The sequence below is a fragment of the Candoia aspera genome, chromosome 1 (assembly GCF_035149785.1).
Source record: "Candoia aspera isolate rCanAsp1 chromosome 1, rCanAsp1.hap2, whole genome shotgun sequence".
Taxonomy (NCBI): Eukaryota; Metazoa; Chordata; class Lepidosauria; order Squamata; family Boidae; genus Candoia; species Candoia aspera.
Genome location: NC_086153.1, coordinates 62,148,746 through 62,277,787, shown reverse-complemented (window position 1 = coordinate 62,277,787; position 129,042 = coordinate 62,148,746). Strand labels below are relative to the sequence as shown.

At 39.7% G+C, this 129,042-nt stretch overlaps 3 protein-coding genes and 1 long non-coding RNA gene across 7 annotated transcripts; 2 read left to right on the top strand and 2 right to left on the bottom strand.

The window, feature by feature from the left end:
• The first annotated feature begins 10,398 nt into the window (after positions 1 to 10,398).
• On the top strand, positions 10,399 to 28,367 carry RNF8 (ring finger protein 8). Of its 2 annotated transcripts, none has more exons than XM_063304886.1 (8): positions 10,399 to 10,530; positions 15,869 to 15,997; positions 18,606 to 19,340; positions 20,610 to 20,672; positions 22,746 to 22,835; positions 23,448 to 23,555; positions 26,170 to 26,374; positions 28,031 to 28,367. In XM_063304886.1, the coding sequence occupies exons 1-8, from the start codon at positions 10,408 to 10,410 to the stop codon at positions 28,237 to 28,239; spliced, it is 1,662 nt and encodes a 553-aa protein (XP_063160956.1). In that variant the 5' UTR covers positions 10,399 to 10,407; the 3' UTR covers positions 28,240 to 28,367. The 2 variants fall into 2 exon arrangements, with proteins under 2 accessions (XP_063160956.1, XP_063160965.1); XM_063304895.1 differs by having other exon boundaries at positions 26,170 to 26,381; positions 28,031 to 28,201.
• A 9,321-nt stretch (positions 28,368 to 37,688) lies between these two features.
• Positions 37,689 to 85,297, top strand: CMTR1 (cap methyltransferase 1). Of its 2 annotated transcripts, XM_063304943.1 has the most exons (24): positions 37,689 to 37,861; positions 40,454 to 40,591; positions 43,275 to 43,429; positions 48,778 to 48,936; positions 49,279 to 49,371; positions 52,285 to 52,356; positions 60,444 to 60,538; positions 60,620 to 60,692; positions 60,891 to 61,089; positions 61,365 to 61,483; positions 62,764 to 62,860; positions 63,675 to 63,807; positions 64,898 to 65,077; positions 66,406 to 66,462; positions 67,034 to 67,091; positions 68,597 to 68,665; positions 69,226 to 69,357; positions 69,893 to 70,015; positions 71,153 to 71,244; positions 71,611 to 71,679; positions 72,751 to 72,798; positions 73,848 to 73,960; positions 76,221 to 76,329; positions 82,605 to 85,297. In XM_063304943.1, the coding sequence occupies exons 2-24, from the start codon at positions 40,459 to 40,461 to the stop codon at positions 82,738 to 82,740; spliced, it is 2,514 nt and encodes an 837-aa protein (XP_063161013.1). In that variant the 5' UTR covers positions 37,689 to 37,861; positions 40,454 to 40,458; the 3' UTR covers positions 82,741 to 85,297. The 2 variants fall into 2 exon arrangements, with proteins under 2 accessions (XP_063161013.1, XP_063161020.1); XM_063304950.1 differs by lacking the exon at positions 69,893 to 70,015.
• Positions 51,924 to 55,017, bottom strand: LOC134498738 (uncharacterized). Its single transcript, XR_010068056.1, has 2 exons — positions 54,919 to 55,017; positions 51,924 to 52,113 (listed from the first exon to the last, which is right to left on the bottom strand). It is a non-coding gene; the product is annotated as an uncharacterized LOC134498738 (long non-coding RNA).
• A 1,336-nt stretch (positions 85,298 to 86,633) lies between the features above and the next one.
• Positions 86,634 to 115,134, bottom strand: CCDC167 (coiled-coil domain containing 167). 2 transcript variants are annotated; one of them, XM_063304963.1, is made up of 4 exons: positions 114,856 to 115,134; positions 101,091 to 101,185; positions 94,328 to 94,380; positions 86,634 to 87,815 (listed from the first exon to the last, which is right to left on the bottom strand). In XM_063304963.1, the coding sequence occupies exons 1-4, from the start codon at positions 115,114 to 115,116 to the stop codon at positions 87,712 to 87,714; spliced, it is 513 nt and encodes a 170-aa protein (XP_063161033.1). In that variant the 5' UTR covers positions 115,117 to 115,134; the 3' UTR covers positions 86,634 to 87,711. The 2 variants fall into 2 exon arrangements, with proteins under 2 accessions (XP_063161033.1, XP_063161042.1); XM_063304972.1 differs by lacking the exon at positions 114,856 to 115,134 and adding an exon at positions 101,822 to 101,983.
• Positions 115,135 to 129,042: the final 13,908 nt, after the last annotated feature.

The following is a 129,042-nucleotide window of genomic DNA, read 5'->3' as shown; positions in this document are numbered from 1 at the left end:
TGTACAGGCAATAGGCTAAAGATTCATGAACAACGTAAAAGCTGGACTGGAAATGTTATTTTTAGAGAGTGTGTTTCAGCCCTTTGCAATTCTGATTTTTATTCTCTCTCTGGTTTTAGGAGGTATTTTCAAAAATGTGTTGTACAGTAATCAAAAAGCCAGACAGCGCCCACGGGACTCGAATTACTAGTAGCTAGTAACTGAAGAACAATCACCTAGTTTGCGAAGGAACCGCTAGGCTAAGCTGGCTCGAGGGATGACGGCCGTTCAAAAGATACAAGAGATGGCTGAACAAGGATTGTACAGGCAATAGGCTAAAGATTCATGAACAACGTAAAAGCTGGACTGGAAATGTTATTTTTAGAGAGTGTGTTTCAGCCCTTTGCAATTCTGATTTTTATTCTCTCTCTGGTTTTAGGAGGTATTTTCAAAAATGTGTTGTACAGTAATCAAAAAGCCAGACAGCGCCCACGGGACTCGAATTACTAGTAGCTAGTAACTGAAGAACAATCACCTAGTTTGCGAAGGAACCGCTAGGCTAAGCTGGCTCGAGGGATGACGGCCATTCAAAAGATACAAGAGATGGCTGAACAAGGATTGTACAGGCAATAGGCTAAAGATTCATGAACAACGTAAAAGCTGGACTGGAAATGTTATTTTTAGAGAGTGTGTTTCAGCCCTTTGCAATTCTGATTTTTATTCTCTTTCTGGTTTTAGGAGGTATTTTCAAAAATGTGTTGTACAGTAATCAAAAAGCCAGACAGTGCCCACGGGACTCGAATTACTAGTAGCTAGTAACTGAAGAACAATCACCTAGTTTGAGAAGGAACTGCTAGGCTAAGCTGGCTCTGAAAATACTTTCTGTTCAAAAGATACAAGAGACAACAAGGATTGTAGAAACAATGGGGTAAAGATTCTTGGATGATGTAAGAGCTGGACTGGAAATTTTATTTTTAGAATGTGTGTTACACCCCTTTTCCATTCTGTTTTTTTTTCTCTGTCTCGGATTTCAGGAATATATTTTAACCAAATTCAGAAGATCAAAAAGCCAGATAGCACCCACAGGACTCAAAATGCCAGTAACTAGCAATTGAAGCTTCAGCAAAGGATTGTTACCTTGTTGTGGTGCTGGAGCTTGAGCACCTCAATGATGCCATGAGCTAAACCGTGAAGGGCCACCCAAGACGGGAAGGTCATGACAGAGAGGTCAGACTAAATGCGATCCCTGGGGAAGGTAATGGCAACCCACCCCAGTATTCTTGCCGTGAAAACTAAATGGATCAGTACAACCAGAGATATGTCAGTATACCATCGGAAGATGAGACCCCCGGGTCGGAAGATGGTCAAAATGCTACTGGGGAGAAACAGAGGATGAGTTCAACTAGCCCCAGACGTGATGACGCAGCTAGCTCAAAGCCGAAAGGACGGCTAGCGGCCAATGGTGCTGGTGGTGAACGGCGAATCCGATGTTCTAAGGATCAACACACCATTGGAACCTGGAATGTAAGATCTATGTAAAGGTAAAGGTTTCCCTTGACGTAAAGTCCAGTCGAATCCGACTCTAGGGGGCGGTGCTCATCTCCGTTTCTAAGCCTTGGAGCCGGCGTTGTCATAGACACTTCCGGGTCATGTGGCCAGCATGACGACTCGGAACGCCGTTACCTTCCCGCCGAAGCGGTACCTATTGATCTACTCACATTTGCATGTTTTCGAACTGCTAGGTGAGCAGGAGCTGGGATTAACAACGGGAGCTCACCCCGCCGCGCGGTTTCGAACCGCCGACCTTCCGATCGACAGCTCAGCGGTTTAACCCGCAGCGCCACCGCGTCCCTAAGATCTATGAGCCAGGGCAAATTGGATGTGGTTATTGGTGAGATGTCAAGATTAAAGATAGACATTTTGGGCGTCAGTGAATGGAAATGGACTGGAATGGGCCACTTCACATCAAATGACCACCAGATCTACTACTGTGGACAAGAGGACCACAGAAGAAATGGAGTAGCCTTCATAATTAATAGTAAAGTGGCTAAAGCAGTGCTTGGATACAATCCAAAAAATGAAAGAATGATCTCAATTCGAATTCAGGGCAACCCATCTAACATCACAGTGATCCAAATATACGCCCCAACCACAGATGCTGAAGTAGAGCAGTTCTATGAGGATCTGCAGCACCTACTGGACAACACGCTAAAAGAGATGTTATTTTCATCACGGGAGACTGGAATGCTAAGGTGGGCAGTCAAATGACACCTGGAATTACAGGTAAGTATGGCCTGGGAGAACAAAATGAAGCAGGACATAGGCTGATAGAATTCTGCCAAGACAACTCACTCTGCATCACAAACACTCTCTTCCAACAACCTAAGAGAAGGCTTTATACATGGACTTCACCAGATGGACAACACCGAAATCAGATTGACTATATCCTTTGCAGCCAAAGGTGGTGGACATCTATACAGTCAGTAAAAACAAGACCTGGAGCTGACTGTAGTTCAGATCACGAACTTCTTATTGCACAATTTAGGATCAAACTAAAGAGATTAGGGAAGACCCACAGATCAGCTAGATATGAGCTCACTAATATTTCTAAGGAAGATGCAGTGGAGGTGAAGAATCGATTTAAGGGACCAGGCTTAGTAGATAGGGTCCCAGAAGAACTCTGGACAGAAGTTTGCAACATTGTTCAGGAGGCGGCAACAAAATACATCCCAAAGAAAGAGAAAACCAAGAAGGCAAAATGGCTGTCTGCTGAGACACTAGAAGTAGCCCAAGAAAGAAGGAAAGCAAAAGGCAACAGTGATAGGGGGAGATATGCCCAATTAAATGCAAAATTCCAGGGGTTAGCCAGAAGAGATAAGGAATTATTTTTAAACAAGCAATGCGCGGAAGTGGAAGAAGACAATAGAATAGGAAGGACAAGAGACCTCTTCCAGAAAATTAGAAACATCAGAGGTAAATTCCAGGCCAAAATGGGTATGATCAAAAACAAAGATGGCAAGGACCTAACAGAAGAAGAAGAGATCAAGAAAAGGTGGCAAGAATATACAGAAGACCTGTATAGGAAGGATAACAATATCGGGGATAGCTTTGACGGTGTGGTCAGGGAGCTAGAGCCAGACATCCTGAAGAGTGAGGTTGAATGAGCCTTAAGAAGCATTGCTAATAACAAGGCAGCAGGAGACGACGGCATCCCAGCTGAACTGTTCAAAACCTTGCAAGATGATGCTGTCAAGGTAATGCATGCTATATGCCAGCAAATTTGGAAAACACAAGAATGGCCATCAGACTGCAAAAAATCAACTTATATCCCCATACCAAAAAAGGGAAACACTAAAGAATGTTCTAACTATCGAACAGTGGCGCTCATTTCACATGCCAGTAAGGCAATGCTCAAGATCCTGCAAGGTAGACTTCAGCAATTCATGGAGCGAGAATTGCCAGATGTACAAGCTGGGTTTAGAAAAGGCAGAGGAACTCGGGACCAAATTGCCAATATCCACTGGGTAATGGAAAAAGCTAGGGAGTTTCAGAAAAACATTTATTTCTGTTTTATTGACTATTCTAAAGCCTTTGACTGTGTGGACCATAACAAATTGTGGCAAGTTCTTAGCGGTATGGGGATACCAAGTCATCTTGTCTGCCTCCTGAAGAATCTGTATAACGACCAAGTAGCAATAGTAAGAACAGACCATGGAACAACGGACTGGTTTAAGATTGGGAAAGGAGTACGGCAGGGCTGTATACTCTCACCCTACCTAGTCAACTTGTACGCAGAACACATCATGTGACGTGCTGGGCTTGAGGAATCCAAGGCTGGAGTTAAAATCACTGGAAGAAACATTAACAATCTCGGATATGCAGATGATACCACTTTGATGGCTGAAAGCGAAGAGGAACTGAGGAGCCTTATGATGAAGGTGAAAGAAGAAAGTGCAAAAGGTGGCTTGCAGCTAAACCTCAAAAAAACCAAGATTATGGCAACCAGCTTGATTGATAACTGGCAAATAGAGGGAGAAAATGTAGAAGCAGTGAAAGACTTTGTCTTTCTAGGTGCAAAGATTACTGCAGGTGCTGACTGCAGTCAGGAAATCAGAAGATGCTTAATCCTTGGGAGAAGAGCAATGACAAATCTCAATAAAATAGTTAAGAGCAGAGACATGACACTGACAACAAAGGTCCGCATAGTTAAAGCAATGGTGTTCCCTGTAGTAACATATGGCTGCGAGAGCTGGACCATAAGGAAGGCTGAGAGAAGGAAGATCGATGCTTTTGAACTGTGGTGTTGGAGGAAAATTCTGAGAGTGCCTTGGACTGCAAGAAGATCAAACCAGTCCATCCTCCAGGAAATAAAGCCAGACTGCTCACTTGAGGGAATGATATTCAAGGCAAAACTGAAATACTTTGCCCACATAATGAGAAGACAGGACACCCTGGAGAAGATGCTGATGCTAGGGAGAGTGGAGGGCAAAAAGGAAGAGGGGCCGACCAAGGGCAAGATGGATGGATGATATTCTAGAGGTGACAGACTCATCCCTGGGGGAGCTGGGGGTGTTGACGACCGACAGGAAGCTCTGGCGTGGGCTGGTCCATGAAGTCACGAAGAGTCGGAAGTGACTAAACGAATAAACAACAAAAGCAATTGAAGAAGACAGGGATGTCAGTCTGAAGGAACCATTGGGCTAAGGTGGCTTGAAAGTAGATCCTCTTCAAAAGATACAAGAGATCACTAAACAGAGACTACAGAAACAGTGAGGTAAACATTCTGGGATGGTGTAAAAGCTGGACTGGAATAACATGGGGCAGAAAATGTGTGATTGGTAGGAATAATAGCTAAACATTCCTCCACTAAATCTCTCACCAAAGTTTTGTTTGTAAGATTACGTATATTTTGTACAAGCAAATTCACTGCAACTGTGAACCTACCACTGACGGAAAGTTACATCACTCCAGAAGTTCAATCTATATTTTGATTTTTTTTTTTAAAAATGGTTTTGGGGGAAAGGTCTATAAGCCAGTAATTGCAGGTGCAGCTGGGAAAAAATGACCATCCCTTGCCCTCCTGTTTCTTAAGGGACAGTCAAAATCTCTCCCATTGCTTTCTCATAACTGGGACAAAAAGAGCAGTAGTACCCTCGCCTTCCAATAGAGGAGGTGGGTACTCTGTCAGTACCTGTAACTCTCAAAACTATATCTCCCAGAATAACAGTGGTAAACTCCAAAAATAAATTACATGTAATTTTTTTTTAATTTTTTAAAATTTATTTATCAAATTTTATCACCGCCCATCTCCCGCCAAAAGGAGGAACTCTGGGCGATTTACAATAAATGTAACTCCAATTGCAATACAATGCAACCTTAAAAATAAGACTCTTCTTTTTTTTTCTTCCTATTCCTCCTCCTCCAGTATATTCAGAGATAGCCAAGAACAATACATAGAGAAATCAGGAGACAAAATATGACATGGAAAGAAACAATATGGCTACCCAATGCAATTTTCAATCTGTTAAGCAGCAAAAGGTAGGTGTTTTGAACAAGTGTGGCTTCTGCTTACCAGTCCATCTGATGGGAAAGGGAATCTAGTACAGTCTAGTGGTCTTGGAAAGAGAAAGTACAGCCGGTATCACTTTTACATTACCTTCTGAAGGCCACTTTCTGTTGTGCTAAAGAGCACCAGAGGGGGCTGAAAAGAAGATGTAGTCAGTTATCTCAAGAGGGTGACTTTTCACACAACATCTTTACCCTGGGTAATTGAACTGTGTTTATCAAATTAACATAATTTTCTTAGTTCACACAACACTAGCTATGTGGACTTGGTTTGCAAAACACTTGTTAGACTAAAATTTGTGGAGGTTAAGTTTGTAGTGCAAACACAATGCTGTAACTGAGTCCGCTGTGAGAACTCAAATGATATGGGTTCCAAGCTATGGTTCGTGGCTTAGCATTATGCATGACCCAGCTATTTGAACTTGGTTAAGACCAGGATTTTGCACAATCCAGCCAATATACTAGGGTCAGTTCTGGAAAATAAGAGTAAACATTTCCCTTTTCTCCCTGCTGAAATAATGTCTTCTTCTCCAGTCCCTCCCCTTCCCCAAAATATCTGAAAACTCATTAAGAGTAATAGATTTCCTTTTAATGCACAACCATAGATTTGTGTATATGTTAGGAAGTCCTCTTTCTTCTGTATGTAGAGACCTCTACCTTAGTTTTGAGCCCTATTTTCCTTCCCAAGTCTATTATCTACCTTCAGTAATTGAGGGATGATGGGGAAAGTATTTATGGTAAACTGAGGATATGTTGTATTTAAATTAAGAGTCATAATGTAGATTTGTGGGGAAGGACCAGTAGATGAAAATCTCAAGGTTTCTTGTTGAAACCTTGGTTTATACTTGGTAGGCAGGCAGGCATGGAAGTTTCAAAGATAAAACATGCCTGAGATTCTGCTGAATCTTCATTTAATACTTAGTGCAATGTCACTGCAATGTATAGGAAGATCCATTCCCTCTTGTGTTTAACTAGAAGGAGATCCATACTATACAGTTCAATAAGACTATTACTGGGTGGTTCAGTAAGGCTGAACACACATGTATGGAACTAAGCCCTATGGAGTTTATCATGTTTAACTTCTGAATAAATATGCTTAGCGTAGTAATACTGTTATGTTGCCTTGGGCCAGTCACTCTCTCTCAGCCCAACTCACCTCACAGGGTTGTTGTTGTGGGGAAAATAGGAGGAGGAAGGAGTATTAGGTATGTTCACAGCCTTGAGTCATTTATAAAAACAATAAAGGCGGGATAGAAAACAAACAAACAAATAAATAATAAATATAAAGGACCGAACTCTAAAGAATACAAGCTAGAGCCACTATTAAGGCCTACCTTGTGGCAGCATGAGCAGCAAAACCTCAATATTTCTCTGCTCTTATTGCATCTGCAAAATGCTGCCCAGTGGCCCTGTTTAAGGCCACTCAGTCCCTTTTGGAAAAGGTGGGCCCAGTGACCGACCTTCAGGGCCGCTCAGAGGTGTTTTCTGGGCACCTGCAGGATAAAATTGCTCGGATCCATTCCAAGTTGGATGCCAAGTGTGAGGTCTGTGGAGATGCCTGGGGAACATACTTACATGGTTATCTGGGAATGGATTGATCCTGTTGGGACTGAGGAAGTGGACAGGGTCCTCCAGATTGTAAATGCCACCACTTGTCAATTAGATCCATGCACCTCCTGGCTGGTGAAGGCAGCTTGGGAGGTGACGTGTGGGTGGGTCCAGGCGATGGTGAATTCATCCTTGAGAGAGGAGGTGTTTCCAGCAGCCTTTAAGGAGGCGCTGGTGTACCCTCTCCTCAAGAAACCATTGCTGGACTCTACCGTGCTGGACAATTTTCGTCCGGTCTCCCACCTCCCCTTTCTAGGATATGTGGTTGAGAAAGTGGTGGCATCCAGAGGATTCTTGATGAAACGGATTCTCTAGACCCCTTTCAGTCAGGTTTCAGGCCTGGATACAGGACAGAAACAGCATTGGTCGCACTTATGATCTCTGGCGGGAGCAGGATGGGGGCAGTGCATCCATCCTTGCTCTTCTTGACCTCTCAGCAGCTTTCGATACTATCAACCATGGTATCCTTTTGGGTCTGCTTGGGGAGTTGGGGGTGGGTGGTGCGGTTTTGCGCTGGTTGACCTCCTTCCTCCGGGGCTGGTCCCAATCGGTGTTGATAGGGAGTGATCCAACCCTTGGCCGCCCCTGTGTAGGGTGCTGCAGGGCTCAGTACTCTCCCCGTTCCTTTTTAACATCTACATGTTAACATCTACATGAAACCACTGAGTGAGATCATCCATCACCACAGGATGAGGTACAATCAATATGCTGATACTCAATTATACATCTCTGTCCTGGGTGATGTAAGCGATGTTGTGACTGCTTTCTCTCAGTGCCTGGAGGCTGTAGGGGTCTGGATGGGGAACAACAGGCTCCAGCTGAACCCTGGTAAGACAGAGTGGCTGTGGGTTGGGGGCTCCTCTGTATCTGGGAACTTACCATCTTTGGTTCTGGATTGGGTGGCACTGCCCCAGACAGACCCGATGCGGAATCTGGGGGTCCTCCTGGACTCACAACTTGTGCTCTAAGAGCAGGTGGCAGTTGTAGCCAGGAGGGCCTTTGCTCAACTCTGTGTTGTGCGCCAGTTATACCCTTTCCTGGATTGAGAGGCCCTCCAGTCAGTCACTCATGCCCTAGTCATCTCCTGTATAGACTACTGCAATGCGCTCTACATGGGGCTACCCTTGAAGAGTATCTGGAAGCTACAGCTGGTTCAGAATGCGGCCATGCAGGCAGCCTTGGGCACCCCAAGGACAGTGCATGAAACACCTTTGCTGTGAGAGCTGCATTGGGTGCCAGTTTGCTTCCAGGTCCAATTCAAGGTGTTGGTTATCACCTTTAAAGCCCTACATGGCATGGGTCCAGGTTACCTGAGGGACCGTCTCATCCCCGTTACATCGACCCATCCCACCTGGTCATGCAGAGAGGGCATGTTACGGACCCCATCTGTAAGAGAACTTTGTTTGGTGGGGTCCAGGAAGTGGGCCTTCTCTGCCCTGGAGTTGAGGCAAGCCCCCTCTCTCCTGGCCTTCCAGAAGAAGTTAAAGACCTGGCTCTGCCATCTCACTTGGGGCAGGAAGGGGGGTAGTCAATCGGGGGGGTGGCTAGCGCCTTAAAGTGGTTCCCATGTATTTATGTATCCATGCATCTGAATCAGAACTTTAACTACCATCCTGGATGTTATTTTATATTTTATATTTATCTATTACGTAAGACCTCTTGTTTTTATTGTATTTTAATCTTTTTAACTTTATTGTAAACCGCCCAGAGTCCCTCTTTTGGGGGAGATGCGCAGTAATGAAATTTGATAGATAAATAAATAAGTAAATAATCTTAGCCTCACTCCCTACTTTTGGAAGGGAGTCCCACTGAACTAGAACTGTGTTCTTTAATCAGTTAAAATGGTAACAGAAAGCACAAATAATTCAGATATTTTGTATATTTTTGTCAATTCTATATTAAAAATGCTGAATCAAATAATGTCCTAATGAAAACTATAACTACTATGCCAAAATGTGGTTTGTTTGGCTGTGGCTTAACACACTATACAAACCCAGCCAATGTATTTTTAAATGTAGTTTATGGCATAGTTTATTTTTTGAAACCCAGCCAGTAGTATTTTATTCAGTAAAGATGAGACAAACCAGGATTTAGAGAACAGCATGAACACACCCATTGTCTTTTGCACAAATAAGTGCTTCTTCTAAAATTACCAGTCTTCCTTACCCTGTACTTTTTATTCTTTTTATTCCTTCTATTCACTGACTATCAATCATTTTCAAATGATTGATGTGCTCCTCTGAGCACTCTGACATCAGACCTTTCTGCCTTAGCTTATGAATGCTTTGTCCGATACGCTTCCAGCATTTTCTTTGCTGGACTTACTACGAGCCATTTTGTTGGATTTTGTGTATGAAATGGAGGGTTTGAGGATGGCAGATTTTAGAACCTTGAAGATTCCTGTATTTCTCAAAAGGCACATTTTTGTAGTTTACAAATAGCCAAAAGTTCGGTATAGTATGCACAGTATTTCAAAATGAAGATGATTTCAAAAATATTGCTTTTATGCAAACACAGGTTTAACTGATGTCAAACAATCAAGTGTGTGACTTTGCTACCCTAAAATAAACAAACCCCCAAACAGAAAAAAGAATCTAATTTGTTCAGTGCTTTTGAATTTAATGAACACAGGTGCTTAATCAGTTAAAATTAATTTAAACTATTAAGTGGGCTTCAGCCTACAATGAAACAGTAAAATTTGCTACTGAAGGAATTTGGGAATCCTTGGAAAGGGGTGGTCAGGACTAAATAAACCTCTTCTGATACCCCTGAATTTCTCCGAGTCCGTCTTCATACGGTACCTGAAAATCAAAGAGATTCTTGCGGACATTGCCTTATTTCTATCTGCTAACTTCCGCACAAAGTAAATGAAAAAGGAATAATTCTTAAATCCACCCGAAAGGATAAAAGTAAAAGAGTTTGCGATAGTTTGCGAAGCGTTATTGTGCCAAAACTCCGGCAGTTGTGGCACAAGATGCTCCCTTCCTCATCAAACGCAGCGCCCAACCAGCCCTGAAGAGGGCAACTGGGTTTGTGATACAACTTACAAATCAGCTAACGCAACAACAGCATCCGCGATTGTCTCCGGTATCGATTAGTCTGGCCTGCTACTCTTGCCGCTTTAGGTGCCATCTTTAGGAGGGGCGGCTGAAGGCGGCGAGACGTTTATCTCTTTGCCCGACGTTAGGAGGAGCAGGTCCGTTCAGCTCAAATCGAGCGATTGCTTCTGCCTGTAGCTACCGTGGGTCATGAAAGATGGCGGAGTGTTTTGGCGGCTACGACCGGATTTCTTGTCCCTCAGGATGGCTGGGGCAAACTTGGTGCCTCAGGCGAGTGGGCATGAACGAACAGTGGCTGCTGCTGGAGGATGGGAGCGAGGTGAGAGGGCCAAGGGCTTTTTCTCCCAACGAGGGCGTGAGGGACGAGGGAGGGACGGCGAAAGAGTGAGGGGGAGAAAGAGCCCCCTGCGCCCCCTGGTGGCTGTTTTAGGAAATACACTCGTGAGGTGCTCTGTGCTCGCAGGAACCTGCCAGCTTTTTTTAATTGAGCGGTCCGTGTTGAGGATCGCTGTATGAAAACCCCCCTTGCTGCCTTAAACGAATCCAGTTTTTGGGGCCAGATGAATTACATTCTAGAACTCCCGGCGATAATTTTGAAAAACTCTTGTGACAGACTAATCTCTTTTTGTGACAGTGACTAGTTTGGTACAGTGTACTGAGGGTAAATCAGTGTTTTCAAACTTGGCAACTTCAAGATGTGTGCACTTCAATTCTCAGAATTCTTGAGCCGGCATGTTCCTGAGGAATTCTGGGATTTGAAGTCCACACATCTTGGCCAAGTTTGAAAAACACTGCTGTAGATGTAGTGTCCTTGACCTTAGCAAAACATTTGATAAGGTCTCTCATAATTACAGTGACCACATGCCCTTTATTATAAAGGACATTCTTTTATTTCAGAAAGCTGTCTTTTAGATTTATTTAATTAGCTATTTTCTTGGTTTTGCTCTTGAATTTTCCTTTGTAAAGCAAAGTTATAAACGTAAACAATAACATTTTCTTATCCTTATGAACCTCTTTCAGATTTGCCCCCTTTTTAGGTTTGTCCTTTATTTTTTGCAAGAAAATACAGTCACTGTACTCATAATATCCTTGTGGGCAGGATGGAAAAATGTGGGCTGGATGGTACTGCTGTCCAATGGATTTGCAGATGATGGGAAGCTGCATCCAAAGGGTGTTCACAAATGGTTCTGCCTCATCCTGAAGGGAAATATGAAGTGGGGTTTCCCAGACTAGTGCTGCCCCGTATCTTTATAAATGACCTAGAGGGTGGAATGGTAGGGTGTTTACTGCATGCACATTACACTAAGATAGGAGGATTTGCTAATATCTTACAGGACAAAATCACAATTCGAAATGATCTTGACAGGTTTCATATTCAGCATGACAACAGTAAGGTTCTGCATATTGAAAGACAAATGCATAAGTATAGGAATGGGGGAACCTGGCTTAGTGGTGGTGTGTGAGAAGGATCTAGAAGTCATAGAGGACCATTGGCTGATCATGAGCAGATAGTGAGAGGCAGCAGCTAAAAGGTCCAATGAAATTTTGGACTGTTTTGACAAACATTGTATCCAGATCACAGGAGGTAATACTGTAGTTGTACTCTTCCCTATTTAAACTGCATTTGGGATTTTGACTTCAGTTTTAGGCATCACACTTTGAAAGGGGCATGGGCAAGCTTGGACAGATTCAGAGGAGAGCTATCAGGAAGGTAAACATGCTTTATAATGGAGCTGAGCATGTTTAGCTTGCAGAAGAGAGAAGACTGAGTGGAGATACTGTAGCACTCTGCAAATATATAAAGGATGTCACAGATTGATCTATTTTCTGTTGAAACAAAGAACAGGATAAACTGATTGAAATTAAAAGAAAGAAGATTGAGACTGAATAGCAGGAGAAATTTCTATTAAACAATGAAACTATTTAAAACAGTGATGGACTCCCGTTGCTGGAGATTTTCAAGTAAGTGTTGCATGGCCACTTGCTGGGGATGTTTCACTGGATTCTTACACTGATTAGAGGATTGGACTAAATGGCACATGTGGACCCTTCCAACTCTTAGAGTGTACCAATCTGTGAAGGTATAAAAAAGGAGGAGGGAGAGATTGGAGCGTTATCATCTTGTAGTGAATAGCAATATTTCTGTATTCTTCCATGGTCAATAAAACACATTGTTCGCTGTTCTTTTGAAGCTTTCCTGAGCAAGGGAAGAAGCCAGAACCTTCTTCAATAGGCAAAACATAAAACTGTACAATGATGGCATATTTAACAGGAATTATTTAGGAATTATTTTGTGTTCCTCTTCAGTTAAAACTATTAAGACAGACTACAACAAAAAAAGCATGTTTGTTGTTTATTCGTTCAGTTGCTTCTGACTCTTCGTGACTTCATGGATCAACCCACGCCAGAGCTTCCTGTCAGTTGTCGCCACCCCCAGCTCCCCCAGGGATGAGTCTGTCACCTCTAGAATATCATCCATCCATCTTGCCCTTGGTTGGCCCCTCTTCCTTTTCCCTTTCACTTTCCCTAGCATCAGCATCTTCTCCAGGGTGTCCTGTCTTCTCATTATGTGGCCAATGTACTTCAGTTTTGCCTTTAATATCATTCCCTCAAATGAGCAGTCTGGCTTTATTTCCTGGAGTACGGACTGGTTTGATCTTCTTGCAGTCCAAGGCACTCTCAGAATTTTCCTCCAACACCACAGTTCAAAAGCATCTATCTTCCTTCTCTCAGCCTTCCTTATGATCCAGCTCTCGCAGCCATATGTCACTATGGGGAATACTGTTAATATGTTTTCTACTACAGATTAAGGTTACTATGGTAACTAAGAGTGAAGAGGTTGAATTTAATTGTCCCCTTTTCACGTGTTAATGGTTGCATTGCCTAAGGGAAGAACTTGTCTGGACTTGTTTTAGTTTCAGTTTCCCTTCTGTGTAGGCTTGCAGAGAATATGCAGCTGAGAGAAATCTCTCCTCTCAGCAAACAGGCTTTAAATATGTTTTGCTTTCTGTAAATAAAATTATTTTTATAGAAATGCCTGGTGTGTGACTTTTCTGATCTCTCCTGGGCCAAAGGCTTTCTAGCACTCTGCCAACAAATACCTTTGCTTTAACTATGTGGACCTTTGTTGTCAGTGTGATGTCTCTGCTCTTAACTATTTTATCGAGATTTGTCATTGCTCTCCTCCCAAGAATTAAACGTCTCCTGATTTCCTGACTGCAGTCAGCATCTGCAGTAATCTTCGCACCTAGAAATACAAAGTCTCTCACTGCCTCTACATTTTCTCCCTCTATTTGCCAGTTATCAATCAAGCTGGTTGCCATAATCTTGGTTTTTCTGAAGTTTAACTGCAAGCCAGTTTTTGCACTTTCTTCTTTCACCTTCTTCATGAAGCTCCTCAGTTCCTCCTCGCTTTCAGCCATCAGAGTGGTATCATCTGCATATCTGAGATTGTTAACGTTTCTTCCAGTGATCTTAAAAAGCATAAAGTGCAATAAAAATGGTTTTTTGTTTTTGGTAAACTACAAAAAAAATAAACTGGTGGTAATAGCAAATGAAGCAGAAGCCCAAAGGTTAGGATTGATAGAATGTACTGTAAACTATGATTCTGTAAGTAGTTGTGGCTTTGAAGTATTATTAAACATGAGTAGTTCATGCTCATTATCTTCCTCTATTATATGCGGGTGTTTGAAGAACTGAACTGGTCAAATTACAACAGATTGCAGCTGGGCTGATCTAACTCTGTTGGTAAATAGTATATAGTTCCTTGGGAAAGATATTTTGGGCAATGTTTCTTTGCAGAAGGTGGAAGCTGCTTTGGTTGCACAATGTCACTGTGTGCCGTACACTTGATAGAAATGTAACATTCTGCTGTATAGTACTTCTTCAGTATATTCTTTATATAAGTAAAGAACATTTGTGGAACACTATGAAATCTGGTCTGTGTAGCTACTGAATAAATCAAATATAGTCCTCTGGTGACTCACAACAATACACCGTTTAGGAAGATTCTGCCTTCTTTCCCACCTCAGGAAAGCCTCAAGGGAACAGCAAACAAAGTGTTTCCTTGGTCATGGAAGAATAACTGATTGAGAATGCAAAGGAAGGCTGGATTTCATTTGCCATAATTTGTCTGAATTAAAGTTGGGTCATACTTCATAGAAGAATGCAAAAAGGTGGAGGTAAAAATTCCCTCAAGTCAAGTTTTACTCCTGGTGATTCCATGGACAAGTCCATTTAGTTTCCTTAGTAGCAGTAAGGACATGGTTGGTGTTGCTGCCTTCTGAACTTTTTGGGACTTCCAGAGTTAGTCAGCAGCCTTGGGATTTCTTGGTGGTTTCCCCTTCAAGTACTAATCAAGTAAAGCCTGAGTTCTCTGGAACCCTAGGGTTCTGCAAGAACTTGATGGGGTTCCATGGAAGATTGATTGATTACGTGCCATCAAGTCAGGGTTGATTCTTAGCAATCACATAGGTAGATTTTCTCCATGACATTCTGTCCCTAAACTGGTCCTTCAAGTCTTCCAGTGGTGTACCCATCACCACTGTAACTGAGTCCATCCACCTTACTGCTGATCATCTTTTCTTTCTTTCTTTCTACCTTTCCCAGCATTAGAAGTCTTCTTCAGAGAGCTAGGCCTTCACATCCATGAGAGACTAAGTGCAAAAAAATAAATAAAAAATCACTTGAGTACAGCCAGCTTTTTATCTCTGAACTTTATTTCTTGATCAGAGATTCATGGAATTTTTTTTTTTTGACTAACAGGATCCATGACTTGAAAAAAAATGGAAAACCTTGCTTAATTTGTATCTGTATATGAGGCTAACTTTAATTGCTTATTATAAAATAGCTCTCTTTTTAACAGATTTATTTTCATGTAGGGACAGCCAGTGTTACTTTTGGAGTTATATTGATTATTAAATAATACAGTACTTTTTTGCTGCTTCAGATGAAATATTGGAAATTTGTATGATAGCTTAAGTTGGGTGAGCAACACGTAGACCACTTGGGATACCTCAGCCCCTTTTTTCATGATCCTCAAAGCATCCCCATATTGCTAAAATTCTGATTTTCTATAAAAAGAAGCATTTAGGTTCCACATAGCTCCCCATACCTAGGCAGAACTGAGTATGACTCCTCAACCTCCTGCTAGCCACTCAGCAGGTGGAAATCTCCACATTGTCAGATTTTGCATACTGGCTATGAAGGAACGCAAATTACTGCTTCTTGTGAGATGAACCTGCTTATCTTATTTTACTCAAAATAATTTTATGTGTGTTTTGGTATTCAATTTAGCTAAATCATGTGTTGTTTCTGATGTATCTATGTAATTATCTTACTTTTTAAGTTCTTCTGGTCTATGACTATAATAAATTAAACTAAAAAGATCTGATTTGTAACTGTGTGATTTAATTGGTTTTGTTTTCAGTAAAATATAAATTTTACACGTAACCAATATCTCCGAGCAAAAAGACTGAAAATCTGCTCAGTTTGGTGATATAATTGCATTACTAGCCATGTCCCCTGTGACCTTGGAGGATATATTTTTTAAATTAAATGAAAAAGTCCCATATGCTGCAAAAAGGTTGTCCACTTCTGGTTTAAAGTAATGCATTAGATTACAGTTTAAAACACAAGTTGTCTGTTTGTTTGTTTAGGTAACTATAGGTCGAGGAGCTGGTGTCACTTACCAGCTGATATCAAGATCCTGTCCACTGATGATCTCTCGGAACCATTGTGTTTTCAAGCAAAATGCCGATGGTCAGTGGACCGTGATGGATAACAAGGTAAACTAATAAGGCAAATTGAAAGATGTTGAATGTGGAAACCAGTTTGGAAATATGACCTGGAAAGCCATAAGGTTTAATGATAGAAATATATATTTATTTTGTAGACAGTTTTTGGAAACGAAGCAATTTTTGGAAGCTAGCCTGCTATAATAGAAAAACCAGTCTCATCCAGAATGCAGGATTATTTTGTTTTATAGTATACTTTAAATTTATCATCTGGAGCAGTGGTGGGCACAATGATAATGGGCATTTCAAGTTTCATCAGCCTTAGCTAGTATGGCCAGTGGTAAGAGATTCTGGCAACTGAAGTCTGTTAACCCCTGGAGGGCCATCCATTGCTCACTTCTTAGCTGAAGAATTGATGAGGATATTTAATGGTCAATAGCTAAAGGTTGATGTGAATGGAAGGCCTTCCTTCACTTCATTTCTCTGGTTAGTTGGGTAATGTCCCCCAGCCTGACACATGATTCATTTAATGTTGTTCAGGAAATCCCTGTTGTCTTTAAGGCTTTGGGGAGCAATGCAAGGTGCTGCAGGAGGGAAATGGAAAGGTCCAATGCACAAGAGATAATACCTACCATATATCATGTATTATCTAGCATAATCCTTTAAACTAACCTGAATAAGTCAGCAGTTTTTCCCACCTCAGGGTCTGGGCATTCTGATATGGATACCTTCACACTCGCTCCAGAGGCAGGGATAGAAAGACCAGATGTTGGTTCCTGTGGAAGGAGATAGCTCTCTTCAGGCCATGTTCAGGCCCTGTGTTGCCTCAGAGATCACATTTGGCTGAGGGCTCTGCTAACCATTTGCATGTCCAGGACCATCTCAATAACAGATCTGCTGTTTACTTTTCCTTTCTTTTATTTTGCTTGGCTTTCACCTAGCTTTTGGGGAACCCCTAAGCACCAGTCAAATGACAAGGAAAGGATGGACAGGAGTCTGATGATGGGGGTGAACAAGGAGTTTGGTCTCTAACCATGAAGCATTGTACACCCTCAGTACGCTGTTCATTCCCTTTGATAGGGGACAGCTAATGCAGCGGTTCCTGCACTGCCAGCTAGGAACCTTAGACCTCTTATAGCTGCTGGAGGTCTCATCACTGCTCCTTTGGGAAGCCTGATGGTGTAGGCATTGTAGGAAACAGAAGCCAGTGGCACTAGGCACCCAATTCCCCACTGCCCTTCAACAAATTGGTAATATTCCAGCTTTTCCTTGCATATCCAGGTGGTATCTCCTGAAGGCCAGTTATTTTCATTTCCCCAGAGTCCCAAGGGAAAGGAAGTGGGGCTTCTAATTGGGCTGTGGTTCTAATGGAGTAGACTTACCCATTATAGGTACTCCTCACTTATCAACAGTAATTGGGACTGGAAACTCGGTCGCTAAGTAATGTCGTAAGGCACGATGTCACATGACCGCACCGACTTACAATGTGAGTTCTGGCAGTCCTAGTTGCTATTGTTAGGCAAATCCTGCACGGCTGCAGCATCCCACAGTCATGTGATCGCTATTTGCGACCTCCTGCTGGCTTCCCCATTGACTGCATGTCGGAAGTTGGCAGTGAAGGTCGCAAATAGTGATCATGTGACTGCAACGTCATAATTGTGAGCCAGTTGCCCAGTGCCCAAATTGCAATCACGTGACCTCAGGGATGCTGCAATGGCTGCAATTATGAGGACCCATCATAAGTACCCCTTGTTCAGCACCATCATAACTTTGAATGGTTGCTGAATGAGTGGACATTAAATGAGGACTACCTGTACAGGAGGAACAGGAAAGGCATAAAGTCAGACCCAATCAGAAAGAAAGGAAGATGAGTTGTTCAGGAGAGGACCAGCAGCCAATCCCTGAATCCACCATTCTATTCCTATGATGTGGAGTTTTCCTGTATACCATTAATTGTATTATAGGTTGCCTGGGCACTTTGACATCTAGAATAAGTATTCTATAATCTTTTTTAAGATTTATAAAATACAGAATGAAATTTTTAAGAGATTGTTTTGCTAGCCATTTCAAAGCAGTCTCTGTAACTGTGGTGTAATACTAGACAGAAGTCACTTCTACATGGCCAAAGCACCACATGTATAGAATCAAATTTGTAAACGAACTATTTTGTCTTGCAGTGGAGATGCACTGCATTCCTCTTGACGCCACAGTCATTTGAGTGAGAGTGTTCCAATATGATTTGCTTGACCAAGTAGCGAAGATTCCCAAGAAGTCTAAAGCATTACCTGTTAGAAACTCTCACATTATGTTGTTTGAACTGGATGCTAGAAGTTTTTGTGATTTTAATCATGGTAGCAGATTTCTGTTTGGCCACTTTCGCATCTAGCAGGGGTGTGCAGGAGATTGGTAAAGAGTATTGTAAAGGACTTGCATCTGGTTCTTAATTAGCTAATTAGAGGCCAGGCTAAATAAATAAATTATTTACATTCATGTCTTAACAGCCATATTAAATCTGCTTATCCACTGGATCACTTTTAGTTTGGATCATTATTTAAAAAATGCCAGTTCTTTTTTCTTCAGCTTTTTGTCTGTATTTTTTTCCCATAAACTTTGCATAGCTCTCCTTTTTAAAAAATATTTTTTTAAAAAATTTCTACAGAGTCTAAATGGTGTCTGGCTGAACTGTGAACGCATTGACCCTTCAAGGGCCTATATTTTACACGAGGGGGACTTTATCCAGTTAGGAGTGCCTTTAAGACACAGAGAAACTGCTGAGTATGAGTATACACTAATAAAGGAAGAATGGAAGATAATTAGTCCATTTTTAGCACTGAAAAATGACCAGCTGACAGAGAAAATAAAGGACCTCAGGGCTAAACGTAAAATTAACTTGGAGGAATCAGAGACATCTGGAGCAGAAGGGCCTTCCCATTCTAGATCCAAGAGAGATCGAGTATCTCCTGATAATGACTCTCTGGGGAAATCTCAGGAAGGCAGTACAGAACTGTCTAAACAATCAACAGAAAACTTGGATATAGTGCTACTTCCATCAAAACCAAGCAAGAAAGAGAAGAAGAAAAACCACTGTAACTCTGTTCAGCCTGATCAAGTATTTCTCATCTCTAAGGAACAAAAACCCCCAAGTCTGGCACAGTCTTGGAACGGTTTGGAACGAATAAGGAAAACTCTGGAAGGCATGACAAAGCTCAAAGCCAAGATGCTGGAGAAGCAGACAGCAGTCTTGACTGTAAGACAAAAACCCAAATGTGCTCCAAAAGAGATCCAAGTGTTGGAGCAGGAGTTACAAGAACTGCAGGAACAGATATGTACTGAGGAGCAGCAGCAGCAGCAGCAAGTAGAACAATTAGAGAAAACTTTCTCAGAGAAACCAGAGGTAGGTATAATCGAGATAAAACAACTTTCATTTGTCTTTTAAAATAGCCAAGCTTTCTAGATGAACCTAAACTAAAGGTGGCCACTGCAATGTCCTTGCACAGCTTGGAAAATACCAACATTTGGGGGTAAAGTGTTATTTAAATAATGGTAACATTTGTGGGCTTTTGGAGAAAGGTAATTTTTTGGAGGCTTAGTTACATTTTATTTAATTTTAACTTTTTTTAAGCCTTGTTTATTTTTATGCCTAACCTGCTGTCTTTTGTAGTGCAGTCCAGCACTTCATTCAAAGAAACAGTACATCCTTTGGCCTCCTAAAAGATGACCATCCCTAACCTGAATGACCAGATGAGGGAAAGGTCAGCCTTTTTACTATTGACAAAGCTTCTCAGAGCACCTTATCTTTAGCTGTAGGCACCATCACACAATTTCAGCGGTCCCTCCTCTCTTCACAGAACCTGAAAATATGAAAGGTTTCCTTTCTGTATAGGTTTTGAAAATCTCAGTCTTTGGTGATATGGTGATCCTCGGAAATTCAAGTATTCTGATTTTTTAAAAATGGAATTTGAGGGACTAATTGTACCATTGGGAAATGATGTTGTAGTTTGTTGAGTTTTTTTTCCAGGAATCAGACAGCATAATAAGTGTTTATAATATATTTTTAATTACAAAAAACCCTTTTAAGCTAAAAGAGTAATCTCATTTGATGAAAAATACCTCAATATTCATGGAATAGATATTCTGACTACTGGCTCTAGTTCTCCAGAGTAGTTGTAACTGTTATTCTTTGGGGACGATATTTTGTAACATATTTTAACTTTCATGTTTTCAATAAACAACAACACTTTTTAAAAACACTTTTGGAAAAATTAACACATATTAATATAGAAAAACTCAATATATTTTTTTTTCTTCCAGCATGATAAAAACTTGCTGCTTCACTGCACTGTCTGTTTCTTTAAATTTGTTCTTTGGTGGATGGAAGACAGAGATAGCCCTAGAAGAGAAAAAAAGAGCATTCATCATAGATGCATTCATGTTAAAAGTATAATGTTTAGCAGGATGTACCTTTGATTGGCAAAAATGAAGATAATTTTTTTCAGGATTTTTTTTTATTTTAAAGTTTCCATTTTTACAACCAGCAGTTGTCCTCTGTTGTATTTTCTAAGTGTGTGAAGGAAAATCTTCTTAGCACATGATATCCAGCATACTGACATTCTTGACTTTTTATTTCCTTTCTGGTCATAATTCATATCCTGTTATTATATAGGGACCAAATGAAGAACATGGAGAAGAAAGACTGAAGGACCAACTAACTCAGGTCCTAGTACAGGTAACTTAAGATAGTTTTATGTTTTTATCACTTAAAAGAGAGAGCTTAGTTGTTAGTTTCATAGAAGTGTCTTTATTTCCCCCTAGAATTGGTTTTGTTCTGCTCTATTTTATGTTGTTTTTCCCCTCTAATTTCATTCAGGATTTTACTTTCTTTGTGGCCAGTTCCATCTTTTTCCTGAGCCAATCTAGCTGGCTTTGGCATTTCTGTGCTATTTGTATTCTTTTTATATGAATACTTTTATATAAATAAGGCAAAAAAAATGTTTTATCTCCATCTCATTGTTATAGGCCTTACCTTGTTAAAAAGCCCAGTTAAAAACCTTTGTTTTGCCACAGATTCAGTTGTTAAGTTATGGTCACTTGTAGTTTCTCTAGGCAAGGACTGCAGCTTATTTAGCTGCTCTGTAGTTACAGCTGGAGCTGCTTCATCCTCCTGATGTCCAGGCAAATTTTCTTGCTAGTTCCTGATATCTATTATTCTCTGTCAACAGTTTTAAAGGATTCTATGTACTTAGCAGGCCTGACTGTCAACAAATTGTCAGTTTTCAATTGTTTTGACAGTCTGTCTGATGCTTGTCCAGAATTCATCCTGTCTTATTTTCTATATTCGTGTTTATTTACCATCTCTGTGTTGCCTCCAGTTGGTTTCTTATCAAGTCTGTTTTTCCTGAAGTTTTATAATTCAGAGATACTGAGATGTGACCACTGACAAATTACTAGGATATTAGTTCTGTATCTTGATATTTATTTATTTATTTATCAAATTTCATCACTGCCCATTTCCCTCAAAAGAGGGACTCTGGGTAGTTTACAGTGAAGCTAAAAAGAGATTAAAATACAATAAAAACAAGATATCTTAAATATAAATATAAAATAGCATCCAGGATGGCAATATTAAAAGTTCTGATTTAAATTCATAAAAACACAGGACCTACTTTAAGGCCCTAGCCACCCCCAGAATTGACTACCCCCCTTCCCACCCCAAGCGAGATGGCAGAGCCAGGTCTTTAACCCTTTCTAGAAGTCCAGGAGAGAGGGGGCCTGCCTCACCTCTGGGGGAAGAGTGTTCCACAGGGTGGGGGCCACAGCAGAGAAGCTATTACAGCATTGGCTTCTGCTATGAGATAAATAGCCATTATCTCATATTCTTTATATTGTGGGAAATAATTGCCAAACATTATTGCAATGACATAGCTAAATACATTATCTAAGTGTACATCATATGGCCACTTTGAATATTCAGTACTTGTTTTCAGGGAATTGTTCTGGCTGACAATATCGATTTTATTTATTAATCTTTTAACATCATTTTACACTACCCTTCAGCCACCAAGAGTCCCAGAAATTTAATGCCAGAACAATAACAACTCATTAATTTTTTTAAAAAAAATCAGAGTTCTTAAATAAAGAAGAACTTTATTTAAATAAGTTCTTTAAAAAGAAGTGGTGCTAATGATGGTTATTTGCCTTGCTTGCTGCTGCTTCCTTTTCTCCTTTAGGGTGATTGGTTTCAGTGGGGTTTTATGAGGGTGGGAGGGGCTTAGTCCAAGCTGATGAAGCAGCAGCAGGAGGAGATAGCAATGAAGACAATTTGGTTAAGTACTGAATGTATGTATTCTCTTAATATATAGGTGTGTATCTGTGTTATAGATAACTCATACAGCAGCATCTGCAGGGGTGGGGGCAAGGAGGGCAGAATGATGAAAGCAATGTTGTGATGTAGGACCTAGCCCTTTTGTGTGTGTCTTGTGATGTTGCATGCATATAGAAAAGGGGTGGAGTTTGGAGCACAACACCGTAATGCTGTTTTCATCGTTTTGTCTGTGAGTGTATTTTTACCGTTAATAGCTCTTTGTTATTATAAGCTTCTACTTTTAGTGTTCATTTTAACATGATTAGTGGAAGCTGAACAGTTTGATAATCATCCATACATGAATATTTGTACATTTTATGGAACACAGCAATTCAGAAGAATTGCATTTTTGTGCTAACCAGCTTCAGAGATGTTAATCTGAATGCAGCATATGAAATTATTTTGCTGATATTGTTTTTGTTTGCTTCTAATTTTTAGCATCAAGCTCTGATGGAAGAACTGAAGCGTAGTAAGAAAGATTTTGAAGAAATAATTAAAGCCAAGGATAGGGAATTGAAAGAAACCAAGGTATGAATAGACTCTAGACAAACTGGGAAAAAAGGATAGTGCAGACATTCTACAAATCCTCTCTTTTAAGTGGCTATATAGTTTCTTAAGGAAGCCCCTGTCTTCCTTTCCACAGATACAGCACAAACTGCCTTCATTTTTCCTTTTTTACTTTTAATATATAGTTAAGTGGATGAAAAAGCAATATTCCCTGGCCTGTGGAACATCTTGCCCCCTGAGGTGTGGCTGGCCCCAACTCTTCTGGCCTTCAGGAAGAGTGTCAAGACCTGGCTCTGCCAACTAGCTTGGGAATCCAAGAGCAATGGATTGGTGGCTTAAAGATGCTCTCTCCGCCTTTTCGTTTCCTTCTTCTATCTTCTATTTTTTGTACTTTTTCTATTTTTATAATGGTTTTATAACTTTTATTTGTAAGCTGCCCAGAGTTACTTTTATAGTGAGATGGGCAGTGTATAAATTTAATAATAAATAAAATTACCTAATTAACCATATAGGCAAAATCTGTATTTCTGAGTACAGGGTAAAGTGTCAATTTTCACTTTATGAAGTATGTTTTCCGTTTCCTAGCTTCGACAATTTCCTACCTAGTGTTTTTCTGTTCTGTCTTGGCTGTAGGAGGAGAAGGAGAAAGCAAGAGCACAAAAAGAGGAGGCACTGAGTCAGATGAACGATGTATTAGAGAACGAGCTGCAGTGTACAATTTGCTCTGAACACTTTATTGAGGTAAAATAAATACTGTGGTTTTGTTTAATGGAGAAAAATTCAGAGTAAAGTATAGGTCTGTTCTGTGTACCTTCTTGAAAAGTGTGGGGAAGACAGTAAAGCTTAAAAAAATTAAGATGCAAGAGAGAAATAAAAGATTTAAAAAAGAATATAGAATAGAATTGCAGGAGCATATCGAATCAACTTATTTAGCAACAGTCAATGAAGAAGTCAATTTAGGCAAAGATTAGAGTATTAGATAGAAGTAGATAACATTTGCATGAGAAGCCACCCTTTGCCTTCCCCCATTTTTCTAGGTTGGACAGATGGATACTTGTGAAACTGTGTTTTCAGGGGATGGCATACAAATTATTGAATCTCCATGTCCCACCTGCTTCCCCCTCTGGTAATCTTACTTACCTGTATAACCCTTCTAGGTGCTGTTCTTTTGGGCTTTTAATGACTTGCCTGAGATACCTGTTTTTCCCTCATTATTAACTATTTTGTTTTTTTTTTCAAGTTGAGAGAGGAATGTGTGGGACATAATAGCTGTCATGTAAAAGACAAGGTAGAATTGTTTAGAGTTGTTCCAGAAAACAGGACAAGAAATAGTGGGTTTAAATTTTAAAAAGGGTAAATTTTGGTTGAACATCAAAAATAATTTCTTAATGGTAAGAACCATTAGGGTCAGACTACCTTGGGAAGTGGTGGACTCTACTGGAAGTGTTGGGACAGAGGCTGGATGTTATCTGTCAGAGATGCTGTAGTAGTTCTTGTACTGGGCAAGGGATTAGACTAAATGATTTCCAAGGTTCTTTCCAACCTTCACATTTTATGATTTAGAACTCAATATATTAATATCTAATCTTTGGGCCTGATTGATAAGAGAGCAGCAGCAGTTCAAACCTGACCTGTGTGAGGTGCAACACACAAATAGCATCTCAGTCAGGAGCCTGTCCACTGACTTCTGCCACAGGACTGGTCTCAAGGGCAGGCCCACCTTGAGTGTCATCCAATGCAAGGAAGTAAGTTCAAGTTAGACATCAGGAGGTACTTCCTGATGGTATAAAGTGTAAGCCACTGGAAGTGGCTCCAAACAGTGTACTGAGTTCTGCTTTACTGGAGGTTTTCAGACAGAGGCTGTTGCCCTTTTGGAAAGCCCTTGAGATCTGTCTGTTTTCCCAGGCATGGAGACCAGGAGGTTAGCCAAGCCCAGGTGGGTTGGTGGTTGGTCTTCTCGGATGCCATATTATGTTTCTTTTATTTTTGATTATTGTTTTTATCTTGTTGATTATATATTGTTTTAATTTGTTAGCCACCTGGAGTTATATTTGTCAGAGGGGTGGCCATTTATTTATTCCATCTATATAGCTGCCCATCTAATTTTTATGTGACTCTAGGTGGCTTACAATAAAACAAATAAAAGACATAAAATATACAGTATAAAAACAAAAATAAAAACACATAGCAGCCAGGCATAATCTAATCTATCATAGACACAACCCAGAGACGGGCTCTAACCCATGCCCAGGGCCCCAGGCTTGGGCACAAAGCCAAGTTTCCAAGGCCTTACGAAAGGCCAACAGGGACAGGGCTAATCTAATGTCAGGGGGGATGATGTTCCAAAGGGCGGGTGCTACAGCAGAAAAGGCTGTCCTTGTGGGCCCCTCCAGCTAAAACTCCCTAGCTGACAGTGCCCGGAGCATGCCCTTCCTGCCAGATTGGGTAGGATGTGTAGAAACAATTGGGGAGTGATGATTTCATAGGTAACCCAGTCCTAAGCCATGAAGGGATTTAAAGGTGACAACCAGCACCTTGAATTGCACCTAGAAACACACCAAAAGCCAATGTAGCTTGCAGAGCAGTGGTGTCACATATGCCAAGTAACTGGCACCAGTAACAGCCCACACTGCCGCATTTTGCACCAGTTGAAGCTTCTGAATACTCTTCAAGGGCAGCCCCATGTAAAGCACATTGCAGTCGTCTAATCTGGAGGTCACAAGGGCATGAATGACCGTGAGCAGGGCCCCCCAGTCCAAGAATGGGTGCAACTGACATACAGCCCTAAGCTATGCAAAGGCTCTCCTGGCCATGGCTGCCACCTGCTTTTTGATCAGGAGCTGCGAGTCCAGGAGGACCCCCAGATTGCGCACCGGTTCTGCCTGGGCAGTACTATCCCATCCAAAGCCAAAGATGGAAGATCCCTGCAACCAGGAGGTCCAAAAACTCAGAGCCACTAGGTCTTGCTTGGGTTGAGGTGAAGCCTGTGGCACCTTATCCAGGCCCCCACTGCCTCCAGAACCTCTCAGGATACAGATTAACTAAAACAAAATTGTTTTAACGCTATCTGATACTGTTTTTAATTTTTTTATTTTTATTTGAAGTTTTGTTTTTTCTTCCTTGAAATTTCTGTGAACAATGCAAAATATAAATCCTATTATAGACAGTGTAAGAAATTTAGCAAAATCTGTTATACTGCACAGTGGACAGATATGCACAGAATAGCATTGGAGAGTGCTGGGTTTATATTTAACTATTCTCTTTTATAAGATTAATTCTTCCTCCAAATAAACTTTATGATGAGCAAGAGAGGACCTTCTGTAAAGTGGCCCTTGACTTGCCTTTTGTTTTATAGGCTGTCACTCTAAATTGTGCACATAGCTTCTGCTCATATTGCATTGATGAATGGATGAAGCGTAAGCTGGAGTGTCCAATATGTAGAGGGACAATATTATCCAAGACACGGTCACTAGTTCTGGACAACTGCATTGACAGGATGGTAGAAAACGTGGATGCTGAGACAAAGCACCGTCGTCTGTCCCTCATCCAAGAGCGAAAAGGTGAGAGGTGGGTCCTCCATTCCTAGGACTCTGAGCATTTTTGTCAGCTGCTTATTTTGGGAAGTAATGTAGAAATGTATCAATAGCAAGGTTAATGCACTTCTATAACTTGATTATTTCTGTTCATGATGAAATCTCTATTTACATTTCTACTATATTTTCAGGATTGAATTGTGCTTTGAAATTTGAAAAGAGAACCACACAACAAGTTTGCCAGATATTTTACAACTTGTACAGTTGCATAACTTCCTAGAAATCTTAAGAAAAGTATGAGATAGGTTAGCGCCTGTTTAATCTATATCATTTAATACCAGCATGTATTTATTTGCTTATTTGCTTATTTATTTATTTATTTATTTATGTGTTATATATGTATTATATTTGTATCAGAGAGAACCATGGTCTTCCATTACAAGCACTGACCAGATACAGGCCTGCTTTGCTTCAGTAAAGTTTCTGCTTGGGCTTCAAAGTAAACCAGGTCCTCAGGATCAGCTGATTTAAGTATAATGTTGCAAGTAAAGAAAGGATGTCTATTGAGGAATCTAGATTCCAGCTAAGATTTACTGGTCTCTCTATATTGCTCCACTTTTCTTTTGATATACAGTGATAAGGGGGAAGCACCTTTTTGTAATAATTGATCTCTCCCCTTTCTTAATATTGTCCTTGGAACAGTTGTGCCATTAAGTAGGATACATATATAAAGGAGGCTCTTTCTTACATTTGTGGAAATTCATTCCAAAATGTCCTAAGAAGTGAGCAACAATAATTACTCTTGAAAGACTATGAACCGCTTCTTTAGGTAGCACAGTAGTTTGCAGATTCTGTGTTCAGAAGAAATTAAACAGATCAGTATAGGGCAGTGAAGCCCAACCTAATGTCTGAGGACCATTCACTGTTTGTGAGATTACTGGATATGGTCCCTGATGTAGGTGCTAGAATAAATAGTACATTGCCTGAAATGTTTAAAATCTTAGGGAATTCCCAAATCTGACAAGACTTAACATAACTTTTATGAAACAAAGATGGTTCTCATAATTTTCTTGTCTTGGGTTACAGCAGAGTTTTTGAACTGTGTTCTGGTTGTCCTTGTGCATTAAAAAAAACCAAAACCTCTCCCTCTTCCAAAAATTCTTGATCAGACATTACCAGTTTAGCCCAGTGCAGCAAAACCAGCAAAAATGTTGTGGAACCTTAAATACTGATACATTTATTTTGATATGAACTTTTATCAGCTATAGGTAATAAAATATTAAAATTAGACTAAACCTACATGTATCTGCATAGAAACATGATACCTGTATATATCTAAATAAGTTTATTCATGAGATTTATGGATTTCTACTCTGTTATGTCTGTATCTGGCTTGAAATCATGGTAGGGGTAGGGCCCATCTCATCCTCCACATCTATCTGCCCGTGACTAAAGCTATCTGTGAAAGTTCCCGGTATTTCTACCACATTGATTTAAGACAGCTGATGGTGAAATGGCCTTGTGCAAGTCATTTTTGTACTGTAATCTTGTGATTGAGATTTATTTGAAATAAATGTATTTACATTATAGATAACCTTTGTATGTGAAGGTGTCTGTGGACCAGCCTAAATCATACAAACACTGTATAAACTAATCACTGTATTTTTGTGTGTTTAATTGCAGGAAAGCAGGTTGTTCCGCCAGGCCCAGCATCAGACAGTGAGAGCAGTAGTCTTACCTCTTCTTCAGACAGTGAGAGCAGTAGTCTTACCTCAACGTTAGATAGTGAGAGCAGCAGCCTTCCATCTATGCATTCCCTTAGTAGCACTTTCACAAGCAGCTCTGAAAGTGATGATTATGAGGGTGACTCTGATAGCCCCCATATCATATGAAGCATCTGCTCTGAACTTGTGCAGCCTTTTGGAGTCCCCTCAGGGGTGGTTTCTATGGGGGGAAAAGGGGTATTTGGAACAATGAAGATGTAGAACTTTAAATTGTGGATTAAAGGGGCTTTGCAGAATCCTGTTCTTCTCTTTGTTGCATATATGGTATCTTTATCTCCAAAACTCCAAATTTTCAATTATATGACTCATTTATCACACTGGACTCATGGTGATTAAGCCTTGTCTGTTCTAGCTATGAAAACTAGGGCTATGCAAGCCTATTTGAAAGAGATGCTTCACAACGTAAGGGAATGTGTATGAAGCACTTTGGTTCGAATCAATTACGCTGCTACATACTTTTTCCAAATTCATGCAGCTGTTTCATCTGCTTGGTCTGTTTACACATGTTTCTTTTCTCCACTCAAGTGAAAATAGCAGGAGCAGCTTCCAGAGCAGAAGCGTGAACTTGGAAAAACACAGCCGTTTATTGATTAGAAGAGAAGTGCTTCATACATGCTTCTGTATGTTATGAAGCAGGCTTTCCAAGGGCAAACAAAAAGTGTGGGTGAGAGTGCACAAGCTTAAATATCATAATCTTGAATTTTCTCTCAGTAACTTTAACAATGATAGTTGATCAACTGAAATGTATACTATGATATGTTATTTGTGACAGCAGTTTATACATATCTGATGAGTTCATAAGGAGAATAAGAATGGTAGCCTCAGTTACAACTTTAAAATATGGTGAAGTTAATTGTTAAAGTCAACAGGATCTGTACTATGTTTCTCATAAAAAGATCAAAAACAGTTTCCTCCATTTCTGTTGCCAGAATAGAACAATATTAATCAAAACCAAAGCAGGTCATTGTGGGAGGGGGAGATAACTACTCTAGCTGCTGAACAGACTAAAGTGAAGAAAACCAACTGGAAAAGCAGAGTAAAGAAGGTGCATCTCTGAACAAATGGAAGATGACACACACGTACCAGTATTCCAGACTTTTACTGGCATAAGTGTACAACATCCAAGTTCCAGTTTATGAGGCTTTGCATTCAAACTGTCAAGCAACTGACTAGGCCTTCTTTTGTTTTTCTTGGTATTACTTGAAGAGGTTGGTTTATTTATTTATTGACAAGGTGCAAGATATAAAAAGAAATAATATTTTATTTCTCTGTGCATTTTTGGACAGTCAATTCAGTATATTTTGGCTTTTACAAGAATGATTAATTTCACACTCTAATAACTGGACTTTGCAAAAGTACTATAAATGTTAAGTATCATTACAAGTAATTGTAAGCAGCCGTATTAGTTGTTATCAATACATTACTGCAGCAGGAGTCATATATTGCAGACTACTCAGCCCAGAAGTTACTGGTGGTATAGGTACAGCCATGTGAAAAAGAAAATACAACCCACTGGAATTTTTGACTTTTTCAACATACAGATATGTGATGTTCATTTTAACAATATTGATAGATAAAGTAAGTATACCCCTACATTTATCACTACCGCAAATACCTAAAATTAGAATCAGATGCAAATGATTGGAACATCATTAGAGAAGATCTGGGAGGAACCTGGCTTATTTAAACCTCAGATATTTAGTTTCATTTGTTCTATCTCACTGATAGCATAAGGTGAGATGATAGTGTTCTGAAGGGAGCCATGTGGAAGAGATGCTGGGTCCAAAAGGACCCAGCCAAGGCAGCCAGGTGTTGAAAAAGGCAAAGGTAGGTGTGGGGGAACACTGGGAGAGGAGGCAGCTGGGTGAAGGAATGCAGGCTGGGGAGGGTGGAGCTTGCTATTGGCCTCGCGCCCATGCAGGTGGGACAGGATGGGATGCCTCGCACTGCATAGGTGGGCTTCCTGCCCCCAAGGCAGGTTGCAGGGCTTCCAAAAGGGCAGAGATGGGGGAGAGATAAGTGGGGGGAGATGGGGGAGTTGAAGGCAGTGTTTGGGGCTGGGAGGAACCAAGCCTGGAATGGCTTGGATTGGAGTGGGTGCTCAGGCTAATGGTAAAATTCACTTAACAATGGCAAGAGGAATTGCTAGGATTGCCATTGCGAAGCGATGTCATCTTGCTTTACAATCACATGGCTTAGTGATGGAAATTCCAGGCTTAATTACCGTTGTTAAGTGAAGACTACCTGTATGTCAAAATACAGTAATGCTTAAAAGTTTGTGAACCCTATTGAAAATTTTCAATATTCCTGCATAAATATGACCTAAAACATGATCTGTTCTCCACATAAGTCCTCAAACTAGATAAAGAGAACCCAATGAAACAAATGAGTAAAAACATTATACTTGTTCATTTATTTATTGAGAAAAATGATCTAAAGCTACGTATTTGTGTGTGGCTACAGTCCTTACAGGAGTCAGGAATTATCTACAACTGGAGCCATGTACAACATGCAGTGTAAGGACTGTAACAACCACTATGTAGGTCAGACAAGCAGAAGACTAGCAGAACGCATCCATGAACACCAACGATCAGAAGACAAGATGAAAACTCAATCTCACAACATATTGGCATTGGTCGCTCTTACGGATGATCTCTGGCAGGAGCAGGATGGAGGCAGTGCATCCATCCTTGCTCTTCTTGACCTCTCAGTGGCTTTTGATACCATCGACCATGGTATCCTTTCGGGTCAGCTCAGGGAGTTGGTGGGTGGTGTAGTTCTATGCTGGTTCACCTCCTTCCTCCAGGGCCAGTCCCAATCAGTGGTGATAGGGAACTAGAGATCTAGCCTGCGCCCCCTCCTTTGTCGGGTGCCATGGGGCTCGGTACTCTCTCCGCTCCTTTTCAACATCTACATGAAACCGCTGGGCGAGATTATCCATCATCACAGGATGAGGTATCATCAATATGCTGATGATACTCAATTATACATCTCCGTCCCAGGTGAAGTAAGTGATGCTGTGACCGTCCCATCCTGGTGCTTGGGGGCTGTAGGAGTCTGGATGGGGAACAACAGGCTTCAGCGGAACCCTGGTAGGACAGAGTGGCTGTGGGGCTCTCAGTATCCAGGAATTTAACACCTTTGGTTCTGGATGGTGTGGCACTGCCCCAGACAGACCCAGTGCGTAATCTGGGGGTTCTCCTGGACTCGACTCCTGCTTGAAGAGCAGGTGGCAGTTGTGGCCAAGAGGGCCTTTGCACAGCTTCGTGTTGTGTGCCAGTTACACCCTTTCCTGGACAGGGAGGCCCTTCGCACAGTCACTCATGCCCTGGTCATCTCCCACATAGACTGCTGCAATGTGCTTTACATGGGGCTACCCTTGAAGAGTATCCGGAAGCTACAGCTGGTCCAAAATACAGCTGCACGGGCAATTCTTGGTACCCCTAGATAGGCACGTGTTACACTGCTGCTTTGCGAGCTGCATTGGGTACCAGTCTGCTTCCGGGTGCAATTCAAGGTGTTGGTTGTCACCTTTGAAGCCCTTCATGGCATGGGTCCAGGGTACCTGAGGTACCATCTCATCTCCATTGCATCACCCCGTCCCACGTTCATGCAGAGAGGGCATGTTACGGACCCTGTCTAAAAGAATTCCATCTGGCGGAAGCAGGCCTTCTCTGCAGTGGTGCCCGCCCTCTGGAACACTCTTCCTCCAGAGATAAGACAGATTCCATCTCTTACAGCCTTCTGGAAACAATTGAAGACTTGGTTCTGCCACCTCGCTTGGGGCAGGAAGGGAAGTGATAACACCTGGAAATGGTTAGCGCCTTAAATGGCCCCTTTAGATACACTTGAGTGATATTTCAACTACTACCATCATCTGGATTTTATATTGTATTTATGTTTATGTCTTATTTGTATTTATATTTATTAGAGTATTTTAATGTTTTTACCTTCGTTGTAAACTGCCCAGAGTCCCCCAAAGGGCGGTGGCTAAATTTAATAAATAAATAAATATGGACAAACTCGACCATAGTTTCAACTGGGAAACAGCATCCTAGACCAAGCCAAATCCAAAAATGCTACAGAATTCCTGGAAGCTTGGCACTCAGACAAGTCAACCATTAACAGGCGCATAGAGATAAACAACATTTACACACCATTCAGATGAGACAATAAAAAAAGCTAAAAAGGAAACAAAAAGACCAGAACACCTCTTTGCCAGCAATCAACACCCAGGTAAGCAGGGATTAACACCAGGATTATCATCCAACAAACAAGCAGTAAACAACAGCCTAATCAAGGAACTACCAAGGAGAGAACCACATCCCCAACCAACACTGGAAAGGCAAGCTACTGTATGTAAACAGGGAACAAACCCCACTCCCTTCTAGCACTGAAGATGTTACATAGTTGTGTAACAAAACGCCTGCAGGAAAACAAGCTCAGAGACCAAGGACTCTTTGGAAATAGTTTTGTAGCCCTTTCCAGCCTGATAAGCATCAACTATTGCTTTTTCGGAGGTCCTCAGAAATCTTTGTTCAAGCCATGACACACTTTCACGTACCTGTGTTGTGAGGATCAGACACTGATAGTGAATATGTAGCTTTGGATAATTTTCCTCAATAAATAAATGAACAAGTATAATTTTTTCATTCATTTGTTTAATTGGGTTCTCTTTATCTAGGTTTAGGATGTGGAAAACAGATCATGTTTTAGGTCATATTTATGCAGAAATATTGAATATTCAAAAGGATTCACAAACTTTTAAGTACCACTGTATGTTAAAAAAAGAAAAAAGTTTACATGGTCTATTTACTTTTTCACATGACTGTACTTGCAACATAAATAAGATCCAAGAGCACAAAACACATTTAATCTTGAACTATAGTATTATGTCCGGTGTTAAACTTTGGCATAAATGATACAATGAAACAATTTTTTAACCTTAAAAATTTTCGAAGTGTTTGCATATCAACAAATAATAATAAAAGGTGGGTTCTTGAATAGGAAGTATTTCTCCAATTGATTCTAATAATGAAATGTCTTTGGAATCAGCTGGAATACTGATATCAAAAGATGTTAAATGAGACAATGTTCACTGTTACATTCACTGTGTTTATAAAGGCAATTTGATTTTAAGGTGATTTGAAACTTATTTTTGCAGGCAACAAGATTTGATTTAAACTGATTCAGCATTCAGTGAAATATTTGACCATGGACTGTATTGGGGAAGCTTCAAATCTGTGCAGTTGCTTCACTTTTTGTCAGAATAGGATGAAAGAGAAGGGATGATAGTCCCCCTAGAGGGTATCCCTGCAAAGTTTTAGCCAAATACTTTCAGTGATATCAACAAAAATTTGAAATATTCCCTTTTTGCCTCTTTTAAGGCAGAAATAGCATTAATGGACAGCATAGCATCTTACAAATTGTTCAGCAAAGAGCCTATAAAGGTTATGTTGGAACCAATGCAGAAAATTTACTCCACCTTAAAAATACATTTTATATTTATTTAAAAAGTAAGCTCTTAGGAAAGATTGAAGAGTCAACTACTCTCTAATCATTTGCTGTTCTGGGCAAACTTAATTGCTTCGAAGAATTACATTTTATTTGCTGAGGTGTGTATATTATTACTATTGTGTATATAGTACACTGATAGAGTACTATACTAAAGAATCATAAATGTGAAAGCATGTTGTCTCAGACCCACTCATGCAATAAAGAAGTCTCACGCAATCTTCATGACAGAGACAGTTAAGTAACAGAAAATTGAATTATTGTGTTTTCTAAAAACTTCGGGAGAAAAGAATAAAAAATGGGATTGAAAGCTGAAGAATTTCAGATGAATGCAGAGACTAGACTTCTAAGGGAAAGAAAAGGATAAAAGGATGTGGACTGAGGAAAAAGAAAGAGCAAACAAAATTTAAAAAGGACAGAATTATCTTGGTCTTCCTCTCTTTCCCTTCCACAATAAACTTGCATAAAAAATTCTGCCAAAAGGATGAGGCGCAAAGAGCAGAGTGGAGTTGAAATGCAGAGTTTGTTAATGTTCATCTTAACCCTGAAGAGCCCACCATACCACATCTCTTAGTCTTTTCTGTTTATGATGCATGCTGCAAAGTCAGGAAATCTTAAAACATCTTTTAATCATCCTAAAGCACTTTACATGCACCTGATTCAATTTAATCCCATTATTCTTTTTGGAGAGTCCACTTGAAAGAATGATTTGATTGAATCTCCTTTGACTTGAGTCATTCCTTTGATGTTTGACAAGCCTGCTTCACATATACTGAAAGTGCTAATTCTACTTTTTTCAGCTACTACACAACTGTAATTGTGATCATTTTTCTATGCTTTGTTACTGTTCCTTATATAGATACAATTTATGCATAGGAAAAAAAAATACACAGTTAAGTGCCAAATGAAGATGTCCCCTTCACAGTTTGAACTGTAGAAAATAGGGATGCCTGTCATGAGTACTGTGTGTTTTGGCTCAGAGTACAGAATTGATATTTTTGATAAAAAATGGTGGTGGTTGAAGCCATCCTATGAGCCAAAATAGGGGGCAAACATCTATTTGGGGAAGTATCTTATATGCTGTTGAGTGATCTCACATTAGAAGATGGTCATTTTATTACACTATTTCATGGGAGCAGAGTTACTTAAAATTACAGGAAAAGAAATGGAAGACTGAGTTTCTCATGCTTAAGTGGGTTGTTTCTAGTGTATAGATTTCATACAGTACTTGCAGCTGTTAGTCATTTAGATGTCAAATTTGTTTTTTCCATAGAAAAAATGAGCATACCTCTTCATATACACATTAGAGGCACTGCCTATTAAAAATTCATTCATGATTTATGTTTCTAATTTTTATCTGTTCTGTTTTGTCAAACATACTGATTTTTTTCTAATTTACTATGTGGTTTTGGGTGTTAGTTTTTGGTCAGCTATTAGAAGAGTGATCTACAAACAATTTTTTTAAAAGAAGGTAGGTCTATCAAATTTGAGATCCCTTCTGAGAAGGATGTTAGTTATTTCTACTATCATACTTGATCCAAGAGTGGGGTCTGTGCTGTTCCTGGACAACTTTGCCAGTAAAGTCAATATTCTGTACTTTGTCTCTGAGTTTTTCTCTCTGACCATTATGTCCCAAAGCAGGAAGGGTAAGAATTCCTTTCTTAATGCAAATCCTGAAGATGGGAAAAAAACTGTGCCGTACAAAGGCCTTTCCAATTTAGAATATCCCATACCTCTTAAGGGTCAACCAGATATATTTGTTACTGATGCTGCATTCCACAATTCCATTCAGCCCCAGAAAGGATGGGGTATGGTTGCATTCACATTTAATGCAAAATAAGGTACAATGCAAATACAGTAATAAATAATAAGTCAATGAAATCAGGAAATACCACAGGAAACAGATGAAAACCCATATGACAACTTTAATGGTATTTTGAACCCTTTGCCTGTAGAAGATGTATGTGAATGTTCTCCCAAATGTTCACATTTTAAAATGACAAATCACAAATGAAGTAGCTTTAAACGCTAGGAAAACAATATGACTCAAGAGAATGGGCTGAAGCTATGATGTTACGCTGAAAGACGGATGTAGTTAAATTTTGGGTCTACCCGGCAAGTTATGAATAAATGTGGTTACCATCCAGAAGAAAAAAATTACTTAATTCAGCCACTCTTCCTAAAGGTTTTTAGTAAGTTCTTTGAGCTGTTTACTTGGCAACAATGCAGAAATAGTTTGAACTGCCTTCCACGAAATTTTTCTGACTTTTTAGGCTAGCCTACAGTCCTATTTCCTAGTGGTTCCCCATTCAATTACTAACCAGGATAAATCCAGCTTAGCTTTTTGAAGTCCTCCAGGTAATTTAACTTCCAGGTAATTTAAATTAACTAGGTGCAGTAATCCAGCTTTTTTAGAATGCACCCAACGTTACAGGAATGTTATTTTTTTTCTTATTTTTTCTTCTTTTCTCCCTGACCCCTATCCCAATTTAATATACTTCGTATTTCTGATTGGAGTTACCTTAATAATTTTGCTTATATGAACTATGTTCTACTCTGCAAACTTCAATTGCCTTATAAATCATTTTAGTTATACAATTTAAAAATAGAAGAAATAGCTTACAGCCACAAAAAAGTACACTGTTCAAAATCAATAAAATAGGAAAGCAACAAAGGAAAAATTAAAAACAACTGTTTAAAATGTCCAGATACTTGAAGGAATAAAATGTTTTCAAAGTAGGGTAAGAACTATTTTCAAGGCTGAGGGGCTACACTTAGTGTTTGTGGTGGGCCAAGGACTGCAGGATGAGGATGATCATGGATACCAGGTAGGGCTATATTACAGGGATTCTCCTTTAAAATGAAAACAAAATGGGGTTATATAGTGAGTGTAATATTCGTATATAGCTTTGTTACTGTTCTGAGTGCACTGTATGATTTTCATATGCTTTTCTAAATGACAGGAAACCATTTCACTGATTTTTGGCAACTAAAATGGTTGACAAATTCTGGCAATATAGATAAAACGGGTTCCCTGGTGGCCTCGGTGCTGACCTAAAGGATAGTAAAGTGAACAACTGTAAATGTTTTGAGCAAGGCAGTTCCCTATCAGAAGACCACTGATGGGGAAAAAAAATCTCTTCTCCTTTGCCGCTATGTGTCTCAACTTTAGTAGTGGGAGTAGTTTTAAGAAGGGTTTTTAGTGAAAGCTTTTTAGATGCAGCCAACTTGATAGAAGAGCAAGGGGTCCTCAAGAGATAAGCCCTAAAGGGCTTTAAAGGGCAAAAACAGCACCTGGAATTGGATTTGGGAGCAGACCAAGAACCAATGAAGACCTCAAATTGTTAAGGTATGTTTCTAGTGAACTATCCCATCAGCATCCTCCTGGCTTTCACTTTGAATCAGCTGTAGCTTTCAAACTGTCGTCAGGAATAGCCCCACATACACCACACTAAGGTAATCTAATTCAGATGCTATCAGAACAGATCACCGTTATTACAGTATCTCTTATGATGGGTACCCACAATTTCAGTTGGACTGAAGACCACCCTAGCCTGTGAATGTTATGGGAGTGGGCACAACATTTTTTTTTCAAGGTGAAGGATGATTTATTTTTTAAAAATCCCAATGTTAATAATTAAAAATACTTGAATTATTTATCTGTTGCAATGAAACACAGTGATTCCCATCCCTATAGTTACATCTAAATTCTCAAGTTTAATACCCCATACAGTTTCATAAAGCGGGGAGCGGATTAGTAGCTGTTGGAAAACTGATGAGAAAGACGCCCCTGATTTGCGTCATCCGTAGGCTACAGAAATGACTGTGCATCTATATCTTAAGAAATAAAGCGACTAGCCCCGCTAGCACCCCTGCACTTCGACTGCCTTCAGAAACTGGACAAAAGCTGGGGCTGTTCGTTGCTCAGCCTCTAGCCGCCCGCCACTAGGGGCGCCACTCCCCGCGGCACCGGCGCCGCCCTGGCTTTTCTCTCGTCCTTTCTTCGCGTCATGAGTTCGCGCCTGGCCAGAGGAGGAGCCCCCCCGCCCCCAGAGAGGAGCTGCCGGGAAACGAAAGTGAATTGTGGCGGAGCGGAGTTGGAGGGGGTAGGGCTGCCGTTCCTCCTGTCAAGCCCAGGCGTGCCCGTGGACGGCTCCGAGTCCTGCTTTTCCCTTCTCCTCTTTGTTCCGGCCCGAGGCAGAGCCCCTTCCCCCTTGTGAGTGTAGCCGGCAAGGGCCCCGGGAGGGAAAGCGAGCGAGCCAAGGAAGCGCTGGGGGCTCGCGGTGCACGGCCACCTCCTCCTGTCGCGCTTCTTGTTCTCCCAGGGCGCTTGTCGGTTCGCTCTTGTTGCTCGCGCCGCACAAGAGGATCCCACGCTGCTCGCTCGCTCTTTCCTGCGTGCTTCCATGCCCGTTATATCTCCAAGCATGGCGATGGCCTTTTCCCATCGCAGTCACCCGCATGCCGTTAGCCATCGGCCCCTCCTCGTCTCTCTTACTCCTCCTTAGTTTGCCTTCACTGCCTCTCCTTTCTCCTCACCTCGGCTTTTACGACTTCTCTGTTAACTTAGCCTGGGATCTAAACGTACTTCCAAGAAAATAGGTTATTTCGGACTCAGCGGCGTTTATTTTGGGGGCACGCCTGCTTTCACGATTGCCCATTTTGCGTTTGCCTGAGTGACTTACACTTTTTCAACCACCTTTTGCTCCAGTAGTTTCCGAAAGGGCTTCCCTACTCCCTAATTTCTCTATAGCCCTTATACGGCTGTGTGTTCTGTAAAGGTATTCTTTCCCTCTCTTACGCAAATTCTGTTGAGTGTTTCCATCCCTCAGAAACTGATACCTGAATTAAAATTCTGTCTTTATAATTCTGAGTACCTTATCCTTTAAAAAGTGGCTGTTGTTTAGAATTGGGAAGAAACCAGATCACACTTTTTTTCCAGTTTCTGTTGGGAGATTAGGCATGGTATTGAGGTCAGTCAACATCAGAATAAAGTTTTGAGATTGTGTGCCATTATTTTGGAAAATCTAGCAATTTATTATAGCAAATTTTTAAATGTTTCAAAGTTAATAAAATTCAGTGCTCTGTTGCGCATTTCTTTCCATTGCATTGTACTGGAATAAGGCCTTTTGAAATGCGACTTAAGTTTGTTATATAAAACTGGACCACAGAGGAGCCAAACCTTGAGCCATTCTCAGAGGTGACCAGATTATATTCTGTAATTGGCAGCTGCTCATCTGATTCTCACAGTAATGGGAAGTGATCTTTGATAGAGAACATTGATTTCCCTATTTTTTTCTTTTAAGACTATCTACTTGTATTTCTGTGTGGATGAATATGATGGAGTTCTTATTTTGTTAATAAGAAAATACAGTGCAATTTGTTTCACCTCACTTTCATAATGTAGTAGATACTGTACTTTCCTAGATGTCATCGTTCTTTACTTAACCATAAGTATTCACCTGCAATAGTCATCTGTATGTCTCATGCCAAAAATGATTTTGTATAACTATTGGCATTAATGAGATGTCTGCATATTTATAGAATCAGCATTTTTAATACTTGCAGGGTTTTTTTTAATGCTTCAACTTCCTTTTTAGAAACTGGTTCTTTCTGTACAGGTTTTTACTACATAAATACCAGCTAAACTAGTCGTGTGTTTATTATCCCTCTTATTTTTCTGGTTTAAAATATATAGCCCATTCCTATTCTTGTATATTCATATGTTCAGTTGTACAAATCTTGATTCAGCAGTAAATTCCATTGTATTAATGGGGCTCACATAAAAAAGTATGATTCGTCTCAAATATTATACTATTTTTATTTTTAATTAAATATATAAACATGATCAGAGAAAGAAACAAGAAAAATAGAAAAAATGACATTGATATTAAAGTATCAGTTTGAAAGTTGGAATTAATGTTAAAATAAATCAGTATTAGATTATTGTACAGTAACTGACAGCTATAATCAGTATGATTCAGTTTATAAATCATAAAAAAGGAAAAAATTACAATAAGTTCTATTTGGTTTGAAAATTTAACAAATTTAGCAAATCAGAAAGAAAAAATGGAAAAAGAAATCCTAAATCTTATGTTATGAGAAATTTACCAAACTTTGGGTGTGATATGAATCCACTTGTTAGATTATAATCCAAAAATGGTTTCCAAACCTGCCTGAATTTTATATCAGATTTAGATTTTAATATGAAGTTAGTTTTGACATCGATGCATGCTCCCATAACTTAATTTGTCATTTTTCTAGGGAAGGAAGTATTTGTGCTTTCCAATAAAAAGCATAATATATTCTAGAGGCTGTTAGCATGTACAAATTGGATTCAGTATATTTTGTAGGAATGTAAATTTTAGTAATATGTATTTTAAAAAATGAAAATAATAAAGATTATTTAGAAATAAGCTTTACTGAATGTGGTGGTATGATTAATATTAATATTTTAATGTTATTAATATACCTAGCAGAAATAGCATTTTACTGAAATAAGTGAAATGTTTTTCAAAAAAATCACTAATGTGTTAAAATGAAACATATTATGAAAAATGCTTTGGAATGTGACATCTGAATTGTGGTGCCTATTCAGACATGTTTTCTTTAAAAACAGTGCGTAGAACTTTATTTTTCCTTTCCTATTTTTTTCCTATTTTAAATGAATAGCATTGAAAATGTACAGAAGAACCCAAATTCTCTATGCAAAATATTTACAGAAAGGTTGGAACTGGGATATTCTATTGCCTTAGAATTATGTGATGTATATGAATTTGTTTGAAAAATATATTCTATTTTCTTACAGTAAAAATGAAGAGAAGAGCAGAACCTGAATATAGCAGTCCACAGAAAAGGCAGAAAAAACGGGTAGAAGAGTTGGGTCTGACTCTCAGTTCCACATCAGATGATGAAACTCAACTTAGTAGTAACCATGCAGCTCAAGGTACTTAGAAGCAATCATTACATAAATTCTTGCAGCCTTCTTATTCGACCTGGTGTAGGATTGTTGCTGTTTAGGGTTGCAGTTCTTACAGAGTTGATGTTATATTAAGGCTATATGATTTTAGCCACCTGAATTTGCTTAGTCCAGATAACGTTTTTGTTTCACTGAGAGCAAGGTGTTTCATAAGGATGCCATGGTATAAAAACCACACAAATCTAATGGTGGTTCCTTCCCCATCTAGTTCCTTGTTTAGACCATATGCTACAGAATTCAGTGTCTATCTTTTGTCTTGTAACTGGACTGAAAACTGAATTTATATAAATACACATAATCTGTATCAACCAGATAATTTTGAAGTTTTATCGCTATCTTGTTGGAGAATCTTGCCCAGGAATTATTTTGTTATTTTATTATGTTACATTTATGTTATTATAATTTTGTTTTAATATCAGTACTGTTTGGGGAGGTCAGTGTGCTGCTCAGTCAATGGTATATAAGCCAATGAATGACTGAATGAGTGAGTGAGTGAATGAATAAATGAATGAATGCTAAAAAATTGCCTTGACGTTATCCAATATAGAAGGATTAAGAAAGACTTGAGGTCTTGAACTTGGTGTACTTGGTGTGAGCAGTCAAAGAAAGTTCAACATCCAGTTGTAGTTAGCTGCCCAAGTGAGAGAGGGAGGGCTAGATTTCAAACTAGAATAGTGTGAGATAGTATGTTTTTAGTTTGTGCAGCCTGATGATGTTGACAGATAGGTGGAAAGATGAGGCCAGCTACATGCTCTTTGAATCTTTGCGCAGTCTGAATTTAGCAAACAGGGCCCTCTGTATAGATCATAATAATCATAAATATCTAAGTGACGGGTAGTGTTATCCTAATGGCTTTGAAGGAGTTGGTGACAGATCCTGTGGCTTTGAAAAACCATAGTCTGATGTCTGATTTGCAATTTTTAAGCCAGGCTCCAGAATGAATAGTGGCTTGTAAATGTCAAGCTCTCTGGAAGGCATAGATTATTTAGCTTCATTCCAATTTGCCTTTCAAGATGGATTTGGGAATGGAAGCTATTTTGGTGGATGATATTGCTGTTGTTGTTGTTGTTGTTATTATATCACAAAAAAGCCCAGTGCTATGCACAAGAGAACAATAAAAACAATAATAAAATAACTAAGCCCCAAATACATTAAAAGTACAGACATTTAAAGCAAAGTCCTTTTTAAAATGGTCAGTCAAAATAGTAGTCTTTTACCCTACATGTGTCTTGTTTTTATTTGTTGCTGAAAACAGCCTGTGGGCCAGTTGAATTTCCCTCAAGATGGAGTTCCATAACTTAGGAGTTGCCACCAAGAAAGCCCTATTTCTGGCCATCACACTGTTAACTGATCTTAATATGGAGATTATGAGTCATCATCTGCTCTTAGTGTATGGGTTGGATGGTTTTGAGGAGGCAAAATGTTGAAGTATTTAAATTATTAAAAACATTTAGACTAATAGACATCAACATCTTAAGTTGGGACGCTTGGAAATAGATTGGAAGAATGTGAATGTTTTAGTTCTCTTGGACCTATCAGTGGCATTCTGTACTATTCATTATTGTATTGTATGTTACTACTGTCTCTTAGCTTTTGGGATGCCTGAATGGTTTCTTCTATGTATTACTTTTAAATATCTACATGAAATCATTAAGCAAGTGTAATAAGAAATAGGAGTAAGTTGAATTGGGAGAAAAATCTGAGGAACAGGAAGGAATGGGAGTGTTTGAATGTTGCAAGTAGCTAGACTTCTGTAAGAATGCTGGTGTTGCTCAGTTGCTTCTGCTTACCTTGCGCTACCAATGGAAAGGTGAAACAAATCAGGATAGCCTGTGAATTGCTATCCTTTTACTCTGTCTTTCCTAATATGTCAGGTCATGACTAACCATGGCTTGTTAGATTTGCACAGAATGTCAAACCACAGATGAAACCGGCTTGGTTTGTTCAGCTACTCCCTCTAGCAGAAGGAGTAAAATGACAGCAATCAAATACATGTACCAGCCATAAAATCCATACATAATCACTATGTTATTAGGTGTGTTACTAGGTGTGATTTTGTGAACAACTAGTTTTTAGCAATGGTGTATTATTATGAACTGCAGCTAAACTACAGAGATTAGCTGTTATGTGATTCTGTTTCAGGAAGAGATTGCAACTAAGGGTCACCTTTCTTTCTCATGTTCTCTCTATTCAAAAAGTATCATTCCTATTTGGTTATTCTCAAACTTTATATGATTGGAAACTCAGACAAAAAATATATCCTAAGTTGTTCACATTTTGGTCTTCATAATCATAAACAGGGATGAATTCTCCTAATTTTGTCCTTGAATTATTTACACTAAGAATTGTATTTGCAGCTTCTCTACTTCTAATATTACTTGTGGGCACCTGAAAGTTTTCCAGATTCCACAGCTTTGTATTAGGGCACCTAGTGTGAATACAGTTGGTATCAGCTTCAGAAGATGACATTTCAAGTAGAAATGGAAATCTAAAATCTCTGAGAACTGCTGCTCAATACTGGGACAGTATTGACGTAGGGGGCCCAGTTTGGTAAAAGGTAGCAGCCTATGTTCCTAGATCATGACTAACTTACATTGTTGTGGCACTGATTACTGAAAGCTTCTCTCTCTTTCTTCTGTTTGGTTTTCAGATTCTTCCACCACAAGCAGCAGTGAGTCTGATAGTGAAAGCAGTGAGAGGCGGCCTGCTCTTGGCCCTTTCAGTAATAAATTCAGTGCAGATTCCCTTGTGGAGGGCACATCTTCCCGCTACTCCATGTACAACAGTGTGTCCCAGAAGCTCATGGTGGGTCAGAATACCTCTTAAACCAAATTTGGGAAAGTAAGAGTGGAGTTAGTGTGCAAGATTTTCATTGCTTTGTCTATTGTAATTTCTCTAAATCAAGATATGTTCATAATTATTTCTTAGTCAGATAAGCTGGAAATTGCATAATCACAATCAGGCTGAAAATTGCAAAATTTGGTTTCAATAGTGAAGCTCTTGGCAGCAAGCTTCCATGCTTAACCTTGGCCAGTGAGTTATCATTGCTTTCACCCATCCCATCTAGCTGTGTTTCTAATTTGCAGCTCCTCCTTAAAGGTCTGCTTTCTCCCTGAATGCTTTAAGCCAATGTTAATGTACATTCATAGGGAAGGGATGCCTAATGGATCCACCTGGTTTCCAGGAGTCACTTGGGGTTTTTCCTAAAACCTTGACAGACACTTCTGAAGTTTTCATCACCTTCTGGAATTTGGAGAGAGCTGTAACCTCGGGCAGGATTGCACCTGAACAATCTCTTATTGGTTTACTAAAGAGCTCTGGGAAATGAAGTAGCAAAGGGGATGCTAGAGTAACACCAGCAAAATACAAAGAATGAGTTTGATTGAATATGGATGACAGCTCAGGTTCAAGTGTGGACGTTGGTAGTAAAAGCAAAAAAGTGACATTTCTCTGCTCTTATTGCATCCTCTAGATTCCACCCAACATCTCTTTTTAGAGTGAGCTAGACCCTCTGGGGGAAAGATGTACTAGAATAACACTTGGCAGAAAGCCATGAAGAGATTGCAGTGCATCTTGAGGATAAAGTCCTTGAATTCACTCAGAATTAGATACTGGCTGAGCATGTCCAGTAGAAGTGATGGAGGCCTTGTCTTGTGAGGTTTTCCAGGATGAGTAACTCTGTGTGTCCTGAGGATGTCCTGTGGTCATGACATCAGTCTAGGCAATGGTATGATAAGAAGCAGCTCAGTTTGCAAGTGGGGGAATGCATGAGAAGTGTTTTAGAAGTGACCTTCCCTAGTTTTCTGGAGACTAAAAAGAGGAGGGGAGAAATACTTTCAGTCTTGCAAGATTCTGTTAATGTAACCTTACCATAAAGTAGGATTGGTTCATCTTGGGGTGCTTCTTGTCTGGACTGCCTCGTAAGGCTGATACCAATCTTGCAAGACTCAGGTTTATTCCCACCAATACAGAGTGGATGTAGGTTTGGAAGCCAACTGAGACCATGGTATTCCATCTTTAGTTCTGAATGGGATTATACTGCTCCAAACTTAACTGGCTTGTAACTTGGGAGCCTTCCTGGACTTACAAATCCTGCTCAAGGTTCAAGTAGTAGCTGTGGTTTGGAGGACCTTTGCAGAACTCCATCTTATGCTCTAGTAGTAACTGTTCCTGTATCAGGAGGCCAGCTTGCAGTTACTCATTCTTGGTCACCTCAGTTGGACTACTGTAATTTGTTCTAGATAGGATTGCTCTTGAAGATCGCCCAGAAGCTGCACTGGTACATGGAGTGCTGGCTTGAGTACTTAAGGTACCTCTTGATTTTCCTGAGTAATACTAAAATTGCAAGAGCTACACAAGTTGCCAGTTGGCTTTCAGGTGCAATTCAAGGTGCTAGTTATATCAGTGCTACTCAGATTTATCAGTACTTCTTTTCTGGTTGAGACTTTGGTCTTCTTTCATCATGCTTTCAGAGTATCTCATCATGAATGTCCAATCATCACTTAAATGTTCAATATGGATAAGATGGAGGCCTATTTTCTGGCTAGATCACCCTTTATATCTTCTTGCTAAGTCATGTTGTCATCTGGGGTTGCTGTGTAGGGTCTGTCAGCTTGGTCCTGAAAATAAACCAGGGTTTATCATCTTCATTTGTTGAGGTGTCTTTGGATCCATTGATTCCTGACTTTCAGCACTAAGACACCTCTCTATATTTGTATGATGTCATAATAATGTAATAGCCTCTTGGTGGAGCTTCCTTAATCTTCTGTCATTTAGTTATACATTGTTGGTCTTTTCCTGGTTTTCATGTCACCAACACCACAGAACCGGGCAGTCCATCAGGGCTAAAATAGTTTAAGTTGATAGTACTCAGGGCCTTGTGGTTATCTGTTTCTGGTTACCTCCAAGAACTTGCAGCCTGATATGAGGGCATTTGTTTTCATCTTCAAGCATTTTGAGATTCAGTGCAATTTCTGTGGAATAAGCTTCTAGTTCCTTTATGCTTGAAGGAGGATCAGGGAATTTCTGGGGACTTCAGAACTTTCTTTTTCAGTTCAGTGCACTGTGTGAACTCCTTTTATTTTTTTCTGCCCTAATTTTCAAATAATTTTATATTGGCTTGTTGCTTTATTGGTTGGGTTATTTTATAGTAATTTAATTTTAGAATACAATTCTATTTTAGGTATTGTAGATTATATTGTTTTGTGTTTTATAAAGATTGTATGTTACCCTTTTAGTTCAAAAAATGTTTTTAAAAGCAAAGCATATTTGAAGGTTTAGGAGCAAGATTATTTTGGATAGCATTTTCAGTGGCCCCTAGGAGAAAATTAAGTGACCATCTTGGACTTCTCTGTACTACATGCATTGTCTATCAGTATGTACTTAACTCTTTCTTTTTCTTGGTTTTTTGAAGAAACTTTATTAAATTTCAGAATATAACACATAAGAATAGAAAGATTGAAGAATGAAAGAACGAAAAAAGAACAAACTTAAAAGGGCAGAAATAAAAAGAAAGAGACATAGAAAAAAGAATTACTTCCAACCATCTTCAGTACAGATACAAACATGAAAATACATTAACCTCTTACTCTATTTTAACTATAAAACACATTATTTCTATATTCTTATACAATCCTAATTGTCAAATCCTGAAATTAAAACTTCATCTTTTTCAGTTTCAAGCAAAAAGTCCAAAAGTGGTTTCCAAGTAGAAACAAAGTTAGGCAAATTATTTTCTTTAATCAATGCAGTCAGTTTCGCCATCTCTGCCAGCTCCATTAATTTCACCATTCTTCCACTGTAGAAATTTGTAAGTCCTTCCTCCTTTATACATATAAAAGCCTTGTTGCTGTTATCATGTATAAAAAAAAGTCCCAAATTTTCTTTCAAACGTTTATCCATCAAACCTGAAAGAAAAACTTCTGGCTTCAACTGTATGTTGACCTTAAGAATTCTTTGAATTAAAGTACATATGGTATCTGGTCCCAATAAGCCTTAGCTTTCTTACAAATCCACCAGAGATGATAAAAAGTACCTCCACCTTGAGAACATTTCCAACATATATTTGACATTCCCATATACATCTTCAAAAAATTATCAGGTGTTAAGTACCAATGATAAATCATTTTATAAACTTTCTCTTTCAAATTATAATTCAGTGTAAATTTCAAACCTTTGCTCCACATATTCTCCCATTGATCAAGCATGATATTGTATCCAAAATTCTTTGCCCATTTAATCATACAATCTTTAACATAGTAATCTTCCATATTAATTTTCAATACAAGTTTATACTTCTTAGCAATAACATGCTCTTCGTTAATACCCAACCCCCACTCCAGGGATTGCCGTTGCTAAGCAGTGTGGTTGTGCTTTACAACCGCATCACGTAGCAATGGAAATTCTGGTCCCAATTGCCGTCGTAATTCGAGGACTACCTGTATTTCTTCTCCTGATAGTCAGTTGGTATCAAAGTGTCTTCATTAACTATAAAAGACAGTTTTGCTCTTTATGGTATAATATGTTTATGGGGATTTTGTGGATTGAGCCTTTTTTATGTGGAAAAGTGTTTATGCCAGTATTATTACTTTTTTGCCACTGTGACTTAGGGTGTGATATCCTTCTGATAATGGGAGAGGAGTGTTGCTGTGTTTGTGTTGGGACTGGTTTTTGAAGAGTAAAGTCTTATTTTTCTTTATGGAGGTGTGGATGTGAGGATTTTTGTAGTATGTATACAGTATTTTGACTGTATTTTATCTTTCTACGCAACTGTGTGTTTTTATTTAAACATATTTTTCTTTAATTTTCAGCATTATTAATCAATGTAAGAATATATCTAAAGGCAACTATGCAGTTGCTTTACAGAAACAAAACCACTTTGTTAATATTTCAGCTTATGTTATTTCCTACGTTTTAAAAATATTATTAATCCAAAGAAGTACATCAGGTTTCCGGTGTTTTGCTTTGGTAAGTCTGACAGCTAATAGCAAAAATATATATAAGAATTTAGGTTTTATCATTGTCTTGAGAAAAATGGGCAATATAGTGATAAAGCTACACTAGCATTGGTTATTAAATACTGTTTTGCAATTTTTCCAATTTCGTAAAAAAATTGTTACTGGAGATGATAAACTTGCAGCAAATTGATTACATATGTATCATTTTGATTACAACCTTGCCAAAATAATCTTTGATTAACATAATGCAGTTTTAAGTAGGGATAGAGTTAGAGATATGGATTTTATGGAGAATTTTGAATCAGAAAATTTGAATCTGCAAAATTTTCTTATTGAAATGAGTATGATTTAAATTAGCCCATTCATCCCAGTTTTCATAATCTGCAAAAGTATTTGAGCTATATTATTTGATGTAACAATATTTAGATTAGATTATTTAATGTGGTTTGAATGTTACATTCCAAGAAGTGAAAAGCTTTAATATGTGAAGAAAAAATACTTTTAATTAGAATGTTGGGTAATAGGCAATAAAATAAAATGCAGTGAACTCACCTGAAGTGGAAAGTCATCCTGCTCATACATCTGTAGACATAGCACTATCTGTGAAGTTTTAATACATTCTTGATGACTTTTTGAAATAGATTTAAAGGATTTTTAGTTTGTGAGATGCTTATTTGTGGGTGTGCTTGTAGGGTGCCAGATGGGTCTGTGTGTTTGTTAGGGTTTTAGTTTACTGTGGATGTGTATTGATTTTATATTGGGTGTGGGTCTTTAAATTCCCTTCCACAAAATGGGTATTTTGTTCTTTATGTGGGTGAAGAGGGGGGGATATGTGATTTGACATACGGAACTCATATTGGCATCTCTTTTGATAACAATGATATGTTCAAGAAGGAATTCAGCACTGAAGGAAAACAATTGAATGTAGTTAAATGAAGATGCCTAGCAAGTATAATGACAAATAACGGTTTCGTTCTCTGCAGGTTGCTTATTTGTAATGGATTTATTTCATCATTTGCTTTTTTTCTGCTTCATTTTCTAGATCTAATTTTCCTTCCTAATTAAGTTGAATACATTTGAAAGGAGAATCTGGGAAGTCTTCTGTAGAAATATGTTTTTAATCAGGCACTCCAGTGCTTTTTTACTTTGTTGAAAAGTAGCAGAAGCATATAAAACAACTTTTCTACTCCCTTATAGGCTAAAATGGGGTTTCGAGAAGGTGAAGGTCTTGGCAAATATGGCCAGGGAAGGCAAGAGATTGTGGAGGCCTCACAACAGAAAGGAAGACGTGGATTGGGGCTCACTCTGAAAGGATTTGATGGAGAGGTGAACGTTAACTGGCAAGATGAGCCAGAGGTAACTACGTACACTTTAAATCTCCTTCTGATACCCTGTTCTCAGAATTTCCTATTGTGAAGAGGTCTGATGGATTTATTCCTTTGTGCTATTTGCTCTCGTAAGGTTCATTTAAAAAATCCTCATTTGAGGGTTTACTGTCTGAAATTAGACGCTGATTTCTATTCTTGGATTGCTGGATCAGTAGAATGTTTTGATGTTATTATTATAGTAAGAAATTACTCTGATTCTCTCCAGGCATTCTAGAAAAAATTGGATTGAGTTTGGTTTTCTGATGTACACTGAGCTAGATTTGCTATAGCATATGGCTATCTTTTGAAATCTCCTTTCTCTTGTGTACAGGCTAGTGCTTATGAACAAGTGGACTGGTGCCCAGAATGTACCACAGAAATTCCAGATGCTGAAGAAATGAAGGATTGGATAATGATAGGAAAGGTATTTAGATTGCACAACAAGGGTAATAATCACCACAAAATCTTTATTAGTGATGTGTACAGTGTACAGTTCCAAAAAAAAATCAAAGTAAAAATATTATAAAGAGATCTACAAATCAGAAGTAATAAAGAAGATCTAAAAGAGAGAAATATGTTAATATATTATGAAGATTGTTAAGCAGGGACTGAAAAATTACTGGAACTCTTAAAATATACAGGTGCTAAAATATTTATGTTCTAGTTCAGTGATTAATTTTTTTTAAACTACTGAAAAGATAACTGAAGTAATAAATAAATGTAATTGAATTGCTGAAAAGAATAGCCCTGGGAATAAATGAGTGATAGATAGATGGATAGTTTTTATTAATTTTGGTCAATAACCAGCATAGCATCAATGTAAATTTCTTTACTTTCATTAACCATTGCTTAGATAAACAAAGGAAAGAAAATTAAATGTTGAATTGGTTAAGAGTGAAAAAGTGCTGGTTAAATTCAGAGAGGTGGCCAAGTATGCTAAAAAGATATTTCCAGTGGAAAATCATAGTAATAGTCTTAAACTACACTAAATCAGTCAATTTTTTCTTAAATGTAATTGAAGCTATGGAAGCATATTAAAGTAATAAATTAAATAACCTTAAATAATTAGAATATCTTGATCTTTTAAATCTTTTATTGTAAACCACCCAGAGTTCCCGATCGGGGGAGATGGGTGGTAATATAAATGAAATAAATAAATAAACAAACAAACAAACAAACAAATAAATAAATAAATCTTTTATTACAATATGAGAACTAAACTTCTCATTTTAGGACATGATTTTAATGAAATCCTATTTAAATGAATTTCTAATTAGGTTTTTTTTTTCACATTTTAATTCTATTCTTTCAGGGTGGTATACATGGTTCCATTGCTATTTTACTGCTAGCTCATGTTTGCCAAGTGAACTTTATAGCCATAGGACTGAGAATCTATAAGACCTGGATAGTAATTACCATTATTCTTTCACATTATTTTATGCAAAATACCTGTAAACAGAACTGTTTTATTTTCCTATGTGCCAAAGACGTCTTGTGGATATTTTTTGTGCCTGGAATACAAGTTAATGCACTGTGCTTAGGAGAACCTTCTCAGTTCATGCTCCCAGTGAAATAAGAAGGTTGATGCACATGAGTGTGTGGCTGGCCAGCCTTGTTTGTCAGTTTCAAATTGCACAATAGCACCACTTCACTCCTCTGATTACTGTATTTGTGAAAGCTTGAATAACTTGACAAGCTGTTTAAACACAGCAGTAGGACACCACATTTGCTGCAGTGATATTCTCATTTTGTAGAATGCCATTTGTCTGTCTGGCATAGACGATTGCTCTTCAATGTTTACGTGTTCTAAAAAATGACAGCGTAGCTGAGAATGTAAGTAATAGCAGTGAGATGAATAGTTTTCCCCCTCTTGAATATTGGCATATTTTTAAATTATGTACTGACAACTGCTGAGATATTGTATTCTTAGGGGAGTTAATATAAACTTGCTTTCTCAGTATTGCTCAGACTGCAAATATGCTATGCCTGCTACTTGCAGTGAATGGATCTGTCATTGTTCGTGTACTGAAAGCTTCAGTTAAGGTAGACTCCTTGTTCCCATATCTGTGTGCACCATATTTCCTATTACATGGAAACAGATGATGATGATAATTTATTAAATTATATGCTGCCCTACATCTCTGGTAGATGTAGATGTAGACTATTAATCAGCATTGTCTCTGTAACTCCCCTTGAATTTCAGCTGTCTGGGCATTGATCTTGGTATAAAATGAACATTTTGTTAGCCTTGTGTATGGTAGATGAATCTCAATTTCATGTAAAGTCTTAATAAATTATCCATATTGGTCTCACCACCCCGTGGAGCAGATTTTGAGGGCTTATTGCGGGAAGGGGTTTTTCAGGGGAAACAGGGAATGCTTCTATTCCAGTTCAGCTGATAAAAGTCATTCTGTTGTTGTGTAGTATTTATTGGATATGATGTTTTAAAAATAAACATTAAGGGTCAGCTTTATTTTCATAGGTGGACATTTTCAGTTACCAAAGAGAGTTTTTAGAGTATCATTAGATTCCCTTCCCCCTGCCCCATAAAGCTTAACTTTTTTGTAACCATTTGTGTCTGATAAGCAGCCGTTTTGGCTCCCTGTGTTGGTTTTTATAGTGAGTAAGAGTGTTTATGTAGATTAAGTGTTACTTTCTGACTTGGTGCTCCAAAAAATTGGGAACAGTGTGACCCATGCATTGATGGTGATGAGATTGTAAAACCATATCAGGGTGAGGCAGTGCTTCCTTTCCTCATGCTGAATGGCTGAAATTTCTTCCTATTTGCAACCAACCCAAACCCTAGTGCCTAAAATGTGTACATTGTTTTAATGGGTTTTATATTGTTTGTACATTTTATTTATGTATTTAATTTCTATAGCCGCCCATCTCAACCAAGTGACTCTGGGCGGGAACAATTCTAAAACAATTAAAGCAAAAACAATACAGAGATACATACTTGTTCTTCTTTCAGTGTTTTGGCTCAGTCTTAATTTTTCTTAACAAAACCGTATCTTTCTAAAAAGGTGATGATCTTATTAGGGCTCTGTGGGGATTCAGATTCAGATGGGAAGTGATGATTCAGAGCATGCCAGTTGCACCAGTCAGCAGCACATTAAATAAGTGGTCTCTCCTCCTCGGCTTAGGCTGCTGCTGCTGTGCAATCCTGGGAAGAGAAGCATTTGATATAAGAGGTTGTCATCAAGTGCAGTGTGCCATTCCCCCACTTGCTCTGGATCACCTTTACTCCTTTTGAGTTGGGATCACTACACATCCCTGGTCTTTAGACAAATGCATTGCACATATTGATTCATTTCCACCACATTTTGTTTTATAGAAGAAACTGGTGATAGATGATGAAACGGAATTCTGTGGAAAAGAACTCCTAAACAGCCTGCTCCAATGCAAGGTGAATTTTATCTGCTAGAACCACAGCAGGCCTGTCAGTAGAAGGATAAAAAGCATTACAATGCAAAGGCAGAGAAATCTGGGGGTTGACTGTTTTGAGACATTTAGAATAAAGTAGTTTCCAGTAACATGGAGGCTTAAGTAGCTGCCCTATTTGGTTCCCTCCCCTCTTTCTCTGCTGAATGTTAATAATCAGACTGAACTTTGGATGAGTTGCTTTACAGTCTTAAACTTATTAAGTATATTTTAACTTAATTTTCCTCCTGAAAATGGATTGATTATGCCTAAAAAACAGAACATAAGAATAGTCTTATCCTCTGTGGATGAAGCTAGTTTGTCTCTACAGAAGAATTCAGTCAGTCAGTTACATCTCTTGATGAGGATGGTGCTCTGGTAATAGTGAAGTGGGTGCTGCTAAGGAAGAGTTTGCTGTCAGGTGATTGTGAAATTGTAATCTATGTGCAAAATTATTGAGTCCAACCATGGCAAAATGAGTGCTGAGCTCCAGTATTTAGATGAAAGGCTGATATTGTCTAATACTGATTTGATTTATATGAAACCCTGATATTCACTGATGTTCATCCTTTTGTGGTGGAGGCAAGTTTCCCATTTCTTTTCAGAAGCTTCAGATTGACTCCCTGCCTTGACAGGAGAGGAAGACTCTTACAGGGCTCCTGCACTAAGCAAGAGCCCACATTCAAAAGAGAGAGAGAAAAAGCACAGCAGTGGGTCTCCTAGAGCGGATGGTAGCAAGGAAAAGAGGGCCTTATGCCAGTAAGCAATTGAATAGTAGTTGCAATCTTGCCTGGCAGACAGGCATCTGACTCAATGGGAAGAACCTGAATGACCTTTTCTACATTCCATGGATAGTGTGTGGGAAGCTAACAAAATTTATCTCAGATTGCTTGTGATACAGGCTCATTATTGGAGCTCAGCCCTAGAGAGGAGTGCCACTGTGGAACATTGTCCTGTCAAGAGTGGGGAAGTGTGAGTGGATGCATCTGGTGGCTGTTCTAGGCTTTGCCCAAGCTGCAGGTGTCCTATTTTCAGAGCTTAGGTGGTTCTCTAAGCCCACTCCCACTTCATTAGCAAAGAGAGGAGGCCATTGTTCTTTATCTGCAAAGGACAAGAACCTAATCAAACAGGTTCTAAGAGAGCAGGAGAAGGCCTAGTTCTTAAGCTTTCAGAACAGCCCTATAATCCAGAGACTGATTCCCTCTTCAGCAAACTCTGGTCATTCTGTGAGAGGGCTATTCCTAACCATTCATGCTGCAGTAAGCTGAGCTCAAGAATATACTGTAACAAATCCAAACCAAGGCATACTATTCTAGTTAGCATTAGCCCCTCTGTCCCACCAATGAGAACTGGACATAAGAATATTTCATCTCACACAAGTCTTTCTTCTCTCTTTAATAACTCTCCTGACTGGGGAGACACAGGATAAGAGGGACAGGCAAACAACTCTTAAAATTCATTCAGTTTTTTTTCAGCTTCTTTACTACTTTCAGTGATTCTGGAGAGAGTGAAGAAGGTAAAGGATGCCCCCCTCCCCTTTACCTGCAAGCAATCACCAGGATGCCTGTTTTCACCAGAAAGCTTCCCCAAATTGATGTCAACCTCTCTATAAATGATACTGTTGAGATCTCAGGATATGTCAGGGCTACCAGTATAGCTGTTGCCTTCCCCTATGGCAATGCTTCCACTCAAGCCTTTCTCTTTCCAACTAGCTTTGAGGAGCTGATTCATAGGGTGGGTCAAACTGTTAAGAGCTGTGACTCAGTCATTGCTACAGCAACAAATTTTGTTTTCTCTAACCATGTATAACTGAGGAACCTAGTTGCTCCTAGAGGTGATGTATAGAAATTATATTATTCAGAGCTCTGCTCCTACAGTTATGGATGACCCAAGGCAGCACCTCCAGTTTCACTCATATAGTTCACAGGTTACCCACTGAAACTCCTGGGAGAGAGTTTTCCCTCATCCTGGTAATCTTGGAGGAGGGCGTTAGAGCTCAGGACGTTCAGTTGAAAAAAAGATCTGCATTTTTCATGACCATCAGTATCAGATGAATTCAGCATTGATACTGATGGTCATCACAGAGCCTTCATTCTGTGCTCTAGAAAAGGAGGAATAGAGTGCTCTGGCTTATGGGAATAGCAGCCCTGGAGGGAATCTTAGCACACTCAGTCAGAGGAATAGCAATCTTTGCAACCACTGGGGAGAGGTTGCCTTTAAAAAAGATTTGCAGGATAACGCATTTCTCTTTTCATGACTTTAACAAATATTACAAAATAGAAAGATTCTTAGCAGTCAATTCTGCCAAAGAGTGCTTCAACTGCCAGGATGAAACTGGTTATTGATATGGTCATTCGATCCACCCAGGAAAAAGGAATATACTGCTTTTTCATATCCTCAGGTAGCCAGCCTCCTGTATTTGAGGTGAGAAGTAGAATGTTGCACTTAGCCATAAATTCCTGCTCCTCTCTAATTATGGAAGGCTGTGCTTGGCTTCATTTGTAACTCGTTTTACTTCAGGAGCAGAGGGATAGGCTGGCACTCATACCTGAAGTCTACTTGAGGGGTTTTCCAGGTTTCAGACTGGATTCACTGGAGAAGTAGCTTGGATAGAAGGATATGTGTAGCTTCTAGGTGAGGTTCCATTTTTGTGGGGGGGGAAAAAAAGGAGATTCTCTCCCTGGCAATTTTCAAATAAGATGGCCTTATTCATTTGCAGAAACCAGAAATTCACAGGCAACTATTGATTTTTAGTCAGAATTTCCCAAATTTGTCCTCTAGATCCTGCAGGAATAAACATTTAGTCTTCCTGATTCCTTTGTTATCATGGCCCCTGAAGCAGGCTCAGAAAAGTTGGAGGATCAGGGTGTGCCAGGCACTGAGGAACCCTCCGCTTCCTTGGATGTGGTGCTGCTAATACTCCTCTCTGCCTGCACAGAGGCCTCCCTAACCAAGGCAGGGGCCAGGACCACTGCACAGCCCCTCTGTGCTTCATAAGAGTGAGTGACTTGTGAGAAAGCAGCAAGTCTCTCTCAGACCACGAAGGCTGACCACTTCATTATCAGTGCCAGCTGCATAAAAGTAGCTGCAGCTGTGCAAATTCAGCAAGGAGAGGATTTAAACAATACTACTGCATCTTGGCATCTGGCCCTGTGCTCCATGTTCCTTACTCTATATATGTGCTCTGGTTATGCTCCCAACCTGTCTCCTGACTTTCCTCTTGGCATTACAGGGCTTAGTTATGCTCCATGACCACAGACTGTTTGACCTTGCTTTATATCTCTTACTTGATTCTTGGCAAACTTGGCATGCAAATGCACATCCCATGCCTTCTTCCCAGTAATTCCATTCCTGTTTCTTCACCTTGTTCTCTTCACCCAGCCTGCGTATGCACCATTCTCATGCCCTGTTCTTCATCGCCTTGCTACCAACCACAGACCTAAGCACACTCCTGGTGTATGTTTGACTCCAGCTCCTCAGAAAGCCTTGTACATAGATGGACACACTGTGCCTGCATCCTGACTGCCAAGTGCTCTGGCATTCATCCTCGATCCTGAAGCCGGACCATGAAATTTAGCTTCCAGCCCCATTTCTCCACGTGAACGCCACACAGTCTGGCTGACAAAATATCGCCAAGAGAACCAAATGCTTTGTGATCTCTTGATGCAGCTAGCGGTTGCAATTGCTAATATGAACATGTGCCTAGAGGGGCTTGGCACTTTGGTGCCACACCGACCATAGTGCCCTGTGGCTGTTCCTGAGAAGCTTTGACCTATTTGCTGTCTTCCTGATGCAATGTAATACACACACACTCTCATATACACAGAGTATATATACAGTACATGTGCCTGGAGCTTTCCCTTTGGAGGCCCACAAAGTAGGGTTTGTTGTAAGCTTGATGACAAGTCCTTCTGCTAAATCTCTCCCCCACCCCAAAGCTGAAAACCACATCCTGCAGAACTGGGGAGCTTTTTTAGAGAAGCACTGTTGTACTTTCAAAGCCCCCCCCCCCCCCGAGCTGAAACAGCAAATTGAAGGATACGCCAACTATGGTGGGGGCACTCCATGCCACAATATGTCTCTGAATTCAAACTAAGTGCCCAGGAATAATGCCACACTTGGCCTGGAATGATGCAATTTTCCTAAGTCAGGAAGGGCGCTCAGATTTGGTCTTTGTGAGCTGGTGCAAGTTAAATGTCCCACCATACTACAAGAGCTGATCCAGTTCTGTATACTGATTAACGACTATCTTGAAGCATGCAATGTTCAGTGTGACTGGGCAAATTCCAGCACAAAACCTCAGTGGTCACTACCAGAAAGTTTTGGAACTGCCTTCAGTGGGCATCCTGCAGTAGGTGCAGAAGAATCCATGCTGTTGGGCAGTAGTCATGGTTGGCTCACTTAATCTGAGAAGAACTGATGCCATCAGCAAAATCTTTCTTGTTTTGCAGCTTGCTGAATCACTACCCCCACCCGGTGTCCCGAAAAGTATTCCAAAGGAGGTCAAGTGGAAAATGGGACACCCCCTTGCTAGTCTTGGGCACTGAGTTCAGGGATGAAATACATAATCCCAATGGAGCTTCAGGTTCTGGGGCATGGTCCCATCCAAATATATACAACCATCAACTTGGGAGCTTCTTGCAACTTTATCAGTGGCCAGGTTGGAAACCCTGTGTGTGCAACTATGAATCCTGTAGTGGGTTGAGACTATTGTTGGGCATCAGAGCCTATGATGAAGAACACTGAACTGGTGATCCTGTGCATTCAGTAGCACCACAAAAAGCTCAAGCTCTTGGTTATTCTGGTTATCAACTTCCAGTTTGTCCTGGACTTCCATGATTGCCCTATCATGACCCAATGATCTCCTGGTCTAAGGTCACATTAAACAACCCCTGGAACATGTGGAAACCTGTGGGCCACTCAAGCACTGTCCATAGTGAATGCACCAAGCCGCTGCTGGCTTGGTATGTGGAGTTCCATGATGTATCCAGTGCCAAGGAGACTGACCATCTTCCGCTACACTACTCCTATGATTGTGCAATAAATTTTGTTCCCAGAGCGACTATCCCAAGGGTTGTCTGTATGTACTTTCTGAGTAGAGACAGTGGCTCTCTGTGACTTCATTGAGAAAAATTTGCAGCATGGGTTTATCTGTCATTTTACCTCCCCGCAGGGATCCTTGTCCTGTTTTTGAAGAAGAAATTTGTGGAGGGGGGCTTCATCTTTGTAATGACTATATGGCCCTAAACCACATCAGTGTGGGCAACCAATGCTCCCTTCTGCTGATCTTGGATCTCCTACAATAACTATTCTCTGCCACTGTCTTCACCAAACAGGATCTTTGGAGTGTACTGTGTGATCTGCATCAAGAAAGGGGATGATCACCTTCCAGATCAATTTTGGCCATTTTGAATACTTGGTCATGCCATTCAGACCCTGTAACTCCTGATTGTCTTCCAGCTTTTCATGAAATATTCAGTTTGTGATCATCTGTCTGGACAACTTGATCTATTCCAGGGTACCACAGGAGTATACCACCCATGTCAAATTCATTCTGCAGTATCTTCAAAAGCATTGACCTCACTGAGGTGTAACTCCTGGGCTACTGCATTTCAGCTGAAGGCCTGGGCATGGATCATATTAAGGTTCAAGTAAACCAAGATTGGCAGCACTCAAGTAACAAGATGTGCAGAGGTACTTAGGTTTTGCAAACTTCTGTTGCAAGTTTATTTTTGCTTTCTCACATATCACTGCTCCCATTTCTGGGCTGCTCTGAAACAAAGTGCCACTCCAATGAAGTTTTGAAGCACAGCAGGCTTTCCAGTAACTGGAGATGTTTGCATCCATACTCCTTCAGCACCCAGACCCCATGAAATCTTTATAGTGCCTGCCCTTAATGTTGCTACTTCAGAAATCCTCTTGCAGGGCACAACACCAGATCAATCACCTTTGAAGTTGGCTGCAGCTGAAATCAATTATACTGCATGGGAAGAGCTGCTCACTATCAAGGATGCTTTCAAGGTTTGGAAGCAGCATCTGAAGGGAACACAGTATCCAGTACAGGTGTGACTCAACCATCAGAACCTGGAGCATCTATGCACAGCCTGAAAACTCAATCATTGCCAGGTTTGATGGTCTGTCTTATTCTCATGCTTCAACTCTGTGATCTCCTAAATGTCCCAGCCCTACAACAAATGGGTAGATGCCTTGTCCAGTCTGTCAAATTGTGGAGCAGGTGCCATCCACAACCACTATCTTGCAGCCAGAAAACTTTGCAGCCCCCTTGAGGCCAACCTCCCTGACAACACATATTTGAAACCTGCAGGGAAGGGATCATTTAACTCTGGCTTAGCTTTAGAACTCCAGTGCAACCTGGACCAGTCCACGACACCTCCATTTAAGTCTGAGGATGGCTTGTATTATCATGGCCACCTTTATGCACCTTTGGTGGAATTATGAGAGGAAATGCTACACCCCGCATACAAAACAACTTTGGGAGGACATTTTAGACTTTATAAGACCCTAGATCTGATCACCCAGGACTTTTGGTGGTCATGTATCAAGGTTGAGGTGCAGTGTATGTAACCACCTGCCCCACTGGAAAAAATTGGCAAACCTACTGGCGTCTTGTAATGTTTACCAGTGCCCTCAGGCTCCTGGAAGACCATTTCAGTGGACATTTCTGTGAACTTCCTACACTCTCAAGGATACACTACCATGCTTAGGGTGGTGGACAAGTTCATTAAAAAGGGACACTTTATCCCTTGTGAGGGGATTCGTACTGCCAAGAAGACTGCCAGCCTTTTTCTTCCAGCTGCATGGCCTGCCTGCCTGCATTATTTCAGACTGCACAGCCCAGATCACTGCCAAGTTCTGGAATATTTTGTTCTGGAAGTGCATTTACACATGTCCACTGCATATTATCCAGAACTGAATGGGTAGGCAGAACGAATGAATGTCATACTGAAGCAGTATTTGTGTTGCTCTTTGAGCAATCAGCAAGACACTAGCCCAGCTACTACTACTTGGTGAGTTCACCTACAACTCCTTGCATGCCTCTATTCAACAGACTCTTTTCTTCTCCAACTGTGGTTTTTGCCTTCAGTTCTTTCCTGCTCTCAGACCCCCACTGTCAGCTCCTTGCTACTGGAGCTGTAGGCCATCCATGACACTTTAGATGAGCAGCTGCAGATGGTCAAAGAGTAATGCAAACATTTTGCAGATCTCCACTGCCAAGCAGGGCCACCTCTGAAAGTTGGTGATCAGGTCTGGCTGGTGAAGGAAAACCTGCTCATGTGAAGCTGCACACAAAAACTGGCAGTACAGTACATTGGCCATTTCCCTTCCTGGTATCCCCTCACAAGCACCACCTTTTATCCACATACCATATCCACACTGTCTTTTACAGCTCCCTGGTCCTGGTCCACTCTGCTTGCATGTGTACCCTCTTTGTGCCCTACTCTTTGTTACCTTGCTGCAACCTCAGATCCAAGCTTGACTCTGGTTTCTTAGAAAATCTTGCATGCAGATGCATGCACCCTGCCTATTAAGTGCTCTGACATTAGTCTTTGTGCCTGAAGGCCATGAAATTTTAGTGGCATTCCCTAAATTATTTTAGCTTTACTAAAACTGGTACTGCTGCTACCAAGACTTTTGCATCTCTTTATCTTAGCGTAGAAAGTAAGCAAAATGACCATGACAGAGATATTCAGGAACCATTATCTTGGCTGAAACATTTTTTAAGTGCAAAACAGCAAGATAGTTTGGAGGCATCTCAGGTAGACACCTCCCTAATTCACAGGATTATAAGAAGAAGAAGAGGTACAGCACAACCAGGCTTGCAGGGTTCTGTTATTCCAGCCAATTTCAATAAAAGTAGTTTTAGCAGTCCTTTGGAGTTGACTTTTTGGTCTGGTCTACCTAATAGGGCTGACACTTTGGTTAAAGAATGAGTGATCCATTGCTAATTGATCCCCGTAATTGGGTTCTGTAAAATATTCAGGTATGGAACTGTAAAATGTTCTGTTTAGCTGTCCTCCCCTTTTAGATTAGATTTTTTCTTTCTTTCTGCAGAGTGTTTTCGATGTGCTGGATGGAGAGGAGATGCGCCGGGCTCGTACAAGATCCAATCCCTACGAGATGATCCGTGGAGTCTTCTTCCTCAACAGGTCAGAGCGGGGTGCTGTACACTGCAACTATTTGGTCAGTTAAGGGCAAACTCTTAACAAGTGCCCATCTTACACTTACAGAGCTGCAATGAAGATGGCAAACATAGATTATGTCTTCGACTACATGTTTACAAACCCAAAGGATTCTCGTGGGGTGAGGGTTTTCATTTATTTGTGTATCTCTGGTGCCTTCTCTGAATGGGAAAAGTGAGTAGGAAAATCCTTAGAATTTTATTAAAATGGTAGTTGATTAAGCACTGCAGCAGTTAAGCAATTTAAGAGATTGATGCAACTATTTACTTGGGGGATTGATTCAGTTGCAATGATTGAAGTTTATCCTTTCTGTTTGCAGAAACCACTAATAAAAGAACGTGATGCTGAGCTGCTGTACTTTGCTGATGTATGTGCTGGCCCTGGTGGTTTCTCGGAATATGTCCTCTGGAGGAGGAAGTGGCATGCGAAAGGTTTTGGGATGACCTTAAAAGGACCAAACAATTTCAAACTGGAGGATTTCTATGCTGCTTCTAGTGAGCTTTTTGAGCCTTACTATGGTACGCATGCAAAATTGTCTTCATTTAAAAAAACACACATCCTTAATGGATGCAAGGTTTTTGTGCAAGAATATTAATTATCTAAGAGTAGGAAAAACTGGCAGTGTTGGGATGAGAAAAATGGCTTTCCTTTTACTAATCAACATCTTAAGACCTGTCATGTTGGAAGGTAGTTAATTATTTTTTAAAACAGGAGGATTTTTTAAAATGATTCTTTGGAAAGTAATGGTATTAATATACATGATCAAAATCAAAATCCTTGTTTTCCCACTTAGGTGAAGGGGGTGTTGAGGGAGATGGTGACATTACCCGTCCTGAGAACATTTCTGCCTTTCAGCATTTTGTGCTGGACAGCACAGACCAGAAGGGGGTGCATTTCTTGATGGCTGATGGGGTATGTTTCTTCTCTTCCTTTTATCCTCCAGGCCTTCAACAGGAGCTTACCTTTCATAGTATGCTGTGACATGCAGTCAGATTAGGAAAAAGATCATAATGCTAGCTTTCCTTTGCAACTAGATGATGGTTCATTCTGTTTTATCCTGGATTAATGAATTGTATTGAAATGAAAAATGTAAATACACTGCGTGGTGGTTCACAGAATGTCACCGAATTGTATGTTAAATATGTTCTTGAGAAACCCCCGTTTTGATATTTTACCGTATTGCTGATCTAGTTGAATGTAGGTACAGAGTCCACATTTGAAGTTAATAAAACATATATTTGATTTCCTAAGTGAAGAAGAATCCTTGAGAGTTCTTTGGTTAAGAGAAGGACATCTTGTGAAAGGCCTGAGATGTAGTTGACAAATTTTGTCTAGCTGCAATAATGATAAAATGCTCTTGAATTGAACTTGAGTCCTGGGGACTATATGGACTTAATCATGCATAGTCAATCTATCCCAGAGGGACACATCTGTATTTAATAACAGCAAACTCTGGGGACAAGAGCCTATGAAGCTCAATGCGAGGTCAATTACCATCTCTTCTCTTACGCCCAAGTTCCAGAGGGCTCTCTAGAGGTAATATGAATCTGAGCTCCCTCCTCTCCCTCTCCCTCTCCCTCTCCCTCTCCCTCTCCCTCTCAATAAATGCCTCAAGTACACAAGACTTGACTGCTACTGCCCTCTGTCAGAATAACCTTGGCCATTGAGCTAGAAATGATCAGAAACCGGTAGTGTGCTGTGCGACAGACAAGCTGTGGTTCCTTGAAAATTATCATAAAATAACCTCCAATCTACATTTGGACTGCAACTCCCAGAAGATCCAGCTAGTATTGCTAATAGGACTTTACAGAAAAATGAGATGAAAGGGAGGGCATGATCTTTTAGACAGATGATCCCCATTAGTTTGTAACCAGAGAGAAGACACATCACTGCTGCTTTTACTTTCTCTTCTATTCTCTCCCTCCACCCCAAATCCACATATCTCAGTGAAAGGAGTGGAAAGGTAATGTGCTTATTCAACTGTGGTTGCTGTTGATAAGAGATAGATGAGAAAGTGGCAGCAGTGAACTGTTCAGTGGGCAGGGTGCAACTTGGCACTCCAGAGAGGGAAAGATTGGTTGCTATGGTGGATTGGTTGGATGATAGTACTAAAAAAACGTAAAGAGCCATTATTTTTTAATTATATAGATGGTAATATTAAACAATTTTGCATTTAACTTTGTGTGTTTCAGGGCTTTTCTGTAGAGGGGCAGGAAAACATCCAAGAGATTTTAAGCAAGCAGCTGATGCTTTGTCAATTCCTCACAGGACTCTCTGTTATACGGACAGGTGCGGTCCCATTTTTATTTACCTCCATATTTTCTCCTCTTTCTTGTGATTTTGGTGTTAGCTATTCTCCAGTCTGTTTCATCTTTCCCTTTTGTGAAGCATTTCCCTTGAAGATATTTGTGCAAGCTTTAGATTGTAAGTGATAAGGTTCTCCAGTTGGGGCTGTTTTCATTTCACTTTTTTGTCATTGTGAATTGCTGTTTCTAAAATGCAGTTTGAAAATCAATTATTTTTTTTCTCAATGTTTCTCAACCAAGATGTTTGTAGAATATGATATTCTTGTAGCAGGATAGTAGAGGTCTTTATAGTAGTGGTGTTAAACGGGTGTATTGTGGTGCGTCCATAACTACTTGTGCCTCTGCATTCTGGACAACTTGTTGCTTCTGAATGTCTTCAAGGGTAGCCCCATGTAGAGTGCAATTCAGTAGTCAAATGAGAGCTGACCAAGGCATGCCTGAACAGGGCTGCCTGAAGCAGGAATGGGCACAATTGGTGCAAGATGGATTTGTGCAAAGGCCCTCCAGGCCATGACTGCCACCAACTCTGAGATCTTCACAACTTAGTTTTTCAAGATGTCTGTGGGTGAGGCTTCACTGCTATGATAAACCATGTAGCAGGTGGATATCCAGTAAAGCTTGGGACAAAGTGAGAAAACATACACTGAGTTCTTTGATGAACCACAAACTCATTGTGTAGCTACAGCCAAAGCATTCTGTCTCAGTTTCATTTAAGTTACAGAAAGATAAAATCTGTATCTTGAGGGAAAGATGGGATATATGTGTTTTTCCTCTTTCGTTGCTTTTCTTTCCACCAGGAGGGCACTTTGTCTGCAAAACCTTTGACTTGTTCACACCATTCAGTGTTGGCCTTATGTATTTGTTGTATTGCTGCTTTGAACGTGTGTCAATCTTCAAACCTGTGACAAGCCGTCCTGCCAATTCGGAAAGGTGAGACTGAGAAATGTGAAGGCAATTATCTGCTTGATTGAGGAAACAGTGATAAAAGATTTGATGTAACTGCAGTCTCGGCACAAGTTTTATGGCTGGTTTGGGCTCTGAATTTCCCATTCTTGGAATCAGGGAAAGAGAAGGAACTATACAAGAGGCTTGGCGGGGCAGGGGACATAGGATAAGAGTATTTTTTTTTATTGGCACCTAACTGTGCTTGATCTTTTTCTCAGTTTTGCTATTTTTAATGTGAAATGTATTAGTAACCATTTAGGAAATGCTTGAATGGGCTACAGTAGCTAAATATTTGTTGGCATATTATAGTGTCAATGGGACAGTTAGCGGTAATCTACAATTAATCAGAGCACACTGTTAGTTCATGCAGTTTCTTTTTCCTACTGTCATTTTCAAATAGTTTTGGAAAATAGCAACATCAGAGAAAATAAGGTGATTAAGCATTTGATGATTCTGGACCCATTGTCCTCCCCAAATCCCAGACCACAGGATTTGGCTATAAGACCTTTTCTTATAGCATGATGTGTGTGTCAGATCCCCTCGATCAAAGGATTCACAGAACCCCTTATCGGAGGATCTGCCATCATTTCCTTGTGAATGGTGTAGACTCTGTGTCGCCAGATGGGAGGGGGTGTGAGGTTGGAGTGTGGAGTGGATTATTATGGCTGTGGAAGACATCAAGGACAATGGGTTGAGATATACCAGGAACACCACCTGGATGGGAGGGGGGGTGACATGCTTTCGTGGGAAAGGGAACAAACTAAGGGAATGTAGTTTTAAATCTAGGTTTGAGCGGGAACTCTCCATTCGCAGCTTTACTTCTGTACCGTTCATTTCGCTTCATTAAACAGTTAAAAGAATCCCAGCCTCTTGACTGTGATTGTGTGAATGCTCGAATGACCAGGTGCTGACAGTGTGTTCAGAAGCATATATCCATGAGTTTACCTTATAATCTAGCGATGGTATTAGATAGTCATTGTGTAACATGAATATCTTTTTTTTTATTTTAAAAAATATATATTCAAAAATCCCAAACCCACAAAAAACATGGAAAAAGTCTTTTGTGTATCTACAGGTATGTGATATGCCGCGGATTAAAATCTGGAATTGATGAAGTGAGAGAATATCTTTTCACAGTGAACATCAAACTCAACCAGCTACGCAACTCTGACCAAGATGTTAATCTTGTTGTTCCCCTGGAAGTAATGAGAGGTGATCATGATTTCTCTGACTACATGATCCGCTCAAATAAAAGGTGAGTTTAGTACATTGAGAAGAAACCAGGATCTGCAAGAAAAAAATAGTGTTTGCCTTTGGATAGTGGCGTTCTTTTCGCTAGTGATTTTGCCAAGTTACTTTTCCTATCAGAAAATTATCACAGTTATTTCACTGAGTATCTTTTTAAATTTAATAATTTGCACAAGAACATACTTTATAGGACACGTGGTTTTTATCTTTTTTCATCCATGTGTTGATTGTTAAAATACTGAAATACAAAGAGGAAAAAAAGAATGAAATGCAAAGAAAGTTAAAAAAAAGCAATATGATATGAAAAAGACTGCTACTTTTGAATTTTAAGAGTGAAAAAGGTAAATTACTTTTTAATGACTCATTCTCCCTTTCCCTTCTGTTTGTATCCCCGATCGTTAGCCACGGTTTAGATATTTGGAATACGGCTTGATCTACATCAGACTGTAGTAAATGTTGTTAGTTTCTGTTGGAGCCCTGAAAACCGTATTCCAGATACTGGCCTTGCTCTGTGATGCATTGTATATAAGGGGGCCATTCCTGCTTGAATTTAGTTAAACTTCTGTTGTGGATATATATATACTCTTAATTCTGCCATTGCAGCGTATTCTCCAGTTTCAGCCTTCTGATCTGATACCTGGCAAGGTATCTCTTTTTCAAGGCTCATTATTTTTTTCTTATGCGCCAAGCAGGCTAAATCATTGTGTATGCTTGGCAAAAGGCAAGTGATGAAATAAAGCTCTTTGTGTATATATTGTATCCAATTCCTTGTCTCCTGAGGCCAGGCTGATTGTGTCCCCTACTCTGCAGTGAGTCAGTGCATGCCTGAAAATGTTTTAAAAGAAGTGCTTCAGACACCTCTCTGTATTCATGAGAACAGTCGCCTTGTTTTCCCTGTCTTCTGTGTTAAAGCAGCCGTGTCTTCTTTCATGCTTCTGTGGCATCCTAAAGAGAGGTTCTGCTTTAATCAATAACAGAAAGGGGCTGCTATTGTGTTGCCTGAAGCATTTCTTTGAGATCACTTTGGAGGTATTTGCATCCCTGTTGTTCAGTGATATTACAGATAAGAGATCTAGTGATCACTAGAAACTTGGCTAATTTTAACTTTTGATTTTATTTTATTTTACCAACTGAAAAATGCTATCATGAGCAAAGACTGCAAATGAAATGCTCCTCAGTTTCTGACAGTATCAATGCAGTGTGACTCATTATAATGTAGTACAAATGTGTATGTTTATTTTTTCTGTCTCTTATTTTGTCCTTATTTTGATTCAGAAGACTTTTCTTTAACAAGTTCCTCTGAATGCTCTAAAGTAGACCTGTTTTCTCTTTCAGACTCTGTGCTGTTCAGATTAAAGCCCTGGCCAAAATTCGTGCCTTTGTTCAAGACACGTGAGTAGATTTGATATTTTCAAAGTGTTCTCTTTGTAGAAATTGTAGTTAAGGATTTTACTAGAAATTAATGGATGAATTATTTGTGATGTTGTATAGTTAGTCTCATGAATATAATCTTCATTTGTAGTGGCAAGATACAAATTTAGGCATGGCATTATGAGAATGGGCCTGATCTAATGGGTAAATTAGTAGGATGTTACTGTCTTTCAAGTCACTGTTGTCATTAAATTTGTCCTACTGATTTTCCTTGGACTAGAAAAAGTGTGTTTAATGGCCCAAATCTGTAATGTGGTAGGTTGGCCTTTTCTTATTTGAATTACTATAGATTAGGTCTTTTCAAAAGCAAGAATGCCACAGTATTATAGGGAAGCAAACTTACGTGAGACAGCATTGTGTTTCAGAAACTACTGGTTATTTGTGTATTGTCCATAATTTATAAGGCCACCCAACTCAGACAGTGTGACTAGGTGGATGGATAGTAATAACTTATCCTCTGAGAATAGATGGGAAAGAAAGAACCTGAAGTATCTTTTTGTTAGAAGATATAGAAACTTATATATCCTTTTAGGACTTTGAATGAACCACGTCAGGCTGATATCCGAAAAGAATGCCTCCGACTTTGGGGGGTGAGTAACACAAAGAAGCAAAATCCTGCAGTCACGTGTATCGTGTGGTTCTCAGCGTTCTTAATATAAGAACCAGGCTTCTGCACTCCATATAAGAACAACATATATTCTCTATCAGAAAGGATTCTTTTGTTTTTAGGAGGTCAAGCAGTATGCTCAGGATGACTCTTCACAACCAGATGGTGTCAGTTTTTAATAACAATATAGGAATAGATTGACCTAGTCTGGCATTATTTATGATTTGTTTAAACTAGTTATGCTGTCACCTTCATCCAGCTGGCCCAGTCCTCCTTGACTTGTCTGGAACACAGCTGGAAATTGCTATCTTACAAGGTGAAATCTCATTCTTTGACCAGTTTCTTTCTTTTCACTCCCATCACTGCAGAGAAGACTTGGGGAGATAAGATTATGGTACTTCTTCTCTGAACTGATAGTCCTGCTTCTTCCTCATGTGACAACAAACAAGTTGTTTTGCTAGTCTCTGTGAGAGTAAGAGAAACCCAGTCCTGTTTGTAAAAAACACAGAATGTGGAGATTGCAATTTCTTGCTCCTGAACCTCTGGACTGGGTTGTCTGCCCTCACTGTTGAGGAAGAAAACTGCTGGCTGGCCCAGTTGACTACAGGGATGAAGGAGATAGAGTGTATGTCCCTTGCTTTTTAGGGGAAAGGGAGCAAGGATAAATTTGCCATCTAAATTACCCATGACTATAATCACAACACATCCTGTAGCATCTTGAACTGATGCATGTATTATAGCATACAGTTTCATCACCTAATTAAAAAATGTGTCATTGATCTAAAAAAAATGATTGTAGGCAGGCAGGGAGTCATGATACAGTGTTTTCTTGACTGATTATCCCAAAGTAAAAAAATATTTCAATATTGTTGATATCTTCAAATTGAGATTGCTAGCTGTGAAGTTGCAAAGAACTCTCAAACATTTTAGGTCTAAAATCTTTTGTATAGAGGCAAACATAATAAATATTTACTTAAAATTACTGTGTAGATGATGCAGCAGAATTAAATATAGTTTATTGCTAATAGTTGAAGGGAACTAATAATTTCATTGCAGCTTGGTTTTCTCTGCATGGATCTTGGATTTGGGGGATTTTTTATGACAGCATGTTTTATAGGCTAATAATGTATTGCTTGAAAAGTATTTTACTCATTTGAAAAGGAGCTCTTGTTCTCATTCACATTAAAATGAACTGCCAAATTCTTTTGGGTAATTTCTAGGCATTGATATTGGCTACATGGGTAGCTTGGAATAACAGAAAATTCCCACTGTTCTTTGTGTTGGATTCATGAGGAAGGAGGTGTGAGAGGATGAAAATACATGTGGAAAAAGAATATTTTGATTCAACAATAGCATCTACAAGAATAAAATTGTCTGAATTTTTTTCTTTATAGTAAATTGCCTTGTTTTTTTTTCTTACAAGATATAAAAGTGGGGAAATGTGGGGAACTTACAATTTTAAACTAACTGGATTTTTAATCCTTCTAGATTCCAGACCAAGCCCGAGTTGCTCCATCCTCTTCTGATCCCTTGTCCAAGTTCTATGAGCTAACTCAGGTGAGAATTTTGTTCTGTTTTGGGTGTTGAGATATTCAGATGATGTGCATGCCCTGTATGGTGCCATCATAGAAAGCAAAGATTAAAAAAAAACCCCTCAAGACGTAATGTCAGCTGCTCTTGGGCTAACAGTAAAATCTACCTCTTCAAATGCACTGTGAAAGACTTCCACTTAGATATTATGGTTAGATGCAAGTGATTGAACCTTTTCTAAAGCCACAGGGAAAGGGATATATAGAAAGAACAAGTTTAATGTTAGTTTTCTTATTCTAAGATAAGTAGGCTGATATGTATTTATCGTGCTGATAGGCTCTGAATGTAGCATATAGCACTATCTCAGTACATAAAGCAAAGAAATGTATTTTAATGCCAGTCACAGAGTTAGCCTTCTATGGTACCTTTCCTCAACTTAGTGTCTTTCAGACGCTCTCATTATGCTTGGCCAGGTTGCTCAGTAGTCATGGCTGATGAAAGTTACAGACCAGATCTCTGGAGATCACCATACTGGAAAAGATTGTGGAATTTTCTCTGTCTTTTTCTGTCTTTTAATTTTGCTTCAGAGTGCTGACATAAAGATCTTTAGTTATAAACCAACTCCTCTCAACTCAAAAACTTTGGAAAAAATTCGACCAGTGCTGGATTACAGATGCATGGTATCGGGAAGTGAGCAGAAGTTTCTTCTGTCACTAGGGGTATGTGATGATAGTTAAATATATTGGTGAATATCAGTAGGTGAAAATAGTGTATTTTAAGTAACATGAAATTGTTTTAGATTTGGTATATTTTTCTTTCTGGTTGTCCAGGCAGTCTCCAGGAGTCAACACTGACTCAAAGGCACCCAAAAAAAAAAAAAAAAAAGTTACCAAGGTGATAGTTTGATCAGTGGATTCTCCTTGTCACTTTGAAGATAAATGAAAGCTTTATTTCATAAATTGACAAAATACATCTGCTTATTTGATCAACTTTTGGTTATAATAATAAAGTTTTCTCATGTGAAATTAAGTCTCACATTCCTAGGAACAGATAGAGAGGCTTGCTAAGTAAACTGAATATGTTTATTCCCTTTGGTAATGACATCCCTTTCATACCCTTCCTTAAAACATGCATCCTATTTTGGATGCACGTTTCTCTCAGCTGCTGTACTACAAACGGTTTGAGAGAGTGTGGTTTCCTCAGTGGACTACTTAAGTCCCTAATCTGGCTGCCTCCTCCTTTGCTTATATGCAGAAGTCTCAGATATACACTTGGGCTGGTCGCCCATCAGATCGCTGGACCAAACTGGACTTGAAAATAGAACTGCCGCGGGATACGCTTCTGTCTGTGGAGATTGTTCATGAGCTGAAAGGAGAGGTCAGTGACACCTTTTCTTTCAAAAATGTTCTTGCCCTGTTTTCTTTCCTGAATAGTCTGTTGGATGAGAAGGTAGAGGAAAGAGAGCAAAGGCATAGCCCCTTACCACTCTTTCTGCTGGCTTCATCTATAACCACTATGCAGCTCCCAGTAAATTGTCCCTCAGGAGATCTAGCCTTTGATGGAAAAAAGATTCCTTATCTTTCTCAACCTCAGCAACTTTAAGATATGTGGACTGCAATTCCTAGCATGCTGGCTGGGGAATTCTGGGAGCTGAAGTCCACACATCTTAAAGTTGCTGAGGTTGAGAAACGCTGGCCTAGAGCAAGGTAGGATAAACTGTGGCCACAAAAACACCAAAGTAATTGTTTCCCGCTACTTTGATGTAGGAAAAACACATGAAAACTGTAGTATAATCCCTAAAATAAGCATCACATAATTAAAAAGCAAAGGAAATCTCAGAGAAAAACTCCATTATATATCTTATCCCTGGGCCAAACAGGTGAGCCGGTAGAAGTGTTGACTCAGTGGCTGGAGGCTGAACAGATTCAGATTGCATACCTCCAAGACAGAGTGGCTTTGGGCTTGTAGGCATTATGATTCCAGAGAAATAACATCTTTGACTCTAAACATGCCTGCAAACCCAAAGCCACTCTCTAAAATAAAACATCGATAAAAGGGGGAAAAACCCAAACAAACAAACCCAAGAATATATAAAAGCCAGTCAAAAGATAAAACCAGAAAATTACAGTAATTGTGCACTCTCAACCTCAAGGTTCATAAAAGAGAGTGGGGAGAAATTGATAGGGGCATGTTTTGATTTTAAATTCTGCTATTTACTCTTACGGAAGTGAACAGTGAAATTGAATGTAGGTACAGGTAGACCTTGCTTAGCAACTGCCTCACGACAGTGGTGAAAAAATAACTTTATGACCAATCCTTGCATTTACAGCCTTTGCAGGTCTGTAAAGCAAAGGAAAGCTGAAGTAAGTTCATAAGCACTGTTGCGGTTCGCTTAGTGACCAAGTTGCCAGTCCCAACTGTGGTCACTAAACTAAGACTACCTATATATGCAGATATGTGCATCCTTTTCAAGCAGTAGCACTTTGAGATGTTCCTATTTCCCTTTCTTTTTAGGGCAAAGCCCAGCGAAAAATCAATGCCATCCACATCCTGGATGCTCTGGTGCTGAATGGCAGTGATGTCAGAGAACAGCATTTCAATCAGCGGTAAGTAGAGTTTGGGAAGATCTTTGCATAAATATTTTGGTCGGATAGTGGGGCTGCTTTTAACTTTACATCTGTACTGTTCATAACAATCCCTCAGATCAATATTAGAAGCAAACCTTTGTGTTGGCACACTTTTTCTTTTTGTCCACTTTATCAAAGGAGACATGCCTGTAGGAAAAAAGACCATGTAACAACTAACAGCCTTTCTTCAGAAGAGGCCTGAATTATTAAATCCAATCATTTTTTAATGTTTGTTTTGGGAATATCTGCCTAGCAGACGCTACAGAAAATTCTCGTATTATATAAGTTCTGCTAATTCTTGTTTCTGATATCCTACCATGCACAAATCTCTCTTTCTGGTTGCAGAATTCAGCTGGCAGAAAAGTTTGTGAAAGCTGTCTCTAAACCTAGCCGCCCAGATATGAGCCCCATCAGGTGAATGAGTACTCTTGGATTCTTGTTGGCTTTGAGGTTGTGTGGGTGAAGTTTAATGAATAGTTCGACGTGCTCTATTGCCATTGGACAGTCACAAAGGGTAATAGGTGGGGTTGGTCTTCTGAGAAGCCTTTTTCAATTCACTTCGGGATGAGTTTCTCAGGTTTGAAATAAACTTTTTATTCCTGGAAAGAAGACTGAAGGCACAGTCTGTGTAAATTCCATGGCAAGGTGGAAGGCTAGATGGAGGCCGTCCTTATAAGCAGAATGTGTGAAGTAAAGTCTTTTTAAGAGAGCTTGTTTGGCATAGTGGTTAAGGCATCAGGCTAGAAACCGGGAGCCTGTGAGTTCTAGTTCTGCCTTAGGCATGAAAGCCAGCTGGGTGACCTTGGGCCAGTCACTCTCTCTCAGCCCTAGGAAGCAGGCAGTGGCAAGCCACCTCTGAAAAACCTTGCCAAGAAAACTGCAGGGACTAGTTCAGGCATTTGCCAGGAGTCAACAGTGATTCAAAGGCACCAAAAAAAAAAGAAAAGCCTTTTTAGGGCTTTGGATTTAGCATCTATAACACTTGCTGGAGCAGACTTTCAAAAAGCCAGATTTAATTTTCTGTACATGAGCTGTGTATTAATTCTGCATTTTTCTGATTTAGAAACAGTTTATGGCAAGGTTAACAGTTCTTTTCATGCTCAGCAGGATTCTTAGACTTTGCTACCTGGAATTACGAAGTGGATTGGTGGTGTTGCAGTCCAGAAGTGTTCAGATCTATAGATACAATTCTGTAATGACCTTTAGAATGAAAAATATTTAATAATTGTATGCAATTACTCTACGTGACATCTTTTACATTGAAATTCACATTTTTTTAGTCTTTTTCAATCTTTTCTCTTTAATCATGAAGGCTCAGTTTTTCATTTTTTGTGGGATTATCATATACTTAAAGGGCAAGGTATTAAAATACTCATCAAAAGTTCCATAGCTTCTTCCCATATTCTGTCTAGAAGAGCCATAGGAAGTCTAGATATAGTTAGGGGTTGAAGCCTACATATCCAGCTTATTGTCCTTTTTCCACAGAGTAAAGGAAGTGTACAGGCTAGAGGACATGGAAAAGATCTTTCTCAGGTAAGTCCTCAGAATTTTTTTCACATAATTTATTCTGAAGATCGAAAACTGAGAATTCTGTTGCTGTTTTGGAAAGCAGTATTATTGAACTCTGATTGATCACCGTAGAAAAAGAAAATGTATAGGCTACCTAGTGGAAGGAAAAATGTTTATTCCTTGTAGCCAAATCAACAGGGTTAAAAAAACAACAGTGTGGTTACAGTGATGTCACTTTTCCGTAAGATGTAAAACAAGAGTGGGATAGATATTACCTGCTAGGAGACATGCCTGTTTTTTAAAGATCAGTGTAATCTGTTTGCAATCATAGTTAGTGTTAACAAATAATTCATCAAAAATCCCCATCACTTTTCCTCTTTAAGTCATGAATTTCTTTATGGCAGAGATTCATGGAAGAATTTGACCTTAGCTCTCCTCACAATCTTCGTGTTTATGATACTTTATAATATTCCGAGTCCTTTGATACTCTCATTCAAAGCCTTTGCAGGCATTCAGCCAATCTCTGATGAATGTGACAGGCCTCAGGGTTCTACTAACCTCTGGAACTGGATGGGAAAGTTATTTCCTCAAACTTCATACTTCAAATTATGGACAGATAATTGGGATTTTTTTGGCTCTGCACTTTTTGAGTGTTCAGAATACACAGCCAGCAGAGTGTTTGTCACAGGTTTTCATGTTGAGTTTGGAAGCTGCATCATGTCAGGGACAAGGTCCCAATCCTTGGAGGAGAGTAGAATTCTACAGTTTTTTAAATTGGTACCAAGCATCATCCAAAATTTGTGGATCCAACCACCCCATGGTTTTTTCATCCTTACAGCATCTGTCTGAGATAAATCTCTATCTCTGATGGAGAGCTAAGGTTTTGTTAGTGATTTGGCTAACACTGAGTTTATGTTGTACAAGAATTTAAACTAGATCTCTGTCCAAGTCCTGTGTACCTGCTACCAAACCACATTGGCTCTCACAGCTTCTGTGATTCTTAAGGTTTATGCACTTTATCTTTGATCATTTTCTTTCTTTCTCTCTCTCTTTTCATATATTTGATAACTTAGGTTAGAAATGAAGGTCATCAAGAGCTCAGGTGGAATCCCACGGCTATCCTACACTGGCCGCGATGACAGGCATTTTGTACCTTTTGGATTGTACATCGTTCGGACTGTTAGCGGTAAATCAATTTCTAGTCATGCAAAGTCTGATATACAGTAGTCAAGCCTAAGGCTTGGAATTTGGGTGCTGTGGTTGGGTCAGTGTCACTAGTGTGTGTGTGGAGGGGGAGGTGTTGAGAAAATTAAGTAAGGACACTTTTTTTTTTTTTTTTTGCTTGTAGAACGAGAAAAACAAACACGGATTTACTTCTCAATTTATTGCCCTTTTGTTATGTTTTAATCCCTTTTCTTCCTAGCTGAGGTGGTGCTATGTGTAGAAAATGTTAGGGGGCTGAGGGACAGCTTATTGGATTCTTCTGTATGTTTTCTTGGAAAGAACTTTAAAACTCTGGAAGAAGATTGCTATAATTAGCTTCTTCCTCATATGCTAGCTGTGCTCCTTACCATCCATCATTAGTAACTAGCACAAAACCATTCCACACCCTTTGAGCTCAAAGCAGGGCTGTTTCAGAATTTAAAAAATACAGCGTATTTAGTTATTGAAGTATTTGGATGAATAAGATGTTGTCTATATTCAGTTCTTCAGTACATATTTTGATTATATTTTGAGTCACCCCAATGATTTTAGCTGGAGTCTCTTTTTAAAATATTTATTTTATTTTACTTATCATATTTTTATCACCACCCATCTCCCCCACATGGAGATGATTTGTAATGCTACCAATTTACTGAGCTTCTCTGGTCAACTTACAATTTGTAGATACTGCATATGAAAAAAAGAAATTAAAAATAGAATAGAATAGAATAGAATGCAAAATAATAAACTGGCTCAATATCCAGGGGAAGAACCAGGTTTTTAAGGCTTTATGAAAGGACAGAAGAGTCAGGGCCATCTGAAACTCAAGGGGAATGTTGTTCTACAGGGCAGGCACTTGATAGAGAAGGCATGTCTCCTGGGTCCTGCTAGGTAACTTTGTTTTGTAGAAGGGAACCAAAGCATGCTCATTCTGTTTGATCTAATGGGACTGGCAGAGATAATTGGAGACAGGCAGTCTTGTAGAATAACCTGATTTTGTGCCATGAAGAATTTTAGAGGCAAAAATAATAATAAGAGCCAGTTTGATCTAGTGGTTAATGTGCTGGGCTAGAAACCAGGAGTCTATGAGTTCTAGTTCCACCTTAGGCATGAAAGCCAGCTGGGTGACCTTGGGCCAGTCACTCTCTCTCAGCCCAACTCACCTCACAGGGTTGTTGTTGTTGTGGAGAAAATAGGAGGAGGAAGGAGATCGATCTATCTATCTATCTATCTCTCTCTCTCTCTCTCTCTCTCTCTCTCTCTCTCTCTCTCTCTCTCTCTCTCTATCTATCTATCTATCTATCTATCTATCTATCTAATTTCTATCACCACCCATCTCTCCCGAAAAGGGGACTCTGGGCGGTATGTTCGCTGCCTTGAGTTATTTATAAAAATAAAAAGGCAGGATAGAAAATAAATAAATAAATAATCAGCACCTCGAAAGCATACAGAAAGCCAGTACAGCTCACAAAGTAGTGGTGTTATGTGAGTGTACCAAACTTATAACTATTCACATTGCTGCATGCACCAATTGCATCTTCTGGATGGTTTTAAAGGGCAACTCCATGTAGAGCGCATTGCAGCAGTCCAAAAAGGAGGTGACCAGAGCATGAGTAACTGTGAGTAGAAACTCCTGATCCATGAATGGTACAAGGGAGCGCTTGAATTGCACAACAGTTCTGTCTGGGTTGAGTGCAATTCCATCCAGGATGAAAAATAGGGAGTTCCTAGAGTCCAGGGGCCCCAAACCCACAGCCATTCAATTTTGCTATGGTTAAACTGAAGTCTGTCTTTCTACCTACTATCCTCTTTGTGAGTGGAATGATTTTATTTTTTAAAATAGTAATCATTGTGAAAGATACAAGTTAACCATTTGAGAAGAGGAAAATTTTGCCCTTGCCAAGCTGTTGCTTAAGTAAAGCATTTTTAGAACATTTTAAAATGCAAGAATATTAGTTAATAGTTCAACAGAATTCCTGGTCAACATAAATGTTGCATCTAGTTGGTCCTGTGCATGAATAATTCTTACAGATTTCCTCTGTGTGATTATTGCATGGCTGCAGTTCTATGGGAAATTACCTATCTGTCTATTTTGATGTTCTTATGTCACATTAGCCCAACAGTAGTTTATATGTTAGGTCTTTTGCTGAAAATGGTACAAAGCAACAATAGAATCAGAAATATTGATGTGTCTCTTTCTCCTCTTTTGTTTTTTGATTCCATCTTTTTGGTTTTCTTCAAAGAGCCCTGGACCATGGGATTCAGCAAAACCTCTAACCGGAAGTTTTTCTACAATAAGGCAACACAATATGCCACATACGAACTGCCTCCAGAAGCTGTTGCACCATTTCAGTGAGCATCACATTGCAAATAGTAACAATTCATCCACGACGGGGAAGCCTAGATGTGGTATCACGATAGATAGATAGATAGATAGATAGATAGATAGATAGATAGATAGATAGATAGATAGATAGAAGATAGATAGATAGATAGATAGATAGATAGAAGATAGATAGATAGATAGATAGATAGATAGATAGATAGATAGATAGAAGATAGATAGATAGATAGATAGAAGATAGATAGATAGATAGATAGATAGATAGGTAGATTTACCTACCCACCCACCCTTTTTTTCTGTAGTATTTGTACTAATTTCTAAAAACAATGAAAGCAAGCAAAAACCTGTGAGACAGTTCTGAACCAATATGCTTTCCAAGGCATTGTGTTCCTTAGAGTTGAATTTGTTTTGTCTGATAAGGTCTGGTAAAATATTTTAGATTCTAGTACCTATGCCAGGTTGGATCCAGATTCTTGTCAGCTTCCATCCTTTTATGACAGGGAAAAAGGTGGAACAGAATTCACATGGGGACTGGGGTACTTTATTTCTCACAAACATTGCGCATTAAATGTGATTTAGGTTGGTTTATGTCATGGAGTTTTCTTAGGCACCTTCAGAATAGTATTGTACTCATGCTGAAGTTTCTTTAGTCTCTTCAGAGAATGATGATTCTTAGGTTCTTCTTTTAATTAGTAAAACTTTGCAGGGTAGAAATATTAGCATTTAAACAGCCAGAAGCCAGAAACTGGTTTTCAAGGGTAGGAATTGTCCAAGAGGAGGCAGTGTTGTATCAATGCTTGTGGCATGTGGTTGGGAATTCTGGATGCCTATAATACCTTTAAATAGCAAATAAAAGATATTTAAGTCACATAAGCAAAAGTAGAGACATGCATTTTTAATTCATTAATCCAAGCAGAAGAGTTTGCTGCTGTGCTGGACCTTTCAGAGTAACCTGCTGGTCAAAGAGAGTGACTTGCAGTTTCTGAATTTGAGGTCCTGCCAACTTTAAGAGAGAAGTAAGAAAGTTTGTTCTTGTTCATTTTTAATTTCTTGAATGTGCTGTAGGAAATCTCTTGGTTTACAAGTCCAGATCCTCGTTTGTTACATATTTTACCACCTATGTCATGTTCCCGTTCCGATGTTTATGGTTCCTCGTAACGTTTCACATGTCATGTCTGCAGTTGCGTGCCTGCCTGGCCACGCTGGTAAATTTCCTTTGTGCTGACTTGTGATCTTCTGGAATGTATGTTTGGGTTATCTCTGCTGTTCAAGGTTACTTTCCCAAGCTGATTCTAACGGTTGCTAGCATCTGGGGTGGGTGGTTGCTATGCTAGCCTGAGGGGAGGGTTCGCAACGGGAGCAAGGCTTTTTAAGTTTGTATTTGGCGTGCTTTTGCTCATTCTCAGCTTTCTTCGTACTTTGCATACTATTCATTCAATAAATCAGTTTTCTCTAGTAATTACTGGTGAGACTCCTTTTATTGGAATAGGCCACCGTTACAACCTATTGCATTTTCTGTTTGCATTTGCATCAACTGTTTTTCAGTTACTCTCTTGACATCATTGGACTCCATTTATATTTTGTTCATAATTTATAATGGTCTTAAATTACATTTTAGTTCCTAGCTCTTTCATTACATATTTCCTAGGCTTTTATAATCATTCTTCCTTTCATCAAAGAACCACATTTGGATGTCTGAGCTTTTCTTTGTAAATCACTTTTCCGCATCTGATGGCACATTAAAGACATTTTGTAGAAGAGATTGTGAAGTTAAATTGCAGATAGTTGTACAGCTCGCACATAGGTAAATTTTGCAAACTGTCTTGTTCAGTCTATATTTTGGAAATAGATTAGGGATTGTCTCTTTCCCTGCTTGCTCCAAGTTTAATTGCTCATTTCATTGGGAGGGGGTTCTTTAGAACAACTTCTTCCCCAGATCAGAACTTGAGAGGAGTTCACTCAGAGCATAGTTCTGTCAGTCAAGGAAGAAACTGAGATGTGAACATTCCAACAACCAATCTGATCCCTTCATGGTCTTAAAGTTCTGGAGCTTCTGTATCCTTCAGTCAGTTGTGATCATTTTCCTTCACAATCTTTTTGTTCTGTATTTTTGAGAAAAAATTGTTATGTATGGTTTATTTGCCTGAAGTTCTTTTGAGATGACAGTCTTTGATCTTGTGGACTTCATTTAAATTTGCAAGTGCTTTCTGTAAGAAATGTGCTCAGCCATACACTTTCCTCTGCCAGGGTTTTGTGCCATAAAATAGGACTGGATTCTCTCCTGTCAGCTGGAGATGTACAGGTTTATTGATCAGAGATGCTCTTCTCATTCATAGCTTTCTGATAAAGCTTTCTCCGATTTTCTCTACTATCTGCTGTTTCCGTTTTCTCACTCTGTAACTTTGTGGTTCTCTCTGAATCTCTCAAGTGAATTTCTGTAAGAATTTAAGAACAACCCTTTTCCTCAATTTTCCCAGAATACTTTAAACAACTTTACTAGGCCCTAATTTGTAACTTTTCTCTTCTCCACCAGCCATTTGTCACTCCACTCCCTTCTGTGCCTCATGCCAGGGACAGGAAATCTTTTAGCTGATACTTCCACTTTTGAAATTTTGAGAACAGACTATAGCGGGGTGCTCTTCTAAAATTGCTATTATTTGGGGTGGGAGTGGAGATAGGTTGCCATCATGGTTATGGGTACTCAAAAAAACATTTGTTTGGTTGCTGCCATCATTTCTAGATTTCCAGCATGCTTCCTACTATGTAGAAAGTGTGCAGATGGGTATGCCTTCAAACGGAACAGTAGGCTGCAGCCATCCCCTTTCTTATTTTCAGATTCAGATGCATTTTTTCCAAGAAAGATGATCCTAAAATTAGTGCTTAGCTTTGCAGCATGCCAGCTTCCCATTTTTTAAATTAAAAGAATCTTGAAAAAAACATTTGATAAGGATGAGGGAGTTTAGTGGGAGCACCCAAGAAAATTTCTGCAGCCACATTGTTGTGGACAGATATCCTGTCTATTCTTGTCATTTTAATCTCTATAATTTTGCAGTTTCTTTCATCTATAAAGGTAAAGGACAGTAAAGGACTGGGGAAGGCAGTGGCAAACCACCCCGCTATAGTCTGCCAAGAAAACGTCGCAAAAGCGGCGTCCCCCCAAAGGGTCAGACATGACTAGGTGCTTGCACAGGGGATCTTTCACCTTTTACCTTTCACCCCTTCATCTATAAGGGCTACTATTCCTGCCTATCAGATCCTTCTTGTAAAGTTGAATCATTGATATCTGCAATATATGATATATTTTGTAATTTTATCCAAAGTGTAAAGGAGTAACTAGAAAGATGGATGGATAGATAGATAGATAGATAGCATAGTAAATGTTTCATTCTCACCTTTGTTTCTCTTTTTAATCAAGGCGAATTCAGTTCTTATATCCAAGACTGCCAAGACTTATGACTTCTTCCTGATTTCTTTCTTGTTTTCCTCTTCTTTTACTGATGAATTTTGACATAAACTGTGTGAACCCTTTGAGCTTACTTTTCTTTGTTCTCTAAGCATAGTAACACACCTTTTCATGACAGTACTTTATTAGAAAATGGAAGCTTCTTCAATCCTGGTATTTTTAGAGCTATTCTAAGTGTGATTTTAGTAATGGATGCATTGCATTACCATGTGAGCTTTAATGTGTTTATAATTAGACACTGATATATATTCTTGTCACAAAGCTTTGAGTCCAATAATCAATCTCTTAAAATAGTGTAACTAAATAGGCTGTGAATATTAAATGCCAGTAATTGTTGGACCCGGCTGTTAGATCTTTTGCAATCAGGTACTTGATTTTTATACAGTTTGCCAGCAGCCTCAAACCAAGGAGAGAATCTGAGCTCAGGAATACCTGTTCAGTATGACAGTTGAAAATAAGGGAGAGTTGTGTGTATGTGTGTGTGTGCGTGCACATGTGTTTGAATATGCATAAAAAGTTCTGAAGCTACACAATTTCTTTTATCTAGTTTATTGTTACAGTTCCTACTGCATTTATTTTGTTTGTCAGATCTTTCTGTGTAAGGCATTTTTATATATTCTTGTGAGTTTACTTCATTTCCCTTGCAGATGCCTTAAAATTCTCAATCTCTGTGTGGGCTCTCCTCGTACCCATGTATGTTCTGACTTGATATGCAAATAAGACAGTTTCTGTTGAGAACTCTTCTATTTCTAGTTTTGACTGGGTGCCTTTGTAATAGCAGTCCTTCAGATCCTGCAGAATATTTGATCTAGGTGAAGTTAGGCATTTGATTAAGGCACTGGAAGTAAAGACAAAAAACTTTCCACATTTGATCAGATACTGACTTCTAATGCTTTGAGTCTGTAAATCCAACATAAAATAGACATTCCCACTTGACAGCAGATCCTCTCTTTGCTAACTATGGACTTACATGGGGAAATGTAAAGATAAGGCCATAAAATAAACATTTTATCAATTCAGTCCAATTGTGTGAAGCAATAGAAAGTAGACTATGTGGACTGCCTGAATATTTACTCTGGAGATACTGGGAAGGCCCTGCTATAAGAAGTGCAACCTAACATAGTTCCTAGCCATACTTCTAATTCTCTCTCCCCTGCCCCTGGTTTTTACAGTTGGTTGCTGTGTCCATAAAGGCTGAAGAGATGAGACTTTCATAAGTTCTTCAGGCTATTGTTTCCTTTATTTCAGACACTATTCTCTGGGATGCATTTGCATACAGTATAGTTAGTTTTTTTTTTTTTTTTAAAAAGGAATAAAAACAATTCAGATGAATAGTCCATCATTCTGTCTCTCCCATCCCTCTTTTTTCCCCTTTACTATCATTAATCCATAATAGCAATTTAGGAACAAGGGGATTACGTTTAGGGATTGTCTCAGCCTAAATAATACAAATTTAGCAGAATAACCAAATGCCAGAATAAGAAGTAATTTAATTTGTGAAATTATACACAGACTTAATGCCCTTTTGATATTTCATCAAGTTTAAAAATGGCTAGAGAGCATTAAGTATATATAGTTTGTTTCTTTTTAGAGAAAAAAATGCATATCATGCCAAATGTCTGTAAAAAGAGCTTCAGTGTAAATGAAAAGTTATTTCTAAAGCACTGTTATATTCTATTACTTAACTCTGATATCACCTGTGTGGTGCCCCCAGAGGCCTATCATGGTGCCCACCATGCTTTTGTTCTCAGTGATGGATTGCTTTGCTATACTTAAGGGAAAAAGTCCTCACGGTCTCACAGCCTTGTGTGCATGCTGCTTCTCAACAGACCTTCACTGCACACATTTTAATCCTAGGAGGACACCAAGTTTTGGAGTTGGGAAGAGGGAAAGATGACCCAGTGATGACTGAATGTCATGATTTAAAAGGTGATAGAAATAGGGGGATGGCCAGTAGAGTGGATGAAAGAATGGGGGAAGAACGAAGAAAAAAGGGAGCCATAAATGAATGATAAATGAAGTGGGTATGTATGGGGAAGAGCCCTGGGGTATGGGGCACATAGAGGCGAGTCTGCTAGCAGGAGCAAGTTGACGAACATGGGATGTATGAGTTAGCTGGCAGAGGGAGAATGAAATTTGAATTGGTTAGTGTAAAAAGAGTGCTGTTTGCGAAATGAGGGTTTCATCTTCTGAGAAATGGGCAGGCATTCTTTTGGAGCAGAAAATTGGATTCAGATGAGCATTTTTATATTTCAGGACCCCAAAATACTTATTATTTTGGACAAATTACTTGGCCTTGAGCATTACCCTTTGCTTACTGTGATAGGTGTTGCTGCGCTTATGGTAGCAATCATTCTGTAAGCGAGCCAACTCTCATAATAGTCATTTTATTATTATGCTTATATTTTTTCAAAGGTTTTGTCCATAGGCCCTCAAAGTTGGGACTCTGATTTACCTTGATACAATCCATGATTACTTGGCTCAAGCACATGCAGTTGCCCTGCTACTTTGAATAATTAGAACAATTTGTGGTTGGGAGTCCTTATACCTGCAATCAGTGCAGGTAGTATTTCAGCTGTTAGATTAGGACCAGGAAGACCCATAGTCATGGAGGTTCCATAGATGATTTTATGCTATTTATTATCATTCAGCCCAACCTGTCACTTATAGTTGTTGTTGGGAAAAATTGGATGACGGAGTATATCACCCTGACCAGCAGGAAAGGATGGATATAAATCTATCAATGAAATAAATGCATTGTGTTTCATCAGTTCATTAATCAGTTTCATTAATACTGATTTGTGTCTTCTTTGCACACAGTGTTTGTTATCCTGGTCGCCTCTTCTGGGAATGGGATGATGGTATCAAAGTACATGACTCTCAGAAAAGAGAAGATCCAGAGAAACTATCGAAAGAAACGGTTCTATCCTTCATCAGACAACATTTCACCCTGTGATTACTCTCTCGTCAGATCTTAGGGTATGGGGAATGACCCTAGCCTGGAATATTCAGCAGGGAGCCATGGAAAGAAACACTTGTCAAAGTGGTCCGATTGGATGATAAGGACTGAATCCAAAAGAAACAGGAGAAGGCTTTGGATTTTAAAATAGTACAGCATAGAAATATCTGCTCCTGGCCGCACTAAGACTGTAGCAGTGCACATTCTTCTGAATGGATCCTCATTGTATCTTCCTAGGGCTTTTCCCCCTTGACATCTGGGTTGTACTAGCAGGCAACAAAGGAAGAAGAGGATGCACAGAACACTCTTGGCATTTGTAAAATTGGAGGCCAAATGACTGTTGACAGAACTACTTGAGCGAGGACAGAAAAATGAATATACTTTTAGTAACTCTTTCTTGTTCCTCTCTATGTGAATTCACTGAGAAGAATACTTGGTTATTGTAATTTGGCTTGTGGCTGCAGCCTAGAAGTTCTGAGAGTTCAGGTCTTAGCAGGAAGAAACCAGACAGGTAGAGTTTTTGAATTAATAATTTAGATACGCTTACTGCCGATAGTGACTTGTGACTCATCAAAGTTGGATTTTATGCTTCTATGCAAGTAAATATGTTACGCTTTTTCTCATTCTCCACCTTCATATATACCAGTCCAAGTATTTTCCTCTCTGAATTCTATATCCAGTACCTTCTCTTCAGAGAGTTAAGGAGATTTGGAATTTAGAGAAGTGGCTTTAGACGAACTATATAGATTAGATCCAGTGAAAAAACTGCTTGCTTCTAAAGAGAGCATCTTCTTTTGGCCTTCAAAAATCTAAAACTAAATCTTTGCACACATTGGCAGGAAGGTATTGACTATGTAATTGAGTGAGTGGTGCCTGGGTTGTGTCTTAAAGAAATGTGAGGTGTCCTGTAAGTGAAGGCATTGTCCAAGTCTCAGCTCCTAAAGACAATGGTCAAAGAACAGATTTGAGTTGTGGGAAAGTAGAAGTTTCTATATAGATTTTATCTCCGTTGAGCAGCACAGAACCAATTTTAAATTCCAGACTTTAGGGGTGGGCAAAATATTTTGAATTCAAGATGTTTGGAGATTGAAAGAGTTGTTCTAAGTTCAGAATGGTTCTTCTGACCTTACTGGAAGTGTTCAAGGCTCAAAACAATTCTGCCTCAAGTTTGAAATATTTCTGAGCTTAAAATAGGACATTTCAAGGTCAGAACACTTTTAGAATGGTTGAAACAACTGCTTTGAACTCACGGTATTTTGAATTCAGAATGTTTGCACACTGCCACTAAATCTTAATGAATCTTAGCTAAAATAAATAGTTCTAGCTTTCAGGGCCAGTTCAAGAACAGTGTAGGTTAATACTGCACTTTAGCAATAGCAGTTATGTAGTTTAATTGCCATCATCATGCCATCTTGTTTTTAGATTCCTCTGTTGAAAAATATTATCAGGAAGAATGGAAGTTTAAAGCTCCCCATTTCTCATGAAGGCTGAAGCGTATAAAAGCACTTAATATTGGAGGATCGTCTCTAAAATTTGGTAAACATCTTTGAGGGTTCCAAAACAAAGCTTTAGCTTTCAGGATTCTTTTGGCAAGAATGGGCCGTGTTTCAAAACTAATTGCCTTCCCATACGTTTGTTTGCCTGAGCAGGCTAGAGGGTAAAACAGTAAATTGACTGTTTATTTGCAATAGGAAGTGACGATGATTAAATAACCTCTGACAATCTACAGTTCATACTGTTGATTTTAAAATAATTTGATGAGGGGGTTTTGCCACCTTCTTCCCTGATCATCATGATACAACAAATAGATCAAAGTTATTTTGCTTTAAATCCTTTACATCAGGTGTGTATCAATTTTTTAAGGTTATATTTCTAGTTAAGGACCTCTCTGCAAGTTAGAATAGAATACTTCAGAAGGAAGATTTCATTGCAAGATTGATTTTAGTCTATATATGTGTTTCTCAATCTCAGCAACTTTACACTGGGTGGACTTCAACTCCCAGAATTCCCTAGCCAGCATGCTGGCTGGGGAATTCTGGGAGTTGAAGTCCACCCAGCTTAAAGTTGCTGAGGTTGAGAAACACTGGTCTATATTATTAGAGGGTGATTGGCAGATAAGGTTGTGTATGGAGTCACAGTGGTATCCAAACTCTGCCCTCACTTTATTCACTTTAGCTGTTACTAGAGACCCTGGTTTGTGGCCTTTTCCTAAGGAAACTGTTTAAGGGATTTAAAAATCTTAACTATATAAAGGGTGTGTGCCTAGAGACCTCAACACAAAATTAACTCCAGTACTGAAAAATGACCTCATGTTGATTCGGAACCCAAACGTCCAGAGCATAAAGAGAATATTGAAAAGATTTGATCAGTGGATTGTTCAGCTTGTTCTTGTTTATTTTCTTACTGGCCCATGAAGGGTTGAGGTGAGGGGGAGGAGGTAAAAATGTCTTGCTGAAAGAAATGTTTAGTGTGTTCTGTGAAGCTGTGTATCAGTTGTGATGATTTCTCGTCCCTTTTTGTCTGCATTGCCAATACAATCCTTGTAATTTAGAAATGTGTTTCTTGGCTTAAATATTCCAGCACTCTGTGATACATACTGGGCTGAGGAAGAACTAGTTCTGGCAGCGCTTGTCCCTCGAGCTCACTGGGTGGCTTTAGGTCTGCCACTGTTTCATCCCAACCTACTTCACAGGGTGAATGTGGGGATAACGTTAGGAGACCTTCCCTATAAGCTGCCTTTAGCTTTCAGACAAAAGGCAGGATAGACTTCAATAACTAACACTTGTCAATAGCACTGGAACTGTGCAAGGGGGGTGAATGTGTGAGAAAATGCCTAAGTAACTGGTTTACAACATAATGAAAGACTGAACTGCTACAGAGACTCTGTAATTTCCCAGGGGCAAAGAGGGTGGGGTGAGGGGAACGAAAAACTGCTTTAAAAGGTTAAATTTGGGGCAAGATGCATGTGCCTCCCTTCTAGAGCCAAAACCCCATCAGAAAACAGGCAGCTTCTGTGTAACCCCACTAGAGAATGTTCAGTCTGTAATAGTCAAACATTATTAGGAGATGCAGTTGGTAGAAGATTGTATAGAAAACAGGCTCATCTGGATAGAAAATTGTCTTGTGAAATATGCCAAAATAATTTTGATTTGCAATATATAAGTATATCAACATAATTTTCCTACATAGCATTATATTTTGTTTGTTGAGCAGTTGCAGAAAAGAGACAGATGTTCCAGTGGAATGTCCCAAGGGGGACTGCTTTCTTGCAAGATTGGAACAATTATTTATTTTTGTGTACATCCCTAGTATATGATTGGGGTATACAGAGATTTGAAATAAATGATTCTTAAAGCCCACTGTAGTGTGAGTGAAGCAGCTCTTCTCAAAGCTTTGAAGCAGCCACGTCCTTTGGAGGCCTCATGTGGCTCCTTCAAAAGCTATCTGAATGTCTGCTTATGCACAGCCTCTTTGTGACAGTTGCATGCATGTGCAGACTATCAGTAATTGAAGCAGTTCTAAACAGTACAGCTTCTTTAGCACTTCAACCAGGGGTGCTTTGCTGGTGTCAACAGGCTTTCTGAAGTAGTTCTTTCAAATGCCTTGCACAGCTCTGATGTTTAGGCAAAAATGGAGAGGGTTTTATCTTCAAAATGCTGGATTTTATTGCTAGGGAGGCTGCTTGAAGGGTGGTATCACCTTTGATGAGCTGACTCCTCAAGGCAGTGGTATCTTTTTCAGGTTTAAGCAGAAGACTGAAAAAAATGGGCTGCTTTAACGGATAGAGAGGTGCTCAGCTTGCATGAGGTCTGAAGCACTTTTCCAAGTCATTTCTGAAACGTGCACAGTCCTAATATTTAAATTACGTTAAGGAAAAAATATTTCAATCATCAGACACACAGATGATTTACTTGCAAAGAAGAAAACAGAATTTCTCTTTTCTTACTTAAAATAGCAAAGTTCAAAGGTGATTTATATAACTTTTTTGGACAGAGGGATGTAACAATCACAGATACAAAAGGAGGGCCCATGGTTATATTTCCAAAGTAGATAACGAAAGGAGTGAGCTTTAAGCACATTTTTGAAGCAGAAAACAAAAGGAGCCATGAGTGTATTTCCAAAGCAAAACAAAGCAGCTTGACAGCATTAGAATGCCTTCTTTCTTCAACAACAGAGGTGCTAATAGGTACTGCTAACAGGTACTGAACTTGAGGCACTCTTGCAATCAAGAAAATGTCAAGCCAATTAACTCTAGTATGGTGAAAAACTTAAAAGTCAGGAAAGGAAGTAGAATTACAAAGCGTTCTTTCCAGATAAGGAATTGCCAGGAGAGACCTGCCAGGGAGAATGGAAGGGGGGAAAAGGCTTTTTTTGGAAAAGGGAAGAACCTTTATTTTAAAATTACCTATATTGTTACTTCACTTCAAAATGCAAGTAATCATCATCATCTAGATAGGAGGTTTCTTTAAAGAAGGCAAAACCATAAATAACTTCTCTTAGAATTCATGCTATTTATTAATACAGTCCATAAAAGTAGCCAACTGGCTCACAAAACACAATGACATCAAAGAAATCCATGAACTAAAAATATTTTTAACATGATTAAAAGGACTTAATGAAAGACACAAACAAGTTGTTTTAGAAGCCTCTATAAAGATATATATTGTCTGCCATTAAAAAAAAAACATACAGTGGCCCCAGCTGAGTCTCTCTGTGAAGGCTATTCCATAATTAGGTGCGACTCCCTATCCTCAAAATCCCACTCCCTACCCATCAGCTGGAGGGTCCCACTAAGCCAGCCTCTTCTCCTCTGTTAACTTCTCTCAGCTGTGCTTTGTGAGGACTACCCTAAGATGGCCTGAAAGTTGCAGAGCATATTGGTATGGAAAGCTGGTCTCACCCTTGGCACAATCTGGGAAGGGAGGTAGAATCAGCCCCGTCAAGTCATCAGATTTCAGCACCCAACTGTTACATTGTCCAGCAGGTGTAAATAATAAACACTAACAGTATGATGGCAGCTGAGAGCGCTACAGTCTTCCGATTCTCATGACGAAGCATTTTGAGCTCTTTCTCTGGAAAGGAAAAAAAAACACATTGTGAAGATACTATACACTTCTCAAAATAAAATGTAATTTGTTTTAAATATCAAGGTCTCTTTTTTCAAGCCTTTTGCAGTGTTACTAAACCTGATGTCATGCTCCCCAATCAAATGTTCCCAGAACATCTGATTGGACTCACATGCATGAATGGACCTAACATGGGTTGGGGCTTGCGAGTCAGCAGCGTTGGGAGGGGGAACATGCCAGGAGCGTGAAAACATCTTGTTTGGATTATCTCTGGTATCCAAGGTCAAGCTGCCAAACGGTTGGAGACATCTGTGTGAAGCTGAACTGACTGGCACGAAGAGGGGGGGGCTGCATGCCTGAGAAAGGGAGGGGGAATTATACCCATTGGGTTCTTTAACTGAGGGAAAATGCGGGAACTTTCACTCGCAACTTTTTCACTGCTCTGTATACTACTGTCCATTAAAGAGATTTCTTCTATAATCACGTATGAATCAACCTTAATGGCAGACTGAGTAATACACCTGATATCCTACACCTGATAGGATAAGGATTTTAGACATTTCTTAAGCACCAGATAGCCAGACAATAAAAGAGGCATGTATTTTTTTTGGGGGGGGGGAGGAGGGGGTTACCTCTGTCACCCTCATCAGCTGCAGTTGTAGAACGTGGAACACAAAAGCCTTTTTTTCGTTTTTTAAGTTACAAGTTTCACCTGCCTTTGAAGTTTCATTGTAATTTTCTATTTTTTTTCCTTACTATAATTTCCTATTATAATTTTCTGCCATGTATTTTGCAGATGGGTAAATTTTCAACAGGACTTGAATCATAATAAGACTTGAATAAGACTCAGTGTGAAATCCAGGTGTCTTAGTCTAAATATTGTGAGCTTTTAGTTTACCCTGTATGTATGTCTGCCTGGTGTCTACATACTGCTCTCAAAAGATGAAAATGATTTATCAACTGTATTTCATGAAAGGAAATCTAAAGATGTTCAAAGTATCCTTATAGAATTAAACATGGAATACTGACAATACTCTGACATTTAACTTGTAGCTTCTGCTTAATGCTTTTAAGAGTAAGTAGAGAGCAGAATTTTTTAAAAAGGCTCTTGCAGAAACATAAAATATGTATTTTAATTTAAGCCATCAAATGATTGAAAGAAGACCATGATGGTAGAATTGCTCTGATTTACAGAGAATGTCTTTACAGCATATTCAGAGGGTTGAGATCTCAAATGGTTAAAAATGTATTTTTTTTTAACCCAGTGATTTAGGGGGTAGGAATGGAAGAAAAGATAAGTGTTAAAGATGCCCCAAAATTTCAAAGCAAGAATCTATTCTTATTAAACCTTTGAGCCAAAAGTTTTAGGGTTACCTATAGAAAAGCACTAGACTGTGAAAGACTTAACAAAAATGACTATTGATCTGACCTCATTCATACATAAGCATTTTACCTACTTACGTGTCATAAAACATCTTGAGTAGAAAAAAAGTGCTGCCTCAAAAAGAATTACTGCAGGGAGGTGGCTGAATAACTGAATGAGTGAATTGTGCAGGATGATCTACAAAATCTAGGTTATAAGGACCTGCCACGGGGGGAAAACGAACTCCCATTTTATAGTATGATGCTAGATTCCATTCTATATCTTCTGAGTTCCTTGGAGGAAGGGTGACATACAAATGTAATAAAAAAGCTACTTCTAAATGAAGTCAAAGGCTTTCAGTTTCTCCACTATCCTGTTTTCATATATCTATTTTGTGCTGCTATACAGCAATCAAGCCTATTCAGAGACAATTTCAGTGCTTTTGTAATTTCTGGGATAGGTCAGGGTTTGGGGATGGCTTATTTGACAACAGAATCATTGTTACTGACTGCAGTGGCACCAGAGGTCAGCACAGCTCACTGTGGGTCTGCCAGAGGAGTATGATTTTAATGGGAAGTCTTGGGTGTTAATATAACAGCTCAGGCAGATGTCCCTTTATATTTGCTAGCTCCCTAAGGGAAGCAGCTTTAGTGAGAAGAGCTCAGTGCATTAAAACATGGGGGAAAGGTCTCTAGCCCTTGGCTGAACGGCATCTCCAGACATTATTATGGGATGCTTTCTCTTTGTTCTCTGAGCCTGAATGCTGACTATTTCTCAACATAGTATTGATTGTGGGCATGAAAATACTGCAAATCAATTATTAGGAAAAAAATCCAATCCCAAATAATTCCTGGATGATAATGTACCAAGGAGGTTATTACATTTTCTTAATTTTTTAAACAAATCTTCATACATATTTACTATGAATTAATCGAGTAGCTTCAGCAAGGTCAGGACAGTTTGCCCTCCTAAGCACTAAGTTCCACAGATGAGCAAAAGAGACGAAGTTACACATAAACAAGCAGTGCAAAGAAAGTAAACAACTGAACAGGAAAGACTTAAGTATTTATTTTGGAAATTTACAGAAATCCAAGGAAGCTTTTATGCAAAGATGGGCATGATAAAAACAAAAGACAGATTTGTACTGTAGAAAGATACAAAGATAGCATGAATATATGGAAGAACTGTACAAAAAGATTTCAAAAAGAACAGTTGAACTCTAGCTAGAAAACCTGGAAAGTGAAGTTAATTGTGCTCTAGAAAATATTGCTAACAACAACCAGCAATACTGTTCAAAATCTTACACGATGATCCAGTTAAAATGCTCAATATTTTGTAATTCAGATTTTTAGTCCCCAATGAATGTTCATACATTCTACATATATTTACAAATATGGGTGCTGCTTTCAGATTCTAGGATGTATGCCTTAATGTACTGAAAAATATTTTCAAATTCAGAATGGGAAAAAGTCTATACTGAAATTTTCAATAATCCAGCAGGTGGCAGTGCAACCTAAATAGCCAAGGACAGATAGTAGGATAACACAACTATCCATTAGAGCCTTTCCAGATAGCAAAGAAAAGCAAGAATTAAGGTAGTATTGCTCTGTCAAAGCTACTAGCACGGTCTTGCATCTATGGAGAAGCAAGAAAGGTAGTGTTTGGAAAGGAAGTTGCCTGTGACCTTTCTTTAACAGGATAAACTCCCATTTTTCTTAGCTTAATACGTGGTCACTGGGAAATGCTGCTGTTTAACAGGATAAACTCCCATTTTTCTTAGCTTAATACGTGGTCACTGGGAAATGCTGCTGTTGCTCAATTAGCAATGTCTTTTACAATTAAAATTACTGATTTAAACTGTGGCTGTACAAAGATTAACTTCTGACAATATGGTGCATGTGCATGTGTGTGTATATGTGTGTGTGTACACACACACACACACACACACAACTTGCTTAACCTTTCAAGTATTCTTGCCAACTGTAGGCAGTGTTAACTTCTCTGTGCCCTTTTGAAACGCAAAGAAAATTCCCTGGCATGATGATGCCTTGTGTCAGAGCAATTCCCTGCTAATGCCTTTGAACTCAGTTCTGGACTCTAATTCTGTTCTTTGATAAATTTCCTGCTACAGAGACACACTTTGGAGGGGGGGGGAGATATTTTGATTCTTCACAGCAACTACTGGCTGTGAATTCCTTTCTAGTAGTTCTGAGACTTTTCTGTTTCTTTCCAATTAGGCTGTATTGACTTTATCCTTGTACCGCTTGCTGCTGTCGCAGCCAATTATTCAACTCTGTCTCCAATCACCTCTTGATCCTAAGATATTGTGTTCCTTTCTGGGGTAGGAGATTTTAAGATATAGTCTGATACAAACTAAAGTTTTAGTTTGGCTAGGAGTTGGGAATCCATAGCTCTCCCGATGCAACTGAACTAAAGTTCTCAGCAATACCATGTACAATGTCAGTGGTGAGGAATGAACTAAATTACATTTACCCAACATCTGGAGAGCCACAGCTTGCAAAAAATAGCTCCTCCTCAACCAAAAGCTTTACCCTAATGTCTTCCTTTTTATCTGCAGTTTCCACAAGTGAAAACATGAACTCAGTTTTTGAATAGTAATTTTCTTATCTTATCAGGAGGCTACTCTAGTTATGCTTTTCAATGTTTTATGCAGAACATAATGTAAGTGCAAGGATCTTCTCACCACAGGGCATCCAGAACCAGAAAGCCTTGTCACTGCTTCTTCTTACAGTTCTTTACAGTGGGCAAATCAAAGTTGATAGAAATGTATCACATACAAACCAGTCTCCCCAAAGGGATCACTGAACAACCACTTCCCTTTGATGGACAAGAGAAGTGCTAAGATATGATAGACTATTTTGCACTCCCTTTAGTACAAGGCAGAGCCAATGCAGGATTTCTTTGCAGTGAACTTCATTTAGCCTCTGAAGATAGTCTATAGCTGTTTTCTCAAGATAGGTTAATGCCCTTAACATGTACAAAGCTCTATTAAAATAAACAATTCTCTTCACTTGTATTTTTTAGCATACATGTACTTATTTCTGATACGGAACTAAAATCACCTCACTGGAGAAGAGGTCAAGTACATCTGGTAGCACTCATTATTTCAGATACTGAAGTGTCAAATTATATTTGTCCTGTGCAAGTAGCCTGAAATGCATTTTAAGTTTGCCCTGGAGCAGTATAACAAAATGAAGAGCCAAATAAATGAGGCGACTGATAGAGAGCACTTGTTCCAAATATCATACACTTATTAGGTCTCCTCCTCCAAGCATCATTTAATTTCAGTAGCTTGGTCTTCTCTTTCAAATATATACTATGGGGGTTAACACCAGTTTAGAGAGCTGTAAGAAGTATTAGGAAGTACTGTAAAGTGCTTGGTCCATTTTGTTTATGTAGCATTTTGCCAGATAGGTGGGTAGAGGCGAGGGAGTCTTTTCCCTGTTACGGTTGGTGTGCCAGTTCTTTCTGGAGCATGAGGTGCAGGCAATATCTCTGGAGACTATTATCACCTCTAGAATGTAAAGCTGCATGGGGCTGCTTTTGAAGGCCACCTGGAAGCTGCACTTGATGCAAAATGGAAGTCCCACATGCTGCTGGGTGACAGCCTTCAGTGCTGTATACTGAAGCATTGACGTTTTGTGGACACTACAATGGCTTCCAGTATGCTTCTAGATACAATTCAAAGTGCTAGCTTTAACCCATACAGCCTTTTATGGCTTAGTACCTGCAGGGCCTTCAACAGAACTGACCCATCCAATATATTTGTCTTGAGTTGGGATGTTGAGAGCCCCCCACTCCTTCTGGGATGTGGGGAGGGCAAGAGCATGGTGCTTATCAGTATATGTTCCATCCATGTGAAACATCTACCCACAGAGATACAGATGGCACTCTCCCTAATTATATTTAGAAAGGCAGTCAAAGCAGAACCCATGTGCAAATGTTTTAATAAGTAATTTTAGTAATATTACTGAGGATTTTTAAACAAAGGGTGATCATTTGTTGGAATAATGGGGTAGATTTTGTATCTTGCTTTTAGGGATTATAGATTGTATGTGTACTCTTGTAAACCTTTAAGAGTCCATGTGGACTTAGCAGTATACAAATATTGCATGTAAACAAACAAGAACAGATGATCTCCAAATTCTACTGCAGTACAAAACATACACTGTTTTCTCTTTAAAGAAATCCAAATAATAAAGAAATCATTCCAAGTCTCAGTCTAAGTAGTCTTGAGAAGCCAATTTTCCAGAAGGTCAGGAGGCATGCATCTTATTTTATTTATTTAAGTATTCTTTGTTTTGTACATTGCCTTGGACAGAAAGGCAATCACATTTAAAATGTAATAAAGCCATCTTTAAAAATCCCCACTGATGCTTTTGACTTTAACACTTGTAACAGCTCATTCTAAATGAAATAGTTTTACACTCTGCCTAGATTAAAATGAGCTTGAGTTTTTTGGGAAGGGAGCCCCATAATTGGAGCAATGCTGCAGAAAAGGTCCTAGATCATGAATCCCCTCTTGATGATAGGACACATGGCATGGCCAGAGAACATCATAGGTTACAGATAGGTTAATGAAGGTATTTCAGTTACAGCAACTTCTAACAGTTTTCTGCTAGAACAGACAGGAACCACAAGCTGTCTTCTCTCCCTTCTTCACTGGCCTGTGCTATATATGCTGCCAAGCCTCCTTATCTGCCTCTGCACTTACAAATTAAATGGAAACACCTCTTGAACCTTCCAAATCTGTAAAAAATCATTTTAACAGTGTCTTCTGCACCTTTCTGGGTTCTAGTTTTTATTTACCTGTTTTTTTTTAAAAAAAAAATCTAGCTACACAGAAGTGTAGACAGGCAGATATATGACAGCTGTCACAAAGTGTGAGATTTCTAATATATCAAGGAATATGTAAACTTTTTTTTAGGCACATCTATAATACTGCTATTAAAAAACTCTGTTTCCATCTCAGGTAACTTTGAATGAATTATTTTAGTTTCAGAGGAAATTACCTTAATGAAACTTCCCCAGGTTGGTACCCTCCAGCAATTCCTGGCTGAGAATTCTGGTGGGTGACATCCAACCTATCTGAAGGGCATTATGATGGGAAAAGTTGCTGCAGTGTGTTTCTTACCATAAATTTCAGCTTTGGTTTCTAGCAGGTTTTTCTCTTTCTCCAATGACTCTCTGCAAGGAAGAGGGAGACACAGATATTTAGGAAAAGAAATAATGTTCTCTGGCACACAAACTAAGATCTGTCTAGCTCTTACAACAGCAGATGAGGTGACAACCTAGCTGTATTGCTTCAGTTTGCTGGAAGATGGTCATATGACTGACTGTTCCTCTGAACATGCTTGCACTTTGGTATGTTAATTTTCTTGCATATATTTAAAAAAACATCAGTTATATGGTTCCTTTTCTGATAGTGAACTGACGTAGTTGACCTGTCAGTTGTTATAGTATTTGCTGTTTGTAACAATTAAACCCAACTCTGTTCATCTCCTTAGAGTTTTTAAAAAACCAGGGAATGGGACAATGAAATTCTCTCAAAGAAAAAACTGTCCTTTTCTCTCATTTTTAAGATTCTTGCCTGCCTATACAACATGAAATATTCAAACTTGGAATCCAAGTTATTATCCAAGTTAAAATGCATGTAGCATTTCACCCAACATGCACAAAAAAATCCCATTTTTATGCATGTTGGGTGAAATGCTACATGCATTTTAATCTTGCTTCATTTTTATAAAACTTGTAGCTAAATAGCAAACTCAATTTTCCAAAAAATCCCCCCCAAAGGAATAAATCTAAGGTTCATATTGCTGGCAGAAAATTAATTAATCCATAGTTTAAAGCATGAGAACAAAACAAAGCATCTAAAAGTAGTATCTGTAGCAACAACTCCATTACAGCAGAGAAAACACAGCAGTGCTGGAAACAAGCATACACTAGCAATTTGTTTGCCAATTCCAAGCAACCTCTCTAGTATAGTTAGGAAAGGCAGTAAGCACAACAGAGTTTGTGTCCCTGGAGAATAAAGCCAGAGTGAAAATGGAGCCAACCTAGACCACAGGGTGAATTAAGGGCAAAGGGCAGGATAAAGTAATATTGGGAAAGGCAAAAGCAAGGCTCGTAGAAGTGCATCTGAAGAAACAAAACAAACAAATTCAGTCAATTCTAGAATTACTGAGTGGCTAATACAAAAAGGGACGCGGTGGCGCTGCGGGTTAAACCGCTGAGCTGCCGATCGGAAGGTCGGCGGTTCGAAACCGCGCGGCGGGGTGAGCTCCCGTTGCTCGTCCCAGCTCCTGCTCACCAAGCAGTTCGAAAACATGCAAATGTGAGTAGATGAATTGGTACCGCTTCGGCGGGAAGGTAACGGCGTTCCGAGTCGTCATGCTGGCCACATGACCCGGAAGTGTCTATGACAACGCCGGCTCTAAGGCTTAGAAACGGAGATGAGCACCGCCCCCTAGAGTCGGATTCGACTGGACTTTACGTCAAGGGAAACCTTTACCTTTAATACAAAAAGAAATCCTGAGAAATTAGAGATGAATAGAAATTTGAGGATTAGAATGAAATGCAACCAAGCAAGCCAGCCCCGTATCTGCAGTCTTCTCCTAGGATGGATGTCATGGGAGGATTAGATTAGTTGTGATGGCTGTATGCTGTTTTTAGTATCATTGAATACCACTGAATAAAATTGCTGAGGAACATAAACAGAGGAAGGTTCACTCTTTCATATTCTGCTTGTGAGCTTCCTGCAAGCTGGAATGCGGAGAGCAGAATGAAGCCTTTGGTCTGATCTAATATTTCATCATGGTGCAGTTACCTCTCAATGTTTGTTACAGCTTTTGTATTATACTGCCAAAAGCTGTCATATGTCCTGAGAACTGAATGATAATGGGCAATTTCATCACGTCACATCCTTTAACTTTAATACTTTGTGGAGAGGAAGCCCGCAGTGGCAGCAGCTCTTTTCTTCTTCTAAAATAAGAAATGACATCAGAAAGTGACTCTGAAATGACAAGATGCTACTGGTACTATTAAAAGCCAATGAAGAACTATGAACAGAATAGCTTCTGCTTGGTTTGAAGGGACTAGATTTTAAATCCCTAAGTTTACTGAGGACCAAGTAATTTCTCTATATAGCTTTTGTTCTTTAAAGGTATCAGTTCCACTTTATTCTATACTAGCACAAACTTCAATAAAGCATTTGTTCAGTTTGGAGTACCTGATGTCATGACGGATTTAGACAAATTGGCACAGGTTCAGAGGAAGGTAACAGACATGGTGGAAAATTACGCTGAAATAGAGAAGGAGTAATGGGGCATTTTTATTCAGGTGAATAGGAGACTGGATAAGCAATCTCCAGACACCTTATATGGACGAAAGGAAAATTTGTTTTCTGATGATTTAGAAGGCAAAATTACGCCTAGTGGGCTTAAGGTATAGGAAGGTTAATTTGGGGGGGGGGATGTTGGGGGAAATTGTACACAAGTAAAAGGTTACTGGGACGCGGTGGCGCTGCGGGTTAAACCGCTGAGCTGCCGATCGGAAAGTCGGCGGTTTGAAACCGCGCGACGGGGTGAGCTCCCGTTGCTAGTCCCAGCTCCTGCTCACCTAGCAGTTCGAAAACATGCAAATGTGAGTAGATCAATAGGTACCGCTTCGGCGGGAAGGTAACGGCGTTCCGAGTCGTCATGCTGGCCACATGACCCGGAAGTGTCTACGGACAACGCCGGCTCTAAGGCTTAGAAACAGAGATGAGCACCGCCCCCTAGAGTCGGACACGACTGGACTTTACGTCAAGGGAAACCTTTACCTTTACCTTTACCTAAAAGGTTTTTGAAAAGGAAAAATATCTGTTAGGGAAGCTCTAGCTCTGGATGATCTTCCTCTAACTCTATGGTTTATGCAGCATAATCAAGGTTTTATTGCACTTAAGAGGAAATAAAGTGCTGCAAAATTTGAAATTCTAGGCAGCTAGAGGGCAGAAGCCACTTTAAATTGCTTTCAAGTATTAATGGGAGGGAAACATCTCAGCAGCAGAAAGATGGTTCAGAAGGGAAACTGTGAGGGAAAGAGGACATGGCTGAAAGCGCCCCTCTGTGCTTGGAAGAGCAGCACTGAAGCAGCCCTCTCCCAAGGCCAAGTGGAGCTTAATCCTCCCTCCCTCCTCACACCACTCAGGAGAAAGGATGCAAGAATTACTACTGTCCTGGCTCTGCCAGAAAGCCAAATGAAGGTCCTTTACCAGTGGGCTGACTGGTAAAGACCTACCTCACAGGCATTCATACCTGTGTCTCAACCAGCCAGCTGGCTATATCCAGCAGGCATAGCAGCATCTACAACTGGCTACTTTAGCCACATCCTAGCTTTTTCAAGAACAGGCTGATATCCCTAGCCAGCCAGGTTACTCCATCTTGCCCCACCAACACCCTCAGCACAGAAAAAGGAAAGTTAACTCAGGGTATATGGGTGAGTGGGACAATAGGAGAAGAAAAGATGGCAATGGGATAAGGAAGTAGGAAGCAAGAGCTGGGCAACTTCAGTAGCAACAAGCAATAAACAGGGCTGATATCCAGCTGCATAGGACTAACAGCCACAGTGAGAAGCCCCAACTTCATGACAGAGAGGTCAGACTAAATGCGATCCCTGGGGAAGGTAATGGCAACCCACCCCAGTATTCTTGCCGTGAAAACTAAATGGATCAGTACAACCAGAGGTATTTCGGTATACCATCAGAAGATGAGACTCCCAGGTCGGAAGATGGTCAAAATGCTACTGGGGAGGAACAGAAGATGAGTTCAACTAGCCCCAGACGTGATGACGCAGCTAGCTCAAAGCCGAAAGGACGGCTAGCGGCCGACGGTGCTGGTGGTGAACGGCGAATCTGATGTTCTAAGGATCAACACGCCATTGGAACCTGGAATGTAAGATCTATGAGCCAGGGCAAATTGGATGTGGTTATTGGTGAGATGTCAAGATTAAAGATAGACATTTTGGGCGTCAGTGAACTGAAATGGATTGGAATGGGCCACTTCACATCAAATGACCACCAGATCTACTACTGTGGACAAGAGGACCACAGAAGAAATGGAGTAGCCTTCATAATTAATAGTAAAGTGGCTAAAGCAGTGCTTGGATACAATCCAAAAAACGAAAGAATGATCTCAATTCGAATTCAGGGCAACCCATCTAACATCACAGTGATCCAAATATACGCCCCAACCACAGATGCTGAAGAAGCTGGAGCAGTTCTATGAGGATCTGCAGCACCTACTGGACAGCACGCCTAAAAGAGATGTTATTTTCATCACAGGAGACTGGAATGCTAAGGTGGGCAGTCAAATGACACCTGGAATTACAGGTAAGCATGGCCTGGGAGAACAAAATGAAGCAGGACATAGGCTGATAGAATTCTGCCAAGACAACTCACTCTGCATCACAAACACTCTCTTCCAACAACCTAAGAGACGGCTTTATACATGGACTTCACCAGATGGACAACACCGAAATCAGATTGACTACATCCTTTGCAGCCAAAGGTGGCGGACATCTATACAGTTGGTAAAAACAAGACCTGGAGCTGACTGTAGTTCAGATCACGAACTTCTTCTTGCACAATTTAGGATCAGACTAAAGAGATTAGGGAAGACCCACAGATCAGCTAGATATGAGCTCACTAATATTCCTAATGCAGTGGAGGTGAAGAATAGATTTAAGGGACTGGACTTAGTAGATAGGGTCCCGGAAGAACTCTGGACAGAAGTTTGCAACATTGTTCAGGAGGCGGCAACAAAATACATCCCAAAGAAAGAGAAAACCAAGAAGGCAAAATGGCTGTCTGCTGAGACACTAGAAGTAACCCAAGAAAGAAGGAAAGCAAAAGGCAACAGTGATAGGGGGAGATATGCCCAATTAAATGCAAAATTCCAGAGGTTAGCCAGAAGAGATAAGGAATTATTTTTAAACAAGCAATGCGTGGAAGTGGAAGAAGACAATAGAATAGGAAGGACAAGAGACCTCTTCCAGAAAATTAGAAACATCGGAGGTAAATTCCAGGCCAAAATGGGTATGATCAAAAACGAAGATGGCAAGGACCTAAGAGAAGAAGAGATCAAGAAAAGGTGGCAAGAATATACAGAAGACCTGTATAGGAAGGATAACAATATCGGGGATAGCTTTGACGGTGTGGTCAGTGAGCTAGAGCCAGACATCCTGAAGAGTGAGGTTGAATGGGCCTTAAGAAGCATTGCTAATAACAAGGCAGCAGGAGATGACGGCATCCCAGCTGAACTGTTCAAAATCTTGCAAGATGATGCTGTCAAGGTAATGCATGCTATATGCCAGCAAATTTGGAAAACACAAGAATGGCCACCAGACTGGAAAAAATCAACTTACATCCCCATACCAAAAAAGGGAAACACTAAAGAATGTTCAAACTATCAAACAGTGGCCCTCATTTCACATGCCAGTAAGGTAATGCTCAAGATCCTGCAAGGTAGACTTCAGCAATTCATGGAGCGAGAATTCCCAGATGTACAAGCTGGGTTTAGAAAAGGCAGAGGAACTAGGGACCAAATTGCCAATATCCGCTGGATAATGGAAAAAGCCAGGAAGTTTCAGAAAAACATCTATTTCTGTTTTATTGACTATTCTAAAGCCTTTGACTGTGTGGACCATAACAAATTGTGGCAAGTTCTTAGTGGTATGGGGATACCAAGTCATCTTGTCTGCCTCCTGAAGAATCTGTATAACGACCAAGTAGGAACAGTAAGAACAGACCACGGAACAACGGACTGGTTTAAGATTGGGAAAGGAGTACGGCAGGGCTGTATCCTCTCACCCTACCTATTCAACTTGTACGCAGAACACATTATGCGACATGCTGGGCTTGAGGAATCAAAGGCTGGAGTTAAAATCGCTGGAGGAAACATTAACAATCTCAGATATGCAGATGATACCACTTTGATGGCTGAAAGCGAAGAGGAACTGAGGAGCCTTATGATGAAGGTGAAAGAAGAAAGTGCAAAAGGTGGCTTGCAGCTAAACCTCAAAAAAACCAAGATTATGGCAACCAGCTTGACTGATAACTGGCAAATAGAGGGAGAAAACGTAGAGGCAGTGAAAGACTTTGTATTTCTAGGTGCGAAGATTACTGCAGATGCTGACTGCAGTCAGGAAATCAGAAGACGCTTAATCCTTGGGAGAAGAGCAATGACAAATCTCGATAAAAAAGTTAAGAGCAGAGACATCACACTGACAACAAAGGTCCGCATAGTTAAAGCAATGGTGTTCCCCATAGTAACATATGGCTGCGAGAGCTGGACCATAAGGAAGGCTGAGAGAAGGAAGATCGATGCTTTGGAACTGTGGTGTTGGAGGAAAATTCTGAGAGTGCCTTGGACTGCAAGAAGATCAAACCAGTCCATCCTCCAGGAAATAAAGCCAGACTGCTCACTTGAGGGAATGATATTCAAGGCAAAACTGAAATACTTTGGCCACATAATGAGAAGACAGGACACCCTGGAGAAGATGCTGATGCTAGGGAGAGTGGAAGGCAAAAGGAAGAGGGGCCGACCAAGGGCAAGATGGATGGATGATATTCTAGAGGTGACGGACTCGTCCCTGGGGGAGCTGGGGGTGTTGACGACCGACAGGAAGCTCTGGCGTGGGCTGGTCCATGAAGTCATGAAGAGTTGGAAGCGACTAAACGAATAAACAACAAATTTGTCTCTTCCACTATATTCAAAATATTCCTTTTTAAAACAAATGAAGAGCAGTTCATTTTACCTCTGCTTGATCCAGAGCAGCACACAATAATCAAACCAGTGGATTGTGAGAGCCACAGATACGTGCAGTTAGAAAAGGCGTCAAAGAAGTTCTACTAGTACCTTCGTGCAGATGTTAGTTCTTCTCTGCATAGCTTAAAATCCACCTCTTCCAAGGCTTGCCTGCAAAGGGTTAATTTGTCTTCCAGACTCTCTACCTGAAATACAGACAGACATGCAAGAACGACATTTCACTGATGTCTGTTCTACTAAGCAACAGCATTTGACCAGAGAGTCCATCTCTTGCATTTTTGTTGGAGGATCTGCGGCAGGTGAATTTCTCATGACCTTCAAATTTTCTGAGCAAAAGAGGCAGCCTCTGGACTGGAACCCATCATTCTTACCAGTAAGGCAGAATACTGAGTGAGCCCATAACCTGCTGTTCCACACCTCTACTTCAAACTGTACTTCCAATGTTTATTGTTAAGTAGATCCATTTGTATGGGGTAATTTTATTACAAATTCTGTGGAACATTCTAGAGAGACAGAGAAATCTGATTTTCACAAATGGGGCAATGTGACAGAAACAAATCAAAATAATGGATGTTTAAATAAGAAGATAAGTTGGTTTTGTAGTGGAACTCCACCATGACTGGAAAGTCAGATTGGAGTCAATCCAGCATCAATGTTAAGGATTTCAACCCCTTTAATTAAACATTCCAAGAGTTACTGAATCCAGGGATAGGCTTTCAAAAATGAAATATAATTTGGGACAAATTTCAAATAGAGGTTAAGCTGAGGTTGACATTAAAATGCCCAGTCTCCAGGTTTAGTTTTATATACCAACAACTCACCCAATTTCTTTTGCTGACTGAATTATCAAGCAGTTCAACAATGGGCAGTGGATGGCTCTCTAATAGCTGTTTAGCTCCAACTCTCATGAATCCTAGCTTGCTTGACCAATGACAAGGGTTTACAGAAATTGTGAGTCAAACAGTATAGGGAGGACCACACATTGCTAGTCCTGAGCTAACTAATGAAGGCTAAATTGCTGGGGTGGGGGAGGATGGGAGAAAGGGAACCTCCTTGTGCAGAGATTGCTGAGTTCCAGTTGCTATTAGCTATGGAAACAAGCAATCAGTAATAGAATTGCTTAGAGGAAGTGGTACAAGATCAGTAATCTTTTCAGCCATCCTATGTATTTGGCTATGTAATCCCTATCTCAGATTTGAAAACCAATGCATCCCACAGGGCCAAAAAGACTATTTGCATTCGAAGGACTACTTTATATTACACACATCTCCAGTAATGGAAACAGAGAAAAACCATCCCTTCAGATAAGAAGTCTCAATCTGGCAAAAGGTGTTAATGCATAAAATAACACATAGCTGATATGGATGCACATCTGGATCTACATCAGTTTACTTCTGCTCTCCAGATGTTTGGGGACTAAAACACTCAGAACAATTTGTGCACTCAACTTCTCAATCCACATTTTTTTGCAGCAAAATAAATCCTGCTTTTTGAGGCTGATAATGCGCACATATTTTCCTATATGCAAATAATTAATGAGAAACTTACCATATTATTATTGTTAATATCATACATTTATTTATTTATATTTCAAATTTCTATCACCACCCATCTCCCCCAAAGGGGGACTCTGGGCAGTTTACAACAAAATCAACAATTAAAAACCATAAGACACATAAATTTCAACGCAAGTAACCAGTATAAATAAGTAGAATAAATATAAAATCCAAGTGGCGAAGATCTCATTTGATAGGGAGGACTTTACAACACCAGCCACCCCCAGGAAAAACTATTGCCGTTCCCATCCCAGACGAACCGGCAGAACATATGTCACAGTAGAATATATCCTACTGTGACATACGTGTACGGCATTTAGTCATATTCATTACTTAAGTAACATACAGGTGGACTAACCTGTGGATGCCGATATACATTTTTTGCAGCTGCTTGGATTTTCCCCTGAAATAAGACATCATCTGTACTACCTTTACTACTTTTTTACATCTTCAGGCAGCCTTGTCTTCAAAATAAAAAGCTGACATTGGAAGAGGCCCAGGGACTTGCCCCAGGTGGAGCAGGCAAATTAACTTGGGCAATTCCAAGTCTCAAGTGGATACTTTTAACTGCTGTGATCATCTTGTATTCAGCTGGAGTTGTGGCAGGAAGCAACTGCTGGCTGCTTAAGATAGTCATCTAATTAGTCTGCTAATTTATTTTTCAGTAAAGTGGAAAGACAAGAGAGGGAAAGCAACAGCTGAAGCAGGCTACATAGGCAATTTGAAGAGGGAAAGAATGTCTCAGAACAGAAGCCACACCAAAGGGGAAGGGCTCCAGGGAATCCCACAGATTTGGAGCCCAAGGTAAACCGTTGTTTTGTAATTCTGGGTATGAAGAATATGGTCTTTGCTGGACAGAAGAAATATCGCTCAACTTTCAAACTACTGTCCATCTAGCCATGCAGCACTGCACAGACTCAGATAAATGTTTCACATGGAGTCCCTCTTTTTATTCGGTCCTGCTCTCTTATTCAGAGATGCTGGAGTCTGAACACAGGATGATGTGTTCTCTCTCCAGGAACTCGAGTCCCTTCCTTGCAGGAGGTTTAGAAAGTACACCTGTAGTGATGAAAAGTTAATAAAAATGTTTGTCAAATCTATGCAGGTTTTCTTTTCAATTCCATCTTTCATTGCACATGGTGTTTCACCTATGCACCCAGAAGCCAAGGGGAAGAAAGAGTGATTGCTCATTTGGTCTGCCTGATGAGATAGATACATGGAATCTGAAGAACTGGAAGACATTTCCCACCACAGCAGATATCCCTTCCACAAATAATAGTTGGAAATCAATTCTACTGATCCCCTGATTAATCACTTTATGGGTTAATTCTGGGCTAATTAGTAATTCTCACATTCTGCTTTGGGAAAGAAAGCAAGACTAGCCTCAGGCAAGGGATAGGAGAGAAAAACAGGGATGTAAGGAATCAATTTATGGCAAGAAAAGCAGGCTGCTAAGGAGAAAAGGAAGTATTGTCTTTCCTTGTACATCTCTTCTAACAACTGATGACAGAATACATCGGTTGAAATGTATTATATAAAGTATTAGTGTTTAGCAACAGTTAATGGTAGGAGCAGAAAGTCTTCAAGATGCCACCAGCCTCTGCTTTTGCTGCAAAAGGCAAATAGACTACAAAGAATAATTATTCAAGATAACACCAAAGGTTCACCTAGTCCAGCATCCTTCTTGCCCAAATGATCAAATCCTTATGGAAAGCACACAAACATAAGAGAAAGAACCACTCCTGCTGTTCTTGCTGCTTAGCAACCAGCACTGGGTGTCATCATATCTAATAGATCTTTAAAGACCCTTTCTGCACAAATTTGACCATGCTGCCAAACATTTTCCTGTTCTGGGAGCAGATGTGGTTCTCAGATACATGCTATATCTATGGTCATTATGAGAATTCATATGGATTTAATTTAATATGCACTTAATTCCCATCTTCTGTAAGAGCTGCTTAGGAGGAGGTGGAGAGCGCCAATGAAGAGATGAAGAATTTCTTTTCAAATTGACACCCTCCAGTGGACTACAAGTCTAATGATTCCCAGGAACATAGTCCTACCATCTGAGTTCAAGGCCCTAGCTATTATTTTTATTGTTATTATTGAAATTTATATGGCCACCCAGCTCATGGTGACTCTGGGTGGCTTACAGATATAAAACCCCAAATACAAAACCCACTACACCCCCATCTCTGGTGACAACAGTACATTCAAACAACTATTTGATGGGCTCCGTATCAATCTGGGATCCCCAGGCCCGCTGGTAAAACCATGTCTTTAGGGCCTTTCGGAAGAGTATTAAGCTGGGAGACAGTCTTATCTCCACAGAGATGATGTTCCACAGGGACGGAGCCACCATGGAGAAGGCCCTTCTTCTCGGTCCCACTAGATGGACCTTCTTAATGGGGGGGACCCATAACATATCTTGCCTCCCCAATCTGGTGGGTCGGGTAGATGTAACTGGGAAAAGAGTCCTTCAAATAACCTGGCCCCAAGCCATGTAGGGCTTTAAAGATAATAACCAGCACCTTGGACTCAGAAGCAGTTGCATATTTCCCTGCATCCTTCATGCCTCCAGAAGTTTCTAAGCTCAGTCATGAAACATATACATATTCTGATTAGTGAACCTCTTCCCACTTTACCACTTTTTTCCCCAGAATCTTCTGAAGGAAATGGAGGAGAGATATTACTATTTACCATTTGCTCCTCCTCATCTAATTAGCTATTTTCCCTTCAGAATAAATGCAGCAGTGCCATAAACTCTTTTTAAATAAGTATTTAGACATGTGTTCAGATACAATGACCACTTCTGAAATTTGGATTCCCTTGAGGGATCTTGATACAATTCCCCAAACAGAGAAGTTTGGCAGACAAAGGAGAGATAATTCACAATCCAAAAAGACATACAGTATACACTTACTGCTGGTATTCATACTATCTGGTGAAGAGACCAAGAGGCAGACATCACAAGTGAGGAATGACATTTGAATATGTGTTCAAATTGTTTGGGATTCTAAAATAAACAACTTTTCTAATGAATTAATAAAAAGCACGCTTCCTTGCATGAAGGCCACGAACGGATTTTAAGAAATGGCATCCAACCTTGCCTTAATACATCCCTTAATTAAGAACCTGACATTCAGCTACATCACACATTTTCTGACATCCAAAGGAGTTAGATAATGAGGCTACATACCTCCTGACCCTCTAAAAAGAGGTCAGAGCCAAACAAAAATGGGAACGAGGTAATGGATGAAGCTGCTTTTCTCTTAAGCAGATTTGCTTATGTCATTTGCTGACAACATTCCCTCATGCTCCCATTGGTTAAAAGATCATAATGTATGAATTGTTTGGATGGTTCACAAATCATACTGGAGAGGCACAAGATAAAGTAAGATAGGAATAACAACTGTCAGACTTCTGTATTTCACTTAAACCCAAATGACCTCCTTATCACTAGGACTGACCATTGCAGTGTGCCCTACCTTTAAGACTTCTTGGAAGCTACAATTGGTGCAGAATGCAGCTGCCCACATGCTGTTATGTGTGAACCATTACAGCCATGTAACATCTCCACTGCACTGTATGGGCTTCCAATAGGTTTCTGGGAACAATTCAAAGTGTTGACCTTTAAAGTCCTAAATAGCTTGGCTTCTAAGTACAGGCAGACATCACCTCATGCAGCAATGGTTCAAAGTTACTACAGTGCTGAAAAAATAACTCTGCAACCAAGGTGTGCATTTACAACCTTCGCTGCCTCCCTCAGGCATGGGATCACCATTACAGTCACTACACATTGTCCTGTGCCTGACTCGTTGTTTTCCTTTTTTCCCCCCTTGCAGAGTAGAGAGATTGAGAGGAAGAGATTACAAGAGAGTAAGCAGGCACACAGTGGGGAATACACATTGAAAGCAATGCACTGGTGCCGGCAGCCCTGGGTGTGCAACGCATACAGCCAGTGTATTCCCCAGTGTGTGTCTGCTTACTCTTTTGTAATCCCTTCCTCTCCAATCTCTCCACTCTGCGATGGGGGGGGGGAGATCAAATGAGTCAGGCACAGGAAACAGATTGCTTGTTTTTTCTTTGTTCTCCGCCTTGCAGAACAGAGAGATTGGAGAGGAAGGGATTACAACAGGGTAAGCAGGCACACAATGAGGAATACACCAGCTGTTTGCATAATGCATTCGGGGCTGCCAGCACATTCCTTTCAATGTGTATTCTCCACTGTGTCCCTGCTTAAAGGTAAAGGTAAAGGTTTCCCTTGACGTAAAGTCCAGTCGTGTCCGACTCTAGGGGGCGGTGCTCATCTCCGTTTCAAAGCCTTGGAGCCGGCGTTGTCATAGACACTTCCGGGTCATGTGGCCAGCATGACTCACGGAACGCCGTTACCTTCCCGCCGAAGCGGTACCAATTAATCTACTCACATTTGCATGTTTTCGAACTGCTTGGTGTGCAGAAGCTGGGATGAGCAACGGGAGCTCACCCCGCCGCGCGGTTTCGAACCGCTGACCTTCCGATCGACAGCTCAGCGGTTTAACCCGCAGTGCCACCGCGTCCCTGCTTACTCTCTTGTAATCCCTTCCTCTCCAATGAATGTAAATACAAACATTAATTCCCTTCTTGCTAATTTATCCCTGCAAGCATTCCAAAGGGTGGGGGAGTTGAGGAAAAGAAAACACAGTCGCAGTCCACAGTTGTGGTTTCCCACTTAGTGACCACTTTGCTTAACACACAGCTGCCAGTCCCAATTGTGGTCATTAAATGAGGACTACCTGTATCTGCAAGATTTCCTTTTTCAGGCAGAACCAACCTATCAACTTCATTTGTGCTGGTTAGAATGCTGAGGATATCTGAACGATGAGTGGGGAGCCAGAAATGGTGATTTTCTCTGTTGGTCCTACTTGGTGGAATAGTCTCTCATCAAAAGTCAGACTAGCATCAACACTGACATTTTCCCATAAAGCTGCTAAAGCAGAGCCTTTGAAAGCTGATGTTGGCCAATGCTGGGTTGGTGCTATTAAGTTACTGTATAATTACTATTGTGATTTTATTTTTACTTCTGTTATGCTGAAATTGTGCTGTTTTAACTGTTTGTTTTAATGTCTTTTATGAATGTACACCATCATTGGTTATAGGATTTTGGCAGTATATTAAATAAACAACTGATCATTATCTATAGACAAAGCCTGATATCAAGAATTCACTCTTGTACAATATCCAGACAACTGAAGGATCTGTCCAAGCCAGTAGAAAAAAAACTTTTCCTATTCTCTAACACAGGACAGCTAGTTTGGTGTAGTGGTTAACGCATCAGGCTAGAAACTGGGAAAACGTGAATTCTAGTCCTGACTTAGGCACAAAGTCAGCTGGGTGACCTTGGGCCAGTCACTTTCTCCCAGCCCTAGGAAGGAGGCAATGGCAAACCACTTCTCAAAAATCTTGCCAAGAAAACTATAGGGACTTGTGCAGGCGGTCTCCGAGAATCGGACATGATTGAACGGATTAAAAAAATGTTCTTTATACACCAGCAATGTATTATTAAACCAGTTCCTTCAAAAGGGAAGGAATTTTTTTTTACTGAAAACAAAGCTTCACATTTCTTGTGGAATTCATAGTTGTGAAACTTAAGCATACTGCAAAGAAGTTATCTGTCCAGGGTATTGAAGATCTAGTTCTCTATACTGACATTCAATTATAAGAAAAGCTTTCATGTATTTCATTAAAACATCATCCTTTTGAGTTAACTGATGACAAAGGAAGTCACAAGCTGGATGGAGAATGTTCTGTCTGCTAGGACTGTAGGACAACTGAACTAATTTAAAATACCAAATCTTTAATAATAATCACATACACATAACACTCTGAAGCAAAATACCCTGGGAAAGAACTGGGGACTTATAATATAATCACCCTGTTGGAGAGCAATTTTAGATTGGATCAGTGACAGGTCAGAAGTTCCATGGGATCCTATGCATGTTAATTTAATGATGTACAAACACAAATAAATGTGGTAATCACACAATAATTTCACGATTTATATATTAGTATGTTTTTTCTCTTCTGAACTAATGGGGAATTGAAACAAACAATAACAAATATATCAGAATTTACAAGATTTCTATCCAGTTTCACAAGGGAGAAAATTTGCCTTTGTAGGACACTGCAACTTACATGCTCTGTTCAAACACACGAATGATCCAGCTATCCTTTCCTAGTCAATAAACGCACCTTTATGTTTCAGCAGCACATAATCTTGGATGACTTCATCAGATATCCTAACCACATTTTTAGTCCTCTCAGCCCCTGAAAAAGAAGCTGGGGGCAGTATTCATTTCCTTGATCCATGTTGTCAAAATTGAGGTTGGCACAGCATGGACAAGTTTGGGCAGGTCATATACCTCCCATTTTTTCCTCTCACTATTTTACCCCTTCCCTATGTTGCTGTGGGAAAGAGCAGAAATGAAAACCACCACCACTGAGGTGGAATACTTAGAGAATCCCCCTGCTCATTTTTATGGCTACACCGTGAGATACTATCTATATAAATATTTCACTGCAATCATAAAGTCAAATGGATACTGCAGTACTGTGGTCTATTTCCAGTCAGAGTCACTGGAAGGGCAGTTAACCCGCTAGAAAGTTGTTCATATAACACAAGGGGAGTTGACTGTCTAATCCAATCCTCCCACTGGCAGGAGATAATTTAACTTCAAACAGTAACAGGTTTGTTTGGAGTTAAATTTAATCCCCTCAGTTTTAAATGGCCCAATTGATCAACTTCAGTTGGGGAGTTTATTTTTTTATTTTTTTAAATCGTATGGCATAGCAGTTCGGTGTTCATGCCGCTTTTTTTCTTGCTGGGAAATCCTTGTGAGGTCCAGCAGCCAGATGTGTAGACTATTTAGCCATGACAAGTCAAGTTGCCCAGGGTGCACCACAAGGCGGCTAGTCTACATTGCACCGAGTTGGGCTGAGAGAGAGTGACTGGTCCAAGGTCACCCAGCCGGCTTTCATGCCTAAGGCGGGACTAGAACTCACAGACTCCTGGTTTCTAGCCCAGCACCTTAACCACTAGACCAAACTGGCTCTTGGGGAGTTTATTTGAGATGCTTATTTAAAGCTCCAGACTCTCTTAACCATGTCATGTGAACAATACCATAGTACTGCAGTATCCATTTGACATCTGATTGCAGTGAAGTATTATTTATACAGATAGTATCTCACAGTGTAGCCATAAAAATCAATATAAATATTTGAAACAAATATGTTTATAGGGAAATTGACTGTGGTAAAAGTTGAGAAAGTCAACTATTATTATTTATGTAGACCTTCAACACACACAGAACTTTATAGAGTACAAGAGAAGATATAACCATCCTAAGAAGCCAACAATCTAAAATTCAGCCAAAGGGTAAAAGGAAAAAAACAAAATGAAACAGAAGTAAAAGCAGGGAAGAAAGTGGATCCCTGCTACAAACGCAGGTTTTTAAATTCTTTTTGCCTTCCCTTTACCTGTTCTAATTGAAACCGTCTGCTGAAAAATGTGTGCTGTACTCAATGGAGTCCTAGGTAGGTCTAGTAACAATAGGAGAAAACTGCTAAATATGCTATTCCCGCTAGTAGTTCTTAATAGAGTTATGTATTTTGAGTCAAAATGCTATACTGCTCACATGCAGCAGCTTCAAAATCCCACACGTTGATATTTGTTAGCTCCCTATTTTATTACTTATATTTTTGTTTCACTGTCTTTTAAGAACACAGTAATTAGAAATACAGTACCTTTCTCCAAAATATTGTTAATGGGTATAAAGGGATCATAGCTTTTCCAAAGAATCATAAAGTTGTGTCTAAATAACATCATAATTTGTATGAACTGATACCAAACTGGTGCCCTTCACATTGACTGCACTACGATTTCCCTGCTAGTGTGGCTAATATATTTACGTTTGAGCAGCATCATAATATATATGATGGTTAGGACTTTATAAAAGCTGATGTCCAATACAACTGGACAGCATTACTTAGGGGAAAAGTAATTTTTTTTTAGGACATTGCAAACGTATACCACCCACTGGTATTAAAGAGTGGAAGTCCCTTGAAAGCAGAAGAATCCCTCTGATGTGGACATCAAAAGATATCATTAGTGAAAGAATAATTTACGGGTGAATAAATTATTGCTGCATCCCCACAGTCCTGGAAAAAGATACAGCTCTTTTAATGAGTTGCAGACGGGTCTTTCATTTGTGCTTCTGCACATTCCAAAACTCCTCTTCTGGATTTAATCAGGGGTACTACACAGGCCCATTAGATTGATTCCATCTGGTTTCCTCCAGGAATGATGTGACTACAACTCCCAAAATTCCATTATATTGGAAGATACTTTCCCAAGCTATCAGCTTCCATCATCCCTAACCACTGAACTTGGTGGCTGGGAGTGATAGAAAGCTGCGGTTCAACATACTAAAAATATTAGGTTGGAAAAGTGTGGCTATTGGTCAGGCTGCTGTTTAAAAAGGATTTAATTTGTAAGTTTTTATATTTCAAACCAACAATCTAATTCAATCAAACTAAGAAGTTAGCTATTAGAAGGATTGATGATGATACTGGGATTACTGTGAGATATAATTTTCTGGATGCATGAACTAAGAATTATTCTGATAGTTCACTGGGAATTGATTAGACATGATCAGATTCTTAGAAGCCTTTTGTTTATACAGATTCCACTCTTAGTATTTGAGATGTGTTTAATAAATTGTTCATACAGACATAAACTCCTTTTTACCACTATGTGCAAACTGCTAAAGGAATTGTAATTCACACTATTGTATCTGCAGGATGCTGGGGGGAAAACAACAGAAAAAAATCTGTTTGTGCAATGACTTAAACAAAATTCCCATGCAAGAAAGGAAGGTATTTGCCTGTATTACTGAGAACTAAAGCTACCACAAAACAGGCTGTGTCACTTTGATTAGTGAAGCTTGAAGTCTTACATTCCTACTCCAGAATTTCCCGTTTGTGAAAATTTGGTAGCACTGCTCAGATCAGCAAATCCTTTGATTAAATCAACATATCACCACTGCCTCTTAGCGAGGCAAGTTTTTAAAAGCTCAAAAGAAAATGCAGTAGCCAGTTGAAGACTTTGCAACACACGGTAGGAATACCAGTGAGTTGACTCTTGAAACTGTAAATGTCAGGAGTGGGAATGGGAGGGAGTGGCTGTTGGAAGTGTGGAAGAAGTAAACCATTTGATTTGAAAAGCTGTTTTACACCCTGAAGTACAGCCTTAAGAACAGTGTTCTTAAATAAAAATAAAGAATGAAATTAGCTTTTTAATGTGAAGTTGCCCAAATTTGAAATATATTTTTAAATAAATCGTGATCTCCCAGGGAAACCATAGTGACCTCTCGAGGAACCCTGGGGTTCCATGGAACCCTGGTTGAGAAACTCTGATCTCCAGAGCCCCAGGTGTTTTGTCACAAGGCAGCTGATTTTGATATTGACTGGCTCCACACAACAACTACTAGTGCATAGGAATTCTCAATTTATTTCCATCCTTGTCTCAGATATGCATAGACATTTAATATTTCAGTACATAAATAAAAAGCAAAAGGGCTAACCAGCTGAGGAGGAACATGGAAAACATAGACAAAGTCTCCAAGGTAGGGTTCTCAACTAGGGTTCCCTGAGAGGTCACTAGGGGTTCCCTAGGAGATCACGATTTATTTAAAAAATTATTTCAAATTCAGGCAACTTCACATTGAAGAGGTTTCATTCTTTATTTTTAGTTTAGAACATTGTTAATGTATATATACATGAAACAAATATAATAATTTTGTAACTTCTGGCCTATATTTGAGCCTGAATGTGCAGGGGTTCCCCGAGGCCTGAAACATATTTCAAGGGATCCTCCAGGATCAAAATGAAGAGAAAGGCTGCTCCAAGGCAAAAGCAAACACTTGAAACATGTTTGATTGCACTTTCAGTGATTGAAGTTTTCTTTCCCATCTAATAATACTGTCAGTTCCTCAGAAATCACCTTTTCATCTCCAATGCACCACAAGGATATTTTATTTCCCATAATATACAGATGCTAATCTGTTGGAACAAACACTCCAAAACCAGATTTCAACAATAAGATGTGGATGTTTCAGAAGTTGAACATGCAGTATCTCCTTCCTTAAACCAGCACTTTTCAGGTAATCTCTGAATCATCCAAAGTATAAAGAGAGGACCATAACTCCTATAATCCTCATCTTGGAAAAGCAATGTCCATATCACCTGGGAATATGGGTGTTGTAGTTCTATATATCTGGAGGGGGCCAGATTGGAAGGCTGGGTTAGACTGATTAGGGTGACTCAGTTTGGAACCTTCACTCAGCCACAAAGCTCACTGCTTATTTGTTTGTGATTGTACATCAGCGTTGTTAATGAGAAAGCAGAAAACAACAACACAGACTTCCCTTTCTGGAGGAAACTCTTTAGTTAATTCTCCTCTTATCACATTTTCACCACCCTCATATAAAATGCTATATTCAAATTGTATAGACCTTTACTTCCCAGACCAAACAAAAAATAATAAAAGCACACTCATAACAAAAAACAGCAACATATGCATGGATTTTAACCTGAATTTTATTTTTCAAAAGTGGATAAAATGTAAATTTATAAAAAAATGGTAATAAAATAATTTTTTCCCCTAATTCCCATAGGCTGACACATTTAATCCCTATTTTATCACCCAGAAGAATGGTGAAATGGACTATAATACCCCTTATGAAAACAGAAATAAAATACTGGGAGATCAGGCAGAGAGGAACTAGTCATTTTTTGGCCCGTTTTATTGGTGTTGATTTTCAGAAAGGCTTAGCATGGGAGGAAAAAAAAGTGATAACTCCCTCCTCTCCCCAGCTGCAATCTGAAACTGAACAGTACATTCTGTTATTCATCGTACTGCAAATACCAATGATGGTCCTCTTCAGGTTCATCACCTCTAGCTTGCAGAAATTCACTTGCAGCTTTTCCGAAGTGTGTTGCTCAGTATGTCCAACAAAAAGTCACACTGCATCTTTATCAGAACTAAATTGGTCTCCTTGACTCCCATTGAAAATGGTTGCTAATTCCTATGCTGTCCAATTTTTACCAAAGATGTATCTTGTTCTCCCACTTTCATACCATCAATTAAAGTAGTAATGCAGGAAACAAATTTCAGAAAGTGACAAACTGCTAAGGATGGATACTATAACTTCAGTGATTTTGTTGTTTAAACAAAAATAAGCCCCATTAAGTTTACATCCAAGCCACTGCACTGAATTATTATCTCCAGTTTACATATGACCACTATGTGCAGAAAATTAAGTGGCCCTCTAAATGTTGTTCAACTACAAACATGACAAATAGCTATCCTGGCTGGGGCTGAGATGAGCCAAAATCCAGCCATGTGAAGCCACAGGTTATGCAGCCTAAACCAATGAAATTAATTGCTTCCCGTTGGGATAGGTAAATGGAATCCATGTTTCGTCTTCAAGTGTCTGTGCTGACTTGTTTTATTTTTCATTCATATTATGAGTTTAAACTGTTTTTACTGTATTACAAACTTTTTTGTAAACTGTTTTGAATATATGTTATTTAAAAAGTAGGTATCTATTTCAAAACAAACTAAGGTAATGCCTCCACCGATATTCCAAACAGCAGATGAAGCTGGGATTTATTAGGTGACAAACCCTATACTACTACTGCTTTATTAGATATGTGTACGTTAGACTAGATTAAAACAGGACTGTGTGTTTTAGGAAATCCAGGCACTGTCTCAGCATGTTGGGTGAACCAGGTCATTCCACTGAGCCACAGAATGGGTTTACCTTCCTGGGCATGGGTTGCTATGTGAACGCTCTAAGTGTGTTTTGCTGACCGAGTCCAGTATTAGGAGTGTTGTACTAGCCGAGCTCTTTTATTTTAATCCACCCTTCCCCAAATTCTTGCCCTCCAAACGGATGGGACTGGAAACTCCATTATTCTTCAACCTGCTCATTTAAAGAGACTAAAACTGGGAAAGGGTGGCTTAACCTGAGGGCTACCTCAGCTTATGGACATACACAGCCAATACCCCGCAGTTACTTCTCACACGACCTCTCTCCCCCCGCCCCCCCAGCCTTTGCTGCCCTTTCAGGCCCTTGGGTACGCCATTCGCCTCCCACCACTGACCGCTTGATAGGGCCGCAGCCAAGCCCTCCTTCCCTGCTCCATGCTTCCCCCAGGCTCGTCGTCTGGTTGCCTAGGCAGCATGCCACTCTCCTCACCTGCTGAGCTATGCTTAAACCCTCTTGCTTCTCAACCATTTTCTTCCCTCCGCGCAGTCCGAGCAGGCTCATGTATACGGCTCTCCTCTTTCGCCTGTCCTTTTCAGACGCGGGGTGCTGACGTAGGGACTCACGTCGAGGAAGGAAGCCTAGGCTCGACAACTGCCGCAGCCATATTTGTCGCGGGAGGAGCTGCCCTCTCTTCTGCCCGCGCACCGCCGTGTTCGAGAGGGGCGAGTCCGTGGGGTTGGCGAGGGACATGGCGGAGGGCGTGGCCCCGCGCCGGCTTTCTGGCTGTCCTCAGGCATGAGAAACAAGAAGGGTGTATTATGCAATCTTGGATGTTACGTAGGCAATCTTTTTGCACTTAAGCGGCTTGAAAATGAAATAATTACAAAACCCATTCGGTCTATGTGTGGAATGCGTCGTTATTATTATCATTGTTGATATTATTAGCTGGCGTCTCGTCCTTCATTCCCAATTCCCCCAGCACTCCCGTTCGTGGCTCTAAAAGCTGGAAAGCTTTTAAAATTCTCGTGGGATGCTCTTTCATGAACCTATAATTATAATATGTTACTGAACTATTGTGGTCGGCTCTCCTTTAAAGTGTGGAATACATGGTAATCATCAGGATACGTTGTACGTTTTATATAGCCTGCAAAATAATTTTTCAAATGTGATTAGATCGTCAGAAACACATTCCTAGAATCTGAGTTGCTTCCAAAGATTTTTTTTTTAAATGGAAGGGATGATGTAAAACTTGGGACCGAATGGCCAGAAGATATGTTAAAATGAAATAATGTCTGAAGCAGATGTGTTAGAGATAAATGAGACTGTTTAAGAACTGTTACCCCCTAATAAGACCAAAAACCATGATAGAACCATATTCTATTGCCCATTCAGGGCAAAAATCTGGACAGGATCTGAAAGACACCCTTCCTAGCCAGCCCAGCTGCCTAAACTCACATAGGACTTAGGGTCATTCATGTGAGGTTTAGCTCTTGGTTAACTATAGCATAGTCAGTTGCTATCTTGATCTGTCTCTGGCATTCATTTATTTATTTATCAAATTTATGTGGCCATCCGTCTCACAAGAAGTGACTCTGGGTGGTAAACAGTAAAAAGAAAGACCATAAAACAATAAACATGTCAAACACAATCATATTTTAAAAGTTCACACACACACACACACGATTTGATCTGCAGTGGAGTCACCTCAAGATCTCACTGGTCCTCTGAGACCCCCAGGACTCATGACAAAGCCAGGTCTTGAGCGACCTCTGGAAAATAATTACTTACAGCTCTTCCATGGGCGTGCCAGTAATCTCTTTGATTTCATCCATATCTGTTGTCTTCTACTTCCCTCAACCTCGCTAATGTATGCATTTTTCTAATCCTCCATCTACTGGCATTATATGCCCAAAATATGTAAGTTTGCTGTTCTCAAGGAAACAGCCTTTATTTAATCCAGGACTGACTGATTGGCTGTTGTATTAGATGGTACTCTTAATAACTATCTCCTAATCCAAAGTTTGAAGGCATATGTCTTGTTCCTCTTGTTCTTTCTCAATATGCAGCTTTCACTAGGGTTACCAGACATCTGGCAACCTTTTTGTCCTTATGTCCTCTGTCCAGCAGGCATAGCCTTAAAATCAAATACTGTATTGTCCAGCTTTCTGAGTATCTACAAGCTATCTCTTCCTGAGCAGCTTTACTCCATGGTGCAGTGCTTCCCTAGTAAATTCTAACCGCAGGTTAACGAACTCTGCTCTGTGACCTTGATTACTACCCTCTGGCTGGTTTTCGCTGTTGCCTGAAATTGACAAGACCTTAATCAGTGCTGAAGGCTCTAGTCTAGCACATTCCTGCAATTGAAAAAAACAACAGTCTTTCTGATGCTGGAAAAAGTAGTTTCATATACATATAGACCTAAGTACATTTTTTTTTGCAATTCTTCACTGTAATTTTTGTTGCAAATGCCAAGGAAGTCAAACAGTGTGTCCTCCTTTCCTCCCATTTGTCTCCTTTCCAATTGTCCATGTCCTCCTTTGCCTGTTCAGCTATCTGGTAACCCAGATATATTATCACTGGGAAAATCATTTTTATGATTCTGATGTTTGTTCATCCAAAGGTTCCCCAGTAAAATATACTTGTGATGTCACCAGTCAGGCTGAACCACCTGACAACCCCTAGTTTGTGCAGCTGGGGAGATCTTAGCCCCTCTATCAAGGTCTTATATCCTGTTAACCTAGGAAACTAGAAAGGGATGTTCTCTAGATCTTGCTGCCCAACACCCAGAAATTCAGGACTTAACAAACATTTTATCAATCTTGAAACATAAGGAGTCTTGCATGCGTGGAAGGTTTAATTCTTGTATTAAGCCAGTGAAGAGAAATCTCTAGGTATTAATTGGGAAAATAAAATTTAAGAAAAAACAAGGAAATAGTCACACACAGAGCTTTCAAGATAAAATCAACACAGTCAGTGTAGTTAAACTAGTTACTTATTACCTCCTTGAATATGCTCTTGGATTCTAGCTTATACTCATTGGAAAGACATTATTTGGGCCTCCTTCAGGGAAGTGTGAGGACAGGCTCTCATTGTTCCTCCTTTTTCTTAGTTTTTCCCTCCTCCGTGAGTGTTTATCCTCAGTTTTATAGTTGGAGGAATATGTGAAAACCAGCCTTTTTGGGGAGCCACCAAAGCTTTGTTTCATCAAGGACAACGCTCCAACTTTGATGAGCTAGGCCTAGCCAGCAAAAGTAGGAATTATCTAATTGGGGGATGCTGGTAACAGTATGTTGGCTTGCAAGGTAGTCTGTAGATTAGGGTTCCTAGCTTGCATAGATTATTGTGAGCATATTTGGGTTAAAACTGGACTTTGGTTGTGCTTGTGGCATATAGGCTAAAATGTACCCAAACTGGCCAGTATTGTCCTTAATGTTAGCAGGGAATGCTGCATATGGCAAGGATAAGAATGAAGTTGGTTAGTCCACATCTTCTCTCTCTTATCAGAAAGCATTATGTGAAAGCCTTGATTCAGCAAAACCATGATGGATGAAGGAGAATCAATATCCAAGCCTATCTGGGGACAACCATGGTTTATGGAAGATGACAACTTGGAAGTAAGAGAAGTACATGGTAAAGAGCATGGATTAACACATTCATGAAAAAAACAAAAATTATTACATGAAACTAAGAGAAAGGGGAAGCCTATAATAGATGTGAAGGAAGGTTGACTGATGTGGAATAATTGATGAATACATATAGGAAAGTGAATGTGTAGATTTAATTAAGATTAAAAGGACCAAAATGTTAGAAGGTATGAATTGATATCATGTCATGGGTGTACATGAAAATACAATTCATAGGTTGATGATAGTTGCATGCTGCAGTCCAGTGCCTAGTGATAATGAAAGAATCAGGGATGAATTATGGACGAAATTGCACAACATTGTAAATAATGTGATCTGTTAGGTGATATTAATGGATGGGTGGGAACAAGATGAGAGAGTGAAAAATGTGATTGGGCCATTTGGAGATTTTAGAATACATGAGAACGCTGATTTTCATGAATAACTGCTTAGAAAAAGGTCTATTTAAGTATGTCGATTAATATATACATGTTGTTGTTTATTTGTTTAGTCGCTTCCGACTCTTCGTGACTTCATGGACCAGCCCACGCCAGAGCTTCCTGTCGGTCGTCAACACCCCCAGCTCCCCCAGGGACGAGTCCGTCACCTCTAGAATATCATCCATCCACCTTGCCCTTGGTCGGCCCCTCTTCCTTTTGCCCTCCACTCTCCCTAGCATCAGCATCTTCTCCAGGGTGTCCTGTCTTCTCATTATGTGGCCAGAGTATTTCAGTTTTGCCTTGAATATCATTCCCTCAAGTGAGCAGTCTGGCTTTATTTCCTGGAGGATGGACTGGTTTGATCTTCTTGCAGTCCAAGGCACTCTCAGAATTTTCCTCCATATATACATGGAAAAGGAATAATTCAAAAACTATAATTGAGAGAATTAGTGAAGAATACAAGGGTGATGAGAAGGTCTGCATGTGAGAGATAGACCATTATTTGGTAGAATAAGGAGTGGATCTTGAAAAAAGTGGTATGGTGAACAGTAGAGAATGGTGTTAATGTAAATGAGATTTAGCTATATTTCCTTTTCTTTCTTCATTTCTCATGCACTTAATTTTTTTAGTTTACAATTTCTTACTCCTTTTCTTGTGGATATGGGGAAGCTGGATTGGATTCAGAGGAAAGCTGCCAGAACGGTGAGGGGTCTGGAAACCAATCCCTGTGAATAATGTTTAAAGGAGCTGGGCATGCTTATCTCGCAAAAGAAGTAATATGATAGTGGTCTACAAATTCCTTAAAAGGTGTCAAATGCAAAAGGGGCAGACCTGTTCTGTTTTGCGACCAAGAGCAAGACAAATACCAGTGGGTAGAATTAAAAGAAAGGATAGTAGGAAGAATTTGCTGACAATAAGAGCTGTCAAGGAGTGGAACAGTCTCCTTAGACCAGTGGTGGATTCCCCCTTGCTGGAGATTTTCACATAGGGCATGGTTTATTGGATTTATAGGATATAGAAATCTTATGCTGAGCAGAGGGTTGGATTAAGTGGTTTATAAAGCTTGGTTTATTCTCTTCCTTATTTTGAATCCCTCTGTTTCTGCAAATTCCGTTCTTGTAAACATTTCTCAGAGGAAACATCAGATGTTCTGGCACATCCTTTAGCTGTAATGTATTCCATTTGGGAGGCATGTTCACACGTTCAAAGGCCTTGCTACAGTCAGTGAAGCAAAAGTAAAAATCCTTCTTGTATTCTCTTGCTGTCCCCATTATCCATCTTAAATTAACTGTCTGATCTCCTGTAGGTTTGCCTTTTCTGAAATCTGCTTGTTCTTTTGAAACTTTGCTCTTCATTTATGGCTCTATTCTCTGTGAAACATTATTTATTTATTTATTTAATAAATATATATGGCCACCCATCTCATATACATGACTCCAGGCAGCTAACATTTGAAACAAAATAGAAACAAAGTAAAACACAACCAGTGATTAAAAAGATAAGTAACATATGACAGCAGTCGAGAATAATCAGATACTATACAATCAATATAACCAGACAATGGGCTCATGCACATTATTAGGGCCCCAGGCTTGATGGCAAAGTCAAGTTTTTAATGCCTTGTGAAAGGCCAGCAGGGTCAGGGCAAGTCTGATCTCAAGGGGGGATGATATTCCAAAGGGTGGGCACCATGGCAGAAAAGGCCCCCCTCCTGAGTCCCACTAGATGACACTCTCTTGTGGATGGGACCTGGAGCATGCCTCTCCTGCTGGATCTAACAGGATCTAACAGGATGAGTAGACACCACTGGGGTGAGACTGCGCCATAAGTAACTCCTCACTGTTAAGTGAAGTTTGCTTGCATGAGGAATTAATGAAATGGTCTGGTAATTTAGACATGCATTCTCTTGCATTTGCCTTCTTTAGTATAGGTATTTGCAGCAATCTTTTCCAATCTTTGGGCCATAAACTTGTTTCGTATTTGTTGACATGCAGCTGTTAGTCCTTTGACTGCTTCTTTTTTCATGTTTGAGGAGTTCAGTTGATATTTTGTCTGCTTTCCCATTTGACAGCTGGTGTATTGACTTTTACACCAAACGTTTGACTGGAGTTGATTCTGGAATATATTCTCTTGCTACAAACATTTCTGTCATTTTGTAAAAGGTTTCTATATACTCTTGGATCTCTTCTATGATTACTCTTGAATATTTCTATCTCAGCTTTACAGTAAGGAGATTTCTCTAATCTCCTTAAAAACATGTCTCATTTTCTTTTTCTGGTTTCTTTTGTTTGTTAACATTGATTGATATATCTTTCCTGTCCTTGCTTACGACTCATTAGACATTCTTCTCTTTGCCCAAGGTTTTTCATATTCCCTTTTGCCCAAATTCTAATGATGATTTGTTCTGAAAAAAGTAACTTGGATTTTTTCTCCTTAAAAATCTGAAAATATTTTTCCCAGTTTGGTTTTCGTGATGTCATTCATCTCTTCCCATAGCTACTTAGATTTTCCTTTATATAAGCTAAGCATACTGAGTCTGTTCCTGTCGGGGTTTAGGCAAAGAAACAACACTGAGCCAGGAATGAAGCTCTAGTCTTTATTGTTTCTACCATACAAACAGAATCTTGCCAAACTGAGCAAAACTAGCAGGTTCCAAGGGAAAACTCCAGGAACTCTAAGGCGGGTCCTGCCTAACCTTGGCCGGGCGCCCAAGGTCTTCCACACTGTGAGTGTGTTTTTCCCCCTGGATAGCACCCCCTCCTTCCTCGCCTGCGATCTCCATAACAGTTCCCAATACTTATTTTACATTCTGATACTCTGTAAGTTATATCTTGTGGGCCCACCTATTTTCTTTAATTTTCTGATCTGTGTATTTGACAGTTGTAAATCATAGTCTGCATCTGGAAGTGCCCTGGCTGATTAGATTGGATGATTCCATCTTCTGTTTCCTGTTGTGTAGTCCATTTTATTCCAACATTGTCCATCTAGTGATGTCCAGGTATAGAGTCGGCATTTATGTAACTTGAAGCAGGTGTTGGCAATAAAGAATTCTCTTCATAAAAACTCTGTTACAGGTAGTCCTCTCTTAACAACCATTCATTTAGGGACAGTTTGGACTTACATCAGTGCTGAAAAAACCAACTTACGACTGGTCCTCATACTTACAACCATCGCAGCGTCCCTGTGGTCATGTGATCCTGATTTGGGCACTTGGCAACCAGTTCACATTTATGACCGTCACACGTCCCTGGTCATATGATTGCCATTTTCTACCTTCCTGGCCAGCTTCTGGCAAGCAAAATCAATGGGGAAACTATGTGATTTTCGCTTAATGCCCATATGATTTGCTTAATGACCGCTGCAGAAAAGGTTGTAAAATCAGGTCAGGTTCACTTAATGATTGCTTCACTTAGCAACCAAAATTCTGGTCCCAATTGTGGTTGTTAAATGAGGAGAACCTGTAATTATCTCCTGCATCCTCCTGAATTTATTCGATCTAAATCTTAATGTGATTCAGACCCTTTAATATTTCCAATTCCTACATTTCAATCATCTATTAGTAATACTGTGTCCTTTCTTGATGTTGCATCTAACATTCCATGCAGTTTTTTATAGAATTCTTACACTGTGTTTGCAGAAGGTACATACACTTGGCATTGATCAGGCTGTAATGGAGCATATACTTAGCAGCATTCTTTTTAAATATCTACTTTTTGTTCATGTGGATTCATGCCTTGAATTTTATATCATGTAACGTCTGATTGAAAGGAGTTAAATTCCAGTCTACCTAAGTTTTCTTATTCCATAAACACCCAATGTACTATACTTAATTTCCATTTTGACTATTCCATGTTTCCTTTGGTTTGTGCTTCTGATTGTATGTGCCCTTTTTCAATACCATTGATGACCAGACTTTCTTACAGCTATGTCATCATTTCCAGAACTACACATGGACATTAGATATTCTTCCCCAATACCTCCAGACCTGGGAGTCTTATCATCCAGTAGGTACCTCCATATTGTTTCCTTGGTTTGCCATTGCTTTCTTCTAGGTTTTATTTCCACACAAACCATATTCTGTTACTTCTTCTGGGCAAAACTTCTTAACTCAGAAAGAAAATCCCTAAGGTCTGGTTATAAGCCAATCAAGCCAACCAGGTTCATCAGGTGTAGGACTGGGGGGCTTTGATGGAGTAAGACAGGAAACATGTTTCATTGCCTGTTCTGGATAAAAATCCAAACTAAGGAAACTGCTCTGGATCACCATTTTCCAACCAGCCAGTAACCAAGTTCATTATTCATATAAGGCTAGATGACATTTGTGTATAAGACACACTACTATATGAAGAAACTGCTACAACTAGCCCTGAGTAATAACCAGAATTCTGTGAACATATTTGCAGTGTGACTGGGGAAAGAAAACTAACTACCAATCATTTGTAAAAGATAGAGAGGAGAGATACAGTAAATGTATTATTTCATTTGTCTAAATAATAGATAGAAATATAATCTAATAATGTTAGATTTTAATTGTTGGGTCTGGGAATTAAAGGTGCATTTCTTTAATTTCAAAACTACTTATTCTGTCTTATTGCTGTAATATTCAAAACAGCTTTTCAATCTCAAAATGATTGGTACTGTATCTTAATTCCTATAAAGCAGCCAAGCTAAATTTTTATGCAAATGTGTAAGAAAAGCTTACTTTTTTCTTAGTTGGCATCCCCTAGTAATAATTAACAAGGCAGGTGCCTGTCTCTCCCCTCATTAAGAAGGCTTGTAAATATTAGGGTTTGGGGTTTTCTTTTTTCTGAGAAGGTTTTCATTTAAATTACTATTGAATTCTATTGTTGAAATTGTCTAGGGTTAGGAAATGGCTGCATTTTGTTCTTCCAGAAACTGGAGATGTTAAAGGGTCTCCTGTTTTTTCCAAAGACAGCGGGCACTTCCACACTCCCCATATACTCTATAGCAGTTTGAAGGAGATCCACAGAGCATCTCAAACAACAAAAATAGGTTTTGTTATGGCTTCACATACACTGCAGCTACTAAGAAATAAATCAGGTCAGCTTCCCAGCACAGCCAATGTTGCGAGCTAGCAAAGGTCAGCAGCTGCTTTCAAACTAACACAGATCCTTATGTGAAAATGTCCAGAGTGTTTTCCATTTCTTTCAGAGAAAAGAAGGAACAGCTCACGTCAGCTGTGTTTACATACTTTGCAGGTGATTCAGTGGCACAAAGTGGTGTTTTATTTCATTACTACAACAGGAAAGGTGAGACACTTTGTACATTAGTAAGTTTGAGGGTCACACCAAGGATTGTAAAAAGAGTCTTTATGACACCTCCAGTGCTATTTGTTCTTTTTTATCCAAAGACCTGTAGAAGCAAATGTAGGTTTACAGTTTACTTCTATTGTTCACTCTCTGATGTAAAAGTTCCACTCATTCTCGTAATTCACACCATTGAGCATACCTTCCCAATTCAAAGTCTAGCTGACTAGGCTAGGTTTAAATTCCAGGAGAATTAAGGTGCGACATTATACATACCTACCACAAGTACAATGATGTTGAAATGATGACATGTGCATCACGATGTCATTGGGCAAATGATGAAATTATGTGATTTACATCATCAGTTGCTTCATGATGTCTGATCCAAGTATGAAGATCACATAATTTGCGTGAAGATGTCGTGATGCCACAAACGCAAAAAGAAATAACTGCAGGCATGACCAGCAAAAATGAAGGCATGAAAATCCTGTCATACAGAAAACTTATTTTCAAAAACTGATCAGTGCAGAACAAAGATGTTTTATAGATATGTATTTGAAGTGCCTGATAGATTGTAGATAAAAAGTTAATTTTATTCTGTATCAGTTAGACTTCTTCACTGAGTATAATTCTGGACACTGTATTTTAAAGAGTCAAACAAAACAGAAGGGCAACAAGATGATCAGGGGACTAGAAACTAGAGATTGAAGATACTCAGAATGTTTAGCTTTAGAGAATATTGAGGGGGAAGGGGATAAAATTCTTTAAATATTTAAAAAGCTGTCACGCAGAAGGACAAAACCTGGTCTCTCTCATTCCAAGGTACAGGATATAAAATAATGGATTCAAGTTACAGGAAGGCAGATGCCAACCTGAATATTAGGGGAAAAAAATCCTAACAGAGCAGTTTGATGGTGGAACTAAGTACCCAGAAAGGTAATGTATGCTCTCTTGCAAGCTATTTTGGATTCCTGCATTGAGCAGGAGTTGGATTTGACGGCCCTGGGATTCTCTGTGCTGTGATTACATTTCATACACATGCATAGCTACATATATTTATATTCAGATATGTACAAATATGTAATATTTGTGTTCATTTATTACATTTTGTTTTCAGCTTACTATATTTGAAAATGCTATTTCATAGTTAAAACTTTTCTAACTTGTTTAAAACTATTTGAAAACACTCATTCATTTATGCTTATCTGTGATGGTTGAAAGACATAGAAGATGTCTGTAAGGATGGAGAACCCAGAAGCAATAGCTAATTGCGACTGGGTGCTCCACCCTTACCCATCAGTGGGAATGAAGGACAGAGGAGAAACAGAGGAGGGGCAAGGGACGAGAAGAGAACAGCTAGCAACGATCCCACTCACAACTGAGGGCACGAGAAACCATCATCACACAAACTGTCAATGCAGAAGAAGGCCATCAAGAGCACTGAGAGGAAGGGGTGGGACAAAGAAAAGGCGGGATGCTTAAAGAAGGAGGTGGGAGGAAGTAGAACCCAGTCGTGGCTTTGAGGGAGTGAGATACTGGTCTAATAAAGACCTTCGCGTATCCATTGTGGCTTGTGCCATGAGTTTCTGGTTTTGGATCTTAAGATCAAGATCCTCACAGTGTCATAGTATTAAAACCAGATTATAGAAACACATAAAGCTTGAAGTTTTACAAACTGGCTTATCCAAGGGTTAAAAAATGCATGGCTAAAAGTAACAAATATGTGAACTTTTACTGTGATTCATTTTTAAAAAACAATCTGCATTCTGGGAGCAGCTGTATTCTGAAATATTTTAGAGATTGGAATAGTGCAGCAAAGATTTGTGTCATCAGTGCCCTTTAGTAATGTCTGACTGGGGAGTTTGATTGGCTGGATTGACTTGGACTTTTTCCAGATGATAAGACTTTACCAGAATAGATAACAGAAGGTAGTTCCATAGACGTTTTTATTCCTTTACCCTCCGAGTTTGTGACTGGTTAATTGATTGATTTAGCTGGCTGGAAAGCACATATTCCAGACTGCTAAGAATACAGGTAGAGGCATATGGTTCCTGTGAATCTTATTGTTTCATCTTGTCCCCTATGACTTCTATGTTTGATTGCTTCGGTGACTGAGAAGTGGGTGTTCCAGATACTTTTACCTTGTTCCAGATTTTTTAATGTTAAGAAATTAATAAAAATATAATATTGAAGGGTTACAGTTCTTAAATATTGTTCTCATTCATTTCTATCAGATTCCACTGTTTCTGGCATTGATTTTGGCCTATTCCAGTTTCTATGCTATCCCAATATGGCAGGAGGTATATAAACTGTTTGAGGTAGATCAGATCATGGAAGAAACAATGCAAGGATTTCTGGAACGGTATTGTTTTAGGGTATAACTAGACAACCCATGACCTGTTGGGTCATCCTTCTTTCCACACATAATATAGGCTGGTGCCATTTCCCCTTCCCTCACAGCCTTCAGCAGACCCCCGGTGAGGCCTCCTCCTTCTCCTCAGCTGACCCATGGAACTGCCTGCTGGGGAAAGGGGGAACAAAGGGAGCCATGGACTGCAAGGAAAACTGCACCCCCACCCCCCATCCCAGCATGTCCCCAAGGGCCCCCTCTCTCCAGGGAGAAAGAGGGCTCACCAGTCGACTGCTGGCACCCCCCCCAGCCAGTGCTACCTTGCCAATTGGCATCCAAGTCACTCCCTCATCCTTCCCTCGCTACCCACCACCATGAAGAGATTTCAGTTTTCAGCCTTGGTTCCAAAGCAGCCAATTGCCACTTGCCCATCAGGCTTGCCTCCAGCTGTTTGGGCGCAGGGGCCAGAGGAAGGCTGGAAAGAGGGTGGGGATATGCCCTTCCCATCTTCCCTTCTGCCACACAACCAATGGGTTTCTGGGGAGTGTAGTCTGAAATCACGATCACATGACCATGGCTAACTGCGGCAAAGCTGCAGTAGCCACAACTTTGTGAATAGAATTGGTGTGAAGATCCTTGAAATTTCAATTCCATGGGAATCATTGGTCCTGGATTTTGGACGTATTAAATTAGCCCATTTGATGTATCTTGCTTCAAAAATGGTTGCCCTATGATGCAATGTTATGGTCAATTGAAGGTAACAGACAGACAGGAAAGTTTTAGTATATATAGAAGATAGATCACAGAATCTTGAAAGCCTGCCAGAATTTACTTCTTCCCCCTCTTATACTAAACTAAATCAAGACGGGGTTATTTTGATCCTCTTTCTCACTCAGCTGTCATTTATCTTCTCTTAACTATTCTTGCATTCCTTCATTAAGGTTATCTCCATACTCTTCTACATAAATTGAGTAAGGTAAGTAAATAAAAAGTAAATAATCTGCATTTTGAATATAAGAATTTGCACTATGAAGTTTTGGTGGTGGTGTGAAAAATGTGACTGTTTTGGGAAGAGCATTTCAGGTTTTTTACTTAGGAGGACTTTTTTAATGTGGTGGGTTTGTATTTAATCATGTGCTGAATATAAAATTTTGCGTAACGAGGTACCACTTCCAGGATGTTTAAACTGTTACCAGAAAGGGGAAATATATATTCTGGGGGTGTATATTTATATTCTGTCTTTCCTTCAGGAGTTCAAGGATAACACTCCCTCCTTCTGGTTTTCCCAACCACAATGGGTGGGGCTGAGAGAGAATGACTTGCCCAAAGTCACCCTAGTGAGCTTCTGTGGCTGAAGTTGGACTAGAACTGAGTGTGCCTGCTCCTAGTCTAACATATTATCCAGTGTACCACATTGGCTTTCATTTATACTATGTGTGAGAAAATATATGAATTTACAGTATATCCAGATTGTTTTCTAATACTTGGCTGATGCACTGGTGGACTGGCAATATATACAAGGTATGCAGGGTAGTCCAGACAAGGAGCACACCCAGAAGCACTAGCTCTACCTTTATTGTAAGGTTACATTAACAGAATCTTGAAAGTCTGAAGGTACATCTCTCCCTCCTTGCCTTTACAGTCCAGGAAACTAGGAAGGGTCCTCTGAGACATTTGCCATATCCACATTCCTTCTGTGGACTCAGCTACCACTTATCTAACCATTATCTAGTCTGCAGCTCTTCCTCCTGTCTCCCAAGGCAATTCCCACATTCCATTACATATCCCAGGAATCTAAAATTTCATGTCATGATAGTAAGACATGGAAGTAAAACAGCAGCATGCAAGATATGAATAACTTTATATTGCATTCAATTATTAATCGGGATCAGTATGGATGGAACTTTATCATGACCACTGGTGGAACAGCTGTAGGCAGTACAGTCATTTCAGTCCTACTGCATTCCATAAACATTGCAGCAGGGTGAATGGAGTAAACAGAAAGAGTGGGATAGAGTATAAACTCCAAACATTTAAAACATGCAAGCCAGTCCTTAAAAGAAATAGGTTTACGTTGAAATTCTTTTTCTAAAAAATGAAACACCTCTTCAAGTTTGCGTTTTTGGTTCTTTGCCTTTAATATGCACCGCATGCATCTCTCCCCTGCGACCGGTGCAACACAGATTTTTAATGGAATATTTATTAAAAGAAAACCAAATTCGCTACATCTTACTGCAGATTTCTTATACTTCCAGCAACCTAGAAACTCACAAAATTATGGGTCTTATAATTAAACTAGACAGGTAAGTACCTCTGGGTAAGCTGGGGAAGTCTATCTAAAACAACACAAGCTGCCACTGAAATACAACCATCTTGTGTTCTTGGGCAAAACTTAATCATCTGTTATAACAGAGGGGCCAAAGTAACCTGAAATGAAAATAAAGCAATGGTATTGCTTAAGAGAAAAGGGAAGGATGTTTAGACAAAGTGAAAGTGAAGTAAATCATTGGCTTGATATAGCTAGAAAAGCTATTGAAATGTAATTCTGATTAATATCTCATTAATATGGAAATGCACACATTACTGAGCACCACTGTTATGTATTTATCGGTGTTTTTTTAAATTGCACCTCGGGGATTTTTTTCTTTATACAACAATCTCTGCTACATATACCTCTTTCTCTCCATTCCATAGTACTCTTTATTATAATCTGTGTGCTTTGCCTTGCATCTGAATCCTTTTTCTGTATTTCCTAGATCTCATTACATCTGCCTTCCTCAGTCTGACGCCCACCAAATGTGTTGCAGTACAACTGTTCTCATCTCAGAGCAGCATAACTGTTGACCTTGAGGCTGAACGGTAGCCTCTGCTTATCAACTTTCTTCTTTTTCTTTTGCTCCATGTCAGTCTAGACCTCATTTCTAATAGCCATTCCCCCCCATTCATAGCATTCTTTTCATTTCATAGAGCTAGACAACAATGTTTGGATTAGATGG

What these genes read in the sequence shown, in the direction of transcription:
- CCDC167 (XM_063304963.1), bottom strand. Translation starts at nt 115,116, where the DNA reads ATGTCCCTCGCCAACCCCACGGACTCGCCCCTCTCGAACACGGCGGTG. An exon ending in GTTTAAGCATAGCTCAGCAG is followed by an intron (nt 101,186 to 114,855) that starts GTGAGGAGAGTG and finishes TCTGTATTTCAG; the next exon opens with GTAGAGAGTCTGGAAGACAA. An exon ending in GAACTAACATCTGCACGAAG is followed by an intron (nt 94,381 to 101,090) that starts GTACTAGTAGAA and finishes TCTTCCTTGCAG; the next exon opens with AGAGTCATTGGAGAAAGAGA.
- RNF8 (XM_063304886.1), top strand. Translation starts at nt 10,408, where the DNA reads ATGGCGGAGTGTTTTGGCGGCTACGACCGGATTTCTTGTCCCTCAGGA. An exon ending in TGCTGGAGGATGGGAGCGAG is followed by an intron (nt 10,531 to 15,868) that starts GTGAGAGGGCCA and finishes TTGTTTGTTTAG; the next exon opens with GTAACTATAGGTCGAGGAGC. An exon ending in CTTTCTCAGAGAAACCAGAG is followed by an intron (nt 19,341 to 20,609) that starts GTAGGTATAATC and finishes GTTATTATATAG; the next exon opens with GGACCAAATGAAGAACATGG.
- CMTR1 (XM_063304943.1), top strand. Translation starts at nt 40,459, where the DNA reads ATGAAGAGAAGAGCAGAACCTGAATATAGCAGTCCACAGAAAAGGCAG. An exon ending in ACTGGCAAGATGAGCCAGAG is followed by an intron (nt 48,937 to 49,278) that starts GTAACTACGTAC and finishes TCTTGTGTACAG; the next exon opens with GCTAGTGCTTATGAACAAGT. An exon ending in GGAGTCTTCTTCCTCAACAG is followed by an intron (nt 60,539 to 60,619) that starts GTCAGAGCGGGG and finishes TTACACTTACAG; the next exon opens with AGCTGCAATGAAGATGGCAA.